The 143714-nt window shown below is 32.6% G+C and overlaps 9 protein-coding genes across 10 annotated transcripts; 5 read left to right on the top strand and 4 right to left on the bottom strand.

Moving 5' to 3' along the window:
* Positions 1-14200: 14200 nt before the first annotated feature.
* On the top strand, positions 14201-19242 carry LOC129900636 (EG45-like domain containing protein). The gene is made up of 4 exons (XM_055975651.1): positions 14201-14286; positions 17232-17344; positions 17863-18163; positions 18977-19242. The coding sequence occupies exons 2-4, from the start codon at positions 17233-17235 to the stop codon at positions 18981-18983; spliced, it is 420 nt and encodes a 139-aa protein (XP_055831626.1). The 5' UTR covers positions 14201-14286; position 17232; the 3' UTR covers positions 18984-19242.
* Positions 19243-31314: 12072 nt separating this feature from the next.
* Positions 31315-33729, bottom strand: LOC129899204 (3-ketoacyl-CoA synthase 11-like). The gene is made up of 2 exons (XM_055974069.1): positions 33623-33729; positions 31315-33427 (listed from the first exon to the last, which is right to left on the bottom strand). The coding sequence occupies exon 2, from the start codon at positions 33195-33197 to the stop codon at positions 31659-31661; it is 1539 nt and encodes a 512-aa protein (XP_055830044.1). The 5' UTR covers positions 33198-33427; positions 33623-33729; the 3' UTR covers positions 31315-31658.
* Positions 33730-53198: 19469 nt separating this feature from the next.
* On the bottom strand, positions 53199-58094 carry LOC129900788 (uncharacterized). Its single transcript, XM_055975836.1, has 3 exons — positions 57737-58094; positions 54033-54155; positions 53199-53724 (listed from the first exon to the last, which is right to left on the bottom strand). The coding sequence occupies exons 1-3, from the start codon at positions 57888-57890 to the stop codon at positions 53504-53506; spliced, it is 498 nt and encodes a 165-aa protein (XP_055831811.1). The 5' UTR covers positions 57891-58094; the 3' UTR covers positions 53199-53503.
* Positions 58095-59633: 1539 nt separating this feature from the next.
* Positions 59634-68706, bottom strand: LOC129900748 (uridine/cytidine kinase UKL1, chloroplastic). Its single transcript, XM_055975770.1, has 14 exons — positions 68357-68706; positions 67836-67927; positions 67317-67386; positions 67036-67154; positions 66446-66542; positions 65144-65223; positions 64463-64657; positions 63973-64056; positions 63812-63872; positions 62148-62208; positions 61034-61127; positions 60880-60952; positions 60444-60526; positions 59634-60342 (listed from the first exon to the last, which is right to left on the bottom strand). The coding sequence occupies exons 1-14, from the start codon at positions 68556-68558 to the stop codon at positions 60196-60198; spliced, it is 1458 nt and encodes a 485-aa protein (XP_055831745.1). The 5' UTR covers positions 68559-68706; the 3' UTR covers positions 59634-60195.
* A 721-nt stretch (positions 68707-69427) lies between these two features.
* LOC129900749 (60S ribosomal protein L18a-like) lies at positions 69428-90361 on the bottom strand. Of its 2 annotated transcripts, XM_055975772.1 has the most exons (5): positions 90358-90361; positions 71541-71597; positions 71341-71456; positions 71045-71108; positions 69428-69988 (listed from the first exon to the last, which is right to left on the bottom strand). In XM_055975772.1, the coding sequence occupies exons 2-5, from the start codon at positions 71553-71555 to the stop codon at positions 69647-69649; spliced, it is 537 nt and encodes a 178-aa protein (XP_055831747.1). In that variant the 5' UTR covers positions 71556-71597; positions 90358-90361; the 3' UTR covers positions 69428-69646. The 2 variants fall into 2 exon arrangements, with proteins under 2 accessions (XP_055831747.1, XP_055831746.1); XM_055975771.1 differs by lacking the exon at positions 90358-90361 and having other exon boundaries at positions 71541-71699.
* On the top strand, positions 74738-75106 carry LOC129900750 (non-specific lipid-transfer protein 1-like). Its single transcript, XM_055975774.1, has one exon. It carries the CDS (start codon positions 74738-74740, stop codon positions 75104-75106), a length of 369 nt encoding a protein of 122 aa, XP_055831749.1.
* Positions 90362-96753: 6392 nt separating the features above from the next.
* LOC129901150 (probable protein phosphatase 2C 22) lies at positions 96754-102178 on the top strand. The gene is made up of 4 exons (XM_055976275.1): positions 96754-97200; positions 98384-98590; positions 100304-100515; positions 101342-102178. The coding sequence occupies exons 1-4, from the start codon at positions 97057-97059 to the stop codon at positions 101904-101906; spliced, it is 1128 nt and encodes a 375-aa protein (XP_055832250.1). The 5' UTR covers positions 96754-97056; the 3' UTR covers positions 101907-102178.
* Positions 102179-103154: 976 nt separating this feature from the next.
* On the top strand, positions 103155-112698 carry LOC129898692 (type 2 DNA topoisomerase 6 subunit B-like). Its single transcript, XM_055973322.1, has 12 exons — positions 103155-103257; positions 103343-103451; positions 103822-103905; positions 104834-104860; positions 106668-106776; positions 106899-106974; positions 107071-107091; positions 107520-107692; positions 108592-108739; positions 110822-111013; positions 111130-111258; positions 112102-112698. Exons 1-12 carry the CDS (start codon positions 103222-103224, stop codon positions 112405-112407), a joined length of 1410 nt encoding a protein of 469 aa, XP_055829297.1. The 5' UTR covers positions 103155-103221; the 3' UTR covers positions 112408-112698.
* Positions 112699-132844: 20146 nt separating this feature from the next.
* On the top strand, positions 132845-135667 carry LOC129900286 (probable indole-3-pyruvate monooxygenase YUCCA4). Its single transcript, XM_055975224.1, has 4 exons — positions 132845-133587; positions 134040-134288; positions 134386-134508; positions 135252-135667. The coding sequence occupies exons 1-4, from the start codon at positions 132958-132960 to the stop codon at positions 135483-135485; spliced, it is 1236 nt and encodes a 411-aa protein (XP_055831199.1). The 5' UTR covers positions 132845-132957; the 3' UTR covers positions 135486-135667.
* The last annotated feature ends 8047 nt before the right edge of the window (positions 135668-143714 follow it).

The raw sequence follows: 143714 nt of genomic DNA, 5'->3' as shown, positions 1-143714 counted from the left end.
GCAAGTATTTTTCGCTATGTTTCCCGAACCCTACGCATAGCGAAAGTTTTAGTACACTAAACTGTTTTTTTTTTGTTTTTTATTCATTAATAAAATTGGCCCACGCCATAATTTTTTTTTTTAAAAAAAAGGGTAAGTATTTATCATTAATCTTTAATATTTTTTATGATATTTTTAACTCTCTTTTGTTTTCATCTCAATGATTGAAGATCAACCTCAATTACGATACCTTAATACTTCAGTTGATTAACTATTTAAATTTTTAACTTATAAAATGAGTGTTCAATTTTCCACTTTATATAATTCCATCTCTCGTAAAAAAGATATTAATACATTTTCAAATTCTTTTTATTACTCGAAGAGATCGCTACCTACTTTCAAACAAATTGTAAAGTTCAAAAGAGAATTTGGGGGAGTATTATGTTTTAGACACTTAAGCAATTAAGAACACAAAGGGGTAATTTTGGAAGTTTAAACAAATTTAGTCTCTTAAATTAGTTTGGTTACAACAAATTTAAAATAAAAAAAGTAAATATAATATAATATGTCAAATCAGAAGAAAGATGAGTGTTGTGAAAATAAACATCGAGGAAAGTCTCTAAAATTATTCCAAGGAGATTCAACCTCAAGTTTGATCAAAATAATTTTCCATATATTTTTCTTAAAAAGGAGATGTGATAGAATATAATATCATAAAGGAAAATTAAAGTAGATCTATATTAAATGGACCATGGGGAAGATATATACAGCTCATGCAGCACCTACACAAACAAATTTCAGCCAATTGACAAAAAGACGTGTTATAAATTAATGATATTTTTTTAAACTTTTGTATTTGTGCGTAAGAAAATGAACTCTTTTTTTTCTTTCAGATTCATACTTTATATTTTCTTTATATAATTTTTGAATATGCTTTATTTGAATCAAGAATTATGTTATTATTGTTGTTGCATTTTCTAGTTATATCAGATGCACCCTAAGTTAAGTTTAGGTAGATGAAGTATATTAAACAAACTCACATCAACATGTAAGTTCTTTTTTAATTCTCATTGAATAAAGAAAAATTACAAAGTTGATTTCATATTTGTTAACTCAATTAATAGTTCTTGTTTCAAACATAAGTCATTTTCTTCTTAATTTTAATATTTTTTTTAATTAAAAAAGTAATTTTATGAAATATTAACTGTTAATTGAATAAATATGTGAAAAATCAACTAAATAAAAAATTAGAAGGATTTAAGAGTGTTAACTTTTTTGTTTAGTGACGAAATCCAAGGAAAAAATCCATCTTTACAAAAGTTAAGCATGAAGAATAACACTAATATATTGTTCTTATATATATATCATTTTATTACATGTCAAATTTAAAATTATATTGAAAATGAAATATTGTTAATCTTAATTAAGTTGCAACAAGATACTATGGACCCGGTTGATCATTGGGATTATTTATTTTTTTCAAAAAAATATTTATTTTATTTTATTTAAAAATTAATGATTGATCATGAAAGATCCAAACACAACTGACAAGATAATATAGATCTGTTTAGCCATAAATCCGATCCTAATAAAAAAAATAAAAGGTGGAACGAACCAAGTTAATCTATACGAGAGTGAGGAATGAAAATTATTTTTAGTTTTTTAGAAAATATTTGACTTTATTTGAGAAACAACATTTAATTACGTAAATTTCAAATACAATTTGAAGTTGAATTTGAAATTTGAAAAATACCCAAAATCTTGTTTATATATTTTTTCATTTTCACTATTTTTTTCATAAAAAATTTACCTTAATTTTTTTATAAAAACAATCTCATATTTAAATCACATTTCATGTTTTTATGAAAAGAATTTGTAAAAATTATGATCAAACAGAATTCTACCATCAACTACAACCTCATAATTTCAAATAAAGTAAAAAAATACGTGTAATGTATATAGCTCGTATATGAGATTTAATACATAATATTATGCGACTATCCATTTTAAAATATTACTCTTTTAAAGCATATTTGATTATAGATTTTAGATAAATTAGTCAATCTAGATATTTTTATTAGTTTTTTAAAATTAAAATGTATAAAAGCAAAATTTAGAAAAATACATTTAAATTTTAAATACTATTTGGCAAAAAAAAAAAGACCAATGAACCCGATTATTGCAATTGCTCAGAATAGCCTTTTTTAGATTCTAGGGTCTATTTCTTAGTTCAAGATCCCTTTTACTAACTGGAATCAAAGAATTAGTAGATCTGTTCCGCCCAAAATGGGAATGAAACTTTAACTTTAACGGCCAGTATGTTTTTCTACTTTTGGAAAATATTACGAAGTAATTTATTTACTCTAAAAATTGCAATATGTGGTGTTGAGGTGGGGCAAGTGGCGGTGTCAATCATTATCGTATACAACCTGTCCTCGGACTAGCCGCAAACTCACTCTATTTTATTACTATATTTTATCTACAGTATAAACTTTCTTTCCTCATTTTTATTTATCCACTTTTATTTTTTATAGCTTCTTAAAAAATAGAGGTAGATATGAATATTTTATGATGATATTCATATTAATTAATATTTACTATTAGATTTTAAAAAATAATTAATATTAAAATATAAAAATATATATATATATATTAATATATTAAAAATAAAAAATAAAATAAAAATATTTATTTTTAAAATATATTTGACGAGTAAAAGTCAAAGGAGAAAATAATATTTAACTGTACTTTTTAAAAAAGTTAATGTACAAATCGACACCTCTCCCAATAGCAGTATGCATAAGCCCATATCATCACGAACCCAATATATATTACGTTGTTTGTCATAATTTATGCGATATTGATGTGGAGAAATAATCAAATATTTTAAGTTGTTAATTATTATAATTTATAATATTAATTTTTAAATATATGATAAACTAAAAGAAATAAGACAAATAAATTAAAATTTAAAAAGATACTAAATTAAGAAGTAAGACAAATAAATTAAAATAAAAAATTACTAAATTTCTAAAAGTACCCTCGACTAAAAGTATGTACTCGACAAACAGCTACCCGCTTTTAGCCGCTTCTATATGGTAGTATGCATGTTGACAAACAACTATCCATTTTTAGACGCTTCTATATGGTAGTAATACTTTTATAAAGTTAGCCTTTTAAACTCTAAAATTCTTCAAATAACCATCTCTGATTGATCTTATTGGTTTGCGAAGTATGATTTGCTATTTTAAAGTTCAATTTCAATATTTTACGATATGATAAATTTATAAGTATAATTTGATCTACTTTAACTTATATATATTCATATAATAGAGATATAGTTTTGTTTTTTGTTTTCTTGTATAAGGCCTCGTTTAGTCAACTATTTGTAAAGGGGACATTTTAAAACTAAAAAATGACATTAGAGACAATTCTGGTTTGATAGGTAAAATATGGATATTTTTTTAGCATAATTAAAAAGGTTAAATACATCTTTTGACCTTTTATCGTAGAATCTGTGTACCACTTTCAAATTAATGAAAAATAGAAAAGTACAAATTTATCTCCTATTTTAGCAGTAAATTGTGTGCGATCAAGTTGCTAAGTACCAGTTTTTCTAAGGGTGTGGAAGAAAATATTTTTTTTAAAAAAATAATTGTCGCATATTCAATCAATCAAATAAAAATATTTTACTTCGCAACGAACACATCTTTAGTCGCCACTTATCCTTTATAATTTGAGTTGTTTCTTTCATTCGTCTTATTTCTTTTATTTGGCATATAATTTCTTTATTTGATTACTTTTTTTCTTCTCTCTTCTTTAGCGATCAATTCTCCCTTTTTCAATTGTCATTTTTCCTTTGTCACTATACTTTAAAGTCCATTGCTTTCTTTCACTTCATGTTGTTCCAATCTCATAATAATTCGATTACGTCTTACATAAATAATAATAAATGAATATGTTGTATTTGTTACTAATTCTGCATTCGCGCACAATGGCGGACCCATCTTGTGTCGAGGGGTTCATTCGAACCCCCTTCGATGAAAAATTATACTATTTATACATGGTTAAAATAATTTTTTATGTATATAAAGTAGATGTCGAATCCCCTTCGACTAGCTCATGTGTCTACTTATTTAGATTTTGAACCTCCTTATTTAAAATCTTGGATCCGCCACTGTTCGCGCACCATATGATTCAAATAACGACATAATAAAAAAGCCTAGGACTAAAATATAGAGGGCGATCAACATACTTGTCAATTACTATCCAAACTAGGACATGTCTCATTACTAATTTGTTACCCTACCAAATTACATCAATTGTATCTACCTGCAAACATGCTATACTATTTGTAATATTAAACCTTTTGGGGCCATCATATTGTCCAGGCTTTTGCCAGCAAGTAAAACATCCAAATTCATTTTATTTTATTTATCTATACTATATTGTCACGACCCAAACTGGGCCGTGAGTGGCACCCACACTTAACCTCCTAGTTGGGAGAACCAACGATACAAACCCCAACTTACATTAACGATTCAACTTATAAATTACGATAATAATGCGGAAGTCCAATCTTATTAAAGTCAAAAATAACAAAAGCCACTAAAATCTATTACTTGACGTTCCCCAAAATCTGAAAGTCATCACATTAAGGACATCTAATTTCTAAAACTAAGTCTGGAAGTATCAAACACTAAAATAAACAAATAACAAAATGTGTCCGAAAACTAAAGACACCATGTCATAACCGGGAGAATTCATCACGAGCTAGAAGGATAGCTCACCCTGAAATCCGATGATCTTGAGACTGACTAGAGCTGAGGTCGAGTCGAAGTCTGTGGAACACTCGCTGCACTCCACAAAATAAAACAAGAAAGATACAAGTAGGGGTCAGTACAGGACAACATGTACTGAGTAGGTATCATCGGTCGACTCAAAATAGAAATCAATATACATAAAATAATAGTGGGAAATCAACAACAACACTTAACAGGTGGCAACCAACAAACAATTACATAACCGGTCAACAATATCAAGATCACACATGAGGACTCAAGCCTCCACACCATACTCTTTGAAATATGAGTTTTTGGAGATTGGGTAGCATTAAGTAATTTTAATTTATTTCCCTTTAATATTACCGTGCCGGAACGTGACACCCGATCCAAATATACTGTGTCGGAACGTGACACCCGATCCAAATATACCGTGTCGGAACGTGACACCCGATCCAAATATGCCGTGTCGGAACGTGACACCCGATCCAAATATATTTAATTTATCATTCCTTATGATTACATTCCACTTCATTAACAATATTTCATCAAGCCTTCTTTATTCAAGGCACCATTTTTGATAGGGCAAGTTCAAGATTATGGATTTCATGGCCTCGGGATTTCAGACCAATCACAACAACATATCAACCATCCAAACCACAACAATTAAATGCGTAGTAAATTTCACATATTACTCAATGAATATCAATCACTATTAAGAGTCTATCTATGATATAGAATAAAAACCATAACCTACCTCAATCGAAGAACCGAAGTCAAGTAAGCTAATCCACCAATGTGTTTCCTTTCTTTGGAGCCTCAGAATGTTTTCAATCTATCAAATATATAATATTAATAAGTACACGAGTCTGTAGACACCCATATTACTATGTAACTATCCTAGACTCAATATCCCATCCAAATCTATAATCAAATTCCTATTTTTTTTTAATACCCACTAAATCCTACTTTATTTTCTCAGATTTTAAGTCACGTAAATTATAATGTTGATCTGCTTGCTGGCAAATAGCAGTAAAACTACTATAGCACAAGCAGTTGGAATTAGTAATCATATAATGTAATACTATATATATATATGTATGTATTATATTCAAGTTCGTATAAGTAATAAAGGGAACAGACGCAGTTTAAATTCAATTTGGTACCATATATTTTGGTACGACATCAACGAGCTTTTCTGGCATTTTATAGTTGATTCATCACATCCTGGCTCCATTAACTGTTCTACCTAAATTAACATAGGCCTAAATCTTAAGAAACAAGTTTTAAATATTTATACGATTATAAATTATTTCATTAAAGATGCATAAATTTTTCAAGTCGTATATTCCTAAATCTTAAGCAAGGGTTAAGTCTTAATTCCTCCAAATAACATAAATTTAATGATATTCATATAATACAATACACCTAATATCTACTACCTATTTTGATATGTCAAAACCTTGAATTTTAACGCAATATCATAAAAATTTGTATACCCGAAATCAAGAATATGCCTAATAAACTTACTGCCAATTGCATGCTAGACACTAACCTTTTTACAACATATTCCATAAATATGTAACTATAATATAATAACTAACGCCCATTCTATCAATTTTCAAACATTGGATCATTAACTAATGATTGTCAGTAATTGTTTCCCCCATCAAATTCCAATAACTAAATGATGCAACAACTAACAACCAGCACGTTCTTTTAAACAAAATAATAATTTTTCCAAGGTAATAAGTAAATTGAGCACCCAATTTTCCATTTAATACACATTCAGGTTGAATGGTTACCTGCGCCAATGTTTGCCGCTGCACTATTCCAATTTCTCCTTAGATAAATATTTTCTTCCGTTTTCTTTTCTTGTTTTAGTTGCAGCAGTTCAGGAAGAAAATTTATAACCCTAATCTACTTTAATTAAATAAATATGGGATAAGTGGTATAGGGTATTAATTAAATTATAAATTTAGCCCACCAATTAAATTAAATATCTAAAATTACCCCTCAATTAAATAACCTTAGTTATCAATTAGTCCAAAGTACCCAATAAAAATTTACGGGGTGAGTCCTTTATGAAATAAAGAGTTCTAGTTCTCAAAACGACCTAATGGGTCGTTACATATATTAAAAGTACGAATATCCTTAACAATATCCTTAATAATGTTCTTGATGAATTTAATGCCCTTCATTAAAATATCTTCCTTTAGACAAAATTGTCATTACCATTATTCCAAACATTTAGAAATTTGAAATCATTAAAATTTTAATTATTAAAACTTCCCTCTTAAATTATTATGTAGTAAGTCCTAATTGTACATGAAACCAAATATAACAACTAATTATTCTACTTTGGTAATAAATGCACGTAGGAATCACATTAGGAGGAAAATCCTAATTTGCCATGGATTCTAAGTGATAAAGTCTATATATATAGCCTTTATAAAAATAAAAATAAAAAATTGAATAGGGCTCATTGTTATTTGATTTGAGTAGGGTTTATTTTTTTTGTATTTATCTAGATCATTTATTTTCTAATCTCGATTCGTTAATTTTTTTGCGTGAGTGGTTTGTATTTATCTATATTTATGTTGCAGTGTATTTATAGTATAATTCATTAACTCTATCTTTTTAGATTATTTTTTTTAAAAGAGCTAATTGTGACAATCAATAATATAACGAAAGCTGCAACAAATCTTCAATATCTTGCTGGTGAGTATGTCATTCATCTTTTTACATTTGATTTGGATAAGTCTTGTTTATTATTAAAATATCTACCTAACTATAAGTAATTTAATTTTTTAATAACTATGCTTGAATTTTTCAACATTTAATTCAAAAATCATAAGAAAGCAGCACCCAAAAAAAAGAAAGAAAATCATTAGGAGTAGCACTCAAGTTTGGAGAAAGTAAGCAACATCAACTAAGAATCAATCTACGCTGCACAACAAAATTGTGGCATCCGACAGTTCTTTGAAAATAAAATTTTATTCCTAATATTAGATTCCTAAATCCTAGAAATAACAATAAGTTGGTAAGTATATGTAAGTGTATCATATATAACATATTTATTCTTTTAAAATTTTGTATTTAATATTATAACATATATATAACAATTTGTTTTTATATATATTTATTATTAAATAAGACAATATACACGTACAAAATACGTATATTTAACTAGTAATGATAATAATCTGAACCAAGATACAATACCTTTCAATAGAGCCTTTAAAGTTGAATCAAATTAAATATTAAGGCCCACTAGCTTTTATTAATATAAATAATTAAGAGAAACATCCAATTGGGTTTGCTAAAATTATCCTATATTTTCAAACTATAAGCTGAGATTTTTATAAGGGAAAATTATGCGGATTGACAAACAATACTATTATATTATGTGATAAAAGTATAATTTTAATTAATTATATGAATTGACTATAATTTAATGAAATTTGATATTATACAAATCTAAGGGCTCATATACAAATCTAGAAGCGAATATACAAATCTTTAAAGCAAATTTGGAAGCGAATATATATAATCTCTTTGAAAACCCAATTTGTATAATGCAGCGAGATATACAAACGAAAATTGACATAACAACTGAAACTATAGCTATGAAACGTGATTATACAAACTGCAGCTAAGAGGCTAATTATGTTTCAAATCTTTACTATTTTTTAAACTTCCCCAATTTATAAGGTGTTTCTGAACACTCAAGAATTTGCAATGGTCAAAAGCACTCATATGACGTCTAACATATGTATATATAAATATAATATAATTATATAAACTTTTATTTTATTGCATCAAGTAATTACTAAATTATTTTTCGTAACATAAAATTTACTCTGTTTTGCATAATTAGTATCATAAAAAGTCACCAAATTATTTTTTGTAACAAAAAAGTCATCAAACTATCTTTTTTAACAAAAAAAATCATTCAATTTTGAAGAAGTATCACAACAAGCCACTATATACTAAAAAGATAGGTTCAACTTAATTTGCCTAAATATATATAAAATGTCTATTTGGTTTACTCCGAATGACTTCTTCGTGATACTTCGATTTTTATGATAATAACAATAATAACTATGCCTCTATTCCAAATAAATTGAGGTCGATAATTTAGTGCCTTTTGTGATGTTTAGGTAAAGATTGAATGATTTTCTGTTACAAAAATAATTTAATGACATAAAATATATATAAGTGTTATGATCAATAAACTGAATTGAAAGTCAAGAGTTTGCAATTAATTAATTGTCACGATCCAAATTGGGCCATGAGTGGCACCAACACTTAACCTCCTAGGTGGGAGAACCAACGATACAAACCCCGATTAATAAATATAACAATAACGCGGAAGCTCAAATAAATACGTTTTCCCCAAAACCTGAAAGTCATCACATGAAGGACATCTAAATTCTAAAACTAAGTCTCAAATTATCAAACACCAAATAAATAAATAACATAACGTGTCCAAAAAATAAGGACACCATGCCATGACAAGAGATTCCATCGCCAGCTAGAAGGATAGCTCACCCTGAAATCTTATGAACTGGAGATTGACTAGAGCTGAGGTCGAGTCGAAGTCGGTGGAACACTCGCTGCACCCCACAAAATAAAACAAGAAAAGATACAAGTAGGGGTCAGTACAGGACAACATGTACTGAGTAGGTATCATCGGTCGACTCAAAATATGAATCAATATGCAATAAGTAATAGCGGAAAATCAACCGTAGCACTTAACAGGTGGCAACCAACAAGATCAAGATCAAGTGACAACACAATGAATAATTTCATAACCAATCAACAATATTAAGATCACACATGAGGACTCAAGCCTCCATATCACATTCTTTTGAAAAATGAGTTATTGGAGATTGAGTAGTATTAAGTCATTTTGATTTCTTTTCCTTTAATATTATCATGCCGGAACGTGACACCCGATCCAAATATACCGTGTCGGAGTGTGACACCCGATCCAAATATACCGTGTCGGAACGTGACACCCGATCCAAATATACCGTGCCGGAATGTGACACCCGATCCAAATATACTGTGCCGGAATGTGACCCCCGATCCAAATATACCGTGTCGGAATGTGACACCCGATTCAAATATAATTAATTTATCATTCTTCATAATTACATTCCACTTCATTAACAATATTTCATCAAACCTTCTTTATTCGAGGCACCCTTTTTTTTTGATAAGGCAAGTTCAAGATTATGAATTTCATGGCCTCGGGATTTCAGACCAATCAGAAAAACATATCAACCATCCAAACCACAACAATTAAATGCGTAGTAAACTTCACACATTACTCAATGAATATCAATCACTATTAAGAGTCTATATATGATATAGAATAAAAACCATAACCTACCTCAACCGAAGAACCGAAGTAAAGCAAGCTAATCCACCAATGTCTTTTCTTTCTTCAATGCCTCAGACCAATTTCAATCTATCAAATATATAATATTTATAAGTAAACTAATCCGTAAACACCAATATTATATATATGTTTAACCTAGACCCAATAACTCACCCAATTCTATAAACAAGTTCCTAATCTTGATGGCACTTAACATGTAAACTCCCATATTTTCTGAATTTTAAAACTAGGGTTAAACCTCAATTAAATTAAATAATCACTTTAAAACTTGATCCTTTCGTAACGCTTCCGAACGATCAAAATCTGTTCAAATACATAATCTTCATAAGAATACGAATTCAATGACACCCATATTGCTATATTTATTTTTGAATCAAAAATTGGGTCAAAAAGTCATCACAAGTCATTGAAGTCAAATCTGAAATTTTCTTTCCGATTATGTTCGCTCATGATAAAATAAACTCACATGTCAAATTTCAGCTAAAACGGATTGTTATTCGACCCCCAAATCAAGATTTTATGTGAAGAACCCTAGGGTCATATTTCCTTATTTTAGCATTATTTCTTCACCAATATACCCTAAAATATGTTCATAATCGCATAAAAAATTAATAGAAAAGATGAGAATAATTACCTTGATGCTTTGGAATGAAAATCCTTATTTTTCTCTTCTCCTTTATTTTTCTTTTCCCCTTTCTTTTCTTTCTTCCTCCGTATTCCCCCCCCTCCCCCGTTTCTGCGTTCTGTTCTTGTCGCTGTTCTCTTCATTTTTTTTTATATATTTTTTTTCTTTCTTTTTGCTCCAACTAATTATGTATAAAAATTTATAAATCCTATCCTTTTTCTTTAATAATTGGTATAGAGTATTAATTAAATTAATACTTTAACCCACTAATTAAATAAATTATCGAAGTTTTCCCCTCAACTAAATAACCGTAATTATTGAAAAGTCCAAAATACCCAATTAAAAATTTACGGGATAAGTTTTTTATGAACTAAAAATTCCTAATACTCAAAACGACCTAATGGATCGTTACATTAATACTCAAGAGTTTCATTTTTGTTTGTTGTAATGATCAATACTGTGGATTTTTAATTTTGGGGTTCTATTTAATTTACTTTTCAAACAAGGAAGGTGAGATATTTTAAAAAGTATCGTTGATAATTTGTTGCTAAACGTAAACGTTAATTGAACTTGAGATTGTCAATGTCCTAAAGTCTCTGACATTAAATAAATATGATAAATAATCAATTTGCATAAGGAGAATTATTCAACATTTCTTTGTTTATTTCTCTCACATCTATCTCCATGGTTTTGTTCTATTTATTTACATTTATTCAAAAGAGATGATGTGAACCTATATAAATGTTGTTCGCAACAAATTTTAAAGTAATAGAATTTGATTGCAATCATAAATATAATAAAAATATTTATTTTATGGATAATATTTACGTGTATAACTATGATTCATTTATTTCTTATTTTTTCTGTCTTAAATATTTTTCGTGATTCGAGGGTCGATAGTAGAGTATCCCTCGAATATAAGATGATCTTCCTTGTGAGTATTTGATTGTCAAGAACAACGAACACCATTTTCGATATTTTGAGTTGATCTTGAGGAAGATCGCCTCTTGATCACATTGCCTTTTGAGAAAAACAATGTTTGATATCTTCATGTCTTTGTGAATACCCAATATAAATTCGACTTTGAGAAAAATAATTTTTGATGTGTTGATCTCTTTGTAAATAGTGAAATATTTATGAGATATTCGAGATGCCACTGTAAGAAAATATATGTCCCTTTTTCATAGGTGTGAATTAGGGTTTAAGATAAAGTAAAAGAAATCTTAACGGACGTCAGAATTTGAGGATGGATTTAACCCATCTTGTACAGTACTATTTTAAATCCCCTAAAATTGTGATTTCTATAAATTTACGCGGACAATTAAAAAGATTGTTAATTTGTCGTTGTCACCATATATCAGAATTATATACTTCTTCTATTAAATCACCCTATCACGATTCACGACTGTTAGCATTATTTTATGGGAATTATTTGATTTTAATTTGTTATTATAAGAATTTTTTAATTTGTTATTCTAGGAGGTGGAAAGACTTGGGCCAGCCAAATGGCCCATTTGGTCCAACTTAGTAAATAGGAGGTGGACAGGTTTGGGCCAAACATCCAGTTCAATTTGGTTTTGGAAAACTTACATAAATATACAATATTAAAAAAATATTTACCATTTATAGCAATAAAAAAATAATTTCACTGAACACTTATAATATATTTATAATACAGTTTTAATACATATTGCAGAGAACTATTTATAAAATATATATAATACAAGTTTTATAGATGGATAATACATTTATCACATATTTTAATAGATTTATAATATATTATGTTAGTTTCTTACTACACAAACATAATATATATTTTAAAACACTTATAATACATTTATATTGTATGCATAATTCACTTTTAATACAAGAGTAGATTTATCATAATATTGCTACATATTGCTATAAATGGTAATAAATAAAAAATATCGCTAAAATCAGTAATTAATTTTTAAAAAACACTCAATCTAGTAATTTTTCGTTTGGTTTTCTTGGGGTAGAATGTAGAATAAAGGGTTTCTTATGTAATTGTACTTGCGATCAGAAAAAAAATTCAACTAAATCACATGTATATATAATGTATCGATATTGTATAAATAATATATAATTATGTATATTATATATAACTATATATGAAAGATCTATATACATTTATATACACTTATTATACAATATTTACATATTGCAGTAGTTCATCTTCCTCAACAAGCTGATTCTTTTCTTCAAATCCGACCAACTCAAATCATCATCTTCATTTTTTTTTGACTTATGTATCAATCGATAATTATATTTATTTTTAAATTTTATTTTAAATCCAATATTGTCACATGAATGAGAAGAAAAAAAGTAATCTTCAATGGAAATAAAATCTTGGACTCAAAAGAAGAAAAGGGACACACACACAACAGAGAAGTTGGTGTATATTATTGTGTAATACCTATAGATTTGTATATATTTATTTATTTTGATGTTCATTAATCCTTATTCACTTAATAAGTTGGTATATATTGGATTAATATATATTGATTTGTAATTACCTAATAAATTTGTATACATTTATTTGCATTGTATCCATATAAATTATAATCATGTATTAGTATGCAATAATCCTTATTCATCTAACAAATTTGTATATATATATATATTTGCTTGCACTGTTATACATTATTCCATATTCCACTAACAAATTTGTATACATGTGGAGAATAATCCAATGCTGCTACAAAAATAAAGTGTTTTCGCTAACACTTACTCTAAATAAAAAGGGACAAAATGAAATAATTGGATCCTTAATTTTAGGGATATCCGGTAAGTGAAATAACGGAAACAAAATAATTGAATTCCTAATTTTAGGGATATCAATGTAAAATAGGGGAAACAAGATGAAAGATAATTAAATCCCTAGTTTTAGGGATATTAGGCTAATGTAGTGCCAATTTTCTTAGGCTTGAAATTTGTTAAAACACTTTTAAGTCCAATATCTTTTTGAATCGAGAACCAACTTGATATGGAATAAGCAGAGTGTCCAATAAATACAATCAATATATTAGACAAATTAAAGTACATTATACCAAAAGACACATCTATTAGGAGTATCTAATAGAGAGTGTGTTGAACTACATTTTGGATGATTCAAATAAACTGAACTAATAAATAAACTATCATCGCTCAAACTTAAACAAATTGAACGGGTCATATTTTTTGAACTAATTTTACCACCCCCCACACATATATTATTTTGTTAACTTTTGCTTTAAAGGTTACGTTTTTAATGTTGTGGAAGAAGCATCTAAATCGATTGCTTCTAAGCTTCTTTTTTGGGGGTAAATCAGATATCAAGAATCTCATAATTATTAATCCAATTAAATTTCAAGATTTTATTTCTTTTTAAGTCCTTTAATGCCCATTCTTGAATCACCTATCTAATCTTAATTCTTCAATTATTTTGCTGTCATTATTCATCTAGATCTCAGCATCAAAAGTTTATCAAGGTATGGCTTTCTCTCAATGAATAACTTAGTTTTTAGTTTTTACCCCAATATTCTTCCCAATTCTTTTTTGTTGTGAATTTCATGTGATTGATTCCACAAAGTTGTTGGCTTCTAACAAATCTTTAACAAATCTTCTAGACTAGAATTAGGGGTTTCAATGAGGCGAGTCAAAATCAACCGAGTTAATAACTAAGCTGGTCAATTGTTACTTGAGATGAAAATGGGCTAACAAATGGGTCATAACCAACCCGTTCAATGCTTATTAGTATTAATTTCTTTAATTATTCATAATTTATTTGAGTACTTAATATTTTTCTATAAGATTTCTGATGAATTAATCTGCAAGGTATATAAGAATATAACTTTTAGACAGACTGAATAAGACTAGTCAAAAATGATTGAGCTATTAAATGCACGAATCTATGACCTATCCAAACTTTAGGATCAAGTTATATTAAGAATGTTATAGAATGAAATTCATATGAAAATTGCAAGTTGCTTTTAGAAAATTGATAATTTCTCCGGCCATCCATGTTGCGTCACCGTCCATCACTCCGATAAATCCTTCACATTTTTTTTTTATTGATTTTAGGGATTCAATAATTAGATTGAGAATTTTTTAAAGATTGTGTTTTGATGAGTCTATTATATAACATAGGTGCATGTGAATAATTATTTTTGGTGTAGTAGACTAATATTTTGTTTTATGTGTGCTAACATAATTATTAGCCTTTGAATTTTGATCATAACTTTTTAATTGAATGTAAAAGCTACTTACAATTTACTTTTATGAAGTATTTACAGTTTTATTAAAAATTATATTGTATATTGATCAAGTCTTCAAATTTAAAAGTGAGAGTGTCAATGAAAAACTTGAATAATGTAACAATATTTTCGAGAGTAAAGATTTTAAGATAAATAGAAGCAAGATGAGTACACATACTTTAAGTATAAGTAGAATGAAATTAATGTGAGATTAGATGAGACTGTGGTGCTTAAATGTTTACAATTAAGATATCTTAACTCAATAATATTGAAAAATGATTTGATAGATAATTAAGATGTAATACACATAATTAAAATAGAATGATTAAACAGAAAGTGCAAGGAGGTTGTTATGTGATTGAAGGATATATATATATATATATATCACCAAATTAAATGACAAGTAGCACAAATTGGAGATAAATGGGGGAGATGATTTCATGATGGGAAATCGAATCCTCACTTATAAGATAAAAATTCAGATAGTCAACCAACTGAGTTACTAAGATTTCTGAATCGAGATGATCATTTAGTCATGTCTTATGTATAGGCCTACAAATGCACCAATATATGAGTGTTCAATCATGATTACTGAATGTGTTAAAATGAGGGCAATAAAAATTTAGATTAGATGAAAGGAAGTTATTTCGAAAGATTTACTATCTCTTGAAATCCATATGCAGTTGATGAATAACAGAACACAATGAAAGCAAAATATTCATACAAAGAATATCCCAAACTTAGGAAAAGAATAGATCTACAATGAATTAATTAATTGGTGCCAACTTATAAACTTTCTAATAAATCGGCAGCCGTTTATTGACCCAAAAAATTTCTTTAATACATTTCTTCATTTTGTTTCACACGACTTATTCTCTTTGTATATTTATTAATCCAGCTATATTCACATGCACTAAGAAATGGGTCTACTTCCCTATACCTCCTCCAATATTCTTTTCCTTAAAAATTGCATAATTCTAGAATGCACCAACATAATTCAATCAACTTTTAAATTTTAAATTCGCTTCTGTAAAAGTCAAAAACTTAAAAGAAAGTCAAAAATTGCTAAAGTATTGTCAATAATCTTCAAAATTAAATTGAATTAGATTAATACAAGAGTTTAAATTTAAAATTTAGATATTTGAAAACTATACAAAATAATTATAAGTTGCAATTTTTCTCATATTAATATAATTTTAAATAAATACATCTTAAAAGATTGATCAATTTATACTGTTTGACTCTCGAAAAGTGATACGCGAAAAATAAAAGTGAACCGACAGAAAGAAGGAGTATATATGCGTTACATATATTATTAGTATGTAGTTGGTTTGTTAGTTATTATAGTCTTGATTAATCATAAATGTTTCTCCATTCTCTATGTGAAAAGTTGTGGAACAAAGGTACATTTCCCCTATTCTTTACCCTACATATTGATGGTATGTTCAAAGCAGGTTTTTCTTCAATTTCTAGATGTGAGAGATTCATAAAAGTAGAATACTAATGAGTTAAACCTAATACTCCTAATATATATAGTTGACTTTGAATGGATGTCCAATTAATATGATGTCCAATTAACTGAAATTAATCTTCCACGAATGTTTAAACTGAAAAAAGGAGATAGTTTGATCTCAAAATAACAAAGGTGAACCAAAGGAGTAGAGGAATGGAAGCAGATGAACCCAAGGCCTCAGTGACCATGTACTCAAATGTTTACTTTGGAATTTATTTACCAAAAAAAAAATTGATTATTAGATGTGACTAGCTATGTGACAAACTCAGAATCTAGACGTCGTGAATAATATGAATTAAGATATTGAATTTTAAAATGTATATCATCCATAGTTCTATACTTACCTTGTTTTCATACGTCTTATTTATAATTTAATCAAAACATTGGGTTTTGCCAAAATTGGAGAATCACTTGTCGGATTCGGAGGTGAGAGCGAATGAGTCAGAGGCGGATTCATAATTTAAAAGTCATTAGAGGTAGATTTCAATCAAGATATTAATTAGTTAAGTAAACTCTGAGAATTTGTATATTATAAAAGAGAGTTTGACCCAAAATTCCTTTTAAAAAAGAAGTTAATCATATGACACTCAATATTTCTTGTATATATATACAGTCGAAAAGCCTAATACTGTATATATTTATATCAAAGTCCCTTGCTTTTTTTTAGGATGTCAAAGGCTTCATCAATATGGCTACCAATATTCTTCTTATTTGCTCAACTCTTTCATGCTTCACAAGCTGACCTTGGAACTGCCAGCCAGTATAAGCCACCATACACACGTAAGTTACATTTAAATTAAATATATATCTCAAATCTCTTCTTTTTTAATTTAATTTCTTTTCGTTCATAAAAGAAAAGGTTCAGTATACGAAATATTTCGAGTTACATTTACACATGTTTAGAGAAGGGGGACCCCAAATTAAGGGATACTATAATGTAGACAAAGTACTGCAAGATCGAGGGGGTAATGTAGGCAACATATCGTGTTTATCCATAATAGTGAATAGTTTTCTTACAATATATACAGAGACCAACATGAACATTAAGAATTCATGTAGTCGACTTTGTTCTGAAAGACCTCCCTAATTATTTGACGTGTTTTATTCAGATTCTCCTTAAACTATACATGGTGTTAAATATTTCCCCATGTACTTGGCTATTTTATTTCCGTTACTGCCTCAAACTATAAGTGGTCCTAGCTAACTACCCATGTACTTGGCTTTTTATCGGTCAAAATTGACTCTCTCGAGAATCGCAACATGACAACTAGTAATATATTTGATATTTTTTCGCACAGCAACGGCATGTTTTGGGAGTGATCCAACACAATTTCCATCAAGCAACTACTTCGCAGCAGCAGGGGAAGGAATATGGGACAATGGAGCAGCATGTGGAAGACAATATTTGATCAGTTGCATTAACTCAGTGTTGCCCAAAGCTTGTAAAGCTGGAGAGACAATTCAGATCAAGATTGTTGACAGGGCAAAAACCTTACAATCTAGGCCAACTAAGGAAGGAACCACCATGGTTCTTTCTAATGCTGCTCTTTCTGCCGTTGCTCTTCCAAATACACCTTCTCTCAATATTGATTTCAGACAGTAAGTAATACTCACTCCCTCTTTTATAAGACTCATTTTTATTTACTTTTTAATCAGTTTCAAATAGAATGATACATTTTTTTATTTAATAAAATATTTAACGATACTATACATTTTACCCTGTTGAGTCCTATTTATGTGGCAAAAAATCCACATTGCAATATAATATCTTCTTCCCAAATTTCGTAAACTTTGTGCTCAATTAAACTACATCAAATAAATTAGAATGAAGGGTGTACTATTTTATTAATTTGTTATTTGCTCTCTACTTGTTTAATTTCCTAGATCTCCCACACCAAGGCAGATTCATTTTTTAAATTAATACTATATTTTAATGCTAAATTCAAGTTAAAAGGATATTTTGATGCACAAAATATATTTCGTGTTCCTATAAAATTAATACGTGAAAAGACCAGACCTCAAGGGGTGCAGTGTAGACATCCTATCACCCTTCTTGACATATACTATAACAAAATAGGATTTAACAACGGAAACTAATATGCCACTAATTAATTTCCTTTTCTTTTCTTTTTTGGTAGTGATAAGCATTAAAATTGATTCTCAAATTTGAACCTGCGACCTATACATATAGGTCAAACAAAATAGCTTTATCAATTCTCCAAAGCTTCCATTCATGCTAAACTCACGTATATTGTCATAAATTAGAGATTGTACTTAACTTATACATATATTACTATTAGTTCTTGTTCATTTATATAAAATGATCAGCTTAATTAATTTTCAAAAAAGAAAATGATTTTTTTTTATATATTATGAAACTGATGGATATGAACTGTGTGTTTATTATTGCAGGGTGTAGAAATTTGGTACAGACGTGGGATTCACAATCCATATATTCTAGAAAATCTGACTTATATCCATAGTGTATTCTAGAATGAAACTTTGATTAATCCGTCAGTATTTATTAGTCATTGACTAAATATACGTTGAATCGACAAAAAAATGTCATTAATGTAAACGAACAAATTATTGATTAGCAGTTTTTTTAGAAAATTGAGACACCTTCATCTGCAGGCAAATGTCATATTCAAATCGTTTTTTATAGTATTAAAAATAAATGGATAATGGTCACTATCTATGTATTCATTGAAGAGAAATATTTTCTATTAAAATTATGTTGTTCAAGTTAGTAAATATCAATTCAGATAGTTTGACTTTACAAATTTGATTATTTTACCATATCTGATTGTGAACTCTGATTATTTTTATTTTTCAGAATCAAATATTGATTCAGATGCTACCTAATGACTAATTCTTTCCATCGCGTAGTAATAGTGTTAAAATTTATAATTTCCGGTTGAATTACATTGTTTTTTACGGAAACAAATTACATACATAAAAGTGCTATGGATAATAATTTTTTGGCGGAACCCATTGGTGGACCCCTAAAATTAGCACCAACTTTCACGTATATAGACACCTCAATTAAGCTTTATTCATTTTAGACACCTCAAGTAAGGCTTCGATGTGTCATTTTGACATTTTTTTTACAATCATCCAAATATCTAAAGTGTATGCAATACACTTGCCGATGATGTGTCAAAGTGGCCAATTAAATGAAGACATGAGGAATATATATCAAAAATAATTTTGAAATAATGACTTTTGAGTAGAAAAAAAGTGACCATTAACTTGATGACATCTGACATTTTTTACCCAAATAATAATTTTTTAAAAAGAAATTCATCAATTCCAAAAGAAAATGATTTTCGAAAAAAAGAAAAAACTCACCCCCACCTAGTCGTCTTCTTCACCCACCCCACCCAGTCGTCTTCACCACGACTCCACCTCCACTCAGCCCAACCCCAGCCCCTCCTCCGCCCTATCAGGTCGTCTTCTCCACCTCCACCCACCCCAATCCCAACTCCTTCCCCACCCATATTGTCTTCTCAAGAAACACTATCAAAAGAAACTATTTTAAAAATTTTATTTTACAAAGACATAATTTTTTCTTAAGAACACAAATCGAACACATTTTGCCAATGTCTCTGTGGCCTTTATAATTTTATCAATCAAGACTCATGGTAAAATTTTCAAGTTTATGAAAGAATTTCGTAGTCTTAAAAGATCCATTTGACTTATAAATTGTTCAGAAGAAAACATTAATCTGATATCAATATTAAATAGTAATATTTCATGTCAATGAGTGCTAAACTACATATAAATGACTAAAATTTCAGTTACGTAAGTTTATATAACTGTTGTGTAGAAAGTTAACAATTCCTACTTTAGTCTACAAGCAATTTGAACAACAAAGGTATAATGATGATGAAATTTTGTAGAGCGCTCCCATTGAACCCCAGAAAGGTTTGATTTTGTGAAAAAATTTAAGCTTGGAAAATGGTAGCTAGAAAATGGAGAAGAAGAAGAATTTTTTTTTTTAAATTTAAAAACGCTCTTCACGCGCTCAAAATGGGTGCAGCACATGCAATATGCCAAATCAGCACAAAGTATTAAAATAACACATCGAGACCTTACTTGAAGTTTCTAAAATAAACAAAACTTAATTAAAGTGTCTAAGTAAAAGTTGATGTCAACTTTACACGTAAAGCGTAATTAAAAATATATATATGTGAACTTCCAAAATGGTATATCAATAAGTAAAACATAAATGGGCTCTAGGGACTATATATTGGCTATTTCCCAAATATTCAAACTCTAGAAAAGATAAGATTTCCCAAAGGATATCAATTTTTTTTTGTCTTTTTGACAAATAATTATACAGACTTGATATTATTATTACTATTATTATTACTAATATATAGAAAGTGCTTGGGAAGCAGCTCGCCGTTGTCTTGCCAGCTTGCCGATCAAGCCTCTTCTTTGTACTCCATCCGTAAATAGATGTTCAACAATGCTTATCTTATTTATGAAATCAAGAGATAATTTAATATATAGAAGACACTTGGAAAGCAGCTGGGCATTGTCTTGCTTGCTTGCCGACCTAGCCTCTTCTTTGTACTCCCTCCGTAAATAGATGTCCAACAATACTTATCCAATTTATGAAATTAAGAGATAATTTATACTTAATTTCTAATTTACCCTTATCATTAATTAGTTGTCATTTTCCTATTATATTTTCCAAAAAAAATTGTATTTATTATATTTAAATGGTGATATGGTAAAATTACTTAATTTCTTAAGAATTGTGCAAAGTCAATAATGGACAAGTAAAGATGGACGGAGGAAGTACTTCTAATGTTTTTATAATAATTTAAGTATTTTCATGTTTTGTAGTGTATCTTTTGGTTTTGTTTTTACATGTAACGGCCGAAAAGTCACTATATGCATGGGTCCCATTGGAAGCTAATTCAAACGCCTCTCGACAATCTACAAATTTTACTCCTAAATACAGAAGTTATTTGAAAAGTTAAAAACGAAACCAACAAAAAATATTTATTATTATTTTTTTAGAAATTTTGGATTTTAATTTATTATTCTCTTTTTAATATGCTATATATTTTAATGTTACGTAAAATATATTGTGCATCACAATAACAATTTAAAAAGAACAATAAAATTAGAAGAACATCATTACCATTTTTTTAGTTATTATCTAAAACACTATTTATGTTAAACAAAATTAAAAAATTGAAAAACACTTATTTTGAAACGGGAGTGTAAATCACAACTTAAAATATCTTAAAAATATATTGAAAAAATTAATTGACTCCAAATTTTATCTGTATCACATAAATTGAGATAGAAAAAGTAACACATATTGAGACTGTCCTTGCATGGGCTGCAAACACCTCTTGGTTGACGTATTTGCTTCTTGCTGAGGACATTTATGTAATTTTTGTATTTTCCCTATTTTAATTTATTTATCTTTTTTTTAGTCTTTTGAATATTTGAAAATTACATAATTTTTTTAATTTATAAATCATGATAATTAACAACTTAAAATATTTTAATTTTAAAAGATATAAAAATGATTAACTCTTGAAATTTTATCGGTGCCAGATAAAATGAGATAGAAGAAGTAACCGATATTATTTGAAAATGACATAAAAAACACTATAAATCATAATAATTAACAACTTAAAATATTTAAAAGACATATCAAATATGGTTGATTTTATTTGAAAATGACATAAAAATCACTATATATCATAATAATTAACAACTTAAAATATTTGAAAGACATATCAAAATTTGGTTGACTCTTGAAATTTTATTGAGACATATAGAGAAATATATATTATTTAAAAACTAGGTAAAAAAATCAAAATTTGTATGATTCTTCAAATTTTAAATGTATCACGTAAATTGAAATTAAAAAAAAGTAATATGTATTGGGCCGTGCTAGCACGGTTCCCATGACTAGTCTAATATAAGTATCATAACATGATGAGCATCAATAGTAAACATAAAAAGAAACGACAAGATAAAAGACACAAATTACAAAAGAAAAATGTAATTGCACATCCCATAACCTGTATTGCTAACATGTTGCAATATATTTCTGTTTTGAGGGGAGAAAGTCGTACAAAAGGGGGTTCTAAATTAGTGTGAAAAAAGACATTAGATATCATATGATTTTTTTAAATATTTTTTTTTACCCCCCATTTTGGAGGATTTATAGTGTTTCCATACTTCCCCTCCAATGTGACTCGAACCCAGGACCTACCGATCGTGGGTGGAGGTGCTTAACCAACTGAGCAAGCCTCACTTGTCGATATCATATGATTTTTTTTTTTTTTTTTACGGGAACAGACCCTACACGAGGCTCCCACCTCTCGTGCACAGCCAGGGGTTGAGCCGCACACCCCCAAGCCTTATTATACATAAAACAGAAAAATACACGGAGGGGGACATAAACCTAACCTCCAATCCTATGGTGGTTCATAAGTCGGTCATCCTACTAAGGTCAGCCAACTCATCCCCGATACAAACACACGAAAAGGAAACCTAGAAACTATGCACCTAAAGAAGAGGACTCCTCTCGATACACAGAAACTAGGAAAGCATAAATAAGGGAGACTCGCCCTTTACATAAAATAAAGGAAAAATCTAAATAAAACTGGGGATGAATCCTCATAAAGGCTATATACATTTTAGCGTCAACGAGGATCATCAAATAACATGGCTAAAAATATAGCATGGAGACAAACACTGCAATTGGGCGCTCAATCCAATGCTGCAACACTAGTAGTAGATCATGGGTTGGGGAAGTTCTTTTCATCTTTGCTCTTTTTAGACATGTCGTACCAAGTAGGTCCAAGGAAAGTTGCAGCAACACCAATCATAGCCAATTTAGGAAAATTAGAGATAAAAAAAATGAATGTGCATCTGTTGCCTTTAAATCGGTAGAATAATAATTCAAGAGAATGCATAGTTGCATACTATATTCATCGAGGTGGACGTATGTATCGATTGCTATGATTACTTTAGACCCTATGTGAAAATAGGACACCACAAATTGGTATTTTGTTCTTTTTGGTCTGCCTTTTATACTGAACAACTAGACAGAAAAGAATTTATATTGCTACTTTGCTATTCATGGATAGAAGAATCTCCAAAATACATAGTCAAAGACTCAAAATTAAATAATTTTATTTTTTAAGAGGTTTTTTTTCATGATACGAGCTATCTATATATAATGCAGTAGTTATAGTACATGTAAAGAATTATATAATATAAAATTTAAAAAAGCTCAGCAGGTTCATAACACATAAATCGAATTTAATAAATTGAACCGAATTACAAAAAATCCAACCGAAATCAGTTTGATTCGGTATTCGGTACAACAAATACATAAGCCGAAAATAAAAAAAATCGAAACTGAACCGAATTATCGAATGCCCAGCCTTAAAATTTCAAAATTAAACTTTTCAAAAATTTTGAAATATTAATATACAATTCAAATTTTTTATTTAATTTAATCAAATTAACTATTCATTTAATCTCATTTGATCAATTCAAACCAACAAAAACAAAACAAACACCTAAAAGCCATCTTTTGTTCAATTATCTCATGTTTCTTGGAGGGTTGCCACTTGCATGGATGGGCTAATTGGCTGGCTACACCTAATTGATGAGTATTTCTAAATTGGAACTGTGGTTTTCCTTACTATTTTAGTTTTGTTTGGTCAAGCAACGACCCAATCAACTTCAAATGGGAATATGTCCTTTGTTAGTTTTATTATTGTTATCGACAAATCTTTTAATGATTAACAGACTTCAGTCTTTTTTTTTTTTTTATGAAATTCTACTTTCGGCGGAATAGATGACCTCTAAAATTGATATCAATTTTTACTTAAATATCTCAACTAAGCTTTGTTCATTTTAGACATCTCAAGTAAGGTTTCGATTTGTCATTTTGACACTTTGTGCTGACTTGACACATTACGTATGCTGCACCCATTTTGAGCGCGTGAAGAGAGTTTTTTTTTTATAATTTTTTTATATTTTTTTCTTGTTCTTGTTCTTCTCCATTTTCTAGACGTTTTCCTTCATAACTTTGGACCTTGATTTTTCTTCTTGTGCTGATTTGACACATTACGTGTGCTGCACCCATTTTGAGCGCGTGAAGAGAGTTTTTTTTTTTATAATTTTTTATATTTTTTTCTTGTTCTTGTTCTTCTCCATTTTCTAGACGTTTTCCTTCATAACTTTGGACCTTGATTTTGTAATCTCACTGTCATTGCGTAGATTTAGTTCTTGTTTTCCTTCCATTGTTAATTAGTAATTGATTTTTTAAAAGTAAAGAAGAAAAAATTATGTCTTTATAAAATAAAATTTTTAAATTAGTTTCTTTTGATAGTGTTTCTCGAGAAGACAATATAGGTGGGGAAGGAGTTGGAGAAGGCGACCTGATAGGGCGGAGGAGGGGTTGGGGTTGGGCTGAGTGGAGGTGGAGTCATGATGAAAACGACTGGGTGGGGTGGGTGAAGAAGATGACTAGGTGGGGGGTGGATTTTTTCTTTTTTTTTTCCGAAAATCACTTGTTTTTAGAAGATGAATTTCTTCTTCTTCTTTTTTAATTATTATCTGGGTAAAAAATGTTACATGTCATTAAGTTAATGACCACTTTTTTTTTCTACTCAAAAGTCATTATTTCAAAATTATTTTTGATATATATGCCACGTATTTTCATTTAATTGGTCATTTTGACACATAATCGACAAGTGTATTACACACTTTAGATATTTGAGTGATTGTAAAAAAAATGTCAAAATGACAGACCTTACTTGAGATATCTAAAATGAACAAAACTTAATTAAGGTGTCTAAGTAAAAGTTGGTGCCAAGTTCGCCTTTCTAAAATGCTAATAGAACGGATGAACGTATAGATGTATGCAACTAATCTTATAACTCCATCAAATTAATTTATTTTATATTTGATAAACAATTAAAGTGATTATAGCAAAAATTAGATAAGTTATTATTGCAGTATAAAGTGTTTATTTTTAAATTTATTTTCTTTCTTGCCTTCTTTTGTTTTTTGATTTCAATAATTTTTCTTAATGATCTTGATATGACAATTCTTTAGATTGGTGAATAGACGAAAACTTAATGTAACAATTGTCACAAAATATAGGTATATTTAATTGGTTTTATCCTTTTCTTCATTTTTTTTTCTATTTCTTCTTATTTTCCTCTTTTAGTCTTTTAAATCTTATTTTATTTAGATAGAAGAAAAAAAGTGAATTTTGTGAAGCATATGTGTTGAGAAGTTACACTAAAGAAATATAATTAAGAAAAGAACTTCAGAAGAAGAAGAAAATAATGATCACATCTCAAGTTTATACATTATAAAAAAATCATACTAAAAATGTAATTAAATAAAAGGTTGCAAAGAAGCAGAAAAAAATGATTACATCTCAAGTTTACATAAATGTAGAGAAATCATACTAAAAATATATTATTAAGAAAAAATATCTCATTGAAAAAAGAAAAAAATGATCACATCTCAAGTTTACATCCAGTAATCTTAACAGCCTCCGGCAGAAATGCAAATCAAGGCTGCGTATAATAGACCCTTGTAGTCGGACCCTTTTCCAAACCCTGCGCATAGCGGAAGCTTTAGTGCACTGAGCTGCCCTTTTTTTAGTTCACATATATTGATTTCTTTTATAAGTTTCATATTTAACCTAAATATTTTTCATAGCTTCTCTTTATGAAATTTGTGTGATTAATAAACACATTTTTCTTTTATTAAAATAAATAATGATATTAGTATACAACCTTATTTTAGGGGCGCGAAGCAAGTACATTAGTTTTTTATATAAATTCGTTCGATACAATATTAATTTCAAATCCTGAAGACATGAGACCTTCCGCTGAAAAGACTCTTGTCATATTTACAAAACTATAACTTTTGGTGTTCCTTGTGTCAGCTTTTATGTTTAAATTTATTTGTCATGCTTTATTTTTTAATATGTTATAAATTTAATAATTACGTAAAAAATACTATAAATAACAATAATAACAACTTAAAATGTCTAAAAATAATTTTAATTCTACTATCTTATTAAAGGGGGTAAGCAAACACCTCTTTAACATGTCTGCTTCTTCGCATTTAATATCAATTATGAAATATTTCTATCATTTCATTATTTTCATTTGTTTTTATTAATAATTCAGTGTAACTCATTGGTTCTAATTTCATTTAAGGTTAACTTTTTTATTTTGAAGACATAATTACCCTCTGGGGACCTATAACTGAGGAGCTTGAGGTCCTCCTGTGTGCTTACTTCTTAGCTTCAAATTTCAACATGTGTAATACCATTTTCCCTTTCCATTACTTAATGACCCACTTAATAGCTTTCCATATTATCAATTTTTAGCTTATCATTCTTTGATTTCAATTTATCAATCTAAAAAAATAAATTATTTCTATATTTTATAATAATTTAATTTTAAAATGTCCATTTTATTCATAATAAAACGATTTATAGCCACACAAATATTTATGATTTATTTTAAACCACAAATTTCAAAATTTTTTATATTTTTAAATTTTATGTCAAATTAAACTATATCACATAAATTGGGGCCAGAAATAGGCATCTCTTTGTCGACGTACCTGCCTCTAGCCGAGGGTTTTTATGAATTTTTCTTACTTTCTTCATTTTCATTTGTTTGTCTTAATTTTCTTTTTAGTTTGTTACATATTTGAAAATTACTTTAAAAATACTATATATCACAATAATTAATAACTTAAAATATTTAAATATATATATATATATATATATAATAAAAATGGTTGATTCTGAAAATTCTACCGGTGCCACATAAATTGGGAAAGAGAAAGTAACATATATTATTTTTAAATATTCTAAAAATTAATATAAATCACAATAATTAATAACTTTAAATATTTAAATACATACAAAATTTGGTTGACTCACAAAATTTAATCAATGCCACATAAAATTGGATATATTATTTACAAATTACATAAAAAAATCACAATAATTAACATCTTAAAATATTTAAAAGACATAAAAATTTGTTGACTCTTGAAATTCTATTTATGTCACTTAAATTTGGACAGAGGAGTAACATAAATTATATAAAAAATTTAAAAATATTATAAATCACATAAATTAAAATATCAGAAATAACTATGGGGCCAATGGTAGCGCTCCTATATCTAGTAGTTTGCATGTACCTCAAAAGGAATCCGGTGCCTAAAGGGCATGTCACAAAGGACATAGCTGTAAAATCAATTAAAGTAGACATTATTTTTTCGTTTGTAAATTCAATTAAAAAAAAAATTTAAAAGATTTGTCAGCATTATAACTTTTGTGAACTCTTCACGTGAACCTATTTTTGATAGGATAGAAATTTCTCAAATGAACTTATTTTCGATAACTTTATTGCGTAAACTATACTTCTTTGTAAATATCTTTTCAATGATTGTAATTTATCAATCCAGCTAATTTATATAAGATTCAATTGGAAGAACCCTTCGTAGTTTATATCTATAGAGAATTCATCCTCGTTAAAACTATTTTTATGTTACCAACAAATTGCATACAAGAAAAATAAATACTGATTGATAGATAAAATAACTTGAAACTGTTGTACAAGTGGATGTCCATGCCCACTTTTTCTTTCCATCCAACTTTGTCCACCAACTTTATTCCCTAACTTTTTACGTTTTCTCCACCAATTCTCTCAACTCTCTCTTTTTCTCTTACTATCTCTCCTTTTTATTAATTTGCTAAGTTAGTTTATTTTATAATACGTTATCAGCACGAGCCTCCATCACTTTGAGCTATTTTAAAAATGTAACAAAAGGGTAAGAATTTATTTTCTTAAAATATCGAATATCTCTAAACTTGAATTTGTTGTTTTTGATATATCTGGAAAAGGCTACTTATCATGGGCACTAGATGCCGAAATACACCTAGAATCGATGAGTCTGGCAGACACCATCAAAGATGACAATATGACATCTAGTCAATACCGTGTCAAAACCATGATATTTCTCCGCCACCATCTTGACAAGAGGTTAAAATTACAGTACCTCACATTAAAAGACCCCCTTAAACTGTGGAATAATCTAAAAGAAAGATATGACTACCTCAAGTTGGTCATCCTTCCACAAGCACGTTAAGATTGGCTTAATTTGAGATTAATGAATTTTAAAAATATAACTGAATATAATTCTGTTTTGTTTAGAATTATAGCACAGTTAAATTTATGCTGAGAAGAAATCACTGAGCAAGACAAACTTGAAAAAACATACTCCACATTTTTCACCAGCGAATATGTTCCTACAACAACAATATCATGAAAAAGGTTTTATAAAATATTCTAAATTACTTTCTCACCTTTTTATTGTTGAACGCAACAACGAACTGTTAATGAAAAATCATGATAGTCGGTCCGCTGGTTCTTTGCCACTCCCTGAAGTGAATCAGGCAAACTATAACCAACGAGAAAGAGGTCATGGCCCCAATCATAGTCGTGGTCGAATAAGAAATTACAATTATGATGCTCGGCTAGCACCGAAAAATGATCAGCAATATAAAAAGAAAAGTGAGAAGCAAGAAGCTATACTAAAGAAAACTTCAAAAAGTATATGTCATAGATATGGAGGTATGGGGCACTGGTCACTGACCTGCCGGTCGTCAAAACGTCTCGTTCAGCTATATAATGCATCCTTGAAGAGAGCAGAAAATAATCTAGAGATGAAATTTATCTCTGAAGATAATATTGAACCTATGCTTCTGGATGTAGCTGATTTCTTCAATTCCCAGAAGGAAATATGAATATTGATAAGCCTAATAATATTTAAATAATATTTTTTTTCATTTGTTTGTACTTAATAATATGTTTATATTTTTTAATTCATGTAAGTAAATAAAATTTGTATAATGAGCCATGTTTAAATTATAACGTTTACCTTATTTCTTTTTGAAGACAAATATGGATATGCCCCAAATTTTTTTTGGATCAATAATCAATTATGAGGATATTTGTGTAATTCATAGTGGAACGACTCATTCAATTTTTAAAGGCGAGAAATATTTTTTCTATTTGCTTAGAGGAAAAACAAATGTTACTACAATTTTTGGTAATTTAAAAATTACTGAAGGCTCCTGAAGAGCTACTATATTTCTGCCTAAGCAGACAAAGATTGTTATAGAAGATGCACTATTCTCTTCTAAATCTCTAAGAAACTTGTTAAGTTTTAAATATATCCGTAGAAATGGATATAATATTGAGACGCTAAATGAAATGAATATTGAATACCTTGGTATAATCAAGTGTCTCAGGCGAGAAATATATTTTAGAAAAATTAACAACTTTGTCATCCGGCCTATATTATGCAAAAAGTAATGTAATTAAAGCACATTTGATTGTAAACCAGAAGTTTACTGATTTAAATACATTTGTGCTATGGCATGATCCAATAAGTCATCCTGAATCAATAATGATGAGACAAATTCTTGAAAATTCAACTGGACATCCATTAAAGAACCTGAAGATTTTTACGAATGATAACTTTTCATGTGGTGCTTGTTATCAAGGCAAATTAATTATCAGATCATCAACTCTGAAGGTTGACATCGAATCTCCTGTCTTTTTAGAGCGTATAAATGGGGATATATGTAGACCTATTCATCCACTTAATGGATTGTTTAGATATTCTATGATCCTAATAGATGCATCATCAAGATGGTCTCATGTGTGCCTCTTACCACCTCGCAACCTGGCGTTTGCAAAGTTATTAGCACAAATAATAAGATTAAGGGCGCAATTCCTAGATTATCCAATTAAAGCTATTCGCTTTGATAATGCTGGAGAATGTACATCCCAAGCTTTTGATCATTATTGCTTATCAATTGGGATAAAAATTGAACATCCCGTTTCTCATGTTCATACTAAAAATGGCCTTGCAGAGTCATTTATTAAGTGCCTACAATTGATAGCAAGACCTCTACCTATGAAAACAAAATTGCTGATTACTGTTTGGGGTCATGCTATCTTACATGCAGCAGCACTTGCACGTCTTAGACCGACAAATGATAATAAATATTCTTTATCACAATCACTATGTGGTAATGAGCCAAATATATCCCATCTACAAATTTTTGGTTGTGCGGTATATGTGCCTATAGAACTACCACAACGTACAAAGATGGGTCTCAACGAAGGTTGGGCATATATGTTGGGTTTGACTCACCCTCCATAATTCACTACCTTGAACCATTGATATGAGACTTATTTACTGTTCGATTTGCAAATTATCGATTTGATGAAACAATTTTTTCGCAATTAGGGGAGAGAAAAAACAACCCGAAAGAGAAATTGTGTGAAAAGTTTCATCACTCTCTCATTTTGATCCACATACCAGCACATATGAGAAGGAGGTCCAGAAAATCATCCACTTACAGAAACAGCAAATCAAATGTCAAATGCATTTACTGATTTGAAATGGATAACTAAATCACATATCCCTGCTAGGGCTGTTCAAAACCGTTCGCTACCGATAACCCATCCGCAAAACCGTTCAACTTGATCTTTCTTCACCTTCAATTTCACCTAAATGTTCTTTCAACAAAGAAACATAAGGAAAATTATGTTTCTATTTCTTTAGTATCTTTTCAATGGAGGGGCAAGGAGACGGGGTTAATAGAAGAATAACACAAATGCTGTCCACACAACCAATGAATAATGAATATCAATTTCTAGGATAAATCATGAATAAAGAAATAGTACATGGATATTAACTGATAGATATTCAGCTACTACCCCCCAAACTCCAAATAACCAACAAGTCGATCCTAAACTCAATTTCCAGAAACATCAAAATGAGAAGAACACTTACTTGATCCTCATAACACAATTGACAGCAAGTAGAATTCCCTATCTAAGCTTCTCAATAGAATTAGATCAGCTATAGACTAGCTTGAGAATCACAAGGAAACAACTGAACAGCACATGGCAACTGATAAAGAATAATCACCCGCAATTTTGGGAACACTAAACTAAATAAAACCTCCATTGGATTGTTAGATTTTTGCAACTCTTGGAACGTCCACGGGGAACTGGTCAATCTCATCCATCCACGGGCTCTTCTCCTTGGCTGGATTAATTGATCGTAAAGCTTTCCAGACGGCACTGTTACATTTGAACCCTGAACCAAATGCTATTTGCCAAGTTCGGTCTCCCCTCTTGATCCTTCCCTTAGCTTCCGAGTAGGCCAATTCGTACCAAAGGGAGCTGCTCGAGGTGTTTCCGAATCGATACAATGTCATCCTTGAAGGCTCCATGTGCCAGTCAGTGAGTTGCAGGTTTTTCTCTATTTCATCTAACACAGCTCTGCCACCGGCGTGAATGCAGAAATGCTCAAAGGCCAATCTAAAATCTGGGATATAAGGCTTGATCTTCATCTTCAACAGTTTTCTTCCAACGAGCGTGCCGAAGAAAAGCAACTGCTCGGACATGGGAAGCACAAGAGGACCCAATGTAGTGATATTGGTTTTTAGAGCATCACCAGCTACTGCCATTAAATCCTTTGACAGCGATACTCCAACTTTTCCATTGGGATCTTCCATTTGGTAAACACAAGAAAAGCACTTGTCATCGGAACCTTTGTGAGTTCTGACAGTATGTATCAACTGGTACTTTGATCTTCTTCGTTCAGATCCTTTGTTGGAGAGCATTACAGCAGCACCTCCCATCCGGAATAAGCAATTTGGAAGGAGCATGGATTTCTCAGTCCCAAAATACCAGTTCAGGGTGATGTTTTCCATGCTGAGCACCAAAGCATAGGTATTGGGATGGACTTGAAGAAGATCTTTTGCAAGATCGATTGAGATCAAACCAGCACTGCAACCCATTCCACCCAGATTGTAGCTCACAATATTTCCACGAAGCTTGTAATGGTTCACAATCATTGCAGACAATGAGGGTGTTGGATTAAACAAGCTGCAATTTACTACTAGAATTCCAATATCTTTTGGCTTAATACCGGTTTTGGCGAGGAGTTCATCAATGGCACCAAACATAACAGTCTCAGCTTCTTTTCGTGCTTCTTCCATACAAGGATTTGGTGGTACCCTCAGCACAGCTTCAGGGAGATATGTCGATTCACCAAGGCCAGACCTCTCAAGAATTTTCCTCTGGAACTCAAGAGTTTCATCAGGGAATGAACCAGTCAACTTTGACCTCTCCATGAAAATCTTCCTTGTGCATATCCTAGCATCTTCAGGCTTATAGCACGAGAAATTAACAAGGTATACAGGGCGAGGACGGGTTAGGAAATAGAGGGTTGACAGGAAGACCAAGAGGGTAGAGCATATGATGACAGATATGAGATTGAACCTAAGCTGCTCCCAAAGAACATATAGGTCACTTGGCGAGAAAGTAGAGAGTTGAGCAGCAAGGACAATAACTAGAGGGGATAAAAATAGATACATTCCATGAGTAATGAGGTAATGATAACCAAGTTTCACATACTTCAGCTTCACAGATTGTTTGAAATCAGGAAAGTTTCTGGAATAAGAAGGAGGGTTGTTAACTGGGCCTTCTGGTTTTGATTCACTCATTTTGATGGAATTCAATAACTTTGACCCCAACTCAAAACTAATAAACTCAACAGCTCAAGGGTACAAAATTGAAATCTTTATATAGGAAGTTTCAAGATTGAATTTTTATAGGGTCTAAGGGTTTAACAGCAACAAGGGGTTCCTAAAAACAACCAGATCTAACAAGAAATTGGATTTAAAAACCAAGAGTTCGAAACGAGTACCTCACTCAATCCAAAATTAAAGAACCCCTGCAAGAAAAATTAAAAGGAACAAAGCAAATTTCAATCAGACTTCATGTACATTAACTACATTACTGTCAAACATAAGATCTAGCACAAAACCCCAATTCTCAAAAGCTTAAACAGAACCAAAAAAAACAAAGAACTCCATTTCAAAACAAGCATATATGAGAGAATTAACAGAACCCCAGATCAAGAACAAACCTTATGTCAACGCAGACAAACCCCACAAAGAACCCTTCACGGAGAATCTTATGAACTGTGTGAGGAGAGAGATTATTTTTTTTTTTTTTGAATTTGAAATAGATATATTCAACCAGGTGTTATACTAATAAATAAATAAATAAGGAGTGCATGGAGGAGGAAACAACAATAAGAAATTACAACACTGTTGTATAGTTGTACACTGTCTTGTGGGGCAGCCAAGAAAGTGAGGCGAAGGGGGATAAAACAGTCAATCTTCAAACGCTGAAACTTCAAAATGGAGGGGTAAAGATGTGAAATTTTTTAAAAGAGAATTTTGGTCTCGTAAAGATTTTGAACTGTCGCCTTTTTAGAGCATATCGAATTTGACTTGTTGCCCACCGTGTATTGTTGGGGCTTGTGGCAGCCAGGCTGCCACAATCTACCACACTTAAAAAAAACAATTTTTCCATTTTATTTTAAGTTAAACGTTGAAAATATATCTGAACTATTTATTTTATTTTTATAATTTTATATTGAAAACGTATGTTTTCTATTTGAATTATTATCTAAATGGTTAGTGAAACACATTATTAATTTTTAATAATATATGTATTACACTCTTTTTTCTTTAAATATTTTATTATATGCACTTCACGTAAAAAATAATAATTTCATCATAACAAATCTAAATAAACTAATATTAGGATAAAAGTTAAAGGTTAAAACCTATCATCGTATAAATTAATTTTTATCTAATGTGATGGCCGACATCTTATTACACTTTCTTATTTGTGGTCTTGTTTCACCATGGCATTGATATCTGTCTTCAAAGAGGAGAGTTTAAAATTTTTATAAAATTAATTAGAAATTTATATTTAAAAAATTAATGTGTCAACTAATAAAATCGTTCTATAAAACGACAAAGTAAAATAAACCACACTATTCAATGGAGACCCATCCAATTGAAAGTAAGTGAATTAATTAAAACAAAGTGAAATAGACGATCATATTAAGATTTTCATTAAACCTTTCCTCTTCTTCTCTTTTTCCCAAAAAAATTCACCATTAAAAAAGAAAAGTATTTATCTAAAGAAAAAAATATATAGTTCACATTTTCTATAAATTTTTTTTATTGATCGAACACATAAATAGGCCTTTGAACTTGGTTGATTTTTATTAAATCCTTGAACCATACATAATTTGTACATTTTAAACATTCATTGCTGACATTACATAAAAAGATTTTATCATGTTTAAAGAGCGCGTGAAAAGCATTTAACAAGACTGATGTGGAATCCATTTTGAAATGTAAGGGGCTGATGTGCAATTCATTTGTAACTACCCGTTAGGTCGTTTTGAACACTAAAATTATTTTGACTCTTCTCGTAAAAAAATAATTAAATAAGACTTTTGAACTATCCATTTAACTGTAGTTATTTAATTGAAGGGTATTCTTTTAAATAATTAATTTTTGTGGAGATTTATTTTTTACTATATTTAATTATTAATAAAAGGCAATAATTAATTTAAATTAGAAGTGGGTCACACTCACTACTCTTTTAAAGTTCATATATTTAAGTTAGATAAAATAGGAATAGTATTTTATAAACTGTATCTTTGAGGGGGGGAAAATAAAAGAAGAAAGAAAGGGTGACAACTACATGCGGCGGCGTGAACCAGAGAAGATTTTAGTGTGGAGGTAAACATTCAACAACTTGGATGTATATTGAATATTTTAGGATTAAAAAAAAAGGGTTCACTTTATGCTATTGAAATTAATTGTTTGTTGCAAGAGATAGTGAAAAAAGATTATGAAATAATGGCAAAATAAGGGTTAGTTATGGGCAAGAAAACAAAAGTGGCATCTTGATTTCATTTATGTGAATTTTCAATTTCTTTGCATGTCTGCAAATTAGTGGTTCAAGTTGTACGTTTTTTTTCCTTATATTTCTTAAACTTGCAGAGGTTAATTTAAGAATGCAAATTGAGTGTAAGGAATTAGGTAGTTACTCGAAAACAGGAGGTTGGCAACATATAAGGTTTCTTATAATTTGTTTGTTAACTTCTTTGGGAATTCGTAAGTTTTTCGTAGTTAAGTTAGTTTTGACATATTGGTGTATGCTTAAATATTTAAGGTATAGTATTATATGAATAACACTAGATTTATTTGGAGAAATTGAGATTTAATCCTAGGCTTGAGATTTAGGTAACTGATTATAGATTTGTGGTACGTTTTTAGGTCTAGGCTAGACATATAGTAATATGGGTGTCTACGGATTCGTTTACTTATGAATAATACATTTTTGATAGATTTGAAACGTTCCGAGGCCTTACGAAAAGAAAAGACAAAATCTTGAGGATTTGTGACACGTGTTCGACATTCGAGGTATGTTAAGACTTTTAGATTTCTTTGAAGGGTGTTTTTCTAATTAAAGATTAAAAATTAAAATAGATAACAGGTAAGGGCGAAAGATGAGGGGCTCGTATCAATGGTGTGACAAGCATTGATACGAGTATCGGTGTTATAAAGGGAAAGTTTATTACTATAGAATGAAGGATTGTAATTTGAGAATGACAAAACATATGAGCATTAGCTGATGTATTATTGATTGATTTCTTTTGTGTGATTGTGCTTCTTATTTGAACCCATATAATTGTGATAGTTGAGGTGATTATATGTCATACTAATATTTGATTTATTGAGATGCATCCTCCTTCTCTGTGTTGTTGAAATTAGATTGTGCACATGCATTGACGTGACATTGAGTATGAGTAAAGGTCTGACAGAAGGGAAATTGTTCGTGAAAGAGAATTTTATGGTTATAAGTTGGGCACGTGGAGATCATCTGTGCTGGGATGGTTTGATTTTATGATAGTATGTTGAGATCGTCTACATAGACACGTAGAGATCGTCTGTATCGGTATATGGACCTCGCGAGCCCCCCATGGGTCACAAACTCTCAAAGTATATTCCGAGAAGTATTGTGTATATACGATTGTGACGTTACTTGGTATTGAGGCATATCATCTCATGATGTTTCATTGCATCTCATTATCTTCTTCACTTTTACTTGATTATGTGTTAAATATTTTGTGACATTGATTATTCCTATTTTGATGAGACTTTATTGATAAGTATAATGTAGAATTATAAAATTTGAGAATGATTTTTTTATACTCCTGTCACTACCTCTTCGTTGTCGGTCAATGAGACATATTGGGTACACGTGGTTTGTACTCAAACTACACTTATTGCACTCTTTTGTGGTGTAGATTCGATTTCGAATACGGGCGCATCTCGAGGAGCTTTTTGAGTCCGAGCTTGGGTTATCTTGGAGTTGTGGTGAGCTGCTTGGTTATTCCGCGGGCCACACCTCTCTCTATCTTTCATTTATTCTGTTATTTTCGTATTAAGACAGGATATTTATTACGTCTAAACTGGTCATTTTAGTTTCATATTTGAATCCTATTTTAGAAGCTCTTGTATTTATGACTCCAAATCTTTGGTGGTATTTTAACTTTCCGCAACTCATACTTATGACCGACTTAGTATTTGGAATATTCTACTTGTCGCTTGTATTCTTACTTTATTTATTTATTTAAATTGATAAAATGTTAGTGTTGACTTATCTATTGGTTGGGAACATAAGTGCCATCATGACTTGTGAATTTGGGTTGTGACACCATTAAACGTGCTATCACATTTGAAGAGCATGTAAAAAGAAAGACTGTTACATCCCAAAATGGATTTTATATCAGCCTCTTCAATTTTTTTTCACGCGCTCTTCAAAAATGATAAAATATTTTATTCAATGTCAACAATAAATATTTAAAATTTACAAATTATATATGATTCAGAAGTTCAATAAGAAGACAACATAGTTAAGGTGCCTCATAGAAAAAATCAATCAAGTTTAGAGGCCTATTCATGTGTTCGGCCTTTTTTATTTGGCCAGTGATTGACATATCATGATAATGATAGCAAAGCTATGTTGACTTGGCTAGTGTTCATACCTAATACTAATTGCAACAACGTTTAAAGCTCGTGGGGTTTATTCAAAGAAAAAGAATTGCATATCCATTAATTTCTAGTCGCATATCCATTAATTTCTAGTCGGTATGAATATTCTTCATGGATAACCTATGACTTGTCATAAAAATAATAATAATAATAATAATAAAAAATCACCAAACCTTTTCTATTTAAATATCAAAATTTACTAAATTACAAGTTATATATTTATTACTATCATTTATTCTAGTGAGATAACATAGTGTGTGTCTACATATATATAGTACAACAACATATTTAGTACGAATATAGATTTTAGAGAAATCTTTGATTATATTTGAAAAACTTAAAAATTGGTTCCATTCGATCAGTTTAATTTTTATTATTTTTTTTATAAAAAAATTCCCAACTAAATTCCATAAGTAGAGCATGAAAAAATATTTTATTTATATTTTTAAGAATAGAGAAGTTATTTTCGATAAACGTGAGACATTAAAATTAGTTGGATTGTTCACACGAGCAATTCAAAGTAAAAAATGAGTAGTTAATTTTTTTGGTTGTCAACAATAAGAAGAAAAAGTGCGACCACTATAACATCTTTCGGAATTTCATTTATATATCTTAATAATTAAGTTTGCAATGAATATTTGAAGATGAAAATATTTCAATAAAGTATTTTCTTCGTAGAAAATGATGGCCCTAATGGACAGGGTACATGACTTCCCTACACGGTTATATTTGGTCCTCACTCTACAAAAAGAATGATGTAGTCAGTGGCGGATGTAGCTTTAAAGTATCGAATTTTTATGAATTTGATATTTTTAAGAGGAACTTTCAAAAATATAGCAACGATTTAAAATATAATTAGACTCCTTAGTTATATTTTGTCTAATTACTTTTTGTAGTTATAGTTTTAGTTGTTATGCTAATTTTCGTTTGTATATCTCGCTGCATTATGTAAATTGAGTTTTTCCGTTTATATATCTCGTTGTATTATACAAATTGAGCTTTTACAGAGATTGTATATACAAATACAATTTTTCTTTAGAGATTTGTATATGAATCCTCACAGATTTGTGTATGAGCCAGAAATATACAAATACAAAAGAAAATACAAATTTACTTTAAAGATTTGTATATGAGCCTCTAAATTCGTTTTCAGATTTTTATAAGAGCCCCCAAATTTGTATAATAGCAAGTTTTATTAAATTATAATTGTGATTCATGATTATGTGAAACTATAGCTATATTAAATACTACATTAATAATGTTTGTCAATTCGCATAATTTATCCTATTTTGAATATTCATTATATTAAAAATTTAGAAAAAAAGAATTAATAGATGCTATAACTGAACTCATCGTTTTAAAAGGATAATAGTCCAGTGTTCCAAAAATTTTAAAAATCTATTTCATTAAATTTAAATTTTGAATTCGTCTTTTGTTTGTGTTATTTACCAAGTATCAACCACGAATCTTATCACACACCCAATCATATGGTATATATATTGTTCTTTATAGTCCAATAAATCTTAAGAATTTATTCTCTTGAGCTAAAGTAAGCTAAATCGAATGAGTACTATGTGAATTATTCTCTATTTTAAATAACACTTTATTTTTCTCTTTTTTGATTTGATATTTGCCTAAAATATCATAATAGCAATCCTTCTTTAAGAAGCTTAATTACTAACCTAGAAACCTATTGGCTATCCTTCTTATCCTTAATCTCAATGGTCCAGAGCGTCATAAATCTACTTCTTCATAGTGAATTCAATCAAATCGATTGCTTTCGATCGAATTATTTGTACATGCTTTAAAAGGCCTTTTAAGATAGTACTAATACGTTCATTAAGTTACCAAATGAACAAATATAATTGATACACTGGTAAATTTAAGTAATATGGATCTAGCATAAATTAATCCAGAAAAAATAAATTAAGACACGACTGCACAATGGTAATTGTACTTATTAGGAAACTTCTGCAGAGCAAAAATATTATAGAAAAAAAAATGGCATCTTCATTGATTTGAAAAGGTGAATGTGATTTATGAATATAAACACAAAGGGATTCCCCAATTTTAAATCACAAATATTTTTTTCCTTTTTTTTTTAAAAAAGAAAATAAATTATGATTTAAAAATTCAATACGAAGAAATGTACAAAAAAATGTTTTAATTATCTAAGTAATAAAAATGTACTATACATATAAAATGAGTCTACCTACGCCCATTATTTTTTGATAAATCAAAGTAACGATAGTACTCTTATAAATTACAGAAAAAATGTTAGATATATAATTAGTTAGGATCAAATATTCAAAAGGATATTCTAAAAAGATTCTTCCAGATATATTAAGATAGAAAATGTAAGATGCATCATATCTTTGGCGTATTAGACAAATATATATCTAAGACGTAAAGATGCCTGAAATGAATTCTCACTTATTGAGGCGTTAGCCCATGAGACTTTAACCTCACACGATAGCCTCAAACATATAAGGAAGTTTCCCAATTTTATTTTAGGGAATTGAACATTTATACCCTGGACGGAAAACTATTTATCCTTAAATATTCGATTATGTTTTTACCCTTTTTACTTTTAAATAGCATAAATTTATTTTAAAATTCAGACACTACGTCATGCTGATGCCAGTGTCCACTCTATATAATACCGATCGGGTATCAATATAATGATGGAATATCACAAAGAATTAAGTTCAGTCATATATGATATCGATATGGTATCAATATACAGACGGAGTATCACAAAGAATATTTTTGCTACTAATTTAGAGTTTAATAAATAAGATTGTGACTTTAATAACTTTCTTTTAATTGTTTCATTTTTATTACTTAAAAAAACAGTGAGAATTAAGTTCAGTCTTATATGATAACGATATGATATCAATAAAGCGATGGAGTATCACATAGAATTAATTTATAACAATGATGTTAACGTCCTGCACAAAATAAAAAAAAAAGAGAAAATGGGGTAAGAGGGTAAGTAGTTTGGATCGTGAGTTCATTAAGGACAAATAGCTTAGGTTGGGTCCACGGAAAATAATTTTATTATTGCTATTTGGTGTAGTTTTCCCTTTATTTTAATGACCTATGGAAGAATATATTTCTTCTCTAAAGCAAGTGTAAAAAAACTATTTCGTGATCGTTATAAAATAAACTAATTTAACAAAATAAAAAGTAGAGAGTAAGAGAAAAAATAGAAAGGAGCAGATAATTTTTTTTTGTATTTGTGTCTTATCACATTTTTACATTGAGAAGGGCAATTATATAGCCACAAGATGATTGAAATAACAAGTGGGCAACTTGCCAACTTTAAGTGGGCCCCACATACATTTGACATCCACAAAAATGACATCCATTTATCATAAGACTCCCCCTTGGATGTCCAAAGAAAAATTCTAGTGAAAGAACAAATATATATGGAGTTATTTTTCATAGATGTTGTACCTCGTTAAAACCTTACTAGAAAAAACCCAATGGAAAAAATCCTAGTGAAGAAAAAAGAATACATATATATGGTAATACACCTTGAGTGCTGCCTCATTAAAAACCTTACCAAAAAACCCAGTGGGACAAAACCTTGGTTAAGGTAAAAGAGTACAACGCGTATTTTACTCCCCTTGAAGAAAACTTCATTTGATATTTTGGAGATGACGCATTCCAATCTTATATCTTAGCTTCTCAAAAGTTGGTGTTGGTAATGCCTTTGTGAATAAATCTTCAAGATTTTCACTCAAACGAACTTGTTGTACATCAATATCACCATTCTTCTAGAGATCATGTGTGAAGAATAATATTGTTAAAATATATTTCGTTCGGTCTCCTTTTATGAAGCCTCCTTTCAATTGAGCTATACACGCAACATTGTTTTCGAATATAACAGTGGGTACTTTGACATCATTTTCCAGGCCACATCTTTCTTTGTTGAACTGTATCATCGATCTCAACCACACACATTCTCTACTTGCTTTAGGAATTGCTATTATTTCAACATGATTTGAAAAAATAGCAACAATAGACTGCTTTGTAGATCGCCATGATATAGCAGTTCCTTCCTGTGTAAATAGATAGGCTGTTTGAGATCGAGCTTTATGTGGATCTGATAAATAACTTGCGTCTGCATAATCAATAAGGTCTGCAGAACCTTTGTTAGTATAAAACAAACTCATATCAATAGTACCCTTTAGATATCGCAAAATATGTTCGATACCGTTCCAATGCCTTCGTATTGGTGATGAACTATACCTTGCCAAAAAATTAACAGAAAATGTTATATCAGGTCTGGTTGTGTTAGAAAGATACATAAGTGCACCAATAGAACTGAGATATGGTACTTCAAGACCAAGAAGTTCTTCATTCTCTTCTAGGGGTCGAAATTGATCTTTATCTATTTCAAGTGAACGAACAACCATTGGAGTACTTAATGAATGTACTTTGCCCATGTAAAATCGTTTTAAAATTTTTTCAATGTAGGCAGATTGACGGACAGAGACTCCGTTTGCTAAATGTTCAATTTGTAGACCTAGACAAAGTTTTATCTTTCCAAGGTCTTTCATCTCAAATTCTTTCTTTAGATATTAAATCGCCTTTTAGACCTCTTTAGGGGTTCCAATGAGATTTATGTCATCAACATAAACGGCGAGTATAACAAATTCTGATTCTTTTTTCTTAATAAAAACACATGGACAAATGACATCATTTATATAACCTTCATTTATCAAGTACTCACTAAGGCGACTATACCATATACGTCCTGATTGTTTCAGACCTTATAATGATCTTTGCAGTTTCATTGAGTACATATATGCCTAATCTTCGTTGAGGGCCTATCTTTGTACGTTGTGATGGTGCTAAAGAAACGTATACCGCACAACCAAAAAATTGTAGATGGGCTATATTTGGCTCATGACCAAATACTAATTGTGATGGAGAGTATTTATTATAATGTATCAGTCTGAGACGCACAAGTGCTGATGCATGTAAGATAGCATGACCCCAAACAGTAATTGACAATTTTGTTTTCATTAGTAGAGGTCTGGCTATCAATTGTAGGCGCTTAATAAATGATTCTGCAAGGCCATTTTGTGTATGACATGAGCAATAAGATGTTCAATTTTTTATCTCAATTGATAAACAATAATCATCAAAAGCTTGAGATGTAAATTATCTAGCATTATCAAGGTGAATAGTCTTAATTGGATAATCTGGGAATTGCGCCCTTAATCTTATTATTTGTGCTAACATCTTCGCATACGCCAAGTTGCGAAATAATAAGAGGCACACATGAGACCATCTAGATGATGCATCTATTAGGACTATAAAATATTTAAACAATCCACTAGGTGGATGAATATGTCTACATATATCTCCATGTATACGCTCTAAAAAATTAGGAAATTCAATGCCAACCTTCAGGGTCGATGGTCTGACAATTAATTTGCCTTGATAATAAGCAAAGCATGAAAATTCATCATTCGTAAGAATCTTTTGGTTCTTTAACGGGTGTTCAGTTGAATTTTCAAAAATTTATCTCATCATTAGTGATCCAGGATGAAATATTTGATCATGCCATAGCACAAATGAATTTAGATCAGTAAACTTTTAGTTTACGATCATATGTGTTTCAATTGCACTAATTTTTAAATAATATAGGTTAGACGACAAAGTTGGTAATTTTTCCAAAATATATTTTTGGCCTGAGACACCCTTGGTTATACCAAGATATTCAGTATTCATTTCATTTAGTGTTTCAACATGATATCTATTTCTGCGGATATCTTTAAAACTTAACAAGTTTCTTGTGGATTTAGAAGAAAATAGTGCATCGTCTATAACAATTTTTGTCCCATTAAGTAAAAATATAGTAACTCTTCCGGAGCCTTCAATCATTTTTGAATGACCAGAAATTGTAGTAACATTTATTTTTCTTCTAAACAAGTTGGAAAAATATTTCTCGTCTTTAAAAATGACATGAGTTGTTTCACTATCAATTACACAAATATCCTCATAATTGATCATTGATCCAAATAAAATTTGAGGCATATTCATATTTTTCTTCAAAAAGAAATAAAGTAAATATTATATTATTTAGTACGTACAAAAAAAATTATTTAAATATTATCATGATTATCGATATTCATATTTCCTTCAGAGAAATTGAAGAAATCAGTTATATACAGATGCATAGGCTTAATATTATTTTCAGAGACAAAGTTTGTCTCTGAATTATTTTTTGTCCTCTTTAAGGATGCCAGATATGGCAGAACCAGACGTTTTGATGACCGGCAAGTCCGCGATCAGAGCCCTGTACCTCCACATCAATGACATATACTTTCTGAATTTTACTTTGGTAAAACTTTTGGATTTTCACTCTTCTTTTTGTAATGTTGATCATTTCTCGGTGCCAGCCTGTCACGACCCAAAATAGGCCATGAGTGGCACCTACACTTAATCTTCTAGGTGGAAGAACCAACGATACAAACCCCAACTTATAAAATATGACAATAACTCGGAATATCAATTTATGAGAGTAAGAAGTAATTAAACCACTAAAGTCTATTAGACTCATTTTCCCAAAACCTGAAAGTCATCACTTCAAAGACATCTAATTCTAAAATACTAAGTCTAAAAATATTAAATACCAGAATAAATAAATAACTTAATGTGTCGGAAAACTAAGGACATCATGACATGCCCAAGAGAATCCAACATGAGCTAGAAGGAATAACTCACCTTGGAACCTAATGTGCTGGACACTGGCTAGAGCTGAGGTCGAGTCGAAGTTGATAGAACACTCGCTGCACTCCATAAAATAAAATAAAGAAAAATACAAGTAGGGATCAGTACGGGACAACAGGTACTGAGCAGGTATCATCGGTCGACTCAAAATAGAAATCAATATGCATAAAGTAATAGCGGAAAATCAACCATAGCACTTAACAAGTGACAACCAACAAGATCAAGATCAAGTGACAATACAACGAACAATTACAGAACCAATCAACAATATTAAGATCACATATAAGGACTCAGTCCTCCACATCACGCTCTTTTGAAAAATGAGTTATTGGATATTGGATAGCATTAAATTATTTTAATTTATTTTCCTTTAATATTACCATGCCGGAATGTGACATCCTTATCCAAATATATCGTGCCGGAACGTGATACCCAATCCAAGTATACCATGCCAAAATGTGATACCCGATCCAAACATACCGTGTCAGAATGTGACACCCGATCCAAATATAATTAATTTATCATTCTTTATTATTAAATTCTATTTCATTAACAATATTTCATCAAGCCTTCTTTATTCAAGACACCATTTTTGATAGGGCAAGTTTAAGATTATGGATTTCACGGTCTTGAGATTTCAGATCAATCACAACAACATACCAACAATCCAAACCACAACAATTAAATGCATAGTAAACTTCACACATTAATCAATGACTATCAATCGCTATTAAGAGTCTATCTATGATATAGAATAAATCATAACCTACCTCAACCGAAGAACCAAAGTCAAGCAAGTTAATTCACCAATGCTTTCCTTTCTTTAACGCCTCAGAACGTTTGCAATCTATCAAATATACAATATTCGTAAGCAAACGAATCCATAGACACCCATATCACTATATTCTAGCCTAGACTCATTAATTCACCCAAACCTATAATCAAGTTCCTAAATTTCAAGCCTGGGGTTAAATCATAATTCCTCCAATATCATAACTCTAATGGTATTTAGGTAATACAATACACCTAAATATCAATTAGGTATATTAATATGTCGAATCTTGAGGAAATTAACCAATGTTAACAACAAAATATGAAACCCACGAGAGTATTTCAAGACACAACATATACCAAAGTTTTACAATAAAACTGTGTCAAGGTACGCAACAAGTAACAAACTGGAAATCTTTTTTTTTCTACATTCCACTACGCACACCAACATTTTTTTACTCATCCAACATCAATTCCTAATGATTCCCTAGCCTATTGATTGGTCATTATTAAGTAATGATTGGTTCTTTAATTAGTCAACCCAATTGCACTCATAACATCACCAGTAATTATGACCATCTACCTCTATATACATATAACACGATGAAAATAATACACATTCAAGCGCTTACCTGCACCTGTGAAAATTCCTTCAACTTGAGGCTTGCAGGTGAAAGTGATTCTATTGCTTTCGGCGCCGCTGAAGTTGTATTGAGTTTTCTGACTTAAAGGATAGTACCCCATATTTATCATTAATTAATTTTAATAAATATGGAATAAGTGGTATAGTTTAGTGACTAAACTATCACTTTAGCCCACCAATTAAACTAATTATCTAAAGTTACTCCTCAATTAAATAACCATAGTTATCGAATAGTCCAAATACCCATTAAAAATTTACGGAATGAGTCTTTTATTAAATAAAAAGCTCTAGTACTAAAAATGACCTAATGGATCGTAACAACAGATACCAATTTACCCACCGTTCGTATCTAAATGGTCAAAAGAAGAGCGGGGGTAGAAAAGGGTACCTGACTCGATGAATAAATATAGATATCTTCCACGCATATCAGCCTCAATCTCCCAAGTAGACTCCTCAATCGGACGATTCCTTTACTAGACCTTTACAGACGCAATCTCCCTTGATCTCAACTTGCGGACCTCCCTATCAAGAATAGCTACAGGCTCCTCCTCATAAGACAAATTCTCATCAAGCAAGACCGAATCCTAGTGAATAATATAGTTTTCATCACCATGATATTTCTTTAGCATAGACACATGAAACATTAGGTGTACCCCGAACAAACCTGAAGGTAAAGCCAACTCATAGGCCACCTCTCCAACACGCTTAAGAACTTCAAACAACCCAATATACCTCGGACTAATCTTACCTCGCTTACCGAATCTCACCATATCCTTCATGGGTGAAACCTTTAATAACACTTGCTCTCCCTCCATAAACTCCATGTATTTGACCTTTCGGTCTACATATTCCTTCTGTCTGTTCTAAGCTGCTAGTAGCTTCTCCTGAATGAATTTCACTTTCTCTAATGATTCCCTCAAAATATCAATTCTCTAAGGTCTCACCTCAAACGCATCAAACCAACCATTAGGAGACCTACATCTCCTCCCATACAATGCCTTAAACGGAGCCATATTAATAATTAAGTGATAGCTATTATTGTACAAAAATTCTGCTAAAGGTAGGAACTGATCCTAATGACCACCAAAATCTATCACGCATGCACGAAGCATATCCTCCAACACTTGAATTGTCCTCTCAGACTGCCCATCGGTCTGAGGGTGAAATGCAGTACTAAGATCCAATCTAGTACTTAACTCTGCATGCATGGTCCTCCAAAAATTAGAAGTAAATTGTGTACCTTTATCTGATATGATAGAAATTGGAACTCTATGTAATCGAACAATCTTGCGGATATATAATTTGGCTAATTTCTCTGCATCATAAGTCACTATGCCTGGAATGAATTGAGCAGACTTAGTTAACCTATCAACAATCACCCATATCGAATCAAACTTACTCAGTTTCTTTGGAAGACCAACCACAAAATTCATTGCAATCATTTCCCACTTCCATTCAGGAATGAGCATTCTTTGAAGTGTCCCTCCAGGCCTTTGGTGCTCATATTTTACCTGCTGACAATTTTGACGATGGGAAACAAAATCAATAATATCACGCTTCATACTCTTCCACCAATAATGTTATCTCTGATCGTGATACATCTTAGTTGCACAAGGATGTATAGAGTACCTCGAAGTGTGAGTCTCTGCAAGAATACTCTAAATCAAATTATCAATATGAGGCACACATACCCACCCCTTAATCCTCAAAACGCCTTCCTCATCAATCACAACCTCCTTGGCCTCTCCTTACAAGACCATATCATGAATCCGCCTCAACTTCTCATCCTCAAACTTCTTTCATTTAATCTTTTCAAGGATAGAAGATCTTGCCTCCACACATGCCCATAATCCTCCTTTCTGTTACTTCCAGCCTCATAAAGTCATTATCCAGAGTTTGAACCTCTTTAGACAATGGATGTTTGAAAACCTTCAAATGAGCTAAACTTCCCATGCTCCCTGCTTTTTTGTTCAAGGCATCGACCACTATATTAGCTTTTCCCGAATGATAAAAAATAGTGATATCATAGTTCTTTAGCAATTCTATCCACCTCTTATGTCTTAAATTCAAGTCTCTCTGAGTGAACACATGTTGTAAACTACGATGATCTGTATACACTTCACACTTTACCCCATATAGATATTGTCTCCACTGCTTCATTGCAAATACAATCACAGCTAACTTAAAATCATGAGTGGGGTAATTACGTTCATGCACCTTCAATTGCCTTGAAGCATAGGTAATTTTATTTTTCTCCTGCATTAGCAGTGTACCTAAATCAGAATATGATGCATCACAATAAAAAATGAAATTCTTACCTTCTACTGGCAAAGCAAGAACCGATGCAATATTTAATAAGGTCTTGAGTTTTAGAGAACTCTCTTCACACTCATCCGACCACATAAATAAAATATTTTTCTTGGTCAGATTGGTCAGCTAGGAAGTAATGGAAGCAAATCCGTTGACGAATCGACGGTAGTAGCTAGCTAAACCAACAAAGCTCCTTACCTCTGAGATATTAGTGGGTCTTGCTCAACTCTTCACTGCTTCAATCTTTTGAAGATCCACCATCATTACATCCTTAGAAATCACGTGCCCCAAGAAGGACACTGAATCAAGCTAAAACTCACACTTAAAAAATTTGGCATATAGCCTTTTCTCCTTTAACAATCTCAGAACAATCCTCGGATGCTCTTCATGTTCTTTTCTGCTCTTTGAGTATATCAATATATCATCAATAAAAATAATAATAAAGAGATCCAAATATGGGTTAAAGATTCCATTCATCAGACTCATGAAAGCAACAGACGCATTTGTAAGCCCAAAAAACATTACTAAGAATTCATAGTGCCCATATCTGGTTCGAAAAGCAGTCTTCGGTACATCTGTTGTTCGTATTTTCAACTGATGGTAACCGGACCTCAAATTAATTTTTGAGAAAATACAAGCACCTTGCAACTGATCGAATAAGTCATCAATGCGAGAAAGGGGATATTTATTTCTAATAGTCACATTGTTCAGCTGCCTATAGTCTATGCACATACGAATGTTACTATCTTTTTTCTTTACAAATAAAACTGAAACACCCCAAGGAGAAACACTCGGTCTAATAAAATCTTTACCCAACAACTCTTGAAGTTGGGCCTTCAACTCCCACAACTCAGTCGGTGCCATTCTATAAGGTGGAATGGAAATGGAGCGAGTGCTCGGCTCCAGGTCGATACAAAAATTAATATCCCTATCAGGTGGCATACTAGGTAAGTCTGCAAGGAAAACATCCATAAACTCACGCACTATCGAAATAGTCTCAATCGATGACACTTCAGAACTATCATTCTTGAGATGTGCTAGGAATGCTAAACAACCATTACTCACCAACTTCTTAGCATGAAAAAAAAAGAAATAATCTGAATTGGGGAGGAAAGATAGTCACCCTCCCACACCAACTGATCCATTCCAAGCTTGGCTAATGTCATAGTCTTAGTATTGCAATCTAAGATAGCAAAATTTAGAGAGAGCCAAGTCATACCCAAAATTACATCAAAGTCAACCATCTCTAGAATAATCAAATCTACATAAGTTCTGCTCCTCAAAAAAGTCACAGGGCAAGATCTATACACTTTCTCAACTAGTACAGACTCACCAACAGGAGTAGAAACATGAATAGGTATGTCAAGTAAGTCACAATGTAAATCAAGTGCATCAGCAAATTTGAAAGATACATAAGAAAATGTGGATCCAGGATCAAAAAATACAAAAGCCATGCGATCGCAGACTAGAAGAGTACTTGTTATAACAACATCAGATGCCTCTGCCTCTGGCCTCCCACGAAAAGCATAACAATAAGCTCTGTCACCCATCTGACCATTTCCCTTGCCGGGCTTTACTCCATTAGCTCCAACCTTTCCGCCATCTCTGTCAGGCTGGCGACCACCACGACCTTGGCCACCACATCCTCTAAAATGACGGCCCCTACCATAGTCGTCGCCTCCACCTCTAGCTGTTGGGGATCTATAACCCTGATCATGCTAAGCTTGACTCTGCCTTGGATAATATTTTCTAATATGTCCAAGCTTACCACATCCGTAACAAGTCTTAGGGTTAAGAGTGGGTCTTTGTGAAGACGAAGAAGACTGAGGATAACCCCTGAAATTAGAAAAGGGCTAGCTAGTCTTTAACAGACCTCCATCTGAAACCTGTAATGAAGCCTGAATAGGAGAGGTCGAATAATCTCCACAACTCTGTCCTCTGGAGTAAGAACCACTAAACTCACCTCTCTTACAAAATTTCTTGAACGTTATCTCTTTAGCGAAGTTATCTGGCTGTACCCCCTCCACCTATATCACAAAATTAACCACTTCCTGAAAAGATTTTGCTGAAGCAGCCACCTGTAAAGATGAAATCTGTAAATCTGACCTCAATCCCTTCACAAAGCGGTAAATCCGCTCTTTTGGACTGAAGCAAAACTGAGTAGCATATCTGGCTAAGGCATGAAACTTGGGTCGGTACACAGCTGAGCATCATGAATATAATTTCTTTTTCGACCATGACCACGACCACGACTTGGGCCATGACCTCTTTCTTGTTGGTTATAATTTGCCTGATTTACTTTAGGGAGTGGCAAAGAACCAATGGGCCGACTATCATGATTTTTCATTAGCAGTTCATTGTGGAGTTCAGCAATAAGAAGGTGAGAAAGTAATTCAGAATATTTTTTAAACCCCTCTTCGCGATATTGCTGCTGCAGGAGCATATTCGCGAGTGCAAATGTGAAGTATATTTTTTCAAGTTTATCTTGCTCAGTAATTTCTTCTCCGCATAAATTTAACTGGGCTATAATTCTAAACAAGACCGAATTATATTCAGTTATATTTTTAAAATCCATTAATCTTAGATTTAGCCAATCATGACATGCCTATGGAAGGATGACCAACTTCAGGTGGTCATATCTTTTTTTTTAGATTCTTCCACAATTTAAGGGGATCCTTTAATGTAAGGTATAATAATTTTAATCCCTCGTCAAGATGGTGGCGGAGAAATATCATGACTTTGGCACGGTCTTGACTAGATGCCGTATTGTCATCTTTGATGGTGTCTGCTAGACCCATCGATTCTAGATGCATTTCGGCATCTAGTGCCCATGATGAGTAGCCTTTTCCAGATATGTTTAGAGCAACAAATTCAAGTTTAGAAATATTAAACATTTTAAGAAAATAAAATTCATACCTCTTTTGTTACCTTTTTAAAAATAGTTCAAAGTGATGGAGTCTCGTGCTGATAACATGTTATAAAATAAACTAACTTAGCAAAATAAAAAGTAGAGAGTAAGAGAAAATAGAAAGGAGCAGACGAGTTTATTTTTTTTTATCTGTGTATTATCACATTTTTACACTGAGAAGGGCCATTATATAGCCACAAGATGAGTGAAATAACAAATGGGCAACTTGCCTACTTTAAGTGGGCCCACATACAATTGATATCCATAAAAATGACATCCAATTATCATAAGAGTGATATCTTTCTTTCTCTACACATTTTTTAGCTGGTTGTTTTTCAAATCACGACTTGTTAAACAACTTTAAATATTATTAGGTTATTATTTTAAAGTGAAATCACCTCCATACACAATATGAAAATGTCTAGAAAAGAATTTCAGATCTACCTCTAGTAAGATCCAAAACTTACGGCTTATATTAATTTAGATTCACATTATATAGATCTACTAATTGGTGCTCCCTATCAATTAAGAAGTTGTTGAGGGAATGAAAAATAACTACTACTCCACAATTAGATTACTTTATTAAAAAGTACTAAATGTTTATATAATTACTAACTCAATCTCAAAGAATCAGGTGATGATGTGGAGATAGGAGAGGTTAGAAAATATAGAAAAAATAATAATAAAAGTTGTGGATGGAAAGTGGCCAACTTTTGGTCTTAAGTGAGAAAATGAGCTGGCTGTATATATAATTGAAATAGTTTTTTTCTATTTTTTTGTAAGTTTCAATTTTATTGTGGCAGACATTAAAAAGTCGGAACAAAAAAAGAAAGGAAAAAAGAGAGATAGCTTTGTTACTTCACATGGGATTTTAAATTTAAAAAAAATTGTGCTATTCTATATTGATTTAATTCTTAGGGTCATTTGGTCCGTCGTATAAGTAAGAATTTGATGGGGTTATTTTAGCTTTCTTTTATATGAGATAGTAAATTTATTATTTTAATACATATAATTGAATAAAATATTAATTTCATAACTAGCTAATACTTTAAATCAGATCTGAAATAGTTAAAGTTAATCTCAAATTTTATTTTAAAATTATTAATCTTATTCCACATAAAGAACAATAGTAGACATCTAAGAGCTTATTTGGGTTGACCCAAATTCACTTCGTCGACTATTTCAAATTCTTGCTATGAAAAGATCAAAGATTTTTGTTAATTTAAATCCAACACATCGAAACCTTGTCCTTCCATTGCACCATAGAGTCATTGATGATCATAGAATATAATATATGAAATTTCTAGCCTCTTTGACCGACTATTTAATTTAATAATGTAATGCATAATAGTGGTGGGCAGAGACAACTGTTTTTAATGAGGAAAGAAGAAAATTCTTCAGCATTTAATAATTTAAGAAGATTGATCAAACATTAATTTTGATTATCAAGTTTCTTTCAACATGATACAAGTAATCAAAAGATGATAAACATTCATAAGAATTTTCATGGCAAAGATTGGCATGTACGTAGTTGAAGGTGGACTAGTATTATATTACCTATTACAGCTAAAATAAACTTTATTATTAATATACAAAAAATAAATTAAAAGTAGAATTTATCAAGTTATGGTAAACGAAAATGAAAACATAATTTTAGCATAGTTTTGGTGAAATTACATTCCTTACCACACCAATATTTTTACATGGATTTCTAATTAAAAATCACATTAGAATCATAGCACACTAAAATATTAGTGAACGTTTTGTAGGTCACTTACAAATATTTTTGAAAAGATAATTTTCTTCTATTCTTCAATTTATAAATGGGCAAGAAATCTCGTTTCCTCTTATTATTTTTTTATTTGGATCAAGACTGGCCAACCACATTAAAGGAACTCTGTACGTTTAATGATATTGAAAAATTAGATAATGCGTTTCTCTCTTTTTGCTTAAGACATCTGATTCGAAACTCACTGACTCAACTAATTCAAAAGGACACCATCTGTATTTCCATGACTTATTGTAGTTGGGTTTATTGGAGTAAGGCAGGTGAATTGCTATAAACAATAGACAACAAATATGCTTCATCATAAATCATAATGCTAAAGTGTGCCCATCATCAATCTGTTTTTCTCAATCCCCCAGATATTGCCAAATATTGCCTGTTTGCAATTGATACAACTCACTCATGAAGCTTGCACAATCCACATCTATTCATTAGAAAGGAATTCCTCATGACCAAATTAAATCACTAACTAACTAAACTTAAATGTTTGCATTGCACTGTACTATTTCTATTACAGGGAAATCATTCAACTGTCGTTACGTTGCACATTAAGATAATTTTACTAAAAGAAGAGGGGATGGGGGATGAGGGACCTCAGTCACAATTCAATAGGGGCACATTGCCCATAAATAGCAAAAACTAGAACCGGAAGGGGCTCAGAACCTCAATGATACTGTAAAGGCGTGACCAAGACGACTCAATCAAACAGCTCACACTGTCTGTTTCTTTGTTTGACTGATGAACTTGGTCAGGACAAAACAGTCTGGTGGGGTAATGTTTGTGTAATAGTTTGAGATTTTATCAGTAACCTCAAATCCAAACTTTTTATAGAAATTGATGGCGTCTTCATTAATAGTGTGCACATGCAAATAAATATCGGTAACATCTTGCTTGGCACAAAGATCGAGGACATGATTCAACAGCTTTGTACCTGCACCGGAATAAGAAGGTGGTGAACTAAAAGGGAAGCAGCTCAATACTATTGAGATGTATCGAGAAAGATGACATCGACTTGACACTGTCTTGCAACTCATTTTGTCAAAGAGTTCAATAACTTATCAGAAGTTTCTGTTTTGTGTTTTAAAATGGTGTAAATGCCTTGCAACAAATTTCAATGATTAAACGGAACGGACAACATGAAGGTTGATGCCATAATACTAATAATCTGAGCAGTCAAAGTGGAAAAGAACCATGGAAATTTATATGGAAACATCAACTTTGAACCCAGAGAGCACTTACCAGTACCTAACCCACGATATGGAGCCAAAACACCCAGAGTCATTATGTAAACACGAACAGCCCCACTTTCCTTCTTCTCAAGGCGACATGCAATTGAACCTACACAGATATCACTGTAATATGCTGCAGTCACAAAAGTTAAACACTGTAAGTTCTTTAAAGCACCTTCTGGTGGTGGACTTTTTTAATACAGATATCTTTTAATGATAAAAAAATGTCTAAATTATGATTTCACCCTAGCGTTTGATTTGATTTCAGAAATCATTGTATCTGTCTCGAATTTCTCGATCGATTTTGGTCAAAGTACCCTAAATCACTTGACCATATCTGGTATGGATCCCACACCCATGTCCTGTCGACATGGGTGCGGCACCGAAAGTGAAGAGTCCGCACAACTAAATTAAGTACAAGGTTCTAAATTCTTCTAAAGTAAATCCCCACTTCCATTGGAAATATGATTAAACTTCAACTCTTCGTTCAATAGTTGTGTCCAGAAAAAAAAGGCACCTAAATAGTGGAGGGGGAGTATTTCTTCAAGCATAGGCCATTTAAATGGTTTTCCATCTTTTTATACATCATAAATAAGCAAAAGAGGTGCATGGTGAATGTAGAACATTTAAGCAGAATATACATGCTATGATTTTTCCTAATAGACACAGAGAGATAGAAGAAATGTGTTCCTTTTCCACTTCTTGCTGTGATGAACCAAGCATTTCTCTTTTAATAATTTGATTCGAATGTTCAAATTCTTTCTCATTAGATTAAATCCAACTTTTGGTACCAATCCTAATACAAGTAAGTACACAGTAAATTCACGTGGAAACCAAAGTCCAGTTAGATTTGCGAGACGTATTGAGCCATATAGTTGTCCCACATGAGTAGTGTAAGAATTTCCAAAAGAGCTTATAAATGTCATGAGCTACTCCACCCGTCGTTGCCTTAACTTCTTGGATTAGATGCTCAGATGTTCTCACACATGAATAGTTGAAGGGTTCCTAAAGGGTTGGATTTCACACGCTAGTTGTCCGACATGAGTAGTGTAAGGGATTCCAAAAGGGTCATGAATGTCATGGACTACTTACCTGTTGCCTTTAGGTTATGGGTTAGATGCTTAGGTCTTTTAATACATTCAATTCTTAAATGATATCTATTGAATAAAAAATATGAAGGGAGCTGTTTCACAAAATATAAAAACAAATAATCTACAACAACAACAACAACATACCCAATGAAATCCCACTAAGTGGGTCTGGGGAGGGTAGAGTATATACAGACCTTACCACTACCTCGAGGTGATAGAGAAGTTGTTTTCGAAAGACTCTCGGCTCAAGTGCATGATACATCAAACCCAAGTAAAGGGAGAAGAAACCACGAAAAAGACATAGTCGACAATAAAAAAGGCAGTATAAAGTCTACAAGAAAGAAATAATAAAAGCAGCCAAAAAGTGTGATAATCGAAACACAATACACTTCATCTGGCAAGAACTATAGGGATATGACTAGTACAATGACATGCACTAACAAACCTTAACCTATGCACAACAAGACACCGCTACACCCCTACTAGCCGTGTATCCTAATATACGACCTTCACTCCTTTCTATCTAGAGTCATGTCATCAATAATATGAAGTTGTGTCATGTCCTGTATAATCACCTCTCCCCAATGTTTCTTCAGCCTACCTCTATCCCTCAGGATACTCCCTACAACCAGCTTCTCACATCTCCTCACTGGGGCGTCAGTGCACCTCTTTTGCACATTTCCAAACCATCTCAGTCTCGCATTCCTCATCTTGTCCATCACAGAGGCCACTAAAATTATTTTTCATTTACTCTGGTATACCAAAGAAACTAAAGGATGTTTAAATGACTTGATTTCCCAAACAATAGAAACAAATTCATTTGAAATGTTTTATGAGAATCAAAACAGTCTTATTAATAGTAGGACACTGAAGATAGAGTTGTGGATATGATAGTACTTGGGAAACAAATATGGCATGTAGAAATTTTAGAGTAGCCATGTAACTTAGAGATGTGGGAATACAACCCTTAGAGATGGTATGGAGATACAACCCTTAGAGATGCATATCCCAGGATCTATTTGCCGAATTGCCGTCAATGTCAACTTGCTAATTTTCTTTCAATCCTTTAATGGAGAGGACCATTTCTGCTTCTTCCTACGTAGGAGATAAAGCACTAGATCTCCTATCTACATTTAACTTTCAAGAAAAGAAGGTCCTCGGCTAAGTGGCATCCCCAACAACTCAGAATTGAAGGAAGAAATGCATATCTATCCAAGCAGGCGCTTTCACATTATACATTCCAGTATTTCAAATTAATTTTGATATTGGCTATACTGAGGTAGGTCAATTTAACATCTTTTGTAAATACAAGGTTGTTTTCATTGTTATGCTTACTGTGTAAATGTAAGAAAAAGGGTTCTGCACTGCATCATTAGCAATGATCTGGGGAGTTGAGATGATTGCCTTTCTAAGGAATATAGATACAATGTTGAAGTAGTATATGTCTTCAATAAATAGAGATTTATTCAAAATGTAACAGTTTGGTGATACAGACAAAAAACATCTACAGCAGATTTCAACCCAAGACAATCAGCAAAGAAGGCTAAGGAAAAAGATCCGCAAAGAAAGGAAAGGAAAGACCAGAGTACCAACTAAAAACTATAACAACCAAATATATTGACCAACAGAAGAGGCCCTAAAGGACAACACTACAATTAAGAGACTCATTTTCTCTTCAGAGAGTAATGTGTTTATTCAAATGTATGAGAGTGTAAAACTACCATATACAGGTATGGAACCCCCTTTGAAGTTTGAACCAACTCCCTTCTCCATTTGGGAGTCATGTGACTACTTCAACTTAGCTCATCCAAGAAATAACTCCTTCGGAAAAGCCTCAATTTTCTGGAGTCATTCTTGTTATGAGCTAGTAAACAAACCAAATTAGCGCAGAATGGATATACAGGATTCGTAAAGCCAAACCAGCTAATTTGGGTTTGAGGAACAATTGTTGTTGTACCATTGTCATGAGTTGTAGTACTGTGGTTCCCTCTTGTATGTTTGGCATCTACCTATGGTTTTTCTTGTCTCATTACTATTATCCATTTTCTTTAATCAGCATATTCCTGTAATTTCTACAATGAAAATAGACTAGAAACTGTTATAACTAATAATCGCTCCTCCTCTTATCTTCATTAGACTTCAAATTGTCACTCTAAAGTCCAAACTTGCATAAAAAAAAAAAAGTGAGCGAGAGAGGCAAAGTTAACCCCCCAACCCCTCTTCTCCATTTTCAAATAAGCTTGTAGATGTAAAATAGGTGCGCCTGATAACTCTACTCATTATCTCATATCCTATTCGGAGAATCAAATAGCTTTTTTTGAAAATTTCAAACATTTGTAACTTATGGGGGAGGGGGGGGAATAATCAAACATTTTGTAAAAACTATATAGTTCCCCACTTTGTAAATTTCAGTTCTGAAAGAACAAAGGATTCATGTCCATATTCACAATGACCATTAACAAGTTTGACCCCATAATTCGAATCAGATCATTCTTTTGGGACAAATGGATCACAATAGACATACCCACCTTCTACACAAGAAAACCTATTGGGTACTTACTATTATGCAAAACGAACAACCCACATCAAAAAAGGAGCAAAAAACCCAATATAGAATACGAACCTAGCCTGGTGAACTCTCCAGAGGCAATGGCATCAGTGTAATACTTATCGTTGTAGCGTACTGGGAAAATAGCGGTGTTGATTTTTTTGAGTTGCATCATGTTCTTGTCCCTAACTCCATCCAATGAAATTGCCACTTCACGTCCAACCCCCATTCTTCTACACCCACGATTGATAAAGCTAAACCTGTTGTGGGTTTTGATCTGTGATGGATTGTATTTGGAGCTTTAGGACTTGGAAGCACGTAGAAACAAGAAGAAGAGAGGAGTTAGGTGAAGGATGAGTGTAGTCAAATAGAAATTTGGCTGCTACCTTTTGACAAACGGAACAATGGAGACTATCATTGTTCTATGGGCTACAACCTAACACTTTTTGGGATAGCCCATCAATATGTGACACAAAATTCCAAGTTTTTTCTTTCTCTTTTTTTTTCGAGTGGTATATAAAAAAATTAAAATAAAAGCAGACATAACTTATAAAATATTATGATATGAAAATATAAATTTATGTTCTGCTAAAGTTGTTTGTTATTTTGGTGTCAAGAGTATTTTCAGTCATTAATTTATTTTATAGAGTGGTGGTTAAACCAACTTTGTTGAATGGGGCATACGGAGTGTTGGTCAATCAAGAACACTTACGGTGAAATGAAGATGTTGTGATGGATGTGTGTGCATATTAAGAGAGATATGATTAGAATGAGAATATCTACGATAAGAAGTGGCTTCAATGAAGGACTAGATGCAGGAAACTAGGTTGAGATGGTTCGGATATGTGAAGAAGAGATACACAGATATGCTAGTGCGGAGGGGTGAGAAGTTAGCTATATATGGTTTCAAAAGAGGTAGAGGTAAACCGTAGAAGTATTAATGAGAGGTGATTTGATAGGACATAACGCAGTTTCAACTTATCAAGAACATAACGTTAAATAGGAGGGTGTGGAGGACACTAATTAGGGTAAAAGGTTAGTAGGTAGTAGTATGTTGTTGTAGATTCATATTAGTAGACATAGTATTGTTGTTGTAGTTCCTTGCCCTTCGATTCGTGTTTCTATTTATTGTTCCTTGTACGTTGATTATTGTATTGTTCTGTTATAGCTTTCGTTTGTTACTATCTGTTGTTCCTAGTACATTTGTTACTTCTTTTTCAAAAATATTTTGAACTATTTTTTCTCAAGTTAAGGACCTATCGAAAACAATCTCTCGATCTCAGAAATAGAAAAAAATTATATGTATGATCTACACTCTCCATACCTCACTTTGTGGAACTACCCTAAATATATTATTATTATTATTATTATTATTGTGATTTGTTACTTCAATATTGATGAGCAAAAATTAAAAACAACATATTTAAAGAACATACATTACACACCCCCACCAAATAGGGATAATTTGTGAGAATGTCCCACATCGATCATCCATTTTGTATTGTATACCTGCATTCTTATGTTTTAATTTGTGCATAATATTATAATATTCCTCCTATTATAATGAAAGATCCTATTTGTACCACTAAAATTATAGGCTGTGTAATTATTCTCAGTCTATGAAGTATAAAACCACAGTTTTTTCTTTTCATATCACCAACTCGCATACACCTGGACATTTCTATTCACGTCTAAGTATATTAGCACCTTTAACACGTCTGCCTGTTAAGTCTACCAAAAGTGAAGGTATTTTACTTATAGGTACACCTTACAAGAATCTGCTAAAGAAGTGAAAAGGCAGAAGGAGAAAGAAAGCTTTCTGAAACAGTTGCAGATATTCTTCATGTCAACAACAATAAGCAAAGACCACAAGTTATATATGCTTTGACCTTCCATTAGACCTAAATCCTGAGCGGGAAAAACTTAGAACATTTGGTACTTACACTAGACTATACATACTAGTTTATCATAATTAGTGGGAAAAAAAGATGTGAGCATATTTATTAATTGACTATGAACAGTAACAAATCAACAATGTATGTAAAGGCACATGTCATGTATTTATTGAGCTGGCATAAAACACTGGGTGCGGCCGTGCGGGTAAATTCTTTCCATAGCCAAACCCCATCCTCATCTTGTTGTTCTCTGTTTTCTAGGGCCTTGTGGCACCATACAAACTTAGATAACAAACTTCAAGGGCTAGCAGTTTCAAAAGTGCAGAGGACACACACACGGGGCTCAAATGAGAGTCCTAATTTGCAGGCATCTCAACCAACAGATCAATGGAAATAACTAATTCACACTTCAAAAAGATGCATGTTTCACATTATGCAATATGTGCTTCAATATAGCAAGAGGCCGTTCAGATTTTACATCGACCGACGTCCATTAAAATTTCCAGTATGAGTGTTCTCTATACGTGTGCTGAAACAGTTGATAAACCAGAAGAGACAGAACAGATCCCCATTTGGAAGGTGCTAAAGTTCCTATTTTGGAGCACGTCAATACTTGAGACTTTGCAAAATATGTAGTTATTAGTCATCAGTGCCAAAGTACCGATCACCAAACTCTCCCAAACCCGGAATGACACGGAACTCTTCATTTAAGCTCTGATCAATCTCTGACGTGACAATTTTTAAAGAGGGGAATCGTTTGCAAACACAATGTATTCCCTCAGGTGCCTACAGGAAAAGATTACAGAAGTCAATACATGGTGAAATGCCATATGGAAAGCTTGTGTCATTGCAAGTATCTCTGACATACAAAGAGGCAGGCAACTCACAGAGATGAGGTTTAGGAAAATAATGTGGGATTCTGGAACTCCTTTCTGTATGAGCAGTTCAATTGCCTGGTTAGCAGAATTACCTTCACAGGAAAAATCATATATGATCAAATTTTATTTTATTTTCATCCCCAGGTGAAGGACCAGGTAAAAGAACTCAAGTAACTGCACTGTTACTATTACTATATTTTAGTATCCGGAGTCCTGATCCACATAATAAACATCCTCTTTTCCCCCTAATTTATTTTCCACAATAAATAAAAGCAAGAGAAGAAGGACTTCCAAGTCCCAAAGAAAACACCAGATATAAGAAACTGAGATCACCCACAGGAGAAAACAACTATTTCAACGAGTAGGAGATTTGGTTTGCCAAATAAAATGATCGTTGTATGGGAAATTCCAAAAGCTAGACATCATAGGTTCCAAAATACAGTACCTGTAGCAAGTACCGGGTCCAGAAGCAGGACATGCCGCTCCGATATGTCTTTTGGAAGTTTTTCATATATAAGCTGCTCAGATGCAATTCACCACATTATCCACGTTATCCTGTCAATGTGGAAACAGAAAAGAAAAAAGAACAAAACGGATACCTGTTTCCCATTGTCACCATCACGGTGGATCAGAATTTTCCCAATTTTTATACCCTTGCAGCAAGCACGAAGTGCATTTTCCATACTTTCACCACTGCAAACGAATGCATTACTTGAACTAAGAGGGGATATCCTTTACAAAGTCTTGAACAACTCAAAGAATTTCATTTCCTGTATCTTTACCTATGTGCAACTATCAAAACTCAAAACTCCCAAGTCAATTATCATGATTTCCTTTCCGGAATTTTCACACACACACATATACATCACCATTCAAAGGGCCATCTACTCTCACATTCGTCAACTAGTGAACTTACTAGTATCTACACTTAAGTTTCAGACCATTTCCATTTTACAGCAATAAAATTTTTGCTCTAGCCTTGACACCTTGCATGGAGAATTAACTCATCCAATTTAGGATCGGGGAAGTAAAAAGAAGATAAAATTATGATGAAATTTTTTGCGTAGGAATTTCTATATACACATGTTTGGGTAAGTATAGCAAGTGAAAGCAAAATTCTCCTTGTCGCAGGTTCAAGCCTTGGAGACAGCCTCTGGCAGAAATGCAAGATAAGGCTGCGTACAAGAGGTCCTTGTGGTCAGGCCCTTCCCCGGACCCCGCGCATAGCGGGAGCTTTAGTGCACCAGGCTTCCCTTTTCTTCGGATGAGGAGACAAACTTATGACAGTGATTAAAAAGTGCAAAGTAAAGCAAAAGATAGATACAGTTATATATCTGAATTCTCCCTTACTTAGATCATATATAAGGGGTACTATTCCCTTGAAAGAAGGCTCATTATCTGAGTGTCAGATCTTAAATGATTTAACTTAACTCAACAAAAACACATGAAAAACAAAGAAAAACAAAATGTATCACTTTTCTTGGCAGAAGTCTAGAGTCCAGACTAGACAGAGGAAGAATTAACTTTTCTCATGGGTGGTCTGAAACCCAACAAATCAGTAATTGGTCATACATGCGCTTAAACATGAAGAGATCCACTGAATTCTTAAAAAATGAAGAAATTCAGCACAGTGCAATTTCAATTCCTTCTTTATCTTTAACCAGGATATATCCTAAGGTGTAGAAAACTTGTTAATGTCAGATCTAATCTCACCTTCGAATAATGGATACTCCACACAACTTTTTGCAAAAATCAACACCAGTGTATACTGACCCTGTAATTGAATCAAGCCAAAATATGAGCTTTTCATATAGACCAGACATATGCAATAGCAAACTGAGAAGTAACAAAATCACTAATAAATGGCTATAACAAGAAGCTTTTGTCAACCCAACATTCAGAAAGTAAAGAAGAGAAAGGGAAATGATAAGTAGGTTATGAACATCAAAGAGCACATTCAAAAGAAGGTTCAAGTAGCACACAGGATAATATGAGAGAAGGCCATATAACCAACCCAACTTACTCGGAATTGAGGCATAGTTGTTGTACTAGTTGTTACGAACATCAGAAAACCTTAAAATTTCTAATGAATGCAGAAGTAATCCCCATCTAGTTTGGGATTGAAGCTTAGTTGCTTGATTAGTAGAATTTAGGGGTGAGTGGAAAAGCAAAGATGACACTGAGTGCAGAACTTATTTATCCTCCAGATGGTTACACGGTCTGATGAATAGATGGTTCCTACGAATGGAATAGTACTCATAAATGGATACGCACAGTTCTTTGCTCCACATCAAATAGATAATGAAGCTCAATCATCAAGATAGACCATGCGAACCAATCATGAGAAAATATCTAGTCAAGCATTTCTTCTTTTTTTTTTGAGAATATCTAGTCAAGCATTTCTTTTGATGGAAATGGATCAAAAACATTTTTGATCCTTCCTTAAGAGACTCCCTTTGTCCCAATTTATGCGGCGCACTTTACTTTTTAGTTTGTCACAATTATTTTTAAGAAATAATTTAATTTTGAAATTCTCATTTTACCCTTAGGAGTTGTTTGGTATGGGAATGGAATTAGTATCCCAAATATATTATTGGATAACTTATCCCATCATTATCGTATAAATAGTGGGATAAATAACACTGGAACTAATTAATACCCCAAACCAAATGCAGGATAAAATAATCTTACTTCCTCCGTTTCAAAAAGAATGCCCTGGTTTGACTTGGCACGGAGTTTAAGAAAATAAAGAAGACTTTTCAATCTTGTGATCCTAAATTAAAGTTATGTCAAATGTACAAAAATGCCCTTTAATTTTTGGCCTGAAACATGGCACGTGGAAAGGTGTTACCAAAAAAAGAAAGGAGTCATTCTTTTTGAAACAGACTAAAAAGGAAAGGAGGTCATTCTTTTTGAAACGGAGAGTATTCCTCATACCAAAAGAACCCCTTAGTGAGATATTTAAAACCACACAAACGTTGATGTTTGTTTTAAACCACAAGTTTCAGAAGCCTCCCTTTTTTTCTTTAACACCACGCCCAATCAAAAGGTGTCACATAAATTGGGACAGAGGGGAGTAACATTTAATTTAAGCAGCATAGAGCTCTTGGATGATCAAAAATCTACATCTAATCATGATATAAGGTAATCAAATGCCTTTAGCAAACCTGTATAGTACTTGTGCTCACACTTCATAAACCCCACAACTTATAACCAAATTATTAATTCCAAGTATATTCAAAAGTAAGTAATAGACATGATCATGCTCTATCAGTTCCAAGAAGAAACAGTTCTGTACTCCACGTAATGGTAGATAAAACTGAAAGAGAGAAAAGGTAAATGACCTCCAGATCATATAGAATGTCTTACGAACATACCTGTTGGAGTGACTATTTGCTTCTCAGTGAAGGGCAAATGGCCAAGACCATGCTCCACAACCTGAAAAAAAGTTCATCCAGATTTCCTTCTAAGTCCTCATTAGAGAAATTAAGCATAGTAAATCATGTTATATCCAGAGTGCTTAAAAATTAAGACCTACCAGACGAATAAGACGATCAGAATAAAAAACAAAGTCATGCTTTGAAATCTCTTTATCTCGAATTAATGTATGCATACCTCTAATCTGCAAACAGACAAAGAAAAGGAAATTGTCTATTAGTAGATAAACATACAAAAGTCACCAAATCAACCAATTAATTAAACCTAATTGTTAGGCAAAGTCTTCATCTTTTCACTTTCTGTTCCTCCTTTCTTTTTTGACTTCTTGTCCATACACATCCACTTGATTTAGATATAAACCCAGAAGTAAATTATGCTAACCTTTGGAAACTAATGCACTTGAAGCTGAAAGCCTACGAGGACATTATGCTGTTTTTTCACCAACCGATTTTGTTCTAGAGTTCTAGTAACCTAAGCTAAGATGGCGTTTTCAATGCAAATTTAGGTGCCTCTACCAAATGATCTCCATATCAGCTAACAAATTTAAAAGCATTGATCGTTTATTAGCATATAAAGAGTGATGAGCATACCTGAAAAGTTGACTGAATAACATACACATTCGGATATATCTTGCAAAGATCATGCTGACCAAGCTTTGTGCGAATATGTTGGACAATTAAATCAATGGCAACATGATTATCACCTCCTCTAGGTATGATAACATCAGCATACTTCTTTGAAGGAAGAACAAAATCATCAAAAGCAGGCTTGACAAACTTTGCATACTGCATGATTGAGAGAAAAATTGTAAGATTTTCTGAGTCAATTTTCTTAAACTGTACCTTAAAGCCATATAAAAAGGATTAAATATACATGTGAGTTTACACTTTTAAGAAGAACACGTCAATCTTGAATAACTACCAAAATGCTGAAAAAAAGAGAAATAATCTCATGTTAACTGTTAAGGGGATTTGACATGAGATTATTTCAAATAACTTTACCTTTCTCAAAAAAAAAAGAGATTTGAAATTTTTAGCAAATACCCATCTATAAGATATTACCCAAAAAATAAAGATAGTACTTGAACTCAAAAACAAGGATAACAGTTAGCTTTTTCCCTTTCAAATTTAAATAACATCTGGTGCACAGGTGAAAAACTATGGCTTAGTTAAGAGAGAAAATAACCTAGATTACTATAAAGACAAAAAGACCATTGATCCATAACAATGGACTGATGACAGTATAACATATTTCAAGAAAGGAAAGCTTGCCTGTTCAAGTACTGAGTTTATGTCTCTAACTCTCTCCACTGTGTCACGTCTTATTCTACGAGCAAGCCTCACATCAGCATCTAGCACAAAGCAATTATAACCAGTACAGCACAATCATGACTAAGAAAAGTGATCTCTGGCAATATAAAGACAGAACTTCCAATAAGAGAAAAGCATCAAGATAGTTTCAACGGGGTAAAACTAAAGAATACTCAAAAAGGCTAAAGTGTTTACAACTCTTAAATGAAAACACTCCCTTCTAGTAGAGTAAAAACTTCTAAGCTAAAAAGACTCCAGAAGGAAAAGTTTAGCACGATCTTGTTAGCCTACTTTAGTTCATTATGTGAATTAATTAACATGATACAACTAAAGGGCCTTAAAGCAAATTATTACTAGCTCCCTTAAATTACTAAAACAACTTTGGTAACATGTAGGTTCAAGTTATATCTTTTACTTGTTTATTACTACTTTTTGTGTGTTTATGGTTTGACATGAATTGAATATCATCTAAAAAGTGATCTAATATGTCCCACTTTAGCTAAAATTGAAACAGAAACTTTGATATAAATATTTGCCTTAGGTTGGATAAAAGATGGAGTTTAATGTAAGCTATAGACATATAGTGAGATCGTATAATTGTACTCTATGATGTATAAATTGATTACCCCTTGCAGGTTCATAATATATGTCAAGGGAGGTGTGCAGAAGTAATGCTTCCCACAACTTGGTTGGAGAATGATTGCTTCTAATTACCTAGAGAAAGATTCTGTTCCTCACATATGACTGTAGATTAGACATTAATGAATATCATTTCAGTCAGGGTGAAACAGAATGATTTTGGAACCATGCAAGATGACAACCTGGAGATTCTGACTTTCAGTCTAACCATGATAAGGTGCTACCAAAAGTCAACCTATTATCGATGATTATTTCAGCAATCAATGCTTGAAAATGATGAAGTTAACTGTTCAGACAATAACTTAGTCAACTCTTCTTCTTTTCTAAAATCTAGAAATCAGCCACATGTAGAATATCTTTGTGGAGAGTTAAAGAAGTGATTGATAAGTTAAAAAAAAAAAAAATCCTGCCATATTGGATTGCACTGTCCATAAAAGCATAAAACTTAAAACCCTTTTTTGGAACTAGCAGTAAATGAAGCTTATAAGCTTGATGGAACACGCAAGCAAAGTAAAAGAAATATGATGGCAACAGCAACATGGATGACGAATGATAAGCTAGGATGGAGATGCACATGCACAGCATCATGTAACAGAGCGCCAAAATTAATTAAAGAAGTGGAACCTGTATCAACAAAGATCTTCATACTCATCAGATTGCGAACACGTGCATCATGGAAAACAAGAATACCCTCCAAGATGATAACATCAGATGCATTCACCTGGTAGAATTTACATGCTAGAGATTTGTTAAGTTGCTAGAAAAGAATAAACAAACACAAAAGAAACTTAACTAGCAAGCTATATGCATTATTTTCTAAAAGATTGCTCTTCTTAAGAGAAACAGAAGTGCAATATCTTATAGACCCGTGAGAAACAAAATTGATGGGTGAGTCATATAAATTGGAAGAACTGTGCAGCAGTCAGCAGACACAAGTTGATACAAGTGGACTGGGGGAATCTCGTTACTCCTCAAAGAATGTGCCAATAAGACAATAAGCTTAAAGGTCTTAATTGATCCTTTGTAGCAATAAGAACTGAGATTCAAGTAAAATCGGCAAATCCAAAAAACATGCAAGTCGACAAACTCAAACTTGAAACAACTAATGCTGTCCAACAACCTTAAATGAGGAGCTTAGTGTGAAATGTTCTAATGAAAAAAGAGAAAAGGAAGGAGACAGAAAAAGGATACAATAACATGGTACAAATACATACCTGGCGGAAGCTATCTGAACATCTTTGATGGGTTTTAAAGTCATAGATTGGAACTTGGACCGACAGCCCAGATTTTAACTTTTCAACGCACTCTAAGAGCTGCTCAGTGTCAAAGGCATCTGAAAGTAAATCATTATATTATTGTGGAGTTAGAACTTACGCTCCTGCACATAATAGTGCCAGCAGTTGGTTAACTAAAAACTAAAGTCATCAGACGAACAGGAGCCCTAATTTCCAGATCTTCACCAGCTAAACAGTTACATCTATGGGTAATGCATTACCTGGGTGATCAAAATTATACTCATGGACATGTTTCATTTCTTCGAGCGTCAGACCGCGGTAGAATGAGTCCTGCATTATCATCAAATATATGTCACTAAAATTAAATGTTTCAATCAAAGGAACTTCTCCACATAGCTCCCATGATGAAGATGATGAACATGCATCCTTACTTTAATCCAACAATCAGAAATCAAAATTTATGTACACTAATAATATGGTACCCATTTGAAGAAGAGCATATAGATTTTATTACGATTCATAGCCATTGTAAAATCTAGCATCACTTTCTATACTCTATGGAAGTGCTAGAGCATATGAAAAGCAGACTTAAGCTAACTACAGTCAAGCATAACAAGAATTAATGGCATAATGCCACCTTAAGAGGAGTGCATTCTTTTTTCTTCTCTTTTATTTATTACTAGGTAAATCACAGCACAGATATATTTTTTGTAGCTTTGACAGCTTTAACTATCTGGCAGCAATCAATAAGAAAGCAAAGACAAGAACATGAGACATACCTGATTAACAAGCACAACACGATGATCATGAAGTTGTTGGATGATCATGTCACACACGGTAGTCTTACCTGACGCTGTACCTCCAGAAACCCCTGTTCAGAAAACAATAGAACAAAAATAAGGTCAAATCATTATAACAGAATCTCCATGAACAAACCCAAAAAGTAAAAACAACAATTACACCCTAAAGAGTGGCTTAATACTTCAATATCTATTCTCCTTTATTCTGGGCCATTATAAGTAGTTAAATTGTACATAAAATTCTTGAACTAATTAGATAGATACAAAATAGAAAAGTTGAAGGATCCTTTGGAAAACAACATTGCAATCAAATCAGTCAATTAACTGATTCATATAACCGACCGAAATTTTGAAACGAAGTGAGCCTACAATAAAGCAAAATAGATACTGAAAGTTCATATAGCCAGCCAACCCCAATTTAGTCTAAAATAAATACATATTTGATTCACACTGAATTCTCGAACAAGTTGGAGAAGTAATAGTAAAATTCGAGGAATTACCGATGACGAAAGGCTGTTTAGGGGCAGTGGAATCAAGAGGAATAGGGGTGGAGAAGTGAGTAGGTGTAGGAGCAGGAGAAGCGCGCGGAGAAGATGAAGAAGAAGTGAGAAGGCCATCTACTCGGAGACCGGAAAAGTGTGCACCAGAAGCTGCCTCCATCACGTAATCTATCGCCGTTGATTCTTCCGGCACCGGCGACATAATTGCTTTTTATACTTTTTCGGCCAAAGGTCAATAGTGAGAATATTAGTATAAGAAGTATTAGAAACAAACTTAGCTACCTACTATTATATTTCTTTTTGAGAATATGCTCCTGGAAATCCATTACATAAACCTAGCGGACTAATTGTAACACAAGTTTTATTTACCTAAAAAATAGTACGTTAGTTGATTGGAGTAAAATGAGAATGTGTTGATTCATTTAGAAAGACATTGGTACTAAATAAAATAGCATTTGCTGAAATGGATCTTATCTAAGTCCTAACTAATACTTCAAAAATATGGATGGATAATGGATTGCACTGAATCAGCTGAACATCTTAGGCATATCTCTTGCCTTGTAGCATTTGCTGAAATGCATCTTAGCATGTGCTTTTATTTATGTTCTTTTTGTTTTGAATTGGGTGAGGAAAATCTTCCCTGGAATATCTCTCTCTAAAGTTGAAGATCTATCGAAAATTGAATACAACTCCAAGGTTCGACGTATTTTGATACTGTTTTAACCACTTAGTTTAGTATTGTTCCGTGGCACTGCTTGAATATCAATACCAAAAGACAGACCAGAGGAACTCAAGGTGAACACTGAACAGTAGAACCATTGTAAAGAAGCAGGAAAAGATGCCTAATATGACACAACTAAACACATAAATAATGGCTTCAATTTCACCAATACAGCCTCTCTGTTCATCTAAGAAAATAGTCACATTAGCTTCTTTTCCGTTACCTTACCATGATACAACTGTTGGCATCAGCAGCTTCACCCGATACCACCATCCAAGTCAACTCTATGCATCAAGATGACACCAATGATAGTAATTTGTCAAAACAAATAACAAAATCCAGACAACAAATTGACAAACCAACCTTATGAAAACACATAAAACTCGAACTGAAACTGTTGAAGCAAACAAATTTAGAACTCAGAAAGGAGAAACTTTAACTGCCTGATACCTAGAATTATAAGGAAAAAAGGACACAAGGGTTTCCCATTAATGCCAAATTGGCCAACTAATGCAACAAAATTTGCATAAATTCTAAGTTGCTTCTCAATGAACTTGTGACCTAACATGTTACATGAACAAGTTGGGTTTTGTAGCCTTGTATGTAGTCTTGAGTTTCCTAGTAGGTGGTCTGACTTTCTTCAACACCAAGGGAAACTTGATTTTGGAGTCATGGAACTGCTTGGTGCTCTCCCTCTTGCACAGTTTAGCTGGAATAGTGGCTGTCTTAATGATCTGGATGCAGTGATGGCGGACCCTGTGACGTGAAGCCATCTCTGTGTACATCTGTTCCACAGCTCCATTCAATGTGGTATCACGGTACTCCTTGTACATGTTGTGGTACCCGGTTCTACTCTGATAACGCAACCAAATACCGTAGTTCTTGATCTTAGTTGGGTACTTCTCAAAGATCTACAGAGACAAACATAACATTTCAGTCAATCATACAAAAAAATCATAGGCCACTTTAAAAGTGAAGTTCAAAAAGACCCGCAACAAGGTGTTTGGCCAACTTGCCCCTCACTCTCCCACTGACTTATCAATAAACACACATTTTCAAAATTGCTCCCTCTATTAACTCATTGCTTCCATCATTGAACTTGTCGAAGAAACTTTGACCCCTCATCTCCAAGAGACATATATGAGGAGTAATATCACCAGAAAAACCTCTTTTGTAATGCAAAATAGTGACAGTATGGGTGTAACAAATAGCAACAATATAATATTATGTTCTAGATTTTAAGAGCACCAAGCATCATCAGCAAAATTGTACTGAAAGTAACTGCACAACTCAAAACCAATGTGTCCCTGTAAAACTAAAAACTTGCAAAGGGAATCTAGGCAGAGCAGGAATCCTAATAAACAATTTGAAACATGAACAAGACAGGAAGGGTGGCTTGGACACCGCAGTTGTAGAAAATTGGCAAGCAGAACAGGAAGCCAGCAAATCCCCTCAACATGGAAACAATAGCAAATGACATTTGCAACACAAAGCTTTACAAACATATGTTTTTTATACCTGCAATATCATGTCGTACAAGGAGAACTATTTTCAAAATGTCAACTGTCTTGAGTTCACCTCTAGAACATTGGTAACAGAAATCCAGTAAGATAGTTCTTACTTTCCCATCTAACTGACTAAAAATATGTAAAATAGAAAGAAGAAAAGAAGGCAATAGATACAAGGTAAAACACAAAATCAATTTGGGGAACTGAGAAAGCATAGCTTTTCAAAGCATAAACAGACCCCAGCCGAAATAAATTAGTGTAAAATTAATATAAACATGACGGATCTTCTGATAAATCCAACTAATTTGGCGTTGAGACACAGTTGATTGATCATTATACTTCAATGTACTAGCTTTGACATGAAAAAAATTATATATAAGCAGATACCCGAAATAAATTAAAAATCACATTCATTCATCCATACAGACATCCCAGAACTGCAAATATATTACATCATACCTCATTAATAGCCAGCATCTGCCCGTTGCTCTTCTTAACCTTCTTCAGCTTTCTCAAAAAGTACCTTTTTTTCCCATTAAATCAACCAACATCCATTCAGTATAGTCACTTACCAATACACATTTAACTATCTAATAATATGCTTCTTACACCGAATGCATTCAGCTCGAACTATACATATAATTGAAATTTCTTTAAAACTATACATAACTATAACAAGCACGTATGCACTAAGCTACTTCGGAGATTATACTTAATACTAAGAATGCGATCATCGCCAATGCACCGGTACTCACCAGAACTTGGATTTTGCACGGACCTCATTGGTAGCCCAAAGCTTCATGCGGTAGATCTTTGGGTGTTCATCGGTCTCTGATGGAAGAGCTCTACCCACCACCTGGTACTGATGAAACTGCAAAACAGAACAAAAGCAAAGCTAGTATTAACAACTGAACCATAAGAAATGGGAAAAGAAAAAGCAAGTTCATGAGCTTACTTTGTAGGTCACCATTTTCAGTCCGGTACTCTCTCTATCTCTCTCCCTCTCCCTCTCCCTCTCCCTCTCAAGCTGCTCTGTGTCCGTCTGTTGCGACGTAGAATAAAGGATTAGGGTTTTTGTTTTGAAATTTAGCGAAACCATCGTGATCTGGGCTATAAAATGGGCCAGCCCAGACTGATGCAACTTTTATAAAAATCTGCCCAGTACATTTATAAGAGAAGTCCAGTAAGCAGTAACTAACTAACTAATTATTCACACATATCATTGATGTCCTTTTTCGAAATTGTATATATAGCGATAGTTTCATCCTCAATTACAAAACATACTAGTAGGCATATTTTTACAAAATGTAGCAATTGTTACGCAGTATTTGTGCTCAACTGAAATTCATTGTATCCGCGCACATAATAATAGTGATATATATTGTACGTATATTCATGTGTATATAAATATCTTTGTAGTGGAATACAATATATTCCAATGCATAACAATAATAAAATACATTGTACCCTCGCTTATACAATATCTCTGTCTAACTATATTAACGCGAATAATAAAACCCCAAATTTTAGCTATAGTATGCATTTCAAATAAATATAGGGCCTTAATTTGCTATGTCACGTCATTTTTCCTTTTCCTTTTAATATGGACACATTGTATCATTTGTGATTTAATATGTATCTCTTGTTTTTATAAAAGGAGACCAATGTAATTAAGTTACCATTTATAACTTTGGGGCTTTGGCTGTCTTGATCAATTGGGACATACTCGAGGCATGTACGTGTCCTTCTTTGCCTTGTTATAGAACTCTTATTTGCCTTGTCGAGAAAAAGTGGAACCAACATTTTAGTGTTTACAGTTTGTTGAACATATTTCCTCAATAACCATAAAACTGTCAATATATTGTTAATTGATCGAAAATAAAAGTTGTTTCAACGTTAAATGGAATATCATATTGTAAATTTTCTTAGACGACAATTGATGGGAGGGGTGCATCAATGTTGAAAAGACAAATTAAATGTCTACTATAATTATTGATCAAGAATTGACATTTCTTATTTTGCTAAATATATTTAATATCATGATAAAGCAATCCGTACGAGTAAAATAGTTAAGCAATTTAGCATGCAGGGCCTTAATTTGAGACGGGGCTATACATTTATTCTTTGGAACACTCTTTTCTAGTCACAATCTTGTGGCACTTAATTTTCTTTTACGAAAAAAGCAAAATATGCATGTCCAATAATTTGGAAAAGCTAGGAAGAAGTATTTTATTTAAAGCAATAACTCTTGATCACGCTTACGTATTCTATATGGATAAGAGGGATCGGAGTTGCTCGAATGGTAAACACCCTTCACTTTCAATTTTAAGGTTTGTGAGTTTGAGTAAGCTGGAGCTCCTGGTGGAGGGGAGGGGAAAGTATACTATATGTATATATTAATATAGTGATAAAACATGGATGGTTCAACAACATGCTAGAGTTAATTACAAAACAAAATAAAAACTAACAACAGATCCAGCTCAAGCCAAACAATAAAATTTGGACATGTATAAATATTGTACTTTTATCGTGATTAATAAAAAAAATCGTCACATTAAAATGATTAAATTTTATCCATTATACATAGTCAAGCATTAAGCTAAAAGTCGCGATTCAAAAAAATTTAATTTAATAGGTTAAATTGATCATAAAATAAAATAAGACATGTTTTTTTCAATCCACTCTTGATTATTACTTTAAAGAAGTCTTAATTACATCAACACAAAGAATTGGGTATGAAACCCTTGACTCAAAGAATCAAAATTACATCCAAAGCAGTTTTCTTTATGTGTCTTCTTTTTCATATTCTGTTATGCATTACTTCTTAGAATTAAGTAGCACAAATAAAGGAGCGTAACCTTTTTATTAGACGATGGCATTTGTCAATAACTGATGATATAATTTTTGTAGCTTTTGTATCATGAAAAATAATATACAGTCAAATTATTCTACAGCATTGTTTGTTCCAAAAATTTTTGATTGCTACAACTATTATATATTTATAATAATGTTTGATATTAAATTATATTTTGATTGTTATAAAGATAGTTATTGTTGTTATATAGATATATTTCCAATAATTATCAATAACCAAAGAAACGAATTACAACGACTATTATATCCGCAAATCGAAACTCATATTAAAATTGTTAATCAAGGGAAAAATTATCTATTTAGGCAAGACTCCAAATTTTAAGCAATAAAATCCAGGTGAATCAAATTAGACAATACACTTAATTATGGTAAGACTTGTAATTTGTTATAAAGGTAATTGATTGCCTCGTAATACTGTGCCAATGTTTGCTTGTCATGCATCATTAAGGAGTGGAAGCTATCAAATTGGACACTAGTTATTATAAAAACTTAAAAGTACTCAATCATATTCAGAAATCGTTATACGAATTGTTATTTCATTATGTGTAATGAAATTGCTACAGTACATATTCAAACCCCAAAAATAAGAGAAAATAGCAGATGATGGTGATATTTCCTATGACCAATTACTATGTAATGAACTAATGACCAAAGCATAATACACTATGTAATGAACTAATGACCAAAGCATAATACACAAAACTCCTAAATATAAGTGAAAAGATCTAGGTAATCCTAAATCAAATGAAATATAATCAAATTTAGATAATGACATCTAGACCTTAGTCTAGGCAATCAATAATCCTAACGTCTTAATATAGCATCTCTTAATTTGGACTAACACAATCTATAACATAATAACATAGAATAGTTATATATAGCTAACTAGAGCAAGAAAACTAAAAATTACTAAAGGAGATTATTATTATTTTTTTAAAAAAAAACAGCTAGAGGATAAAAAACTACCCGATATAAACTAAGAGTCAATTGTCCTTCATATTGTTAGTCCAGTACAAGTCATCAATTATTAAATATTTTAGTTTGAGCCAACCGAAAAAGAAATTTACATAAACGAAAATAAAAATATGAAATTTTAAGAAAAGACAATGAAGAAAAAAAGAAAACTGCATTACTTTTTTTCCTACTTTTATATTATCATTGTAATCATCATTGTGTTATGTGTACTATAAACAACGACTAATGAATAATCAACCTTTCAACATCTATAAATAATACATAGTTATTTCACATTAACTACTCAAACTAACTAATGTTATAATGGCCACTAGCCCTAGAATGTTAAGCAAGAAACTTCTTTCATTCATCCTAATCATTTACATGGTGGTGGCACCACCACCGGCTAAGGCGGCGGTCACGTGTTCCACTGTGTACGATGGCGTTCATCCATGTCTTAGTTATGTGTTATTTGGTGGAAGTGTTTCTACAGACTGCTGTAATGGACTTGAATCTCTTATTGTTGCCGCTACTACCACTGCGGATCGTCAAAGCGCATGCTCGTGCGTGAAGAGTCTTGCATCGCATGCCACGGACGAAGAACTTAGTCGTGCCGCTAGTATCCCCGGACAATGTGGAGCAAGCGTTCCTTTCGAGATTAGCCCAAATGTTGATTGCTCAAAGGTGAAGTGAAGAAAAATAGGTCGAAGAATGGAAAAGGAGCTAGTGTCTTAAGTGGTCATACTTTCTAAATATAGTATATCAGCTACCAAAATAATTCAATATTTTTCTTCTTTGGGTTTGATGTATAAATTAAGATTCTTTTCTTTGGGGGGAGGAGGGAGGGGGGGGGGGTTAAAAGAGGTTAATATTATATATTCTTAGTTAAGTCAGACATAGTAGATAGTTCAGTCTCACTGCCATATTTGGTGATTACAATAAGATTATCAAAACAGACTAATTTATTATAAGTTGATAGAGTTGCTAGTTTACTAGATGACAGTCCCTCTTTATCATCTTTTAGAACTTTTTTGATGAGGGTTGTACAAAACATGGGGCTGATTGCTCCTTGTTAACTTGGAACCTTGCTTAACCAAATTATCTTCTACCTTGTTTTCTCTGCAAAAACTATGTCGGACTACTAGATTCAACAACTTCTTCAAAAATGACCTGCACGAGAGAGCAATAGATTCGTAAGTCGGTTGATCATGTAATAGTAGTGGCAAAATTTAAGTGAAGACAGTTTCCACTTGAATTGGATAGAGGTTAAGGGAGTGGAAAAGTTGTAGGCCTGTTTGGAGGGCTTCAAATTCAGCCACGGTGTGACTGTGGCTATAGCTTTTGTTAGCAAAGCCTACAATCCAGTCACTATTTGTATTCCTAATGACTCCCCCCTCTTCCCCCTCCGTCCTTATCATTTAAGAAAGATCCGTCGGTGTTGAGTTTGTAGTGAAACCATTTGATAATGATGTTTTTTTGTGACCTCTCCATTACTTAAATTCTATAATTTTACTTTTTAAGGAGTCAATTGAAACAATGCTGGCTCTGTTATTCTAAGTATTGTTATTACAGTTTAGCCATATATACCATAATGCGAATGGGAAAATATCTTCCCATTTGTAGGTGTTGTGAAGAGGTCTTGTATGTTTTTAAAGTCTAGAGCCAATGAGTATAAGAGTAGGTGATGGACGAGATGTTAAGGCCTAAATTTAACCTACATTTTTTTGTAATATAACAGTGTAGAAAAATATATTTCGTGATTTTTTGCTCTAGTTTATATATTGGGCAAAGCGGGTTCAAGGTGGTGAAGATACTTTTTGGTAGGTAATCATTCAAGCGATCGAACATTGCTAAAAGAAGAATTTTATTTTATTAAGGGTGTGTAAGGCAAGTTATGTTGTCTTTAAGGGGTTAATGATGTGACAAACTGATTTAGTGAAGAATATTCTATTTGGGTTATAGACAAACCGTACAAGGGCCTATAAATTAAGATATACTATTTGAGAAGTTGGCCTCAAATCAAATTAGTGTGCTCCATAATTTAATTCTAATATGATTTCATATTTCGATGAGATCATTATATTTTTAAACTCCGTCTGATTAAATAAAGTTTTATAAGTTGTAACAATTAACCAATATGATGAATTTATCACGTCATTTACATATGTAAAGATCCAGAAAACATAATTGTTCGAATAAATATTATGGAAATAAAGTCTCTCTTCAAGCTTAAGAAAATGGAGGGGGGGGGGGGAGGGAGATCTCAAGTAGGTATTTATTTTTGATTGAATTATGATCGAAATCTCAGTGATACACCTTAACTTAACTAGTGTCCTATTACCTTCCCCTCCGAACTCATTTTTTCGCATATTTTTGCATATTTTGTGCTGATGTGGCTCCTTCAACCAAGTAATTTGGTAGTATTTGTACACGCTCGCCTGCCACATTAATAAATCTATTTTTTATTTTTTAAAAGTTTTTTATTCTTTTTAAATTTTCTTATTTTCTTTATCTTGTATTTAAATCTATCTATATATAATAGGAGAGGCAAAAGTGTCATGTTAGCGCCATAATTATTCTTGAATTTTTTGTTTTTTAAAAAGCAATTAAATATATATAATTAAAATCTGATTAACAAAAATATTGAAAATTTAACAATTCTAAAAATTTTGTGTGAAGTTATCATATTTTTAATCTGAAACCAATTAACAAAAAAATAATACAATAAAAAATGCGAATTGACAAAAAAAAACTATTTGACAACTTTAAAATTGAAAATTTAACACATCTAAATTTTTTTGTGGGAAGTTATCATATTTTTAATCTGAAACTGATTCATAGAAAAATAATACAATAAAAAATGTCAATTAACAAAAAAAAAATCGACAACTTTAAAATTAAAAATTTAACAATTCTAATTTTTTTTGTGGGAAGTTATCATATTTTTAAATAACAAATTTATCAGTTTTTAAAAAATAAACTGCATGTTCCTATCCCTAACTTACAAGCACACGTTATATTCTAATTTGAATTCAAAATTTAACCATAGCAGTTCAAACGGCCACTAACCCACATTTGATTATTTTTTTCTTTTGACATTTAAGGATTAAAGTTGTAAACTTTTCAATGTATCCAGATAATTAAAAGGTTCTTGGTGAGTAAATTTGTTGTTTTTGTTTTGTTTGTGATTATCATATTTTGATTTTATATTTCGCAAAACTGATACATTAGATGCGTGGAAGAGGAATTCTTATAATGTGTTCAATGATAAGACAGTGGCTCTATTGTTATTCTATAATTTGTAGTAGTAACATAATCAAATTTGAAAACTTTTCTTCCGTATTGCATAAATGTTGGTATCTAAAGCAGTGCTTAATCAGTTTATACACTCTCAGAAAATCACAAATTAGTTCTGATATTCTCCTCAAAATGTCGCATATTTCAATTGATATAATATTACTTGCCCTGATCTTTATCCTTAATAGTTAGCTGATTTCCAAATTAATTTCAGTGTGTTTGATTTGTTATTTAAGACAATTTCAATTTTAATTTAAAGTCCTTTGTAAGATTTATAAAAAAAAAATTGAACAAGTTAATTGACATGAACTTTGTAATTGCAAATCATGCCTCATTTTATGTGCTAAATCAATTTTGTATTTGTTCCATGTTATAGAAAATGGAGACTTATGTTGAAGAAGTTATGCCATAAAGAGAATGTTTGTGCACTTGAAGGTTTAGATGAAAGAAATCTGTTAGGTAAATTTTATTTCTCATGTCATATTTATTTTTATATAAAGGAGAGAAAAATATTGTCACATGTCATCATCATACAAAAATAATACATTTTTTATATCTTAGAATTGTATGTTATTTTCATTTAATTTTAGTGAAGTTAATCTAATACTTGCTTATTTCATTTTTTTTCTGTTAATTTTTCACTCAATCATATATATTAACATGTTCATTATTATTGAATTGTTGGTAATATCTTCACATATGTTAAAATGCTTATGTGCAATTGAGAAAATTAAGTTATTATGATTTTACTAATTACTAATATAATAGTATAAATAAATGTGTGATATTATTTATTGGCCTAATTTATGCATATTACACCTCTTTCTTATATGTTTTTGGTAATAAACAGATAAGGTGGCTTTGTGTGCGAAAATATTACAATTAGAATATGAATAAAAAAATGAATTAAAATGTAAAAGGGAGAAATTAAAAAATGTCTAATCAATTAGTGATTAAAAATTATATTTTCTTACAAAAAGGGAGATGATAAATAAGAAGTCATGATATATAACTACTGTACATAATGTACTATTTCATTGGGATAGTCATGAATGCTTATAAATAGTTTTTGATTTTTTATTACTTATATATTTTTATCATCTTTGATTAATTGAGATTTTTTTTTGTAACAGTGACATGCTAAATTTAGAGCCAGAAATATTAAGGTATTGTTCCAGTTTCCTTGCTAGTGTAATGAAAAATTGTTAGACTACAATCTTGACCAGAGGATTGAAATGGACGGAGTAATATTTATGATAGAGACTATTGATACTTCAAAAGAAGGAAGAATCATTCCCAGTGTGATCATCAAAACGATTAAATTAAGTATTTGAACAATTCTATTTAAAAGCCATGTTGCATGCATTTTTCTCTTGATTTTAAAAGGTTTATGTATTTATGCTTACTTTTTCATTTACTCTTTTCTAATTTTTTTCTAATAATATTCCCATTTTTTTTAATTTCTACACAGTATTTGTTTTTATGTTAGAGTCTAAAATATTAATTTAGTTGGATCAATATATTGTGTACGTAGTCCTAACACTGTGACTAATTTTATTGTACCAGAAAATCATTTGATAAAAAAGTACTTTTAGATTCTCTACATCATATATCTTATATTGTGTTATATTTCTATAGAAATATCAACGCATCGCGCGAGTATATATACTAATTAAGTTAATACACATAAAAAAAAATTAAAAAGAAATCCATGTATTTAAACTTTTTTTTACCTTCATTTATTGTCTTTTATCTTTTATTTCTATTTTATTTACTTTTTTTATTTTCTTTGTCTTTTCTTTTAATTTGATTTCAAATTTAATCCAAATCCCTTGTATTTAAAATAAGTTAATTTCGAATAGATGTCAAAATAAGTGAAGAAAATCAAATAAAACTAAAAAAAAATTAAAACGTTAAAAATTAACGGGCACTTTTTAATTGTTTTTTAAAAAATACACATAATTTTTTAAAAATAATTAAAAGTGAAAAGATAAGAAATTAATGAAAGAAAAAACAAATTTTAAAGTGAGGAAGAAATTAAAATAAATATTTTACATGGAAGGAAATGAAAATAATTAAAAATATATAAATCTTAATATCATTAATTATGTGTACTAACTAATTATAAAGCTATCAAAAAAAGGACATGTGTCCAATTCTTTCACTCATCATTTGCCTTCAAAAGAGTGTGCACACTTTTTATGTCATGTCAGCTTATAGGGTGTATTTATTTCATTATAAAATAGTATAGGGGTAATAGAACCCTAGTTAAGTTAAGGTGTGTCGCTAAGATTTCTGTCATAGTTCAAGGGGTACAACATTATCGATTATATTTCAAGATGCCATATTAAAACATACTCAACAGTGTCACGATCCAAATTCAGGTCATGATGACGTCTACTATAACCCCCGAGTAGGCAAGCCAAATCCAACTAAAACGGAAGTCAAACCTCAATTTAAATAAACAATTAATAACATAAGAAGGCGGAAGTAAGACGAATATGACAAAAGAAATCGGGCCAAGATATAGATATGTAAATATGATAATATACAAGAATGCCCGAAAGTAACCAAAAGTGACGAATTGACGCTAGACCAAACTCCGGACCTGGTGTCACATATATAGGAGCTATTAGGTACAAAAGCTAATAATATATGAATATACAACGCAAAACTGATTGTCCAAAATATAAAAAATACAAGTCAATGCAAAAGAGGGAATATAACAAGTCTTTGAATGTCGGGAGCTCACCACAATCCGGATCTGGTACCACTGCGGATGATCAGGCGTACGCTGGGAGTGGCTCGAACTGGGAGCTGCATCAAAAAGATGCAGAAGTGCAGTATAAGTACCAAAACATGGGGTACTCAGTAGGCATCATAGACCAACTGAGCTCAGAAAGAATAAATATATAATAAGCAGTACGATGATACTAATAATAACAGGGAAGAAGCATAAAACTACGAGTTCAGGGAAAAGGGTACGAAAAAATCATACAATAGTCAAGTAAATTCATCCAATCATGTAATCACATTAATAATCTCAACTCACAAAATACCAGAAGAATGCACAAGTGTAAACTAGTAGATATGACTCAATATCCCCCAAAAGCATTATGAAACACCCAGAACAACCCTCGAGCTCGTCAAAAAAAGAGCACCCGAAATCATACCTCGAGCTCATCAATAAGGAAATAATAACCCGAAATATGTATCAATGGGTCGCCCGAAATTCACACCTCAAGCCTATCAATATTACATAAAGTGTAGCCCAAAGTCAATAAAAAGGTCGTCCAAAATTATACCTCAAGTTAATCAATCATGAAATGCCATAAATAAAATATCACAGATATTTCCTTAAATTCCTCATACTTATCTATTAATCCATGGTCTTAATCTCACAATTTATTGTTTCTTTTAAAAAGATTTTTAACACCGGCGAGGTAAAAAAGACAAGTAGTATGTCAAAATTATATATCACTCAAGACGGGTAAAATTTTATCAAAGACACCATATCACTAACCTGAGACTTCGGTGTATCGAAAGCACAGCCTCGGGCCCAACATTTAAATATCACAAGCAAACAAGGCATAAACATATGTCAAAATCATAACAAGTGGCCAACCGAAACCAAACAAGTCAAACAAGCGGCATCTTAAGTTCAAATCACCTATGAGCAAGTTCTAAGGATTCTAAACGATGTAAACAAGTCAAGCTAGCACCTAGACTAAGGCTCCAATGGCTAAAACCCAAACTAGATACTAACGATGATCATCGGCTCCAAAATGCTCAAGAGGATATCAACACCTAAATCACCAACCTAATCACATGTTACCACCCAAGAGTAAGCCATAACCTACCTCAAGGTCAAAACCGCACACAAACCGCTAAACATGAGCTTTTCCTTTTGGGTCATCTCTGAACGATGCCACTCTATCAAATTATCGAAGAACACATCAAAACAAAACCAATGATATCCATATTACTATAATTAAAACGAAACTAAAATTGGGTTAAGATTCGACATTGAGACCCGCACACAAAATTAAAAAATCAACTCCATCATAAGGTCCCAAATAGCTCAAGGAACTTCACCCCAAAATGGGAAAATTTCGAGCACCGAAAGACCTAAATACAACCCACCAATATCAAGCCCTAGAATAGCCAAAAGTGCAAGAAAATAACAAATTTATGCGAAACTTACAAAATTTTTATAATGAGAAAGGGTCCCGAAATGTTCCCACAAGAATTTCCAACGCATCGGAATGAAAATGATCGAAAATGATCAATATTTTCTCCCAAAATTTGTGTTTTGATATGTTGGAAATGAGAGAAAGAGGGCTGGCAACGGGTCTTAAAAGACCACACTGTCAGGCCTCCCACTGACTTTCTTGAACGCAGAGAACAAACAGCTTAACCTCTATGCACGCAGACTAGGGCCCGCGAATGTGGAGAACAAAAGGTCTCACCTCCGCAAACACGGTCAAGGGCCCACATACGCGGAGAGTAAATTATAGGTGCACCAGTAGCTGTGCTGGTGCATTTCTCCAAGAGGAAAATGTCCCTCGATGGGGGCTTGGAACTCATTCGGAATCTTGTTGACGCAAACAAGCTATGCTACCCAACTGGAAAAGCATTCCAGACTCAACGAAATCGACAAATTTCCCAACGGAGGTTGTTTCGATGAAATATTGACCAAAGTCAAAGCTTTTTCAAAGAAAACACTTAAAATGCACAAACGACAAAAACTCATTCTGATCACCTTGAAAACCGACCCAAAGGTCATTCTAGACTAAACTTGATGTTCAGAAGCTAACCGCACTGATGAAATTTTCATTCAAGCGTGTTTACTCAAAATATTGATTGAAGTCAGCTTTTGGCCAAAACTTAAGTTAAAACGACAAAACTACCTAAACTCAAAACAAAGACTCCAAAACCCAAACCAACTTTCCTTCTAGACCAAAATGGACCTTTCAGAGCTGATAAAATCGTAAAGATTCTCATACGACGCCCGAATCCCCAGTTGTTGACTAAAGTCAACTCCTTCAAGACGTAAGCCTAAAAAATGACCAAACTACCTCAAAACTCAACCGAATACCTTGGGGAGCATGCCACCTATCCCAACATCACATATGAGCTATAAAGAAGCTATGAGAAGGGGTAAAATTGTAAAAGCATGCAAAAGTACGAAAATGACCTTGAAGGTCTTTACAAACAGACAATAATTAATACGTGTGGGAGACGTTCTCTCCGTCACATTAATAATAAATTACTGTTAATTAGATGAGAAAAAATGCATAAATTCACCCCTGAGTTTGTTCCAAAAACTCAATTATACGCTTAAACTACTATGACGATTTATTACATACCTGTACTACTTAAAAGTGAATTTATTTACCCATGAGATGTATAACACCACTCTCATAATGGGAGGTGTATTACACTCGCGCTACATCACTGTCACATCACTACCATATCAGATTTCTTATCAGATTTCAAAAAAAAACTCCATGTCATCAATTGCTTCTTCTTCATTGAATACCACCATGGAACCGCTAGTATTGCCACCATATCACTATCAAATTCATATATTCCACCATAAAAAATCAAAACCATCTACGATCAAACCCATATAAATTTAAAATAACGACCACAAAATTCAACATCCATAACTTGTCATGCCCTGAGAGGGTATTCTAGGTGTGTCGGTACTCAGAGACTATTGCTAGTCTCCAAGCGAACCACTTGGCCTGTTCACACAATCATTCAATCAACATCTATTAGTATAAAACTTAACTCATCAATATGATCAAATAGATACTTATAGAATAAGGTCAAATGCCGACAATTTGTCTAATCCAATCAACAAGACTAGTACGAATGAAACTAGCCAAAAGACAATATCAACTCAACAAATCAACAATCTAGTATATGAAACCTCTATCACTACTATCTAAATAGTGCAATGACAGGTTTGTGGCTACCTCAATTCAAATGAAGAAAACTAAACTCAAAAGCTTAAAAGATAAATGTGGTATCCTCCGAAAATAGGGAAGACTCACCAATCAGCTAAATATGAATAGACCCTCAATGATGTGTCTGTTGATGATCTTTAGTACATGTCCCTGCATCATAAAATGATGCACGCCCAAATAGACATCAGGAGCATGTAATATGGCATAATGAAACATGTATAAAGTAGAATTATCAACTCAGATAACTCAAATCAAGAAGTAAGAAACTCTATCAGGATGTCATAAGTCTAAAGCAAGAGTAAGGTTTAGACATAGACCAATCGTATACTATCCAATCAAATCAAATCAGAGTACAATCAAGACGTATATGAGAGTTTCTCTTATCCGACAACAATCAGTTATAAGCCAGTGATCGTACAACACGCTCGTTGCTGTTGCCACAACTGTCTAATACTTTTGCTAGGGTAAAGGATAAATCATCCAATCATGGATCCAATCAATCAATCAAGTCCTATCTTTTCAGGACAATAAAAAAAAGACATCTGGCTTTAATGATTCAATCCTCTCCTACGCTGGCTACGTAGTTATTGGATTTGAGTTATTACTTACTCTTACCCAATTCGATGTTTGATACTCCTCCCAATACTCAATGCTCATAAGATAATTGATTCTAATCAACCAATCAATAAGTCTCATACGAACTCTTATCAGTTCATCAGTTCTATCCAATCAATCCTTTCAACCAATCAATCTTCTAATCATTCATTGAAGAGTAGTTGGGACAATCATTTATGACAACATTTAGTTGAGACCATTCAATTGGGTTGAATAATGAAGATACAAAGACTATCAAGTTTCATCAAGACTATCATCATGCTCACATCCTAATCACAATTATGCATTCACAAGTTCAAGGCTCTAGACTCAATCCTCAGGCATATACATTCAATATTTGTCAAAATACTGGGTTTATGAAATAAGTAGTTTAAATCATTTGTTCAAGAAACAAGTTCATAAAAAACATCAATTACGTAATATTATGTAAAATATGTAAATTTAAGGAAATTCTCTTGAAACACAATCATGGGGACCCAATTCATTTATAAATCAACCTATCACAATCATGGGGCACATTGAATAACAATGTTCATGCTTTAGTTTAGCCTTACACATCTGGAATGAAGACAACCAATCAAACTAGCAAGATTCTGGCTTGAAATTCTTGAACCATATCCTTTTCTCCTCCCCTTAACCCTAGTTTCTTGTGCTTGAATGCGTAAAGAGTCTAAGAAATGGATTTAGAAACTCCTATAAGGTCGAAAACAACCTATATCCTTCATGAGTTAAGTATAGGAGAGGTGAGGAAAAAACTGAAGCTCCTCACTGTCATGCCTCGACTCTCCCTCGGTTCGTTCGGAAATCATGGTAGTCTTTTCATGGAGATTATTGGGAATGAAACTGAAAAAAGTACGAAAAAATACACATAAATCACATTCGTCAAATGCGATTTATGTACAAAAGTCTTACAATACATAAAATGCACTTGTCAAATGAGTTTTATGAATAAAGTGAGAAACTAAACTAGGTGGGGGCAGGTCCGCGGCGTGGACTTGTCGCACACTCTTCTGGTTAGGCTGTTTTTGCCCTGAAAAATTATCTTTTGGTTGACCTAAAATTCAATCGAGATCACTTTCCCACGTGATTTTTTCCCTGATCGATATTCCGACCTCGGATTGGCCAAAAAAGTTAAGGATGGTGCGTTGTGCGACGTTCTTTCATCTAGGGGTATTTTAGTAATTTTATCAGGTGTAACATAACCAAACTCATTACTAAAATCACATCATCATCATCAGAAGGTACAAATCCATCTCCAAATATCACCATCACTACTATCAATATTGATTTCTTTTTCTTCACCACCTTCAATTTACTCTTCTTTGTCACCCATCACCAACAAATTCATCACTATATTTTATTTTTTAAACTCAATCATCAATTTTATCAATCACCAACAAGATCAAAGGAAAAAATCAAATATAATGGAGATGGTAAAATCGGATAAGAATTTAAATAGGATATGATGGAAGGGGGAGGGGGAGAGGATTATGGTGGAGGAGGGAGAGGGGTGGGGTGTAGTGAGTAGGAATCAAGTATGGAAGGTGATGAAAAATAAAAAATAAAATGAAGAGGAAGAAAAAACGGGTTGAATGTGAAGAAGAAGAAGAGCTAGAGTAGGGTGGTGGTAGAAAGAAGATTTTAATTAAATTTTTTTACTTTATTTTTTACCAAACGCGTCTTTTTTTTTATTTTTTTATTTTTTTGCCACGTCAATTTTAAGGGTAAATAAATTTATTTTTAATAATACAAATGCATAATAGATCACCATAATAATTTAAACTTGTAACTGATTTTTCGAAATAAGTTCAGAAGTAAATTTATGTTTTTTTCCTTAATTAAACTATTGATTAAGATATTCTTTGTTACTTATGGATTAATATATGTGTTGATAGTAACAAATATAATATTTAAAGTTGGATAGTGGATAAACTTGTAGGCAAATGCCAACCCTTAAAGCATCAAATGCTATTTTCAGTTATTGAGGCAACACTTTAGTTTCTTGTGTAAGGATATTAGTCCAGACATGATTATGATATAAATCGGTCAAAATGATTTAAGCATTCTTTTTAGTTTATCTACACATTAGATAAATGCTCGATGATTATAAATTGGTTATCTTCAACTTATAGTTTCTTTTAGCTAATCACTTTTAGTTTGAAACTATTTTATCCTTATATTTTTTTTAATTCTTAAAATATCTTTTACAACAACAAAATTTGTAATTTCCTCCTTTTTCCAAATCCTTTGTTCATCATTTCCATACAATAATACTTTTATAAAAAGAATTAATGATTTTTTAGCCATTTTATTAAAAGAATAATTTATCAATGTTTTTTTTCCACCAAAGCACATCAACAATTTATTATACTTTCAATAATTTTATCCAATCATAAAATTATTTATTTATAAAATTAAACGCTTATCGATCCATTATTTATAATCAATTAACCTAATTGAGATCATCATGTATGCAAGTGAGTCCAAAATAATCAATCTACTTACATAAAACAAAATCGTTATTTAAAGTTATGCGGCTTATTTTTTGTATATATAACTAAAAATCAAAATCTTGTGAAATAAGAATAAAATCATGGTAGAACTTTATAAGAATTCTTAATAATCTTTATGCATATTTTTCATTTTCTTTTTTTACATCTACATACTAATTAATACAACTAATTCATGACTTCGTTGTTGTAATTTCTAAGTATATTTTCTTTCATTTTTCATTTAGTATTCTTTTTTTTTTTCGGGAATAGACCCTACACGAGGCTCCCACCTCTCGTGCGCGGCCAGGGGTTAAGCCGCTCACCCCCAAGCTGTATTATACATAAAACAGAAAAAAATACAAGGAGGGGGCATAGACCTAACCTCCAATCCTATGGTGGTTCATAAGCTGGCCATCCTACTAAGGTCAGCCAACTCATTTCCGATACATGCACACGAAAAGAAAACCTAGAAACTATGCACCTAAAGGAGAGGACTCCTCTCGACACAAAGAAACTAGGAAAGCATAAATAAGGGGGGGACACTGTAATTGGGTGCTCAATTCAAGGGTGCAAGATGAAATAGTAAATCATGGAGGCTTTTTAATCTGTTTGGTCTTCCTCCGTCTGAAGCTGGGCAGGCCGACTCTATCTAGCATGTAGTATCCTCGAGTACCAGGAGGTAGCTGCTGGAGGGTGGTGTAGTGGCCAAGAGCGGTAAGAATGTGACTGTGCTTGGAGAGGGCATCCGCAGTGAAGTTTGCCTCCCTGTATACATGCCTACAAGAAAAGAAAGCAAATAATTTGGAAATAACAACAAGGTCATGAGTTACCTGGTGAAGGCTTCACAGAGGTTTCGCTTGATGATTGATCCATTTAGTGAGCAACTCCGAGTCAACTTCTAGGATAACGTGCTGAAAGCCCTTTTGAATGCACCATTTAAGTCCATAAACTGCCGCCTCTAGTTCGGCTTGATTGTTGGTTCCCTCCCCTAACGGTATGGCATAGGCGAAGATGAATTTACCCATGTGATCTCTTAAGATTCCACCCCCCCCAGTTGGCCCCGGATTACCCAACGCACTGCCATCAGTGTTCAGCTTGACGAAACCTAGTTGTGGCTTAATCCACGAGACTTGGGTGATCTTCATCTCATGAGTACACTTATCTATACAGGAGATGGTGTGGATCCAGTTCGAGGGCCAATGGATATAGGGGTACGCGACTCTAAGGAGATTTGAGATGTCCTTGAAAATTGCAAATTTCACTCTCGCCAAACTAGAACTCTTCCCCCTGTATTTGCTCGCGCACCTATTCTTCCACAAATTCCAACATATAAATATTGGGGTGGAGTGAAGGATAAGTTTGTGAGCTTCTGTGCGGTACTTGCGAAGCCACCAACTCATAACAAGAGGTTTGAGGGGTGTGGCTTCATGCCTTATGCCTAGGGAATCTGAGAAGTAGCGCCAAATATTCCTAGCGAATTGGCCAGTGCTGAAAATGTGCTCTATGGTATCCGGACCTGGAATATGGCAGCAACAACATGGAGTGGAATCATAGCCGAATGCAGTTAGCTTTTCCTCCGTTGGCAGCTTGCCTCTAAAAGCCCTCCACAACAAAAAAGAGCATTTAAAGGGGATGTTTTTGTGCCAAGTGTAATAGTCGGAAAATGTCTTGGTCCGGTGTTCCCTGACAACCTGCCATGCCGAGGAACATGTGAAGTTCCCATTGGTGTTAGGCTTCCAAATGGCCTGATCGGGTGTGTTTCCTTGCATCTGAATTGTGGAAGAAGTAATGAGAGGGACGAGTTGCACTGGTGCCAACTGATTTAGCATATCGATGTTCCATTGCCCATTTATAAGAAAATCAGCCACCCTCGCGTTGCTTGCGTTTCCCAATTCCTGCCTATAGTTGGTTAAGGGGCCGATACCTAGCCAATCGTCCCACCAAAAATAACACGAACCCGAGTGAAGCCTCCATTGAATGTGAGGTTCTGCAATGTGTTTGTTGTGCATCATGTGTTTCCATACAAGCGACTGGCCAGAATGGAATTTTTTTCTGATGGGGTTGGCTCTCTGACAGTATTTGGCTCTAAGGAACTCACCCCACAACGTTGATTTAGCTCTAAAGATCCACCATTGCTTGAGCTGGAGAGATTTACACACATCTGTAGTTCTCCTCAACCCAATACCTCCTTCGTCATATGGATAACAAAGTTTTTTCCATGAAGCCCAATGGTATTTTTTCTTGTTATCCTTCCACCCCCAGAAAAAATCAGCGGTGACTCTCTCAATCTGTTTGAGAGTAGTACGGGGGGGAGTAATGGCCGAAAGAAGGTGAATGGGGAGCGACTGAAGTACGTATTTCACGAGTGTAGCTCTACCGCTGTAGCTGAGGATTTTGGAGTGCCACCCTCTAATTCTGTTGACAACCTTAGAGACCATGTTCGTGTAGTACATGACTCTTTGTCTGCCAATGTACAGAGGACATCCTAAGTAGGTGATGGGACTATGCTTCTAAGTGAAACCCATAACCTGTTTCATCGTTTCCACATTGTCTTGGAGTGCATTGGGATGCATCATGAAGTGGCTCTTATTTTTATTTATAAGCTGCCCCGATGTCTTTTCATACAGAGTCAAGGTCTTCATGATAATTTGAAGAATTTCCCTCCTTCCGGAGGAAAATATGATAACGTCATCCGCAAAACTCAAATGGTTAATTTGTGGGCCTCTTTTCTTCATATAAAAACCATGATAGAAGTGGTAATTATGAAGACTATTCAGCATTCTGGAAAGCACCTCCGCTCCCAAAATGAATAAAGCGGGAGCAAGAGGATCACCCTGTTTGAGCCCTCTGGTGGAATGGAAAAAACTATGTCTAGATCCATTAATAATAACAGAGTACCAATTGTTAGACATGATTCGCCAAATCATATCAATAAAGGTCTCACCGAAGCCCATCCTTCTCAGTACCAGACAAGTATAAGACCAGGAGACTCTATCATATGCTTTGGCCATGTCTAACTTGATAACCACGTTGTCACCAATAACGGGCTTTCTGATATCGTGGATAATCTCCTGTGCTAGCATGATATTTTCGGAGATGCTTCTTCCTTTTACAAATCCAGATTGATTGGGAGAAATAAGAACGGGAAGAATCGGTGCAAGCCTGAGGCTAATGAGTTTTGATATGATCTTATTGGTGAAGTTACTGAGACTAATGGGTCTATAGTCAGAGAGTGTGTTGGGGTGATCTACTTTAGGGAGCAAGACCAAACAAGCATGAGAAAAGAATTTAGGCATAGCATACCCTCCGAAGAAAGAAGTAATGACTGCTAGTAGGTCCTCCGAAATAATCTCTCAGCAAGTTTGGAAGAATTTTCCATTCATACCATCTGGACCAACTGCAGAGTTAGGATTCATGGAGAAGACCACATGTTTCAATTCTTCAATGGTAGGCGTGGCTTGAAGGATTTCATTTTGAGCATTTGTGATTATTCTAGGAATGTAATTCAAGATGTTCTCCGGAATCGGAGATTGATCACCTGTGAATATTTGCTGAAAATGATCGCAAGCTGCTCTAGCAATGTGCTCGTCGCCCTGAATTCAATCTCCTTCTTCGTTAGTAACCTTGTGAATGAAAAGTCGCCTTCTCCTACCACGGATTAAAGCATGGAAATACTTAGTGTTAGCATCTCCATCCTTGAACCAATGTAGCTGAGTTTTTTGTTTGAGAATATTTTCTTCAATTTTAAGAAATCTGATGTATTCGGAGTTGAGAGCATGCAATTGCATCCTATTCTCTTCATTATTGGATACTATCAGATTTTCTTCGGCGATTTTCACTAGTTCTTCATATTCCCTAACCTTGGCAAAAATGTCGCCGAATTCCACTCGCGACCATTTGCTAAGTGTGGAGGAAAGCCTTTTCATTTTTTGGTGAAAGGACCACATTGGGTTCCCTGTCATGGGTCTGTCCCAACAGGACTCTACAGTTTTGAGAAAAGTAGGGTTATCCACCCAACAGTTCAAGAATTTAAAATATTTAATAGTAGAATCCTGTCTTTCATTCATTTCTATAAGTAGAGGGTTATGGTCAGAACCAGTAGAGGGGAGATGGGTGACTGAAGTGTGAGGCATAGCGGCTAACCAGTTATCGGACACCATAGCTCTATCGAGTCGCTTCCATATTCTTTTATGCATATCTCGTTGATTACACCAAGTGTAGTCTGAGCCATGATACCCCAAATCTGTTAGGCCACATGCTTCAATAACGCTAATGAATTCAAAGCTTTTGTTCATGTTGTAAGGGATTCCACCTAGTTTCTCATTCGTGGAGGTGATGACATTAAAGTCTCCAACTGTGCACCATGGAAGGTTAGTGGAAGCGTGATGCATAAGTCTATCCCAAAGCGGTCTTCTAAGAGTATCTTTGCATTTTCCATAAACAAATGTCATGAGAAATGCACTTTGATGCTCTACATGTTTCATCTCGCAAGTTATCTGTTGGTCGTCAACGTCGATAACTTTACAATCAACATCCTGTGTCCAGAAGATCCAAATCTTACCATTAGGATTGCACACGGACCTATCCATACCAAGGTTGATTCCAAAGCTTTGGAGATGAACATTGTTAGAGAAAGGTTATAGGATGGAGATTATGGACGTTTGGTGGATATGTGTGAGCGACTTAAGTCTATCTATGACGCCTTTGGTATTGATTCCCCTAGCATTTCATATAATTGTGCTAATCATTGATGGGATCTAAGGTTACGGAGCCTAGTGTTTGGTCTGTTACTAGGAGCATCAATAGTAGTAATTTTAGGATTGTGGTGAACCCCTGTAGGTGATAATCCTTGCTCACTAGCTAGTTGGTTCATTTCATCGTTCGTGATTTTAGTCGTGATCCTAGAAGGTGCAGCTGTACTATTTGATAGTTCAACAGTCTCTTCTTCATCCTCTAACCCAACCTCACTTTGAAAGTCTTTGTCGTATTCATCCTCCGAGTGTATAACACCATATTCATCATCACTATCAGGAGCTGAGATCTGAGCCTCCTTAAAAGTGCATAGGATATTGATGGCATTTTCAGGTTGCATAAGAGGAGCTGCTTGAATATTCAAAGGGGTAAGGTTAAGAGGATCTTCACCACCAAAATCTGGGCTTCTAATTGGGGTGGTCTGATCTAGGAGGACATACTTAGAGCAAAAGTTTGAAACCACCTTACCAATTGTATCATTTTCAACTCTATCAGCAGCAGTGTTTGTAGTGGTAGAGGTTGAAACTTCGTTTTGCTTTTCTAATTTCTTCTTTCTAGCTCTCTTTCTCCTTAGATTTTTAAAGTTACTAGGCACATGGTCACTTGAGGTTGTGCTGAAACTGTAGCCATTAATTGGGTCATTTTCAGCCCTCTCAATGTGACCAACCCTTTGTTTTTGGTGCTGAAAAGTTGTAAGTGTAGGTGCCATAGGCTGAACATTTTGTTCTTTCAATCTAGGAGCTGGACCACCTTCTAAAACCTGATTGGCCATATTTTGCTGCATATTCTCCTTCCAAGGAACAGCAGAATTAGCACCTACAGCCTGCCTAGTTTCATTGGAGAGGACAGCTTCAGAAACTCCCAAATCATGCCATATTTCTTGCAAATCTGAAGCTACAATCTGGCTCAAGATCTGCTGATTATGAGGCTGAGAATGGCCTGAGGAACTGCCTATTTCCTGAGTGGAAATATGGCCAATTACAGGTGCAGGTCCTTGCACTTGGTTGGGACTAGGACTAGGGGTTGGATCACTTGAGAATGTGCTGAAGTTATAGGCATGGTGTTGGTATTTTTCAGCATTTTTAATGTGACTCTCACCATGTCTGTGGTGCTGGAATGGTATGGGATTAGGGGCTAGGGCTTGCACCTTTTTTTCTTTCAAGTTAGAGAGTGAAATAGCACCCAAGACCTGTAAATTTTCTTTTACAGAGACAGCAACACCCTGTCCCAGTAACTGCAGGTTTTGGGACTGAATAGGGGCATCATTCTTGGCATTTTCCTGCGGGGGATTAGGAGTAACTGAGAACCCTAACTTTTGTGCATTGACAAAGTCCATTTTGTCCACTTGCTTGGAAGAAAAGTGTTGAATATTTGAAGTGGTAGCAGGGGCTCTAAGGTCATTCCTAGGGTCAACCATAGGGTTCTCATGCAAAACATGAGACAAATCCCCCCCACTGGACACCCCATCATGCAGGTTAGTTGGTTTCTCCTGAATACCATCCTCTCCTCCATCAACTTCAGAATCAGCCAATACATTAAAAGTAATGTTCGGGGAGCCATGGGGGATTGGGAGCATTGAGTCAATACCTGATTGTCGCTCGCGATGTCCATGAATTGCATCAGTACCTGTATTCTTGGTTTGGGTGGGTTTATATACCTGATGAGTGTTTCCTTGTACCTTCTGGGTGTTCTGCATAGTTTGGGTCTTACCTTTGAAGTTTCTTTTCTTTTGGGTTTCCCATTGTTCATTTGAAATTTGATTCTTGTTTGTATTGGTTGATTGTTCCTTAGCCTTGCCTCTTTCTTCCTGAGATGTGGTGGTAGATATTTCTGGTGGTACCTGTTTCCTGAAACTTACAGCATTAGTTAAGACAATAGGAGTAGAGATCATACCTGTGTGTTTTGTCAACGCATCTTTGCTTAGCTCTTCTTCCTTGTCTTTGGCCTTGTTGCGTTCTGCATCTCTTCTGTTGATGGGGCATGCAAAAGGAGTATGGCCTTGGTGTTTGCAATAGGCACAATAAAGGGGGACATCTTCATATTCGATGTCCTGCCATCTACCTTCTCCATTTGGATCATCATTTTCATCGAATCCAATCCAAACACTTTGGATTCTAGGCTTTGTGATGTCCATTTGGACTTTTGCTTTTGCTACGCTCCCCCTTGTCTTTTGCATAAAGGCCATGTCCAAGTGCAACACTTGTCCCACGTCCGCAAGCAAGAGCGTAACAAATTCTTTATGGAAGCAATGCCATGGGAGCTCCGGAAGTATGACCCAAACGGGAAGAATGGGGGTTTCATAATTTGGATCGAAAGTAGGGGTCCAAACTTGAAACCGCATAAAGACACCGTCAATGTACATACGCTTGCTATCTAAAATGGTGGCTCTATCATGTTCATTATCAAGGTCAATGTATATGTGTCTAGAGTTGAAGTGGGTAATCTTGACCTTGCCCCTTAGTTCAGTTTGGGTAATAAATTTCTTTCGAATAATCTCCATCTTGGGCATAGGGCTGTAAAACTTGCCTATGAGTGTATACTTACAGGATTCAGCCATCTTAATCATGTAATCATCTCTCTTAAACATGATGGCCGGACATCCCTGTTTTGTAGCTCTTTTCAGAGGTGATAGGTCTATTTTAGTTTCGGTACCGACTTGTCTAATCCTAAGTCTTGTGGCTAAGGATTGCATTATGATGGGCGGAGGGGGGTGGTTAGTAGTGGTGGATTTATTGTTGGGAGGTTTAGTTGTTGGAGGTATAGCACTGGAGGTTAGGGAAACTATAGGTACTTTAGTGATTTTAGGGTCGAAATCAGGACACCTAGTTAGGAGAAAACAACCTCATCCATCACACGGCCATATTTTGATGATAGTAGTTCCTTAGTGCAACAATCTCAAATATCACCAATTTGTGAACAGATTATCAAAGTTTTCAATTTCATTGTGAAATCCTCAACATAATTTTCTCTTTGAATTCATAAAAGAAGAAAAAAGAAAGTAAAACAGGTGACAATATTTATTTATTTATTGGTTAACTTGACATATGCTATATAAATTTAAACAAAAATAAAGTGACGATTTGGTCCATAGCGTAAGATTGTCTTATTTCCAGTGTTCACATATAGAAATAGTTCAAATCATATAATTTAATGAATCAAAAATTATTATTTTTGTGCACCCCCAAGATATATTTATTATATAAAACTATATAAATTGATGGCATAAAAATATTTGTCAATCAGTGTACTAAGCTCTCGATATACGCGGTGTTATAAAGTCAGCTTTTTTTTATTCGACGTCACACGATAATCATGCACCTGCAACTTAGCCCTCTTCTTTTTCCCTCAATTTAGTTCAACACTCATAGTATTTGTAATATATGAAATCGCAACACAAGGCATATACAAAAATCACTTCGCAAACTTTGTCTTAACTCGTTCTACAAAGAAGAACAGAAAATTTAATAAGCCATATTTAATTTGTGACAAGTATGTTTGTACCACTAAATAGGTCGCATCAATTTATCACATGCCAGATATATGTCTATTCTATGCCGTTGACATCCCTAACTAGGGCTGTGCATCGATTTGTTTGTTTCGATTTTAATTATTATCAGTTTGATTTATTGATTTTTGATTTTTAAATACCCAAATCAATAATCAAACCAATAAGATATTTGTTATCGATTTATCAACTTTTGGTCTCTAACGGTTTGGATTTTGGTTTAACCAATAAGAAATTGCTTCCAAAACAAATATACGACTACTCCAACAATTTGACGTAATTGATGCATACAACGAAACAATTAAATCAGAAGTTTTTGTTGTAAATACACACAATTCACAATCCTAGCCGTCGTTTAACTCTTGCCGTTGTCATTGCAAATCGTAGCCGCCGTCGTTCTTAGTTCTGTAGATTTTGATGCTATGAACAGTGAACTTAAAGTAATACTAAAGCCTAACGGGTAAATACAGTGTTAATTGTGAATTGTATAAGATACTGATAGTCTGATATAGTGATTATATTAATATATTTTGTTTGATAATTTGATATTTATGAATAAAAATTAAAATAGTAAATTACTATAGTTTTAATGAATTATCAGTTTACTCAATAATCAAAAATTAAAAAATTAATACCAACTCAATAATCCAATAATTTTTTTTATAAAACCATTAAATAACCGTTAATCCAATAATTTTTTTGCACACCCTTATTCCTAACTGTTATGCCAAATTCAAAATTCAAAATTGAAGTTCAACTACTGCTTCTGACTTGGTGACAAACGTCTGGAAACTAGGAAACTGCTCAATTATTGACGTATGTGCACGCTGCACGCGGGCAACCTTCAAATTTGGCGTCAAATGCCCACTCTGGCTCCCCAGTTCACGTTTGTCCGCGTGGCTGCCTTATGCACAACTTGCTATTAGTGCCAATTCTCCTTAGCCACCTACCTTCCCCAATTCATAGCCCACAAACTCGTCTTAGCCACGATCATGCCACAGTCTTAGCCATGCCTTGCCTTAGCTTGTCTAGCCTTTTATCATATCCTAACCACACTATTGTTAAAGTCTTATCACGTTCTGTCGATATGTGTTCATGCTAACAATATTATCTCAAGTAAATTTGATCTTAATTAAAGTTATTGGGTTACGATTAAGTTTATCATGTAAATTTTTAATTATGTTCAAACCACACGAATCATTGAGTTATGAATTTAACACATAGTATCTAAAAGATATAAAGAATCAAAAGAAGAGTTTATTGTATGTAACTTTATTCCCGTCTTTATAACTTTAATTTTATTTAATATAAAATAATTATGAGCCCGTTTGGATGGGCTTTAAGTTGGTCAAAACCAACTTAAAAGCCCTTTTTAGCTTTTGGACGAGTTTGACTAATGCTAACTTTAAGCCATAAAGTTCTTAAAGTCAGTCAAAAATGAAAAGTTAGGATTCCTAATTTTTTTTAAGGGCTTAAAGTCATTTTCTTTGACCATAAAAATTACTTTTATATCCCTTATATTTTAACTAAATTTCCAAACTATCATTTTTATTCTTTTAACCCTAAAATTCACATCATTTTCCTCGTTTAAGCACTTTCATCCAAACACTCAACTGCTTATTTATAAAAATTTCAACACTTCATACATAAAAATTACTTTTTTAAGTCCATCCAAACGGCTCTATATTTGTAAGGTAAGAAAATTTTAATTGTTCAAGGAATCACCGTCGTCTTGCTTGAGTCCCCACCTCAAAAACAACACCGACGGTGAGAGATCCCTAAAACACAAATTGCATTTTATGTATCCCTAAATCTCTCTGTTTCCTCCCACACCCTAAAAATCCCTCTTTTCCCGCTCCTTAAAAAGTTAAAACCCCTTAACAATCCCCTTTAATTCAAAACCCTAGATTCAATCAAAATTGCACCGAACATCCCTAATTTTCTGCACAATTTCTACATTGATTCACATTTTTTTTTCTTGCCCTACAGTTATGGTTGAGAATCAAAATGGAAGAAAGTAAATTGATGTTTGATAATTGCAGCAGAGGAAATGAGAGCTCCAGCAACAGCAAGCCACCCAACCCTCTTGCTGGAGATCGCCGTCTAGTAGCTTCTGCCACCAAAAAGTCCCTTGTTCGACACCCTTCTTTGGTAAATTTCTCTTCTTTACCGGAAATGTTTTTTTTTTTTTACGTGTTTGGGTTTTTACTTTGCAAAATTACTAGTTGGAATGTATGCCTAGTTGTGTCGGCGCACTTACCTTAGATTCGGTGTTTGAGAAAAAAACTTATTTTGTTACTATAAAAGACGAATTATTGAGTATTGGAATGGATACGGAGGATCGATACTAACTAGTTTGGCATTGAGGTGTAGTTGCTTTTTTTTGCTGTTTAATAGATAATTTGGGTTAGTTTGCCTTAGTGCAGAAAGGAAACATAATAAGTAGTACTTCTCTATTGTTTTGGTTATTGCATATCTCATTATGGTATGAATGTATGATTGCTTATATCTACAATTACTTTTGATAAAGATAACAACCAAAGTTAGGAAGGTTATCATATGTATTCTCTAAAGAATTAGAAGATGTTCTGTTATCTCACTGTATGATTATCCTATTGGGGAGATGTGTGGAAGCATTTGGTATTGGATAGTCCCATGTTTGATGGCTGTGCAAAATAAAATGTTGAAATTTACCGGCACAAGTGTTTTTAATCCTATCTCTCTTAGTATGTCCACACATACATTTTAGCATCCTCATCTTGTCCGCCACTAATGTCATTCCCACCTTGACCTGTATAGCTTCGTTCTTAATTGTATCTCTCCGAGTATGTCCACACATCCATCTAAGCATCCTCATCTCCGTAACCTTCATCTTTTGAATGTGTGTGCTCTTGACTGGCATCACCTAGCTCCATACAACAATGTTGATCTAACCACCACTCTGCAGAACTTACCTTAAGCCTTGGTGGTACTAAATTGAGTAGCATCTACTAGGAGGATGTAATTTCTTGGTTTAGTGCTTGTGATTCTTTGAAGAGTATACCTCTTCTATTTATCTTATATGAGTTTTGAAAATTCTTTATAGGGTAGTTTTCTGAAATAATGAAAGTTCAATATTTTAACTATTGGATCAATATATTTTGTTTGTTTTCTTGATTTATTTATTAAGTTTTTCTGGTCTCTTTATCGGGATATTATGGTCTGTTACTTTTTATTTTTATCTTTCTTTGTATTAGTTGCTAGCCGAAGAACTTGAAACTCTCAGAATTTGTATGATCTTTGGTGATTTTGTATTTTTTGATGTGTATTGAAGTTTTGAGTGGATATTTACCAGGTGAGAACCAAGTTATCAGATGTTCCTCTTGAACCAAGAGCAGCTACAGGTGATCATGCAACAGAGTACCTTCCCATACTTCGCTCAGGTGCTTGGGCTGACATTGGATCTCGGTCAAGCATGGAAGATGTGTATGTGTGTGCCGACATTTTTACGAGCCACCATAGATCAACTAGTTCTAACGAAGGGACTCATGCCTTCTACGGGGTAACAACTTTCTCCACTCTTGCACTTCATGAATGAGGCATGATATTAATTATTATCTTGTTACATTACTTGTAGAAAAAATATTAGTTAATTACATACGGTGGAAACTGTAATTGTACATAGTTGGGAATAAATTATGTTATAATTATTCAGCATTTTGACAGGGAGGGCAATGCCTGATTGCTGCATTTTTTTTTTTAGTGAGCATTGTGCTAGCTTTGTTTTTTTTTGTTGACAAGGGAAATCCGCAGCCGCTATCCTTTGGGTGCGCACACGGTAAACCCTTGCTCCTATGCAATAGCTCGCAAACCACACAGGAGAGGGAACCTGCACTAGGCAAGCGCAGTGCGATGAGCTCGACCCAGAAGGCAAACCCCTTGCTTTCGCTGGCAAGGGGTTTTGAACTTGAAACCTCCAACATGGAAGTCCAAGCCCAAACCACGGGGCCACCCTGAAGGGTGCATTGTGCTAGCTTTTTATTATTTCTTATTTTAACTTAATATTTGGGACCTTGATATTCAGACTTATTTGGCACCTACATGTTGACTTGATCTGTTTGTTTGCGTTAGCATTACACTAGTATAAATCAATTCTAGTGCTTTGAAAGTAGCTCTAGATCCACTCTCTTGAAGTTCAGATAGCGAACTAACAAGAAAGATTAAACTGTCAACTTGAGGCTCATAAGTCATAAAAGTGCAAATAGTAGAAAGGGAGGAAAGCAGTACAAACAATGGAAACTTCGAAGTTTCAGAACAAAGTGCAATTTTTTAATTTTTTTTGTACAAGTTCTTTTTTCTTTTTCTTAATAAATTGGTGGGAATGGCTGTAATTTCGTGGTACTTGGTTAGAATTGCTAGACGGCAGATAGACCTTTCCACTCTACATGCATTGGGAATGTCAGAAACTGATGTGCCAGGAGGGAACGTATTGATGAAATAAATAGTAAGATGTCTTATGCTTTAAGTTCTTGATGTTATTTTCTTCCCATGGCTAGTTAGGTATATTGATAAAACTGAGGGAAGGGAAGTTTTAAGGCTTTTTTTTTTCTTCTTAAGTTTCCATTGCAAGGCCACTTTTTATCCTCGAAGGGGAGGGAGCTAGAAAGTTTCTTCTCATACTCAAAACCAATGATATCAGTAAAATCATTTCACTTCATAATAAAATGATATCACTAAAATCATTTCAAGCATGTACTGTTTGGTGTTTGAAAGATGAACAACCATGAACTCGTCATTATGCTGCCACCATCAAGACAATACTTGAGCTGAATGGTGATAAAGAAGTTTCAAGCTGAATAGTGTGTTCACAGAGTTTCTTATTTAGCCACTCTATTTCATTTCATTATGTTTCCAACAATTGTTTGGAATATTCCTTGAACTAGTGTTTCTTTGTAGCTTGATGTAACACCAAGAATTGTGATTACTAAAGCTGGCTGAGGAAAGAAATATTCAAATTTGGGATCTGTTTTAGACATCTCAAAATTTTATTTAAAGTGCAGATCTTTTTTGTGTTGCATTTTGTGCAATGAAACTAAAGAATATTGGCTTTCAAGACAAGCTTGCTTACAGATTGAAAGTCTTCTTGCTTTTGGAACGTTTGTTCTTGTGAGGAAACATTTTAGACATTTTTCATGTGCACAGATCTATGGTGGATATAGTAGAAAAAATTGTTTGATGTATTAAAACTCAACCTTTTTATTTTTATTAATGCAAGGTTTTCGATGGACATGGAGGAAAACATGCAGCTGACTTTGCTTGCAACCATTTACCAAGGTTTATTGCCGAGGATGAAGACTTTCCAAGGCAGATTGATAGGGCAATTTCTTCTGCATTTTTGCAAACTGATACTGCTTTCGCAGAAGCCTGCACCTTGGATGCTGATCTTGCTTCCGGTACCACTGCTTTGGCAGCCCTTGTTATTGGAAGGTTCACTTGCTCTCCATTGAAGAGAACATTAATCATCTGTTGTTGAATTAAAAATTCATTTGTTGCACTGTTTAGTCTCCATTATTTTCATTATTTTTGGTTGGGGACAATGGGATTAAGCCAGGTTCAAGATGGGCTTAAATTTGAAAGCAATTCGATACAATTAATTTGCAGGAATTCTGTGTATTTTCCGCTAGAACATCTGCACTGCTTTTTTCTACTTGTACATTTGTACTTTTCTCATTGTTTTTCTGTTTTTGATCGGTGGATACTTGTTTTACTACTAAGTTCTTAGGTAATTTGTTATGTCCAAGATATTCAACATGTAAGATCTTCCAGTCAAATTATTTGCTTGAGGTTCTCTGTAGATGTCTTGTTGGAAACTTCGATAAATTTCTCGTATGTTTCACCCACCTATGTACCTCCATCCTGCCAGTTTGCTATGTAGACTTACTCTACCGAGGGGCAACAAAGGTTGGAACTTGTACTAATTCTTATGGCATTGGAACTTTGACTAAACATCCCTGTGGAAGCTCTTTAAGTTACTTTTCAGTAATATAAATCTCGAGATGAGTTAATAGTGCCATCTGCATTCAATATCAGATTTCACTGAGGGAAGTGTAATCTAGTTTTCTCCAAAAGTGTATCTGTCACCATGTCCATGAAAACCGCGACTCTTTGTTCATTTGCCTGCAATATTGTCAATAATTTTTTGGATAACTGCACTGAACTACCCCTGCTACCCACATGCTTTCTCAGCTTAGAACGAGGGGATCACTTAAATATCTTATCTTACTTTTGCTTTGATCTTTTGCATGGAAAGCAGTTCGCTGGTTGTGGCAAATGCAGGAGATTGTAGAGCTGTACTTAGTCGTCGTGGTAAAGCTATTGAGATGTCGAGAGATCACAAACCTGGTTGTTTTGGGGAGAAAGAGCGCATTGAAGCTTCTGGAGGATATGTGTATGATGGCTACCTGAATGGACAACTTAATGTGGCTCGCGCTTTAGGAGATTGGCACCTGGAAGGGTTAAAATCTATTGATGGTGGTCCCCTTAGTGGAGAACCTGAACTTATGAGCACCAGACTTACAGAAGAGGACGAGTTTCTCATAATAGGTTGTGATGGTATATGGGATGTCTTCATGAGCCAAAATGCTGTTGACTTTGCTCGTCGAAGACTTCAGGAACACAATAATCCAGTGATGTGCAGCAAAGATCTCGTTGATGAAGCTCTGAAAAGAAAGAGTGGGGACAATTTATCTGTGGTTGTGGTGTGTTTTCAAAAGCAGCCACCTCCCAACTTGGTTGTTCCGCGCGGAAGGGTGCATAGGAGCATTTCTGCAGAAGGTTTAAAAGAGTTGCAGGGTTTCTTGGATACCTTGAAAGATTAAGATAGTAAACCATGTTCTTTGTTTTATGTTCTTTTAGATTTTCAGTCATCTTATGAGTTAAAAGATCTCTCCTCCCCTATTTTCGCTGTTCTTTTTCCTCCCTATGTTGTTTCTCATTCTTGTAGTCTATGGTTAGATGATGGGAGAGATTGACAAACCAACTGTAACAATATGCGGCGCTGTTGTCTGATTAACTAACATTTTCTGTGTTTTAGGTGGTTCTGGACCCTCTTGATAATTTTAATTTAAGATATCATAGTTTTCTCATTGAAGTCTTGCTGGCATATTGTCCAACTCAGATGCAGGGTTGGTTGGTGCAAGATGGTCACTGTTTTCCAGAGAGTTGATTATCTTACTCCCTCTTTGGAGATTTCTCTTTGTTCTTCCTGTTGTGCGCTTCCTAGCTGCGTATAATACTCGGCTTGCTTGAGTCAACTTCTGCCTGAATTTTCTTCTTCTTTAAGTTTATCATCAATTTTCCATATTTCATTTGATAACCAATAAAATCGATACGCTATCATGAATTGTAATTTTTTTTTAACTTATCAGTGCAAGTATTTTAAATTCTTTTTGTTGTTCTCACAGATACTCCATATCTTTAGGAATACGTTAATCAACACACCAGATATACTTAAATTTTGCCGCACATTACATATTCCTATCATTTAGCCTCACTCTTTCGCATATAGGAGAGGATTGGTTTCAGCCATAACCAATACAGACATAGTAAAAGAGGCTAAACAAAGTCATTACATAGGTTACCGTTGAAGGGGAATAAGTATTGCTTTGACTAGATTATTTTCACCAAGTTTAGCTAGGTTGGGAGTCGATTAGTTCGACTTGTGTTAAGATAAGTGATATTTGAACTACGTTTTTTTTTTATCAATGTAAAATAGGTTGTTTTGGTTTCGTAATATAGATAATCTGAACCTGAGTTTCATTATTCATGAATGTGGAACCCCATTCACTATATTTTAGTGCGTTGAGTAATTGTCCTTTTCGTATATGAATTTGAGTAAAATCGACATACTAAACATATATGGAGATATAATTTTCATAGAAATATAACCAACAAATGAAATTGTTAACGCGAATTGATATGCATTAATATAACTTTTTTTTTTTTTTTCCTATAGTACTTAGGTTCGATTCCTTGTCACAAAAGAATGAAGGATATTATTGTTTTTCATATTCATTAATTTAAAATTCTAAAATTGTTTAAGGCTTTAAGCGGTATTAATAAACACACCACAAGATCCAGATAATTGCAATTGGCGGGTATACAGTGCTTCTTCCTCTTCAGTCTAGAGCAGAAATGGAAATCTCCTCTGTGAAAATGCTTTATAAACATGTGAGTTTTTCCTCCAAACATTTCTAATCCAAATTCGGACTTACAATTTATTCACTTCACTTTCACTCTTCTTCTACTTTTGCAGCTCATTTTCTGCGCCGTTCAACGATGCCGCATGTCCGATGATCTCTGCAGATTAACCGTGAAATTGACCTCCTCCTCTCGATTTCGGCTCCCGATCGTTCGAATTTCAGGCAATTTCTCTTTCTCTCTCTGTCTGTGTTTATGGTAACTGTAATTCTTACTCTTTGTTCAGAAATTTGTATCTGTCAATGTATGCCGTAATTCTGTATATGAATGTCTATGATGGTATAAGAAGATGTTTCATCTGAGAGTGATTCAGTTTGAACAAGCATTGACTAGTTTTTCAAAATTTATGAAATTCACATTTGCGTGTAATTTTTCTTTCTTTCTGATCCGAAACTCTTTTTGTGCTTGGAATAGGGAAATGAAATTGCGTTTAAGAAACAGAATACGGAGTTGTAACTTCGAACTGCAGTTTTATTGTGTTAATACAGTTAGCAGAATCTATGATGGTGAATCATTAACTTTTCTCACCAACAGTTTCTGATACTGGTGTTGGGAGCAAACCGGAAGACTACCAATATTTGAAATGCAGAAACGACCCTATTCTGGCTAATCAATGGGGTAAGCAATTGGCAATTACATGCCTATTATGTTCTGCACTCTATTTTCCCAAGTTATATTCTTCAGAGAGTTATACCTGATGTGCACATAGCTTTGGTTTAAGGTTCAGACGTTCAGTAGACACAGAGCTCTCATCTAAACATATCTGTGTATCCTACATATGAAGGAAACAAGACCTCACACTAAAAGAACTTTGATCAACATTTTAAGATATAGTTTTTCACCACATTGATATTTGAAGAATTGCAACTTATAGTTGTTTTTGAATATTTAACTTCTAATTCTAAAATATTGATTAAATCTAATCCAATATAGCTTTGAAGATTAGTCAAATTGACTATTGAGAAGCGAAAAGTGACACATTTTGGGACAAGGGGAGTAATGAATAATGATCTATTGTCTTGTTTATGTACAATGCTGAGGCAGCTGTGCATGTCCTATAATCCATGACTCTGGAATTTATTCTGACCTATTAAAGTACTAGAAAAAGTCACCTTCTACTCCATCTCTTGGAATATGAAGCTTAGTTTGATGCACAACTGGAGATACTAGTAACATTGTTCTTCAGATTTGAGCTAACAGATTAGGGAGCTAAAAAAGAGGAGTATATTGTGGGGCGAGATGAAAGCGAAACAAATATGATGATTATAGGGGCAAAGTAACAGAATATTTCACCAAGTGATCAGGTTGGATAAATGCCTTTTGTTTCACTCCCATGGCTACCGAACAAGAAAAAATCGAAAACAACATAAAGAGAGGAAAAATAAGTAACTAGCATAAGCATTCAATTTCTAATTATCTTTACGGCATTTCACAGGTGTCTCTGCCTTATGTTTTCCTGTCTGGAAGATACAATTGAAAAACATTCCATAAGTTTTTTTTCTACCACCTGTGAGTATGCTGATGATATAGTATCTTTACATTGCAGATGGGATGATTTCTCTTGCAACTACAAGTAAGTATTACCCTTCTTGGTGAATAATTCTTTTACCTAGTCATATTTTATTGTTAGGACAAAAATTGAGAAATTTTATAAATAGTAATATTTTTGTGATTTATAATTGAAGTTGTATGAATGAAGTATTGTAACTACTTCAACTTTGAAGGATGAACTTCTTGCTTGCCTTCTGTTCTTCTGAACTTTGCTACTTTACTTTAGTTTTCTAAAACTTATGGTAGCTAAGGTGTGGTTGGTTTGTTATGCAGTTCAATTAGTCTATGCTTTGGTGGCAGTTTATACATGACATAATGTGCTTGCATTACTCTAGCTAGTCCTGTTCTTTCCTTTGTCGTTTGAGGGATGTGATAATGAACTTTAGTACTTTACAGAGGAAGATTAGAGGCAGCTTTCTAAAGCTGGAGATACTTACAGGTTAAACTAACGCCACACCATTTTTGGTCTTGCTATTCGAACAGTCTCAGAACCTTGAAGCATTTAAATCGAAAAGAGGCATTACCAATAAAGCAAGTCTGCACTTTCTTATGGTAAATGGCATTACTAATAAAGCAAGTCCACACTTTCTTATGGTAAATTACAAAACCATTATACCCAGTGTAATCTCACATGTGGAGTCTGGGGAGGGTAAAGTGTAATCCCACAAGTGAGGTCTGAGGAGGGTAGAGTGTACGCAGACTTTACTCCTACTTCGTGGAGGTAGAGAGATTGTTTTTGGGAGATCCTCGGCTCAAGTTCTACAAATCAAAGTAGTTAAGAAAAAGGAAATATGACAGCGGAGAAAACAGGTCAGTTAGTAAGAAAAATAGTACAGCGCGTCCATAAAAAGAACAGTAACAATGACGAAATAATGTCGTGACTAAAATACTATAGACAATAGATGGTAACAACTATCAAAAGCAAGAAACTACATGTATAAGACTAATACTACGGCATACATGGTGCTTCCGGGCTCCCGCCAAGCTTAATCCTGTCGAAAGTCAGACAAAACTCAACTACCTACTAACCTTCTACCCTAATCTGCGACCTCCACACCCTGTGTCCTTGGTAAGTTGAAGATGCTCCATGTCCTATCTAATCACCTCTCCCCAATACTTCTTTGGCCTATCTCTACCTTTCCTCATACCCGCTATATTCAACCCCTCATACCTCCTCACTGGGGCAGCTGCACCTCTTCTCTTCACATGCCCAAACTATCTCAGTCTTGCTTCCCTCATCTTGTTTACCATGGAGGCCATTTTCATCTTGTCCCGGATATCCTCATTTATAATCTTATCTCTCCTGGCATGCCCACGCATCCATTTCAATATCCTCATTTCTGCACTTGCATCTTTTGAACATGGTAAATTGGGATCAGCTGTTTACTAAAAACGTCTCATCGCTAACTCTGTACCGAATCCTGTCTAATCACGTCTTGAATGATACAGTTCCTTAACCATTAACTTTAATGACAGAATACATGTTCATCTGTAACATCTTCTGAAAGGATGTATCCACTAAAAAGGGGAATTGATGCAGTTTGACAGTTCATCGAATTTTATGTTGTTATCCAACTTAAGAAATTCCAATCAAGCTCACACAACTTGTCTTTTAGCTTAGGGTGATCATTATCTACTGGTACTAAACTGTCGATATTGCTTTGGAAGGATGGTTTCTGGATAGAATTATCTTTCATAATGACAGGTTTATATAATTCACATATATAACATAGTTTTTACTTTTGACAATTACATAACGTTGGAAGTACATCTATATCTCATAGGATTGAGAATATTTGGTAGTTTAAACTAAGGGATGAAAGTTGCAGGCATATCTGATAGTGAGATACACAATTTAAATGTAAATATAAAAGAATCTAATTCTGCTGGAAGACTGACAAAGCTACCCTCGACTTCAAAGAATGGTGCCAAATTCAGGTATGCCATTTTCAGGGTCTCCATCCATGTGATGCTACTCTTAAATTGGTTTTTTCTTGAACCCACCCACCCTTTCTATGCTTCTGTCTTTCCGCACTTGGTTAATTAGTTATAGCTTGCAGTGGGACTGAAGTATCAGTATCAATATCCAAGAGCCTTGATGACTTACTGGCAGAGGTTACTTGCTTTCTTCAAAAGGTTCAATTTTCATATCTATCAGCTGATTCTAGTGATGATTTCCTAAATTATAAGAAAATTTCTATTAACTACAGTTGTTCATGGCTGTTTACGCAGATGATCCTTTTGAAGATTCCGGTTAGTTCATTACTACTCTTGAAATGCTTTATATTCAAATCAAATGCAACTTTCTCCTCTATAGACCCCTCCCATAGTTCACGTGTGACTTGGTTGATATAAATGATAGCTACTAACTGCTCAGACAGCTCAAGGTATTCAGTATATAGGATACAATATCAAAGATGGACCTACTAAATGCAGGTGTTTATCTTTTGGATGGGTTCAACATGCCAAACATATATGCCATTATAAATGGACCTACTAAATGCAGGTGTTTATCTTTTGGATGGGTTCACCATGCCAAACATATATGTCATTATAACCAAGTTCTTTGGCCTTATTATATTTAAAAAGTTATCTTTTTCTTTATCCTGTTTCCTAGAAAATAGCTCGGAGCCTAGGACCACTACCTCTCTGTGGCTGATAGTTTGTGTCTCTTCTTACAGAAAGTAGTAATGGAACTCTTAGTATGTGGTGATGACCCTTTGGGATCACAGATTGAACGTCGTATTCTGGCAATTGAGGGCAACTCTGTATATTCTCCTGTTGAAAGCATAGAATGCTTGAAAGTGGGACTCAAGGATTATATTCGTAAGCACCAAACTTGCTTCTCAACTGGGTGAGTTCTAGAAAGATGCTAGGTTTTGGCTAATAAATGATGCATTCCAACATCTACTTTTTGTTGAAGGGTGGATATAATGTGTTGATAGGTCTTACTTCCACATGTTGAAATCATAATTCTTAGGTGCTAACATAAAAAGATGACAAAGAATACTTAGCAATGCTATTTCTTGTTTCTTCATTGTACACTTTGACATAGTTTCCCTGTGTCATTTCTTTGCTTTACATGGACTATTGCATCTACTAACTTTAATTTAGGCCTTTCATTCTGCAATTTTCCCATTAAAAAGTATAACATATGCAGTTTCGCTCTTTCTTTTGTGGTTTTGTCTGTATGTCTGACTGTTATTTGAGGTACTTCAGTGTGATGCAAAGTAGTGCGTTATTTTTCTGAAATGTATAATTTGTTGATTTTACCTTCTTAAAATACTGGTCTAGACAAATAGTTTAGATTGAGTGAAGATGGGAAAAAGAAGCTAGGGATGCACTGGACCAGGTGAGAGGAAATAAGTATCAAACATAAAAGGGAACGCTAGAGCTCCCGCCAAAGAAGCAGAGTGAAGGAGGAGTAGAGGCAAGATAATTGATCACATGTAGCATGCAGGAAGTAGCAACTCAAACTCAAAGTTTTTTATAATCTGGTTGACAGTTCAGTTGACTCCTTCATTATTTTGATTTAGGAGGATTTAAGTTTGCTAACATTTTTTAGTTAAGATCTATTGGTGGTGCAAAACTAGAAATTGCAATGGCTCATATGGTATATATAAAATTGCAACATTTCATATAAGATCTTTGGAGAGGCAACTGTTGTGCAGAGCCAAAAAGAACAATAAAAAAAAATCTCTGTGCAGTGCATTGAAACAAGCTTCTACGTAAAGCTGTAGTTCCTTATTTCAGGGAAAATCTGAAGGTTGGAACTGGGGTTGCTAACTCTTCAAGTAGTTCTCAGACCAATAGCCAGGTGGCAGAAGCTGTGGTGATTATCAGTGAGATGTTAGAAGTAGTATCCTCTTCCTGCATCAGGGAACAAGACATGACAACAGAGGTTTGCTTTGGATTATTAATTGAAGAAAGCTCTTAAAACCGTAAAAAATGTTTGCATTCCAATATGTGCTTTATATATTATGTTGTGACCAAATGTAGATAATAGTTCACTGTATAGATTTCATGTTGCATATTCTTTCCCACCTTCTATTAACTTGTATTTTGAGTTCATTTGTTGTCCTGGAATGCGTGGATTGTGAAAGCTAATGATAATATCTCAGATGTGCATTACTTAATGTCGTTGAGATATCAACTTTCAGGGGTCTTTTAATGAATCTCTTGTTTTTATATAAAGCATGGTGCACAAGGTGAAGAACCTCGTGCACTCTATGCTGTATGGAGGCTAAGATTTATGCAACTTCCCCTACATCATGGAGTAGAGAGCTATTAGTAATAACTGAAAAATATTTTTGAACTTTTGAGGGCCATTAAGTGGACCTTTTTCTTTATGTCCATCTTGATGACATTGGATTGGATAGGTTACATTACATATACAACAACTATGTCTCAATTCCAAGCAAGTTGATGTGTTGGCAATATAATCCTCACTGACCATGTGGCTCCACTTATGTTCATAAATAAGATTATATATCAGGAAAATTCTACGTGGAGAGTGTGATTTTCATATTGTAATAAAAGATAAAAGTATTTCCTAAAATTGAGAGTATCCCCATTGTACACCAAACAGGATACATCAATTATCCGATCTTATCTACTGTAAAGAAATATGGTCTCTGGCTTTGAGTCTAATTGAGTATGCTTATTAAACTTCGAGGATATCAAAGGTTTTCACCAAGTGAGTCGTACAAGTTATTGGTTAGTTGTCGCAGGTATTTCTAGTCCTTACAGTTGTTTCTGCATTGTCTGGAGGTATGTTGGAAGCTCAATGTAACAAAGACATGTTAAAAGGCACTGTGTGTGCCTTAGCATCAATCCAAAGTAGTCTTATGTATCAGGAAGATGCTTGGTCTGCTAACATTGTATATGTTCTCTTTTATTTTATAAAACCATCCCCCTAGGCTTCCACCTCCTGTGGTGGTGGTGGGTTATACCTCGTATATTATTTAAGCGAAAGTATACGAAGGAGGGGGACTTTATCTAACCTCCAAAGTAAATGAAATACAAGTGAGGACACATGAAAAGCTTTGGGGAAATCCCATTATCAGTTAAGCTCACAAAAATGGTGCGATGAACATATGGCGATTCCAATATGAATCCTCACTTACTAACCTTGGCAAATTCCTTTCTTCTGTGTCTTGATTTTAAAGTTAGCAAAGCCAGCTTTGCCCATGATATAAACTCCTCTCGCTGCTTGAAGGAGCTCATTAGCAGATACAAAATTTCTGTAAGAATGTGTGATTGTTCAAAACTTAGCTTGGCCATCTTCCAGAATATAAACCTCTATATCATTGAGTTGCTCTTCCATTCATTCTTGTTAAATTATTCTGGATTCTGGATATCCAGTCAGTCAGCTTTCAAGATGGTTCACTGATGCCATTGATCATGTCCGCTACTATTTTAGAGTCCTCCAGTAGCACGTTAGTAATTCCATTATCTGCAAACCGCTGCAACTAGTGCTAGCTGCAATAGCCCTTGGCAGCATTACTAGAACTAAAATAAAGAGCCTCTGAGAAGTCTGTGACAATTTTGCCCTGATGACCTCTTAGAACCCCCTCTTCTCCAGCTAGTTTCCCTTCTAACATTGAACTGCCATCAGTTTTGACTTCGATATAATTTTGAGTAGGCTTGTTCCAGTAGACAGTGATACAAGTGAGCTTTGGCTTAAAGTTATCCACTAATCACAAATATCCTTCCTGGTGGAATTTAAGTTAATCAACCCAAGAACTTCTGTAATAGCAATCTTCAGATTATCAAAATATTTAAGCAATTTTAAAAAAATTAAGCTCCCTGTATCTATTTGATGAGGTACTGTTGAAGTTTTTTAAAATCATCTCTGAACATTACTTGCTCGTCTTCTTTTAGTTAAGCCAGTATCTCGCACGCCTTCACATTTTCTTTTTAGTATTATAGTTTGTTTATGTTTTTTTAATTTGTATTCATGATCTTCTATGCCTGATTCCAGATCTTACATTTCAAAGACTTTGTACCTTGTTCTATTGCTCAGTCATCCCTCGATGCATTGACAAGCATCAACTGGAAAAGCTATGGGTTGGCTCTGCGAAGCATTGCAGATCATGATGGTAGTGTAATTCTGGAATGGGAGAACCTGCCACCAGATTTCCACATTCATATTGCCATCCATTGTTACCACAGACAATATCCATCATTATCTAATACATATCCATGATAATTGACATGGTCATACACTCTTAGCATTAACTTCAAACAATGAGAATTGTCTTGCATGTGTGTTTTGCTTAACTTGCTGACAAGGTGAAACAGTGGGTGGCAGAAAACATTTTACCTGATCGAAATCTTGCTAGAAAAGCTGTGAAGTGTGCTTTGGATAACTTAAAGGAAAATAATCAAGGGGTTCTCCTAAGTACACGTGCACTTAAGGTAAAATTTTCTCTCTCTTCTCTGCATTCTATTTGGTCATTGGATTTTCTAGATCCTGGTATTGGCTTAGCTATGAACAAAATACCCCCCATTGTTTGATCCATTCTGCATTCTTATACGTCCATACCCAAACATGAAGCAGAAAAAGTAGTTTGTATTTTTTTTCTTTTTGATACGGATTTTTAAAGATTGGTTGCTAAGCTGATAGTATTCAGCAAATCCAGCTGGCTATGTAGTTCACATACAGAAACTAGTCATGCTTTGGACTTTACATTCTTTAAACACCAACTGAAGTTCTATATGACTAGTGCTAATTGAATCTGAACAAGGGATGACAGTTATTCAAACACAAATAAGAGCAGAGGTTGGCAATAAATCTTTTCTCATTGCTTCATTGGGGATGAAAGCTTCCTAGAAAAATTTATCGCTTTTACTGGGAGTGGCTTTTATAGCATCATCTATTTAGCACTGCTGTTCCAGCTTTTATCAGATATAGAATTTTTATTAGCTGGAAACTGGAAGTACATATGCTTCATATGTTTCTGCAGGTTCCTTCTAAATTCGGTACATACATCCATGGTCAGGGGCGTACGTATTATGGCAGTAGCTGATGTGTCTGCACCCTCTCCCAGGCATTAGCTATATATTTGAATAGTTTGTATCTGTGTGTATATAAATTAATCCACTGCTACCACTTAGTAGTAGATGCAGTAGGACTCCACATGCACCAATTTAAAATCTCGATACATGTTCTAGCTGAATGTGATATTTGACCTTGACATAGCCAAAATTTCAGTTTGCCTTCGCATATATAGCTAAGGTTCTAATTTTTTTCTCTCACAGATGTGTGATTATGCACCTGACCTTGCAAAAACGCTTTCTCGACTGATCTTTTCCTCCAATGACTTGAACTTCCAAGAAGAATGTTGTTCTCTTCTCGGGGTACAGTCTCAAGAGGTTAACACGGATAATGTTGGAAATTGCATCAGGGAGAAGATAATTTCGGTCATTGGATTAAATGATCGTAACTCCCAGAAGCATAAAGAAGCCCCAACCTTCCTCTTTGAAGATGATTGTTTTCAGAAAGAGGATTTCATGGACGAGGAATATCAAGAATGTGAAGAAGCTTACAACTCCTTGGATCTGTAGAAGGCTAGGAGCATTATTAGATGTCCAATTATTAATTTCTCCTCTTATTATGTTTATGGTTTATCTCACAAACACAACTATTCTAGTTACTTCTGTTAGGCTTTATTATTGCTATGGAAGCATACAATATGTATGGACTTGATGGTTTTTGAGTTTATTTGTCCAAATTAAGTAGATAAACTGATGCTCAACCATCTCTACAACGTTGTGGTGAAAAAGAGAATATATGTACTTCAAAATTTCATGAACTCAGTTATTCCATGTTATTGAATTATCTAAGGATTCGTTTTATCATTTTTCTGTCTTTCGACTAATATCTCATACTAACTCAGCCTTGCTGCTTTGAAAATTTTCACGTATAATATGAGACTAGATTAATTCGTTTCCTTTAATTACTTGAGATGTAGGTAAAGTTACTACTTCTTCCTTCATTTTTACTTATACATTTTGGACCTTTCACGTTCCTTATGAAATAATGCTTAATGTGAGTATTTTATCACAATATTTATATAAATTGATGTGTAGTCTTTGCTTTTGAGAAATGATTTGAGAGTAAATAATTAATGTTGAGGTTATATAGGAAAAAAGTAATTGTCTTTTCTTGATGTGTTAAAAGTAACAAATAAAAGTAAAAATATATTTTTAAAACAAGTAAAAGTGAACGAAGGAAAGAATACATTCAAAAATTTGGTAAAGTTTTTCTTGGTATAAATTTCCGAAAGCGAAAAGTGTAAAGACACAACGGAGCAGTATTAGCGATTGCCAAAACCTTCAACCACTAACACAGAGACTGACCAATATTGTAAAAAAGAAACTTACATGAGATTTTATGAATTAATCTGAGAATATTAATAGGGGTGCAATGGGTTGGATATGAGCAGGTTGAAATTAGTCAAATAAAAATGGATAAAATATTTGATCCCAGATAATATATTATGTTAAAATTTTTAGGAACTCTCAAATTACAAGGCATTTTTTTATTCGGAGAGTCAAGTCTTAAGTGGGAATCAAGATCGAAAGTGGGTGTTGAGTCGACTTGGGAGTAGGGTCTCATATGTCAATGTATGCACACTTGTGTTTACTAGTCTTTTTTCCCCCTAAAATGTAGGCCAAAAATATCTCCCCTTATATTGGGAGTTAGGTTTCAACAAATTAACCAAAGAAGGGGCAAAAGTAAAGAGATGAAAATATATTTTCCGCGTTGGATGATAAGATTTGTTTGTTTCAGCCTTGAGGATATGGGAATCTACATATATATAATGAGACAAGATGAAACAGTTTCTCCACTGGGGATTTTCATTAGCTAGACTTGCAATCTGTCGATAAAGTTAGTTTGTAATTTGAAGAATTCCAATATCGAATTACAATGTTCATTTAAAGTGCCTACAAACATAAAGATATATAGCTCGTGCGTGCTAGCTGCTACAACGTAAGTATCCAGGAAATGATTGAAGCAAAAGAGCCAATCAAGGTTACTTCAGCATGCAAGTGTAGGCCATTGAAATTTGTGCTGTCACCAATGTGGAATCATACATATTTCTTACATCTATGTCGAATATCCTTCAATTTTTTTTTGTGTTTAATTACATTTTCATTTTTGATTTTTTCTACTGAAAATCTTGATTTTGCCACGACAAACAATAGGTAATTGCACTAAATTCTAGAGTCTTGTGTGATAAAAAAAAGTACCACTAAAATTAAAAGGTAAGTTTTATAGGGTGAACGTGGTTAGACCGACATTATTGTATGGAGCTGAGTATTGGCCAGTCAAGAACTCTCATGTCCCAGAAGATGCATGTTGCGGAAATGAGGATATCCGGAATAAGATAGGTGTGGCCTCCGTGGTGGATAATATGAGGGAAGCGAGATCGAGATGGTTTGGACATGTGAAGAAGAGATGTATAGACTCACCAGTGAGGAGGTGCAATCGAGAGGTTGGTTATAGAGGGCATGAAGAGAGGCAGAGGTAGGCCAAAAAAGTATTGGGAGAGATGATAGGACAGGATATGACATAGCTTCAGGTTATTGAGGATATGACCGTAGATAGGATAGTGTGAAAGACTCACATCAGGATAAAAGGATAGTAGGTAATGTAGTGTTGTCTTACTTAGGGTGATTGGTCTTTGCGGAGTAAGTACTAATTGTATTATCTGTATCACTGTTGTTTATGGTGTTTTGATTAACACATGATTTAATTGTTGTTTTGGATACTTTACCCGTTCCTTGTTATTTGCTATATTCTTTCCATTATCTCTTTTTTCTTTATACCAAAATTTATTGCACTTGAATAAAGAGTCTTTCGAAAACAACATTTTTACCTCAATGAGATAGTGATAAGGTGTGCGTATATTCTACTCTATCCAGACCTCACTTATGAGATTTCACTGAATATGTTGTTATTGTGCGTGAAGTATATAAAGAAACAATAAGAGATTTGATTCATGATGATAAGATCATAATTCATATATAGCTAGCTAGTGAAAACAAAAATAATTCTCCCTACGTTTCAACTCTTTACCTTTTTGATAACTCTTTAATTTTAATTTTTCATGTGACATATTTAAGATCACAAAATTGAGAAGCATTTTAGTAGATATGTTAAAGTTAAAAATCAGACAAAAAATGAAACAAAAGAGAGTAATACATTTGGATCTAACAATATATACATATATTTGAGGGGGGCATATTTTAGCAAGAATATGATTATTATTAGTATTCTTAAAAATAAAAAGAAATTGTATTGTCCGTTTCAATCTTTAGTTTAAGACTACATATTCAAAAAAATTATTTACTTTTTTTTTATTAAACTCCAAACTTTGTGTCAAATCAAAATCACATAAATAAATTGAAACGAAGAAATAGTACGATATTTATAGATAAAGTAAATGTTTTCATAAAAAAAAAGTTTACAACTCAAAATAATTTGTAAGAAATATATTGACAATTTTGCATCTTTAAAAAAATGAAAAGAATAGACTTTAAATTAAAAAAATATTATTACTATTTAAATACGTAAAACCTTCAATTCAATTTTGATTTTAGGCCTTTAAAATGTTTGAACAGCACTTGCATGGGGTCATCTTAGTTGAGAATCACTCATCGCAATCAGGCCATTATCATTATTGTTGCCATTGAATAGGGAAATTTCCTACTCTACTTATTTTGTTGCTCTTCTTTCTAACATGAATTATTTCTATGAAGAAATTAAAGTGTTATGATTTTTTGGGAGAGAAATAAGTAACAAAGTAAAAAAAAATATGAATGAAAAATTGTTTTCTATAAAGTTTTCTCTCTCTCTCTATATATATATATATAAAAACACAAACAAAAAAATAGTAAATAACTCTACCATTTTAAGCATATGCCTCTTATTAAAACTTGCTATAATTAAATAACTAATTATTCTAAAAAAAGGAGTTGCTCATTTATTTCCTTTTTTGTTTTTCAGTACTATGAGATTTCTTAAATCTACAAGTGCTACTTGGCTGAGAAAAGGTGACTAAAGGAAAATCTTTTGAATGATCAGTAAGGATTCGTATCTAAGATATATAAGTTGCCCTAGTTGTCGTGACATAGGGGGACCAAGAGGTTTTATCTATTTCTTCGTCTTAATTTATATGATATTATATATTGATTTGACACCAAATTAAAAAAAAAAATTTAAAAATTTATAATGTTTGTGTGACTATACATCATTCCATTAAAAATAAAATAAATATTTTAAAATTAAAATATTATTAAATATAAAAATATATCATTCATTTTTAAATTAATTTTAAAAAATGTGTCATATAAATTGAAATCGAATCAATAGGAAGTAGTGCATTATTATATTACACATCATGTCAAAGATGGACTCAATAATTGAAATTGTGGGGGATATCACTATCTTTAATATTAGATATGTTGATTGTTTTCCCAAATAATACATGTGGGCATGTCAATTACCCACACTAATTTTTTGATGGGATAATTAATTACTAACCTAACTTAATTCATATAAGTCATTTATAGGGCACAACTCAATAAATAAAACAATACTAAATAGTTTTAGACAAACAAAAGTTTGAGTTCCATAAATTCAATTAATTATCAAAATTTTTGTGGCAAATAAACTCCTTCGAACCTGAAAATTATAGTCAAATTTCTAACAAAGTCTAGAATAAGAAGACGCAACCCCAATTGATAAGCATAAAACATAAGAGTCTGAGAATGTATGAGTCCGAAAAGATGGACAAAGAATTGAGAAAAATCCACAGTTGTCTGAATTAAATAGTTCAACCTTGGATTCAGATCGTGAAAGTCTCACAGTTGAGGTCTCTCAACAACCGACTGAATATGCTATGTACTCAATAAAGAAGAACAAGTGCAGAATCAGTACACAAACTATATTGTACTAGTAGGATTATACGACCAATTCCAAAATAAGAATGTAAACAAATAACCATAATACAGTAACACAAGTCAACCTATATATCAACAAGTCACGATAGATATAGAGCTCATTTGGATAGGCTTAAAAAAATAGCTTTTATGTATGAAGTGCTTTTAGAACTTTGAAATGCTGAAATTTATTTTTATAAATAAGCAGTTGAGTGTTTGGATAAAAGTGCTTATGTTGAAAATAAGTGTTTGAATTTTAGGGTTAAAAGAATAAAAAGGGTAGTTTGGGAATTTAGTTAAAATATAAGGGATATAAAAGTAATTTCTATGGTCAAACAAAATGGCTTTAAGCACTTAGAAAAAAAAAGTTAGAAATCCTAACTTTTCATTTTTTACTGACTTTAAGAACTTTATGGCTTAAAGTTAGCATTAGGCAAACACGTCCAAAAGCTAAAAAGGAGTTTTAAGTTGGTTTTGACCAACTTAAAGCCCATCCAAACGAGCTCATAGACTCTCAGTCACAAATCTTAACTTAACCAATACATGAAATATGTGGTACTTGAGCCAACCATATAGATATCCATACTAGGCGTGGTACCGGAGCCAACCAACAATCACAAACAATATGCACAATCACAATGAACACCCATACTTGAAACCAGAAGTACATAAATTAGGTTCATAGCATGAGATCATCAACATGATGTCATTTCATATTCATCCCTTATGTTTTCTCCACATACAATTCAACAGTAATATTATAAATTAAGTAGTTAACATGCAAACATTACATTAATTGAATAACAAACAAACATCACCTACTTCAAATCAAGCTTGAAAACTCTAAAGAGCTTCAGCTTTCTCCTTTTCTAGTGCCTGGTCTTTTTCTTGGTCTATAACAATAATAAATACAACAATCAATGAATAATGGCTTAGAAATATCCGAATTATAATAAAATCCTAACGCTTGGCCAATTCCATGATCATTCCACCCAAATCAAGGATTTTTCATCATTAATTTCAAGTTAAAACTCTCCCCTAATGTTGACCACCATAGATTCTAGGGCTTAAGAAACAAATTACAAGTTAGGGGAAATAATTAACTGTAACGACCCATTAGGTCGTTTTGAGTATTAGAAATTTTTAGTTCATAAAAGACTCGTTTCGTAAATTTTAATTGGGTATTTTGGTCTTTTCGATAATTACGGTTATTTAGTTGATAAGAAAACTTAGATAACTTATTTAATTAGTGGGTTTAAATGTTAATTTAATAAATACTCTATACTAATTATTAAAGGAATAGGATAGGGTTTACAAATTTTTATACATAATTAGTTTGAGAAAAAAAAAGAAAAAAAAGAGTAGAAAAGAACAGCGACGACGAACAGAACGCAGAAACAGAAAAAAAAACGGAGGAAGAAAGAAAAGAAAGGGGAAAAGAAAAATAAAGGAGAAGAAAAAATAGGGATTTTCATTCCAAAGCGTCAAGGTAATTATTCTCATCCTTTCCATTAAATTTTTATGTGATTATGAACATATTTTTAGGGTATATTGGAGGAGAAATAACGCTGAAATAATAAAATATGACCGTAGGTTTATTCACATAAAATCTTGATTTGGGGGTCGAATAACGATCCGTTTTATCTGAAATTTGATAGTGAGTTTATTTTATCATGAGTGAACATAATCAAAAAGAAAATTTCAGATTTGACTTCAATGACTTGGGATGACTTTTGACCCAATTTTTAATCTGAAAATAAATATAGGTATATGGATGTCATTAGATTCGTATTCTTATGAAGATTATGTATTTGAACAGATTTTGATCATTCAAAAGCGTTACGAAAGGCTCAAGTTTTAAAGTGATTATTTAATTTAATTGAGGTTTAACCCTAGTTTTGAAATTCAGAAAATATGGGAGTTGACATGTTAAGTGGCATCAAGATTAGGAACGTGTTTATAGAATTGGGTGAGTTATTGGGTCTAGGTTAAACACATATATAATATTGGTGTTTACGGATTAGTTTACTTAAAAATATTATATATTTGATAGACTAAAATTGGTCTGAGACAATGAAGAAAGGAAAAACATTGGTGGATTAACTTGCTTTACTTTGATTCTTCGGTTGAGGTAGGTTATGGTTTTTATTCTATATCATAGATAGACTCTTAATAGTGATTGATATTCATTGAGTAATGTGTGAAGTTTACTACGCATTTAATTATTGTGGTTTGGATGGTTGATATATTATTGTAATCTTTAACCTGCCCTATCAAAAATGGTGCCTTGAATAAAGAAGGCTTGATGAAATATTGTTAATGAAGTGGAATGTAATCATGAAGGATGATAAATTAATTATATTTCAATCGGGTGTCACATTCTAACACGGTATATTTGGATCGGGTGTCTCATTCCGACACTGTATATTTGGATCGGGTGTCACATTCTGATATGGTATATTTGGATCGGGTGTCACATTCCGATATGGTATATTTGGATCGGGTGTCACGTTCCGATACGATATATTTGGATCGGGTGTCACGTTCCGGCACGGTAATATAAAAGGAGAACAACTTAAAATGATTTAATGCTACCCAATCTCCAATAACTCATTTTCCAAAAAAGTGTGATGTGGAGGCATGAATCCTCCTGTGTGATCTTGATATTGTTGATTGGTTATGAAATTGTTCATTGTGTTGTCACTTGATCTTGATCTTGTTGGTTGCCACCTGTTAAGTGCTACAGTTGATTTCCCGCTATTACTTATTGCATATTGATTCCTATTTTGAGTCGGCCGATGATACTTGCTCAGTACATATTATCCTGTACTGACCCTACTTGTATCTTTTCTTATTTTATTTTGTGGAGTGCAGCGAGTGTTCCACCGACTTCGACTCGACCTCAACTTTAGTCAGTCTCCAGTTCATCGGGTTGCAGAGTGAGCTATCCTTCTAGTTGGCGATGGAATCTCTTGTCATGGCATGGTGTCCTTAGTTTTCGGACACACTATGTTAATTGTTTATTCTGATATTGATATTTTCAGACTTAGTTTTAGAATTTAGATGTCCTTCATGAGATAACTTTCAGGTTTTGGGAAAACATATTTAATTGAGCTTCCGCATTATTGTCATATTTATTAGTTGGGGTTTGTATCGTTGGTTCTCCCACCTATGAGGTTAAGTGTGGGTGCCACTCATGGCTCATTTTGAGTCGTGACATTAACTTACATTTATCAAAGATCGAGAATGATGGAAATCAGATGAAAAATATCCTAGGTGGCCTCTGTTGTCCTCCAAAATGAGATAGTCAAATAATGATCAATTTTAAGACTTTTCTGCACTAAAACCCAACTTATGGGGCTATAGCGGCCCTACCCTACTATAGTGTGAATTAATTTTCCCATTATAGCCGCATAACACCCGCTATAGTGGATTGCATGAGGTAAAAATTCAGAATTCTCCCCAAAAGTTTCCATTTCGCAATACACCTTTGAACTTTGACGTCCAAACTATCTCATCATGCCAAGTCCGATATCGGGAGTTCTACTTACTCAAATATGATTTCGAAAAAATTCTATAGACTCCTTGATGTCGTAGCTATTAGGAAACACAATCCATGCTTAGACATATCACCCCATTCATTCCTAGATTATCCTAGACCTTACCTTACTCCTATTCCATCCGAGACTGGACTAATCTAAAAATTTTAAGTTACTATCTAAGAAGTTTTCTAGCCAAAATCTTTCCACTATTGATTTTCCATAAATACTGAAAGTGATCGTTACAACTTATTAGTGTGATATTTAGGACGGAATGGTCTTAAAAAAAGATTTGTAACTACTAAAATGTCAACAACAAAAAAACTAATTGGAAAAATGCTAAGAATCAAACTAGGTAAGCCCCCTAAATTTCCATCCGATCAACCATTGAAATCACTTTTATCTTTTTTGCTAGGGATATCAATACAGAATTATAATTACTATTTATGATATATACATACACATACATAAAATGTTGATTGGACTTTTTGGTCTTTATTAAAAAAATTGTAGACAAAATCTCATTTTCACCATTTTTCTTCAATTATTATACTATTATTTTAATGATATTAAATATTAACAATAATAAACATAATAAAAATTAAATGGAGATGATTTTAATAAACATAATAAAAATTAAATGAAAATAATTTTCTTTTTATGATTAAATTCCTGAGAATCTTATTCCAACTAAAATAGATTTGATTCAGAAAAAAATAGTTAAAAAAGAAAACTTCCAAAATAATAAGTAAAAAAAAAAGGTTTAAAAACCTTCCCCAAAAAAGGACAAAAAAACTTTCAAAAAACAAGAAAAGAAGAGATCCCACAAAAACATCCAAAAAAAAACAAAACAAAAAAAAACTTTCAAGAAATAAGCAAAAAAGGTTTAAAAACCATCCAAAAAAAGAGGCAAAAAAAACTTCCAAAAAAATAAGTAAAAAAAAGAAAGAAAACGTCCAATTAAAAAAAACCCAAAGAGATAAAAGTTTTCTACTAACAATTTACCTAATATTTAGGATTGAAATAAACTAATTGAGTTTCTAATATTTCATGAAACATAAAGTTCTACATTTCAATACTAATTCCAATTGGACAATAACACATAAACACATATTATCTATATAAAAGGCAAACTTGTACTCACGCCAAAGCAACACACATATACACCATGATTTTAGTGGTAATAACATTTTTCGCTTTTTTTGTAAAATTATATTATCCTGTAATTTATCTTCATGTTGGTTGATAAACTTCTTTGCATTTTTATTGACTTCACTTTTTGTTTGTATGTATGCATGCTTGGAAGGGATATATGTTTATTTAAGGCCTAACCCATCGGTGGCCCCTCAAAGTTGGCACCAACTTTCACTTAGACACCTCAACTAAGCTTTGTTCATTTTAGACACCTCAAGTAAGGTTCTGACGTGTCATTTTGACACTTTTTTTTACAATCACCCAAATATCTAAAGTGTGTGTAATACACTTGCCGCTGATGTGTCAAAGTGACTAATTAAATGAAGAAACATGACAGATATATCAAACATAATTTTAAAATAATGACTTTTGATTAGAAAAAAGTGGTCATTAACTTCATTTAATTGGTCACTTTGACACATCAGCGGCAAGTGTATTACACACACTTTAGATATTTGGGTGATTGTAAAAAAAAGTGTCAAAATGACACATCGGAACCTTATTTGAGGTGTCTAAAATGAACAAATCTTAGTTGAAGTTCTAAGTGAATGTTGGTGCCAACTTTGAGGGGTCACCGATGGGTTCCGCTTTTATTTAAAGATTGAAGGGACTCTCGAAATATGATCCTACAAACTTTACAAGAAATATAGGCTTCTTCTATTTCTACATTTTCTTCTTATTTTGATTTTTATTCAAATAGTCTTTTTGCATTCACCATCATTATCTTTTTTGTCTTTTTTTTTTAAGGTTAATAGCTCTAATGATTATATATAAATTATTCACATGATTAAAAATTGGCAATGATTCTCCACTTTTGATAATTTCTCATATTTTTCTTTCAGTTAAAATATTTGATCAAAAATTGGACGAAACAACCATATATCCCCGAATGAAAAATCAAAATAAAAAAAATAAAAAATTGATGACATATATGATAAGTCCAATATTTGGGAATTATACAGTAGCCCCCTTACAAAGTTTTATTTGGTTGTATCATGTATATATTTTTGTAGAATTAATATCTTCATCATGAAAATTGGATCTACCTATAAAAAAGATGGCATGAGAACCTAATTCAATTTCTAATACCGTATTTTTGTTACGTTTTGAAGAAACCCTCGTGACCTTCATACCATTCTATCTTCATCATAGTATTTTTATCGATTTTTTATCCAAATTTTAGTTCTCTTTATTCAACCTTTTTTATTTCACTTTTAGTGCTTTTTGTTTCAATTTTTCTTGGCATGAATTTCTTCAAATACCTTTTTAGCTTTATTACTTGAGCATATGTCTCAAATTCTGCATGTTGTTTTTCCTCTTTACTAATATCCTTTTAATATTTGGGTTGCAAACTGTTGATTTCTTATTTTTTGAGCCTACATCTACTTATTACATACCGCAAGAATAGAAAGAAAAAATATATTATTATTTAGTTTAATTAGGCTACAACATTAGTTTGTTTAATTTTAATTAATGATATTATATATATATTGGTGATTTCTTTTTGCTGAGTCTTTTGTTCGATTCCAATTAGTGAGTAGATAGATTCTAATCTCCAATTTGAAGACAATGCTTGTTGGCATTACTTTAGGCTGGAACGATTCAATACTAAGGATAATATTGTAATCAAGAATGAGTTATTGAGTTGGCTAAGAAATTGTTGGAGTCTAATGCAAATTTAAAGTTCAAGTTCAGTTAATCCCAAAATTTAACTGAACTTGCCTCATTGTTCTGTTAGTATGCAGGGAAACTATCATGATTAGAAGTTCTTTATATACTTTTAAAATTGTATTTGTTGTTGAATTCATCAAATTAAAATTTAAGGGGCCGTTTGGTATGTGGAATGCGGTGAAATATTAGAAATGATTCATCCATGTCTGTTAAAAATTGGGCTCACATATGTCATTGTTGTGACCCAAAGTTCCTCTTTATGTAAATTTTTTATCTTTATTTTTTTTGTAATTTATAATATAACGTACATACAATAGTTTGTTCTTCTTTATATATATTTAATATAATTAATGCGATATACACGTGCAAAAAACATACACTTGACTAGTTATAACCAAAGGGGAAAGAAAACAAAAATAAAGAAAATTAGAGAATAAAGCAATTAGATGCATATGGAATCTAGTTTTCTTGTTCGATGAAAATGATACGTGCAAAGTATATTTGTTCCTATTTTCTTTTTAATATAATCCTACAAACTACAAAGTATGTTATTTAATGATTGTTTGAGTGGATAGTAAAGCTAGGGAATTATAAAATAATTGTCGGAAACAGAGGAGGCAATATTACTCGATTCATCTGAATTCAATATTAAACATTATTGTTATTATATAATAACATCTATTTTTATTAATATGTCTCGATACTTTTTTGTCACCAGAAAAACATTTACAGAAGAAGATGAAGAAAAAGAAGTTGTTAATTTGTTTAAGGTTACACTCTCCAAATTAGAATTACCATACTTTGGACAAAATCTGATCAAGATTTAACTAGCACATGTAAAAATAGATATTTGATAGTAATTTAACGTTTTTTCTCACTATTAGATAGTCATGCAACTCAATATGGTAACCAAGTAAATAATATGTCCGAATTGAAGTTTTATTGTTGCCCCATTATTGAAAAAGATTCACTTGTTTGGCTTATTAAAAAAAAATCAGATCTACAAATACAAGAGGGCATTTCAAGATATAGTTTAATAAATAAAAATATACTTTTTATTGAAGTTTTAAAGACTTTAGAGAAAATGATCTCCATTAATATTATGAACTAAAATTTTACATTTATTTCGGGTGAAACAACAAAAGTAACAAACTACACAAAAATAATGTGCATATAAAGACTTCAGTGTGTTTGGCATGAAGAAACATATTCTTTTTAAAGAAAATAAATATTTTCTTGTGTTATGTCTATAAATAAAATATATTATTTTAAAAATACTTATATAAAATCAAGATAAACTCTATGGGGCCGGGGTGGGAAATGAGGCTAGAGGGGCAGCGCGGCGTGGGGGGAGACAATTAATATGGATATTGTCACTCACTTTCGTTAATTTTCATAGTTTTAAATAAACTTGTTTTTTCTAATTTCATTATTTTTCATAGTTGTAAATAAACTTATTTTCTAAAAAAAATATTTTTAAAATTTATCGAATCAAATATGCAAGAAAAAGAATTTGTATTTACCAAACAGACCCTTTATATTTACAAATATTATATACTTTTTTCGTACAAATATTATATAATATAGAAGTTGTATTTAAACCATGCATGTGTTCTTGAGTAAAATACGATTTGACATTTGAATAGTCAAAGTGGAAGTATGACCAATAAATTAGATAAAAATAACGTAAAATGTATGAAGTTGAGTGAAAGATCCCTATTGTTTCCAATGGAAGATAGACAACACCACCTTTTTCTTCGATTTTCCATCACTGGATGGAATTGACTTGAAAAGATACGACATTTTTTTATTTTTAAACTGGCAGTTTGCTAATTAAAGTTAAAGTTATGGAAAAAAGGAAAAGAAAGTAATACCATTCAAGTAAAAGTTATGGAAAAAGGAAAAAAAAAGGTGAAATTATTAGTAGAAAAAAAAAAGAAAATTGTTAATATCGAAATAACTCAATCAGCTATTAATAATCTCTTAGTTTCAAGTGATATTTAGTTTTAGTCTTTCATCATTATAAGTAACAAAAAATAGCTGAAAATACTTATGAAATTAGAAGAAGAAAAAAAGAGAGACGCAAGTTATGTTTAACAAGGAAAAAAAAAGTTACAAAACAAAATTCGCAAGATATAAGTTATGCTTACATAACTTTTACTGGACAAAATAAAAAAATTCTAATTTGTCTAGCAAATTAGATACCATAGAACTTATATTGTACAAAGCAAAATTCTAAACATCTATTTTGTAAAATTAGGTTATAGTTAAAAAATACTTTGGGCCACAAATTATACTTGAATGAGAAGGACAAATTTGAAAGACAGTCGATTTAAAAGATAAAAGATAAAAATTAAACTTTTATTTTATAAAATTAGGTTATAGTTAAAAAATACTTTGGGCCACAAATTATACTTGAACGAGAAGGACAAATTTGAAAGACATTCGATTTAAAAGACAAAAGATAAAAATTAAAAGTGAAAAAAGAGATAATTTATGCCAAAAAAAACTTACTTTTACAAGGCCTAAGTACAAATTTTAAAGGATTTTGAACAAAAAAAATATATGTTCAACAGCATATGTGTGAGTTTATTCACGTCATCATTTTCAAATGTTAGAAAAAAGAAGGATTTTAGTAGGAGAATTGTCAACATATATAACACTACTCAATTTTATGAAAAATATTTCTCTTAATATTTAATGGATTGGCATGGACGGGGAGAATTCCAAGGACGAATTGTGGTGGATAAAATAAGAGAGGTAAAAGTAATATAATCTGGACATATGAAGATCAAAAATACATATATATATTCAGGTTAGGAGGTAAGGCAAATTGACTACACAGGTATGAGAAAACGTAGAGATGAATCGAAAAAGTATTGGAAGAGGTGATTAGGCAGGTTATGATCCTAAAATAAGAGGATATGAAGGTCGAAGATTATATTAGGGTAGAAGTTTAGTAGATAGTTGAGTGTTGTGTAGGGTTCCTTATCAATATTCTTTTTAGTACTCTCGCATTGTCTTATTCTTCGATTTTATTATTAGATGTTATTTTTTTTACGTCGATTATCATAATATTTATTGTTGATATATACTGCACCACTACTATGTTTCATTTTCGCACCTAATTTTGTTATGTCTTACTCAAACTAAAAGTTTATCGAAAATAATCTCTCTACATTCACAATATATCATCATACGCAGCCATTAGATTTTTGTGTTGGTGTTGGTGTGATGCGACTTTTATAAATCAATCCATCCAACGGTCCAAACAAGCAACCCATTCACACAATTTTCCTAATATCAAACTTTTCCATTCTTAGAAATAAAAGTTATTTATACTCCATCCATTTAATTTACTTATTTATTTAATTGGATATAAAATTTTAAACATTATATGTTTATATGATTACAAAATTTGAAATGTTGAAAACTTGAAAATACCCTTATTTTCTTAAATAGGCACATCAATGGATATGTGTTTGATAGACTCATTCGTTCTTATTAGTAAGTAATAATAAAACATGACATTATATTTGTATGACATTCAAATTCATAATTAAAACAAAAAAAATGTTTATTCTCTACACATAATAAAAAAAGAAAGTTCAATTTTATTTTATTTTTGCAAAAGAGGAAATGCTAGAAAAAAAGAAATTAACCAACCGACAAATCAAAAATTCAGTGGGTGATTGGTAATGAAAATCAAAAATATTTCACTTAATTTAGAATTTTTCTGGTTGGCATTAGTAAGTTGTGTATGGTCATACTTTTTATATAAAATATTTAAAATTGGAATGTACGTATTTTTTAAATATTTGACTTATATCCTAAGTTTTTAAAAAGTAGCAAAATCAATCAACTTGACAAATTTATTTGAAACATACGATAAAATTTACTCTAAAAAAATTATATCTCAAATTTGATAGTCACATCATATCATAGATTCGATATCATATACGAGCTATTATTTATTATACAAATATTTTTTGAAAAAATTATAATCAAACACAACTCTATCTTCAATTTCAACTTCTAAAATTTTAAATAAAGTGAAAACTATTTGTAATAGTATATGTTAGCTTGTATAAGATCTAATCTATAAAATTATCTAACTATCAATTTTGATATATTAAGCATTTTAAAGAAAATTTGATATTATGCTTGTGGTAAATTAATTTAGTTGAATGATTTTACATTTTTTAAAAATTGAGAGTATAAATCATATTTTTAAAAAAGGGAAACTTACATAAATATACAATATTAAACTTTTTTTTTATCATTTATAGCAATAATATTTTTTTTCTCTGAACACTTATAATACAATTTAATATAATCTTAATACGTATTAGCGAGAATAATTTATAAAACTCATATAATACAAGTTTTATTCATGGATAATATATTTATCATACTTTAATACACTTATAGTAGTTAATGCATCTTTCTTCCCGTACCACTCTACCATGACTTTCTCATTCTTTTTTGTTATTCCTTGTTTTCATCTTGTTTTCGATATGCTTGTCCTTATCTGATTTTTTATTTTGTTTTCCTCTCTTAAAGTCGAGGATCTTCCGGAAACAGTCGCCCTATCTTTCAAGGTGGGGGTTAGGTCTGCCTACACTCTACCCTCCCCAGACCCAACATTGTGGGATTATACTGGGTTTGTTTGTTGTTGTATACTTTAATACACTTATAATACATTGTGTTAATTTTTTACAAAACAAGCACAATATATTTTACATCACTTATAATACATTTATATTGCATGCATAGTTCACTATTAATACATGACAAATATATCATAATATTGCTATGGATAGTAATAAATAAAAACTATCGCTTTCTTTAAAAATACCCTCAAGTAAAAAAAATTGGGTTTCATTGCCTATCACAAACTTCTTCTTTTTTAACTTAGAGTTGAAGATATATTTGTAACAATTATAATTTACAAATAATATTCAGTTGTTTGTATGTATTTTTCTTAGAAAAACATGCCATATAATTTAAATAAATTATTAAAAGAAATATAATAAATGTAAAGTGAAAAAGGTGAAAGTCAATTTTTTGGTATTTTTCATATTTTTGGGGGTAGGATTAAAAAAACACATAAAATGAGATTAAAAATAATAAAATAATTTCAAATTATATTAAAATTTTATATGGTCAAAGGTGATTATTAAATAATCATATCCAAAGGGGTTCTGAGTACATATTCATTCTTTCGCTAGATGTCATCTCAGCTAATCACTATCACTGTCAATAAAACTTTAATTTATTATTTGTTACTATTTTATTTTTTTCACTTACACGTGGCAATTTGGTGGGGACCCACTAGGTAGTACACGTCATGCTGATTGTCAAATGGGTCCTTGGGATAGATCTGTCAGTCATTGAGGCACGTGACTAGCAGGAGGTGACGGTACGCTGAGGTCACGTGACTTAGAAAAGCTCTTGAATTTTTAAGTTTTTGTGAAGTTTTAAAAGATATTATTTTATAGTTGTAAGTTCTAAAACTTATTGAAAATATCTATAAGTTTGAGTTTTTATTTTATAATGAACATGTTTTGTTAAGAAAATTTTTATAACATAATTAATTACAATCAACAATAACAAAATAACAATATGAGCAAGAACAATACATTAATAGAATTAAAAATAAATATTTTTTTTCTCAATCTTGTCACTCAAATATATTTTTTTGGAGGGAGATAATAACAAGCTATTCTTTTATAAAATTTTCTCACATTGTACGAACAATCTCTTTCCGATAAGCTTTCATTTCTAAATTAGACGATTGAGAAGATGAAATAATGGAGTAAAACTGTAGATAAATATTCAGTTAGAATTAATAAATGATGAGTGTTTTATAAAATATAAAAGTTTGAGGTAATTTTAAAAATTTTAAAACTTTCGAAGTTCTAGTTTTTTCCTAGAACTTGAGATTTTTGTCAAATATATTTATCAAGTAATAACAAATTATATGGACAAACATTAGTTTTCAAGAAATTTTCAAATTTTTCCCAAAAACTACTGAGGGTCAAATGCTTGCCTAATGTAGCGATAAACACAGTTCAAAATTCTTTATATTAGCAGTTCAAATTTCAAGTGCGATAATTTAAAAGTTTGCAAATTCCCTTTTATAAAGATAGGACTCTCTGCTAACGTTAACTATTTCCATGTAAAATCAGTATTCCTTAATCCATGCTCTTAACCTATAAACTCAATTCTTTAAAGAATTTTCTATGCACTTAGAATTTACGTTGCAACTTCTGATAAGTAATTGTCTCAATCGTCTATACTAAAAACCTGTTTTTTCAATATCTGCATAAATTTGTATTACTGAGTTCTCAGCATAACTCGTTTCTCTGAAAGATCTGCTAAAAATCTGATTCTTTTATAATTTTGTTATTCATCCAACTTGATTTCAACTGATCAGTTTTATGTGAATCATATTATGATAATTTTTATTAGAGTGAGAAGTCTTCAACACAATAAACTTGTGTTAAGTTGTCATATCTTTTTCTCATTCCCCTTTCTCAATTTCTTATGTAGACTCCTTCCGTTACATATTATTTGTTTCTTTTACACCTTTTTTAGAAATCTCAAATAAGAAGGATAGTTATACTAATTAATTTTTTATTTTATCTGTAATACATTTTATATTTATGCGTCTTATTCATCAATAAGAATTAATTCAAGAGCAAAATGAAAAAAAATTAATTATATATCTTGATTTTGTAAATTAACAAATATTTAACATAAATTTTTTTTAATAATATCGACAAGGACGGAGCAAGTAGATTATTTTTTTCCAAAAAGTACCCCTTCCAATGTTTTTAAAGATTTTTGAGACGACTTAAATTAGTAAATGGAAGTCAAAGGGGAAGAAAAACGTCATTGAATAAAAGAAAATTCATCACATATCAATGACAGGCAGGCTATTTAGCCTTCTGGTTCAACTAGCTCTAATATTTACCTTTGACACGTTCCTTTAATTAAGTTCAGCTTTACTAATATTAAAATTAAAACGAATAATGTAGCAAAAAATTAAATAAATAAGGGACTCGATGTATTTAGGGTTCTGTTTTTTGATAGAAGGATTTTATTTTCATACATGTAATTTTGGAATTATTTATTCTACAATTATCATATTCAGTGGGATTATAATTCCCAAAGCCGTATGTAATCACTTTAATCTGAATTTGAAATGAATTTAAGCAATACAAACAACTGGATTAGGTTTAATAAATAATAACATGGTAAACAACTAAACATCTTATCTTTAGATCACTATCGAGGTCATTCTTCTCACTCAAAAACTTATGAGAATAATAATATAAAAATATAATCATAAGATTTTCTTTTCATAATAAAAACTCTACCTACACAATAATATAAAAATATCATGTGTTATAGGGTCTAATTTTTATTTGTTGCGACTCTCAAAGCTGCTTTGAGCTACCAGCACATTTTATTTATTGCTATAACAGTCAACTTTTTGTTCATTGCAACCCTAATTGCTATTCTTTTATGAAAATATTTAAATTAATCCAGAGTCCAGACGTATTCCATTTCACCTCTTATAACTTTCAAACACTAATATTCATGTTTTTAGTCTAGCTATAATTAGTGCATGTGAAAGTTAAGAAAAATAAGAATGTTAAATTTAATTTTTTTATACTATTAAGTCACTGAAAAGTCAATTACAAGTTATTGTCTATATTATATTTTGATTAATAATTTTAAAAATTTATCAAGCGCTACCCAATATGTTTGGGACTAAAATGTAATTAGTGTAATTTTTTTAGTGTTAAAGTTAGTTAAAGTACGTTTTTAATTAAAGGATGCATTTGCAATGTCATTTGTATATTCTTTAAATCTTCTTCACGTTGCTACTCCGTGATTATTATGGAGAAAACTTTAAATTGTATACTCTAAAGTCCCCAAATATTTTCAATAAAAATCAATATAGCTTAGTAGGTTGCAATAGGTTGGGTTTCTCTTTTTAAAACATGTTACCACGTCCGACTTGCTATAGAATATCTGACCTAGGGGTTGATATACATCAAAAATCAAATTATCGAATCAAATCGAAATTTATGGTATCAAAGTTTAATTACCATGTCTCATCACATGTGGAAAGGTTGGTATGTCAATTAACATATCTATTTTTGATTATTGAATTATAAAAATACTAAATTCAATATCGAACGCTTACCCTTCATGATTTGTTTACCATATATATGTGGGTACTAGAATTAACAAGTGACTTGGATTAGGGTAGGAGATTAGCTAGATAGGTGTGCGTTGTTTCACTTATTCTTCTATATTATTAGTTATGTTATTAGTCGTATTATTGCTTTTGTAGTTTATTATCCTTTGAGTTAGATTATTATTTACACTTTATAACTATTGTTTAGGATGATTTATCAGATTGCCTATAGTTATTTGCCATGACTGTCTCCATTTATGTTATTACTTTTATCAGTACTGTTTTTGATTGTTCTTTCTTGAGTTGATGGTTTATCAGAAACAATATCTCTACTTCTAAGATAGTGATAAGTAGGGGGGTGTGCAAAAATTGAACCAACCGATAAATCGAACCGATTAAAGTGTTATTGATTTATTGTTATTGGATTAACTGTTATTTAATAATTTTATAAAAAAATCAGTTCGATATTGGTTTTATAATATTGGGTTATTGGGTAAACCGATAACCTATTAAGACTATAATAGTTTACTAATTTAATTTTTAATTTTTTACTCATACACAAATATCAAACAAAAGATAATATTATAAATATATAATCAGTTAATCAATATATAATACTATTTAGTATTTAGTATTTACCCTTTAGGTTTTGTCGCTTTAGGTTCAGCAGCAAGGGTTTGCAACTTGCTACCACGTCGGCTCTAGGATTCATATATTTGTTTTAAAAGTTTTTCTTATTGATTAAACTGAAAATCGAACCATTAAAGATAAAAATCGATAAATCGAAAATCTATAACAAGTATCTTATTGGTTTGGTTATCAGTTTAGCGTATTTAGAAATCGAAAATCGATAAACCAAATCGATAATACTTAAAATCGAATCGAATCGACCGATACACACCCGTAATAATAAGGTCTATATATATTTTACGCTCCACAATCTTCCGCTTCTAATATTACACTAGATATATTGTTGTAATGAGTTATTTGGATGTCTTAATTGACCATTCATAATATTAGAACTTGATTGTGGAAAGCTAATATATACTCGGAATTTTTCTAAAAGCTAATATCCACTTGTAATTACTGAATTATCGAAGTTTTTTTTTTGACCTCAAACTCGATACACCCTTTCATAACATAAACTCAAAAACTCTACAGAAGAGAGAGAGAGAGAGAGAAAGAGCCTTGAGAAGGAGAACCAAATCCTTTCCTTAACCTTCACGCCTCCATTAAACACACTTGCTCATTAATAACCCCTCTGTTTTCCCCCTGTTTTTTCTCTTCATTCTATGCAACTTAGTAGAAGAAAAAAATTGCCTTAAAGAGGAAACTCAACCCCACCCCCCAATTTCCCCACTACCCCCACTACCTTCACTCCTCTTTAAATTCCCACTTGTTTCACTCTACATTTTCTCAGAGCAAAAATAAAAAAGAAGAAAGAAACAGAGCTAGAGCTACTACTTAAAAAAAACAGAGTAACTCTCAGTGTGAGAAACTTTAACACTCTTTCAAAAGCCTAAAGTGAGAAAAATAAAAAACCTTTAGATGGGTTCTTGTAAAGAAGAAGAAGAACCAAAATGGTTGTGGGTTAATGGACCTATTATAGTAGGTGCAGGTCCTTCTGGTTTAGCAGTTTCAGTTTGTCTTAAAGAAAATGGAGTCCCTTCACTAATTCTTGAGAGAAGTGATTGTATTGCTTCTTTATGGCAACACAAAACTTATGATCGCTTAAAACTTCATCTCCCTAAACAATTCTGTCAGCTCCCATTGTTTGATTTCCCTGAAAATTTCCCAAAATACCCTACTAAACACCAGTTCATTTCTTACTTGGAAGAATATGCTAAACACTTTTCTATAACCCCCAAGTTCAAACAGAGTGTTAAAGTTGCTGAATTTGATGAGGTTTGTGGGTTTTGGAGAGTACAGACTGAAGATTTTCAGTATTTGTCAAAGTGGTTGATTGTAGCAACAGGGGAAAATGCAGAAGCAGTGATACCAGAAATTCCAGGGATTGATAAGTTTAAAGGAAGATTAATGCATACAAGTGTTTATAAAACTGGTACTGAATTTATTAATCAAAGGGTTTTGGTAATTGGATGTGGGAATTCTGGTATGGAAGTAAGCTTAGACCTTTGTAGACATAATGCCTTTCCTCACATGGTGGTCAGAAATTCTGTAAGTACATTTCCCTTCTCTTTCTTTCTTTTTTCTTTGCAAGAATTGTGTTTTCGACGAATTTCAGTATGTCAGTTTGTTAACTATTCTAATTTTTTTTTTGATATCCATGTCTTGAACAAGAGGGGTAATATTATTTACTTTTTAAGTCTAAGATGATAGGTTCCAGTCATAAAAAGGTCTTTAGAAAGAATAAAGCACTCCCAATCTAAAGGAATTTGTCGTGATGTTGAAATTACTAATTTAGAATGGAGGGATATTTATAACGCTATCAGCCTATCATGCTTAAAATGCAACTTTCTTGGTTGTAACACCATTTTGTCTATTTTATGTAGGTACATTTTATTATTTTTTTATTTAAGAAATTGATAAGCATGTGTTTGAAGTGAATTCTCATGGCTAATTATTTTTATTTCATGTTGTTGGTTTTTTTGTTTTGTTTTTGGATGCAGGTGCATATTTTACCTAGGGAAATGTTAGGAATATCAACATTTTCAATAGCTATGGCACTTCTCAAATGGATGCCTTTAAGAATAGTTGACAAGTTCCTATTACTAGTTGCTAACTTGACCTTAGGTAGTACTGACAAGTTAGGTCTCCGGCGACCAAAAACCGGTCCACTTGAACTGAAAAATGCCACCGGAAAAACTCCGGTACTCGACGTCGGAGCATTATCACAAATAAGAACTGGAAAAATTCAGGTAAACTATCAAAAAATCTTGCATATATTAAAAAAATAAATTTTGGTTATTTTTATTTTTGTCTAATGGGTGATATTTTTTTTGTATATTCTTGTAGATAATGCCAGGTGTGAAGGAAATTACTAAATTAGGTGCAAAATTTTTAGATGGCAAAGAAGAAGAATTTGATTCAATAATCTTAGCAACAGGATACAAAAGCAATGTGCCTTCTTGGTTTAAGGTATAACAATGATAATGCGTCTTTCTTTAATTTTGTGTCAGATCAAACTATATTACATAAATTAAAATAACACTTTTTTAAAACTCATTTTATTTGTTTAGAATATAAAAGAAAAATTAATGCATGGAGCAAATGACAAAAGGGATAATAAGGCAATGAGTATTTTGTTGTTACCTTATAAAGTTTCTAGTTTTATCTTTACTCTCAATCTCACATCACTTTCATTCTTACACATGCAGAAGCCTACAAAACGTTTCTTAAATCAAAAAAGAGAATTTCTGATCTCATTTGTCTGGACTTTTCCCTATTCTATTTAATCAATTTTTCTGCATTTTCCCAAAAAATAATTAAATTAATGTGTACTTCCTATAGCTTGGGAATACAATAATGATATAACTCATGTCTCAATTATTATTTTCATATTTAATGAAGTCCTATACACTATATAATAATACATATAGAGTAAGTAAAATTATAAACATTTTTATTAGAGTAATTATTTTGTGGTCCAAAATTGAAATATGTAAAGAGAGAAATGCACTTAGTAGACCATGCATAGTGGCATATGTCCTATGGTTTATATATGTAGTGATGAAAGGTACCACCAACTTACTTGTTGAGACTTTTAGGTTTATCACATGCAAGATTTTTTCTTTTTTTTCCAAAATTAATGATGAAATATTCAAATTTCAAAAAAAATAAAAAATTACTGATTATTTTTTTTGTTCATATTAAATTTGTAGAATAGTGATTTCTTCACAGAGCAAGGGATGCCAAAGACACCATTTCCAAATGGTTGGAAAGGGGAAAATGGATTATATACAGTGGGATTTACAAGAAGAGGAATTTTAGGGACTGCAAATGATGCAAAAAACATTGCCAGGGACATTAGTGAACAATGGAGAGAATTAAAGAGCTTCTGTAAAAACTTTTGTACTAGAAGAAATCTATCAGATAGCCAGGGTATTTGTTTTTAGACTTTTTAGTTACAGAATTAGATAGTAAAATTTTCCAAAAAGGGTCTTTAAGTTTTGGAAAAAGTAGTTAGGGAGTTCATAAAGTGCAATTTTAGTTTTTCAATATTTTCGACAAGAGGAAAGTTCGTCTTTCTATCTTCTTGTTTTCTTCCTCCTATCAAACTCTTTTGTCAATTTTGTAAATTAATCAATTTTTGATGTAATTTTCTGAATTATTTGTATTTAATGTTTGAAAGTAGAGTAGCAACATTATATGCTCTTTAGTAATTAAAGTCCTGCCCGTTGGTAAGAATAAAAGATTTTAAAAGAAAATGTTAAACGTTATGCTTGGTATGAGGGGGCGGAACTAGAAAGAAAGCTATTATTTACAATCCCAAATTTATATTTAAGAAATTCACAATATGTATAAATGATTCTTTCATAATTGAGTAAAAAAATAATTATAAATTTTAATTTTTGGCTCCACCTCTATTGATACCAATGAAAAAATATTTATGAAAAGAAATTGCCTCACTATTTCGAATTGACTATCAGAGAAAAATTAAAACAAAGAGAAGTGTCTTTCTTTTTATAAAATGAAAAACAACTTTCTAAAAATATTTGGTGTTTAATGAACATAAAATATTTTTTTTTAAAAATATATATATATATTTAATTTGTTGTACCAAGACTATACATAAAGTAGGAAATCGATATTTATATGTAATTATTTGGGCAGTTCTGCTCTCATCATCAACAAGTTTTTTAATTGAATTAAATCTTTTTTTTTACATGATATCAAAGTAGGTATTATCTCAACTATTGTTCACGCATTCAATTTTTAAGAGCAAAGCTAGGTAGAATCTAGGGCAATATAAGGGTTCAGTCAAATTTCATTCGACGAAAAATTACACTATTTAAATATAATTAATTAATAGTATTCTTTATTAATACATAATAAATATTAAACTTTCTTTAATTTTTTTTATATGAATACTTCTTTATTTTTTGAACTTGGTTCTTTTAAATGTTGGTGGCTCCGCCGCTGCAGATATCCAATGCTGGCAACAAATAACATTAAGTTGAAGATTTATTTCTTCACTAACCCTCCAACATATGTATTAATTTAATTGATGTTCCATAACTCAAAGCTAAAAGTCAAAGGTGAGATCAGCAATTGTTCTGAAAATGGAGAAAGCCGTTAGATATTTTTGCTTTTTCAGTTTGTTGGGATCATCAATATTTCCTTCAAAATCAACTTCTTTATCTATTTCAAACACCAATGTTACTTCGCTGATGCCATAAAATGGTACCTATAAAATAGTACACTTTTGAATCCTAAATCTATCATTGCCTTTGCTAATCTAAGTTCATATCTATTTTACTGCAGACAATATTAGACACCCTTATAATATATTATTGCCAATTTATATCATATTGGATTGATTGAGATATGGCCTGTTATTAGATTCAATATATATTGACCTATATAAATTTTAAACAACATATATAAATCACGACCTGTTTAGACTCATATGAACAAGCTAATATAAAAGGATGATATATAAATATGTTTTTTAATATGAATTAGCTGACATATATGTCCTCAAATTTTGGGTATGCATAAATAAATAATTAAATTCATATAAAAGTTGAATAAAAAGACACACATGTCATACATGTAAATAAAAAATTTATATAGATTTAAGTATCTACTTAATTATGCAAACTCAAAATTAAAAAACATAAATATCAAATAAGGAAAGATCAAAAAATACATTTATGTATTATGCCTGATATACTATCCAACTCAGACTATTTGTCACCTTTAGTGTTATCTTGAATAGCCAAGAATGTACCGTAGAATAGGCGTAACCCCCACCTAAAAGTAAACCTTCCAAGAAAGAGCAAGAGGCCAGAGAAAATTCACCCAACTCTACATGACGCAAGCTAAGGTATAGTGTGAGGGAAATTAAATTAGAATAGCTTAGGTGAGGGAAACTTGGTCAGTGATATTATTTGAGTACGTACAGAGTAGTAGTAGTAGTTACCCTCATATGCACGCTGATTATTGAGACAATGATGGACCTCTGACATTATCTATTGTACTATATATTATACATGCTACCTTTCACTACATACTTGTATAATATTGACCACATCCTTATTCAATACTTACTTACAATAATTATACTGGATTTCTTCAAAGAATTTTAAATTTACCACGTAATCTATGAATTTTGATGAGAATGATCTCACATTGGACCATGCACGACTACTTATATGTATTTGACAATTCCTTTCTTTATGAGTTAAATTTTGATGTGTAAATTAGGTATAAGATCCATTTGATATGGTATCAAACTAATGAGAGTAAGGCCCATCGATCTGTTGAAAATACGAGACTCTGAAGAGATACATGTGACAGAAAGCTGAAGATATGTATGGAATAGGTTAAACAACCTGGTCCAATCAACGTACAGCTGGAGTTCGAGTCACACTAAGACTAGACTCTTATATCGACTAGGCTACTACTTCTTGTACTAGCTGAAGTCGATTAGGATTAGATTATTTATAAATTGCAGTATTATCATAGTAGTAATAGTTATTATAGTAGGACTCTAATTATAATTAGTTTAGGACTCTACAATTCACTCCTATATAAGGAGCATGTACTCTATAGTTTTAATTATCAATACAAACCTTGATTTCTCTCATTCTTTTGCTGAGAATTCTACATGGTATCAGAGCATTAAAGCTCTTCCGCTATCTCTGGTATTGATCAAAAAAAAGAAACCACACCTTCAAACTACAATGACCACCTCCACCAACACTCTGTCAATCTCCTCACTTTACCACCTCATTCCCCCATGCTCCATTAAACTTAAATCAACAAACTATATCATATGGATGATGTAGTTGATTCATGTTATGAGACTAACCTATTTCTTTATAGAGAATGAACCAACTAAAAGTAGTTTTTCCACTGAAAAAGCTGCTGAGAAAGTTGTGGTTTGGGAGGAGAAGGATGTGTTGCTAAGGGGTAGGATCTCAGGCACCTTGACAGAAGAAAACATGTACCTCATTTTGGGTTGCTCAACTACCAAGGAGATATGGAAATTCTCAGAAGAAATTTATCCTCAAGCAACAAGAGATAAAGATTTTCAGTTCAAACACCACCATCAAAGTGTTAGGCTAAGAACCAAAAAAATTGATGAACATATTAAGAAATTCAAAGGTATATGTGATGGCCTTGCAGCCACACACAAACCATTTGTCACACCCCGGGAGAGTACCCTAGACGTAACCAACACTCAGAAACCATTTCTGGCTTCCAAGCGAACCACATAGCCTGATCACACATCCGTTCATTCATTCAATCAGCGGAAGACAAAAGAATAAAGAGAATATTTGGTGGACAACTCAACATCAGTCTAACTCAAAGAATAAAGGTCATGGGCCAAAAATTCAACTCTAATATTTGTCGTTATAAATAGTTTGACAAGAATAATTTAAGAAAAAGAAATACTCAATTGACGCATCACTATCTAGTCTATGAAGCCTCTATCACTACTATCTAATTGGTGCCAATGACATGTTCATGGCTACCTCAAATCAAAATGAAAAAGGCTAACTTGATGCAAGAATACACAGACGGTTTCCTCCGAATGTAGGGGAGGACTCACCAATACGCTGAGTGCGAATAGATCCCCAATGATGCTCCTATTGATGATCTCTTAAACCTGTCTCTGCATCATGAAACGATGCAGGCCAAATAGCGTCAGTACGTGGAATGTACTGGTATGTAAGATGGCAGAATGAAACATACCTCAAGGAAGAGTAACGCTAGTTCGAATATCTCAACTCAGGAAGATAAGAGAAACTCAAATAAGGCGTCATAAGTCTAAAATAATAATACATTTTTAGACAAAGACCAATCCATTCATACACAATACAGTTCAATCAAATCATTTAAAATTCGATCTCTTTCAATCATGTATAATCTGATTATATACACTCAACTCAACAAACAACTCAATAATCAAATCCAATCTAGTCACATACCATTCTATTCAATCCAATCACAATTCATCTACTGCAATCCAACCATATACAATCTACTCAACATTCAACTCAACAATCAGCTCAAAAGACTCAACTCAGTAAATATGCAAATCAAATTATGCAACGTTTTACAATTCAACTCGAAGGACTCAACTCAATAAATATGTAACAACTCACTCGAGTGTCCTAAGTCTAACAAGAAATAGTTTAGACAGGACTAACTCATAAGCATATAGCAACTCACTCAACTCAACTGACTCAGAGCACTATCAAGACCTAAATGAGAGTTTCTCTTATCCGACAACCATCACTTATGAGCCAGCGATAGTACAACAATCAGAAATTGTTGCCACGTCCGTCCATACCTTGCCATGGCATGAACGCCTCCCTAATCGTGGATACCATCGATTAGTAAAGTCCTATCATTTCAGGACAAATCTCTCGGGGAAACACCCGACTTTAACGGTTCAATCCCCCCTACGTTTGGCAACATAGGTATTGGGTTCGAGTATGGACTATACTCTTGCCCAATTCGGTGCTCGATACTCCTCCCATGACTCCATGCTCATAAAACTCCTCCAATCATCTCAAACAAGCCCTCATGGCTAGTTTCATGTGGTACCTTGCCACCTCATCAACTATGTTCTCATTTCAACTCAATCAAGCCTCATTGGACCTTCTTTCAAATCGACTCATCTCAAATCATCAAACTCTTCTCTTTAAAAATTTATATTATCTCAACTCAATGAATGTAGAAAATATTATGTACCTTAGAATATAATTTCAACTCCTCAACTCAAACTCAAAATAGATACTTTAATGTAAAAAAAAAATACTCAACTCATTTAAAGGCTCCTCATACTCAACTCATACTTAAACTCCTTTCTAAATCAAAGATGAAGCTAATAATTCTTTAGACTCAAAATAGTGTATAAATAGTTTATGCAAAAAGGTTCATAATTAATTTATTTAAAGCCCCTCTTCAAAAGATTATTTATTTTCAAAATATTCCTAAGACTCCAATCAACTCAAATGATGCACATCATATACCACAAAATCACATTAGACTCCAATCCACTTCATCACACAACATCCTCATCAACATACCTCTTCATCAATCATTCTACACATATTAAATAATCACTATTTACATCATCACTCACACCATCATCAAAACATCGTCATTCACGTCACCATCAAATATCATCATCACATCATTGTCAACTATTATCATCACATCATCATCAAACATCTACTCTGCAAATCTTCATTTTAGTTCTATGTTCAAATTATAGAAACAAGGGACATTCTTAACTATCCAATTCATCATTTTCATTCCAATCAATACATATATACACAAAACCATCCACCTCACCTCAAGACAAATTATGACCAAAGAAATCTCATCTTGGGTTCATGTGAATGAAACATGAATCCATACTCTCAACAAAACTCAACTCAATAATATCGTTAATATCTATATACAAAGATACATTTATAATCAATAATATAAAAGATAACTATTTAGTAACTCAAATCATTAAAAACATCAATCAACCAATAACATCTAAAAACCTTCTATAGTTTAGGAAAACTTTCGAGAAAACCTTCTTAGAAGGTTCAACTCTTTCACAACTCCTATTCAACACATATATGGGCATATGGAAGAACTAAATCCATATTTTAGGTTAGCCTTACATACCTTGTTTGAAGACTTTGAAGAAAACCTTGTGTTGGGTCTTCAATGGAGAACTCAAATCTTGAAGCTCTTGGAACTCTTCTTGTTGGAGGAGGATTTGGAGAAGAAGAAGAAGAAGAAGAGAGGGAAAATATTTAGGGCTTTTTAAAGAGAGATAGGAGCTGAAAATAATGGTCCAAAATGCTCAAGGATGATGTATATATAATTTGGAAAAAGTCTAAGTTGCCCCTCTTCCGAAAATCTGGAAATTTAGGCGAAAGTCTTGCTGGCGCTATAGTGGCGCATCGCGCCACTGCAGCGCCAAGCCAAAATAGGCTTAAAACCCTGCACAACTTTTAGTGGCGCGTCGCGCCAAGCCCCAAACTACTGAGGCTGTTTTATGGCGCTATAGTGGCGTGGGGCGCCACTGGAGCGCCAAGCCTGAATTTCGCCCAGGCCTGAATATTTCTACAGTACTAGTCCGTAGTAAAATGGCTATAACTTTTGACTCCGAACTCCAAAAATTGCAATCTTAGTGGCGTTGGAAAGAAAATTCAAAGAAATTTAATTTGGTAGGTCGTGGGCCACCCAGTTCTTTATATACTAGGAGATATGGTCATTTGAAGTTGACCCTTAAACTAACTCGTCCGAAAACTTAATCGATTGGAGTTCTTTGGACTTGACTTGGTGTTAGAGATCCCTTATGACCCCTAAACACATCTAACATACTTCAAATACTTAGGAATTAATCCTAACTCATGTGTAGAATTACAAGTCCTCCGGTCCGAGTCTACTCACACGTGAAGAAATGTTCGAGTCTTTGCGAAAAATTTCCGGGGTGTCACACCATTAGATAAAGATATCAAAGTAATCAATTTTGCTAGAGGTTTAGATCTTAAATACAAGACCTTCATGACTGTCATGCTAGGTAAGGTACCATATCCCACTCTTAATCAATTTGTTAATACTCTCATTGATTTTGATATAAGGAAAGATGAAGAAGATGGCATTCTCTTCCCAAAGAGTTAGGGGAAGTAGAAACAATATCTTCAACCCCGAAGGAAGAGACAACAACACAAAAAAGACACTATTAGAAAACTGAAGAAAAGAAAATTCAATGGCATTATTAAATACCTCTGAAGATTATCTTCCTCAATAGGAACAACTGCCACAAACGTATTACACGGGTGAAGGCAACAATATTTAGTATGCAACTTCTGGAGTGAACACTGAATTGGGCTGGTATGGACTTGTGCAAGATCAATAACAATAGGTTGCTTTTCATACCGAAGCATTGACAAAACATGTCTTTGCTGAGTTTTTTTTTGTTCAAGGATCAACTAGGCAGCTATTCATGTCGAAGCATTAACAAAACAAATCTTTGTTGGGTTTCAAAGCAAGCTAGGAGTAACCGTTCCTTCACTTTCTAACTTAAGGAAAAGTGTTGAAGATAAGGGAAGCTGTAGAGATATATGTGACAGAAAGTTGAAGATATATATGGAACGGGTTAAACAACCTAGTTTAATCAACATACGACTAAAGTTCGAGTCACACTAGGACTAGACTCCTATATCGACTAGGCTACTCCTTCTTGTTCTAGCTGAAGTCGATTAGGATTAGATTATTTACAAATTGCAGTATTATCATAGTAGTAATAGTTATTGTAGTAGGACTCTAATTATAGCTAGTTTAGGACTCTACAATTCACTCCTATATGAGGAGCATGTACTCTATAATTTTATTTATCAATACAATCCTTGATTTCTCTTGTTTCTTTGCTGAGAATTCTACATGGTATCAGAGTATCAAAGCTCTTCTGCTATGTCTAAGTATTGATAATAAAAAAACATGTTTAAAATGCAATGCCACCTCCACCAACACTCTGTCCATCTCCTCACTTCACCACCTCATTCCCTCTTGCTACATTAAACTTAAATCAACAAACTATATCATATGGATTATGCAGTTGATTCATGTTATGAGACTAACTTGTCTCTTTACAGAGAATGAACCAACTAAAAGTAGTTGTTCCACTAGAAAAGCTGTTGAGAAAGATGTGGCTTGGAAGGAGAAAGATGTGGCTTGGAAGGAGAAAGATGTGTTGCTAAGGGGTAGGATCTCAGGCACCTTGACAAAAAAAAGCATGTACCTGATTGTGGGTTGCTCAACTGTCAAAGAAATATGGAAATTCTTAGAAGAAATTTATCTTCAAGCAAAAAGAGATAAAGAGTTTCAGTTCAAACACCACCATCAAAGTGTTAGGCTAAGAACCAAAAAGATTGATGAATATATTAAGAAATTCAAAGGCATATGTGATGGCTTTGGAGCCATACACAAACCATTGATAAAGATATCAAAGTAATCAATTTTGCTAGAGCTTTAGGTCTTAAATACAAAACCTTCATGACTGTCATACTAGGTAAGGCACCATATCCCACTCTTAATCAATTTGTTAATACTCTCATAAGTTTTGATATAAGAAAAAATGAAGAAGAGGTGTCACGACA

The sequence above is a fragment of the Solanum dulcamara genome, chromosome 8 (assembly GCF_947179165.1).
Source record: "Solanum dulcamara chromosome 8, daSolDulc1.2, whole genome shotgun sequence".
NCBI lineage: Eukaryota > Viridiplantae > Streptophyta > Magnoliopsida > Solanales > Solanaceae > Solanum > Solanum dulcamara.
This window is presented reverse-complemented; position numbering and strand designations above follow the sequence as displayed.

Bases quoted from the DNA above. Each gene is read 5' to 3' on its own strand.
- LOC129900636 (XM_055975651.1), top strand. From the start codon at position 17,233: ATGTCAAAGGCTTCATCAATATGGCTACCAATATTCTTCTTATTTGCT. The intron at 17,345-17,862 runs GTAAGTTACATT...TTTTTCGCACAG, and splicing joins GTATAAGCCACCATACACAC to CAACGGCATGTTTTGGGAGT.
- LOC129899204 (XM_055974069.1), bottom strand. From the start codon at position 33,197: ATGAGTGAATCAAAACCAGAAGGCCCAGTTAACAACCCTCCTTCTTAT.
- LOC129900788 (XM_055975836.1), bottom strand. From the start codon at position 57,890: ATGGGGGTTGGACGTGAAGTGGCAATTTCATTGGATGGAGTTAGGGAC. The intron at 54,156-57,736 runs GTTCGTATTCTA...TTGTGACTGCAG, and splicing joins TGGAGAGTTCACCAGGCTAG to CATATTACAGTGATATCTGT. The intron at 53,725-54,032 runs GTAAGTGCTCTC...ATTCCGGTGCAG, and splicing joins ATATCGTGGGTTAGGTACTG to GTACAAAGCTGTTGAATCAT.
- LOC129900748 (XM_055975770.1), bottom strand. From the start codon at position 68,558: ATGTCGCCGGTGCCGGAAGAATCAACGGCGATAGATTACGTGATGGAG. The intron at 66,543-67,035 runs GTATGTATTTGT...AAATTCTACCAG, and splicing joins GTTCAGATAGCTTCCGCCAG to GTGAATGCATCTGATGTTAT. The intron at 62,209-63,811 runs GTATGTTCGTAA...ATTCAATTACAG, and splicing joins GCAAATAGTCACTCCAACAG to GGTCAGTATACACTGGTGTT.
- LOC129900749 (XM_055975771.1), bottom strand. From the start codon at position 71,684: ATGGTTTCGCTAAATTTCAAAACAAAAACCCTAATCCTTTATTCTACG. The intron at 71,457-71,540 runs GTAAGCTCATGA...TCTGTTTTGCAG, and splicing joins TGAAAATGGTGACCTACAAA to TTTCATCAGTACCAGGTGGT. The intron at 71,109-71,340 runs GTGAGTACCGGT...TGGGAAAAAAAG, and splicing joins CGTGCAAAATCCAAGTTCTG to GTACTTTTTGAGAAAGCTGA.
- LOC129900750 (XM_055975774.1), top strand. From the start codon at position 74,738: ATGGCCACTAGCCCTAGAATGTTAAGCAAGAAACTTCTTTCATTCATC.
- LOC129901150 (XM_055976275.1), top strand. From the start codon at position 97,057: ATGGAAGAAAGTAAATTGATGTTTGATAATTGCAGCAGAGGAAATGAG. The intron at 98,591-100,303 runs GTAACAACTTTC...TATTAATGCAAG, and splicing joins GGACTCATGCCTTCTACGGG to GTTTTCGATGGACATGGAGG. The intron at 100,516-101,341 runs GTTCACTTGCTC...CATGGAAAGCAG, and splicing joins GCAGCCCTTGTTATTGGAAG to TTCGCTGGTTGTGGCAAATG.
- LOC129898692 (XM_055973322.1), top strand. From the start codon at position 103,222: ATGGAAATCTCCTCTGTGAAAATGCTTTATAAACAT. The intron at 103,258-103,342 runs GTGAGTTTTTCC...CTACTTTTGCAG, and splicing joins TGAAAATGCTTTATAAACAT to CTCATTTTCTGCGCCGTTCA. The intron at 103,906-104,833 runs GTAAGCAATTGG...TTTACATTGCAG, and splicing joins TATTCTGGCTAATCAATGGG to ATGGGATGATTTCTCTTGCA.
- LOC129900286 (XM_055975224.1), top strand. From the start codon at position 132,958: ATGGGTTCTTGTAAAGAAGAAGAAGAACCAAAATGGTTGTGGGTTAAT. The intron at 133,588-134,039 runs GTAAGTACATTT...TTTTGGATGCAG, and splicing joins ACATGGTGGTCAGAAATTCT to GTGCATATTTTACCTAGGGA. The intron at 134,289-134,385 runs GTAAACTATCAA...ATATTCTTGTAG, and splicing joins TAAGAACTGGAAAAATTCAG to ATAATGCCAGGTGTGAAGGA.